We start from the raw sequence: 136,700 nt of genomic DNA on the forward strand, positions 1-136,700 counted from the left end.
TTGACATGTCCCAGCTTATGTGTCACATGAGGGGACATGTCTGAATTTTTTTTTTCTTTTTATTTAAATTTTTGATCAATGTAATTAAACTCCCTGAGGCAGCTCCGTGCCTCAGGGAGATTTCTGCACTCTTTCGTGCGCATGTGCGAAAGAGCACAGGCCCTGACTCAGTCTACTCTCCCCCGCCTGCACAAGGGGTGCTCAGCACTTCCGGGCTTTAACTGGCCAGCCCACATAAAATGGCGGCGCGCAGCCGATCGTGGGTGGTGATTGGCCACCCGCCCGCCCCCGCTCAGCCCCGCCCAACGGGGAGAAATTTCTCCCCTTAATCTCCTTTAGCCAGTTTTGCCCCAGGAGGCTTGGTCCCTCACCTGCTACCACCATCGAGGGTAGCTTTGCTGATTTGCTTCCATAATGGACAGTTACTCTACTTATGGCCTCTGACTTGAATGTCTTCACCTGTATATGTTTTTAATTGGGCAGTTGTTTCTTCTAAATTTAATTGATGTTCCCCATTATTCAGATATCTGAAGGTATGTTCCCCAATTACTGTAGCGTAAGCTCCTGTGTCCACTTCCATTCTAATAAGTCTGCCATTTACCTTCACTGTTAGATGTACTGGTTCTGTCTTTCCAACCTTCAAGTTGAACAAAGACTAAATATCTGCATTTGTTGCTTCAGGCTCTTCTACACTGGAGATCTCACTGGGTTTTTTCTTTTGTTCACAAGCCTGCTTGAATCTTTCCTTGCACTGTCTCATTATGTGTCCATTTCGGTGACAATAATAACATTTAGTTTTTTTTAAACTGCCAATCATTAAAAGGCTGCTTGTCTCCACCTTATTGAAATTATTCTTTGTTTTCACAGCTAAGTCATTTATTCTCATTTTCTGGCTAGCGGAGCCTGTTTCCCGCTTCTCGGCAGAGTCTTGCATTTTTGCGCCCTTTTTGGCTGGGGTTTCCCACCCAATGTGGAGGACGGCACCATTTTACATGCCCTGTATAGCTTTTGAATCTCTTACTGCCCTCTCCATGGCCTGTGCTATCTCTAGCACCTTCTTGAAATCCAAATTCTCTTTGGACAACATTCTGAATCGTGTTCTCAGTCACACCGCACACTGAATGATCTCTGAGCATGTTGTTTAGAGATGTACCAAACTCACAATGTTCTGTAAACTGCTTCAAACTTGCCACATAGCAGCAACTATCTCACCTGGGGCTCTATTTCTCGAGTTAAACTTGAACCTTTGCATCGTTACTGACGTCTTTGGTTGGTAATGACCCTTCCTGAGGTCCACCAATTCATCAGAATTTTTCGAATGGGTGCCATCAAACTTTGAATCAAGCCATAGGTTTTATTCCCACATGTACTTAAGAGGATCGCTTGTCTCTCTTCTTCTCCTGTAATCTCATTCACTTGGAGAAAAAACGTGAGGCATTCAATGTAATGAAACCAATTGTTCGGGGCTGGATCGAAAGGATCAATGCTTCCGAATTGCGGCATTCTGAGAGGAAATTACTTCTTCGAATTGAACGGAATTTCTACTTACAATTACTGTGCGAGGTACAGTACCAATTTAGTGTCACTTGATTTCTTCCATTAAGCTTTTATCCTCATCGCCAGTTTGTCGTGAGTGGTGGCTGAGTTGGTACTATTGGTAGAGTTGATCAGCAGACACTTCTTAGGTGGAAAACTTCTAGTTTATTTATGAAGGTTCTCATCAGCAACTACACGTGTACTCTCACTTCAAACTCTATCTCTACACTGCTAACTACTAACTAATAAGGTGGCCGTGCTACTCTCCTATTGGGCACTAAAGACCATGTGATATTCCTTAACGATCATTCTTCTTAAAGGTATATTACACGTCAAATAAAACCATAATTACCACAGGAAGGAAATCTTCTACCCTTACGTGATCTGGCCCACATGTGACTCCAGATCCACAACAATGTGGTTGACTCTTAACTGCCCTCTGAGATGGTCCAGCAAGCCATTCAATTCAAGGGCAATTAGAGATGGGCAACAAAAGCTGGCCTTGCCAGTGACACCCACATCCCATGAAAGAATAAAGAAAAAAATGTATTTCTGTGCATCAATTTGTAATGGACAGTGGTGTCTCTGCAGCAAAACTCTGTGAGGCAGGGAGAATGGAGTGGGCTGCAAACAAAGTCCATTAGGTATTGCCAGGTGTGATTATAGAGCTTGAGGTGTCATCGCATCTGAAGATGTCGTGACTTCATGAACTGGTGTTCCTTATGCAATTCGTGCAGCCCCATGAGAGCGGCCAAATGATTCCCATCCTCCTAATTTTGTTAGCTGCAGCTAGTTATGCAGGATTAATTACCTAGACCTCAGGAAAAGGTCTCAAAAAATGTAAGAGGGCAAATAAAGTGCAAGATATATATTTAAATCCAATTCCTTCACAAGGCATGGCATGCAGTGATTCTGGTACCTGGGCCAGAGTTTTACCTTTGGCGTGCGGGGGCGTGCCCGACACACTGGAATGTAAAATGACGCGCGATGACATCGGGCGTGCGTCCCGACATCACTGCGCACCGTCGCGATATTTCGTTCGGCGGGCGCGCACCGAAGTCAGCTGTGCACCCGCCGATAATTGAAAGGCTGATTAAGGCCATTAACAAGGTAATTAAGTTGAAGTTTATGCTGCCTGTCCAACCTAACGGTTGGCGGGCAGGTGAAAAGGTCAAGCGGCCTTTACATTTTTTAGGAAACCTCATCCACAAGCAGGATGAGGTTTCCTAAACCTATTACAAATTAAACAAAAATGTTCTTTTGAAATTAAAAACATGTCCCATCTCATGTGACTGTGCCACATGAGATGGGACATGCTTCACTGAATTTTTAATGTATTTATTAATTTTTTCAAAAAGCTCTTCAATCTCCCTGAAGCAGCTCTGTGCCGCAGGGAGATTGAAGCGCTCTTTCACGTGCATGTGTGAACTATGCGCCAGGCCCACCCTCCCTCCCCCCCCCGCCTGCACAGGTAGCGCAGCGCTACCGCTCGCGATCCATCAGGGCGTGCCTTAATTGGCCCGTCCGTGTGAAATCGCAGTGCAGACCGATTGCGGTCAGCTTCCCGGCTGCCCCTGCCCGCTCCCGCTGAGCCCGCCCGCCACGGGAAAAATCCAGGCCCTGAGGTGGAAGGGAATTTTCCAACTCTCATCCATATTCAGTGAATCTCTCCACAGAACCATCCACAGGACCTTCTCTAACAGTTGGCCTGTTATGCAAATAGAATTCACGTTTTCACAGGGGTCCCAGCTGTGCATCCACTGAATTCTGACCTCTCAATGTCTCAGCTCCTCAGTTTGTAAAGTCTGCATCCTTTGATGTATTTTTCCTAATCTCCTTGATCCACTTAAATGTTTCCATTTTCTGAGTTATCTAATCATGGTGCTTGAATCCATTACCTTACCAGCTGTAAGGAAATGGTTAGTCAGACTACTTGACGTCTACTAATGTTATGCTACTCTTGGCTTATATTGCACTAATTCCAATCCGTAACCTTTCCTGTGAAGCAGGGAAGTAGATGACAATTCAAAGTACCAATATTGGGTCAGGTCTGATCCTGCAGCAATGGTCAGTTTCAGGATGAAGGAAGGAAAGTTTAATTCAAAATAAGCCATTGTGTAACTAAATCACTTGATAACTGTATGGGAAAACAATTACATCTACAGAGGAAAACATCTGGGCATGGTACATAAACAAAGACAGACGTGTAATTAAAGGTGTCGTTTGTTAGAATAACAAATAAAGGGAATAAGAGTTGAAGTATTGATAAGGAAACAAAATAGATGAGTTATACTTGTTAGCTTAATAGGAAAAGAGCTCAGCAAGTAAGGAAAACTAAAATTATTAATAAGCAACTGACCAATTCAATTCTCTGTACATGGGTATTTTAACTTTTATGTATTTATGTAATACAAATGTATAAAATTTTCTGCTGGTAGTAAGTATTTGGATTCATTAAGGTCTAAGGTATTGAGCTCAGAATGGTAACATCTTTGAAATGCCAACCATCAGCATTGGGTGTGGCTGTAAGTACAACCTTTCAAGTGCTATTGTGTGAACTGTATACAACTGTATATAAGTCTGAGACAAAAATCAGTTACATCTGGTTTTTATTGTTTAAGATCATTTTTATTTGAGGAATAAGTTAGGAATAGGAGCCTCTCATCTAACAGGAGGGCACTGAGCTGGATCTTGGGTTTCTTAATGACAGAACTATCCATTGGCTTCCAGATCTCTATTGTGCTGCTCTAAGGTTGATCAGCAGGAGGCAGTATGAGTGTAGTAAACTTTCTGTCATCTGATCAAGGTAAAGATGCTGGATCTCACCCAAATGAAGTGGATGCATTTTGGCCATGAAAACCAAAGTCCAACCTGTTTAAGGGCAGAGGAAACTGACGCTTCTGCTTAGCTTACTGTCTTACATCACAGTTGGTGGGTGGGGTGGGGGAATAGTTTAGCCTCTGGTTATTTTCTGAATCGATTGCTGTCTTTGGTTAGATTTTTATCTGACCTGGAAGAGCCACAGAGGCGGAACCAGAAGTGGGTAGCAAAGGCCCTTCTGCTCCAACCTCAGTTTGTGGAGTGATCAGCACCCCATCCACCGCCTTAAACATTCACACCCTCCACCATCGATGGACAGTAGCAGCAGTGTGTACCATCTACAAGATGCACCGCAGGAATTCACCAAGGCTCCTCAGACAGCACCTTCCAAACCCACGACCGCTGCCACCTAGAAGGACAAGGGCAGCAGATGCATGGGAACACCACCACCTGGAAGTTCCCCTCCAAGTCACTCACCATCCTGACTTGGAAATATATCGCCGTTTCTTCACTGTCACTGGGTCAAAATCCTGAATCTCCCTCCCTAATGGCACTGTGGGTATACCTACACTGCATGGACTGCAGTGGTTCAAGAAGATAACTCACCACCACCTTCTGAAGGGTAATTAGGGATGGTCAACAAATGCTGACCTAACCAGCCACTACATCCTATGAACTAATGGAAAAAGTCTTGTGCCAGCTGACCCATTAACTGTGGTAGATGGGGTTGTTGACCAGTCAGCAGCCGGAGATGGAAGTTGAGGTGACAGCCTATGTCATTCTACGTAGGAGGGGGTACTGATGGTATGGGTAAAGGGCCACCAGCACCTGGGCCCTGAATCAAACTGTGGCCAGTAGGATACCTGCAGTCTGAAACCACCCATCCTCAGCCTGAGACCAGCAACTGCAAACAGTCTGGCCTTCCAGGAATGTGGGCATGGTGAAAGCAAGATCCTGGGTGGCCCCATGATCCAGTGACAACTCCCTGCATGTCCTCCTCCAGTCTCCTGGGGCAAGGTGAGAGGTCATCTTCCCCAGGGACAGAAGGAGAAAACCTCTATACCTAAACAAAGAAGCCTGGACAGAGATCACAGAGGAGCTATGGGGCCATCCAGAGAACCTGGCCTCAGTGTCACAAGCAGGTCAATGACTTTATGCGCTCCGCCAGTGACAAATGGGTGACAAATGTTATGGCATGGCTGATGGTAAATGCTGAGCTACCCAAATCCCAAAGGGAAACTTGAAACAGTTGCCAAAATGGTTTTTGCAATTTGAATGAGGAGGGGTTCTGAAATCAGGAAAGGATGTCTTCACCTACTTGTGATGATTTTATAGTAGAGTAAATGTTTATTAAAAAAAAGCATAAAAACACACAATTACACTTAAACACAAGAGTGGCTTCACACAGTAAACGGTACGTTAAAACAGTTCCACAAGATCTTAACTACCCTCACAGCTAACCTTCCCCTTTTCTGTTCAGCCACATGGTGCCTTTTTCCTCTGAGACTGACAGCACCTGGTTCTCCAGGTCTGCCCTTGTTCACACTGTCTTCTGGGACATCTAAGCAGCTACCCCCTCACCTAGGCTTCAGCATTTCCTTAAATGCTTTCCTTCCCTTTGATCTCACTATTGTCTCAGTCAGTCTCTTCAGAAATGCTTTCTTCCCAGAAGTAATGAAACTGGTTTCTTTACCCTAGTTCTCAGACTTAACAAAAACAAAACGACCCTCTCTTTACCTTACTTACACCTTTTACAACCTGCATATATCCCCCTTCGAACTAAAACAACTCAATTTAAAACTATTCCTGTTATTGTTTTATGTGAAATTCTGACTGAAGTTCCTCTCAGCTCATTAACATACCAAAACCACTTCTTACTGTTGGTTTTAGACCCTTGTGGTCACTCTAGCTTTTAGTCCAATTATCATATTTACAAACCCCCAACAGGACATAAGAAATATGACTGTAATGACCGGAAGGAAAATATTACAATTTCTTTTTTCTTGACACCTCCCCACTTTTTTTTAGAAAATGAACCATCATAACGCAAAAAGACGATTTCACTTACTCAACCTCTTTCCTAGTAATTACTACTTATCTCTATACACTATACTGTTACATTATAAGATGGATGCATTAACATCCCTAATTACCCTTGAACTGAGTTGATGCTTGGCCATTTCAGAGGGCAGTTAAGAGTCAACCACATTGCTGTGGGACTGGTGTCATGTGTTGGCCAGACCAGGCAAGGCAGATTTCCTTCCCTAAAGGGCATTAGTGAACCAGATGGGTTTTTACGACAATCGATGATAGCTCTCATGGTCATCATTACTGAGACTAGCTTTATATTCCAGATTTATTAATTGAATTTAAATTCCAACACCAGCATGCAACACCAGGGGGCATCATGGTGAAGCAGTCTGGGAAGATTGTCCCGCAGTCAGCTCTTGTTGAAAATACAAGAGTGACATCACAAGGCAACGCGAGAGAGCGGCGGAAGCTTCAAAAAGTGATGTCAGCACAATGGTGAGAGCTGATTGGTGAGTGATGGGTAAGTGTTTTTCTCCAGTTTTCCTCCAGTTTAAAATAGATTAAGCTAAGCAAAGGTAAGGGTTCTAGTTTTTATTTAAAGTACATAAATAATTTAACCTTTTTTTTACTGTATTTAACTTAAAGTAAAGTTTTTTTTCAACTACAGGCATGGCAGGGCAGCTCAGTCCTAAGTAATGTACAGCCTGCAACATGTGGGAAGTCTTAGATGCTCCTTGCGCTCTGACCGACCGCTTGTGCAGGAAGTACCACCAGCTGCAGCTACTTGAGCACCGAGTTTTGGAGTTTGAGCGGCAGCTGGAGGCACTGAGGTGAATCCGCGAGGCTGAGAGTTTTGTGGATAGCACATTTTTAGACGTGGTCACCCCACAGCTTACGGAAGTGCAGACAGAGAGGGAATGGATAAAGGTATCAGGCAGGTAGTCAGGAAATTTCTGTGTTGGAAAGTGGTGAGAGTGACGGTTCCTCTGGGGAGTGCAGCCACGTTCATGGCACTGTGAGTGGCTCAGCTGCACAGAGGGAGTAGGAAAAAGAGGGGAAGAGCAATAGTGGTAGGAGACTCGATAGTCAGGGGAACAGACAGGCATTTCTGCGGCCGTAGACATGACTCCAGGATGGTATGTTGCCTGACTGGTGCCAGGGTCAAGGATGTCACTGAACAGCTGCAGGGCATTCTAAAGGGGGAGGGCAAACTGACAGAGATCGTGGTACATATTAGTACCAACAACATAGGTAGAAAGAGGGATGAGGTCCTGCAAGCAGAATTTAGGAAGCTAGGAAACAGATTAAAAAACAGGAACTCAAAGGTAGTAATCTCTGGATTACTTCCAGTGCCATGGGCTAGTGAGTATTGAAATAGGAGGTTAATCCAGATGAATGCGTGGCTAGAGAGATGGTGCAGGAGGGAGGGCTTTAGATTTCTGGGACATTGGGACCGTTTCTGGGGTTGGTGGGACCTGTACAAGGTGGACAGGTTGCACCTGAACCGGAATGGGACCAACATCCTTGCGGGGAGGTTTGCTAGTGCTGTTGGGGAGGGTTTAAACTAACTTGGCACGGGGATGGGATCCTGAGAGGAGGTTCAGCAGGGGGAGATGCACAGCCAAAATTAGAAGAGAGAGCAAGTGAGTCTGGATGGCATAGAAATTATAGGCCAGCTGAGGCACAAGGGAGTTTTGCAAGGTTGGATTGTATTTATTTTATGCAAGGAGTCTGATGAATAAGGCAGATGAGTTGAGGGCACAAATTAACATGTGGAAGTATGATGTCATTGCTGTCACAGAGACATAGTTGAGAGAGGGACAGGACTGGCAGCTCAATATTCCAGGACATAGGGTCTTCAGACGAGACAGGGAAGGAGGTAAAAGAGGAGGGGGTATTGCAATATTGATCAAGGAATCAATTACAGCAGTAAGGAGGGATGACATCTTAGAAGGCTCCTCAAATGAAACCATATGGATTGAACTGAAAAACAAAAAAGGATCAATCACATTGCTGGGGGTGTATTATAGGCCCCCAAACAGTCAGAGAGAAATAGAAAAGCAGATATGTAGGCAAATTTCAGAGAAGTGTAAAAATAATAGGGTAGTAATAGTGGGGGATTTTAACTTCCCCAACATTAATTGAGTTAGTCATAATATGATAGGTTTAGAGGCGGCAGAATTCTTAAAACGCATCCATGAGAGTTTTTTAAGCCAGTACGTAGAAAATCCTGCAAGAGAGGGACTTAATTTTAGGGAATGAAGCCGGGCAAGTGGTAGAGGTATCGGTGGGGGAGCATTTTGCAGATAGTGATCATAACTCTGTTAGATTCAAGGTTATTATGGAAAAGGACAGTTATGGGTCAGAAATCAGAGTTCTAAATTGGGGGAAGGCCGATTTTAATAAGATAAAGTTTGATTTGGCCAGAGTGGACTGGGAGCAGCTACATTTAGGTAAATCTGCATCAGAGCAGTGGGACTCATTCAAGAAGGAAATGGGGAGAGTACAGGGCCAACATATTCCAGTAAAGATAAAGGGTGGGACCAACAAATCCAGGGAACCCTGGATGTCGAGGGATATACAGGATTGGATAAAGAGAAAAAGGGAGGCTTATGGCAGATACTGAGGGCTCAAAACAGCGGAAGCCCTAGAGGAGTATAGAATGTGTAGGGGGGAACTTAAAAAGGAAATTAGGAAAGCAAAAAGGGGGCATAAAAAACATTGGCAGGTAAAATAAAGGAAAATCTAAAGTTATTTTACAAGTACATTAAGAGTAAGAGGATAATTAGGGAAAGGACCATAGTGGTAATTTGTGTGTGGAGCTGGAAGACGTAGTGTCGGTGTTCATGAGTGAGGGATGACGTGGGTTTGGAAATCAGGCAGAAGGACTGTGATATAATTAAAGAAATTAGCATAGAAAGGGAGGAGGTTCTAAGTGGTCTGGCAGGTTAAAAATAGATAAATCTCCAGGCCCAGATGAAATGTATCCCAAGGTGTTGAGTGAGGCAAGGGAGGAGATAGCAGGAGTGCTGGCAATAATTTTCAATTCCTCTCTGGCCACAGGTGAGGTGCCAGAGGACTGGAAGGCAGCCAGTGTGGTACCGTTATTCAAGAAGGGAGGAAGCGATAAACCAGGGAACTACAGGCCAGTCAGTCTAACCTCAGTGGTGGGGAAACTATTGGAGGCAATTCTGAGGGACAGAATTAATCTACACTTGGACAGGCAGGGATTAATTAAGGACAGTCAGCATGGTTTTGTTAAGGGGAGGTCATGTCTGATCAATTTGCTTGGATTTTTCCAAGAGGTGACCAGGTATGTAGATGAGGGCAATGCATTTGACATAGTCGACTTGAACTTCAGCAAGGCTTTTGATAAGGTCCCACGTGGGAGATTGATAATGAAGGTAAGAGCCCATGGGATCCAAGGCAATTTGGTAAATTAGATCCAGAATTGGCTGAGTGGCAGGAAGCAGAGAGTGATGGTCGAGGGGTGTTTTTGTGACTAGATGCCTGTGCCCAGTGGGGTTCCACCGGTATTGTTGTTGGGTCCCTTGCTGTTTGTGTAAATATAAACAAATGTAGGAGGGTTGATCAGTAAGTTCGCGGATGACATGAAAATTGGTGGAGTGGTAAATAATGAGGAGGATAGCCTTAGATTACAGGAGGATATAGACGGGCTGGTCAGATGGGCTGATCAGTGGCAAATGGAATTTAATCTGGATAAGTGTGAGGTGATACATTTGGGCAGGACAAACAAGGCATGGGAATACACGATGAATGGTAGGACCTTGGGAAATACCGAGGATCAGAGGGACCTTGGTGTGCATGTCCACCAGTCCCTTAAGGTAGCGGGACAGGTCGATAAGGTGATTAAGAAGGCATATGGGATACTTGCCTTTATTAGCTGAGGCATAGAATATAAGAGCAGGGAGGTTATGCTGGGACTGTATAAAATGCTGGTGAGGCCACAGCTAGAGTATTGTGTGCAGTTATGGAATCCACATTATGGGAAGGATGCGATTACACTAGAGAGAGTGCAGAGGAGATTTACCAGGATGTTGCCCGGGCTGGAGAGTTTTAGTTATGAGGAGAGATTGGATAGACTGGGGTTATTTTCTCTGGAGCAGAGGGGATTGACGGGGGACATGATTGAGATGTATATAATTATGAGGGGCGTAGATAGGGTAGACAGGAAGGAACTTTTCCCCTTGGTGGAGGGATCAATAACCAGGGGGCATAGATTTAAGGTAAGGGGCAGGAGGTTTAGAGGGATGTGAGGAAGAATTTTTTCACCCAGAGGGTGGTGGGAATCTGGAACTCACTGCCTGAAAGGATGGTAGAGGCAGAAACCCTCATAATATTTAAGAAATATTTGGATGTGCACTTGCGATGCCATGGCATACAAGAGTATGGGCCTAGTGCTGGAAAATGGGATTAGAATAGTTAGGTACTTGTTTGACTGGTGCAGACTCGATGGGCCGAAGGGTGTTTTTCTGTGCTGTAGACCTCTATGACTCTATGACTCATGATGCCATCATCAAACACATCTTCTCACCAACCCCGTCTGCATTCTGTCGAGACCGTTCCCTCTGTCCACCCTGGTCCACTCCTCCATTGCACCAACACCTCATCCTCTTCCCATGGCACCATCCCATGCAATCACAGAAGGTGCAGCACCTGCCCTTTTACCTCTGCCTCCTCACCATCCAAGGGCCTAAACACTCCTTTCAAGTGAAGCAGCATTTCACTTTTACCTCCTTCAATTTAGTCTACTGCATTCGTTGCTCCCAATGCAGTCTCCTCTACATCGGGGACACCAAACGCAGACTGGGTGACCGCTTTGCGGAACACCTTTGGTCTGTCCGCAAGCATTACCCAGACCTCCCTGTCGCTTGCCATTTCAACACTCCACCCTGCTCTCATGCCCACAGGTCCTTCCTTGGCTTGCTGCATTGTTCCAGTGAAGCTCAACGCAAATTGGAGGAACAGCACCTCATCTTCCGACTAGGCACTTTACAGCCTTCCGGACTGAATATTGAGTTCAACAACTTCAGATCATGAACTCTCTCCTCCATCCCCACCCCCTTTTTTATTCGCTTTCTTCTACATTCATTTTTATTTTTTACCTATTTGTTTTATTTTTATTTTTATTCATTATCCATAGTTTTATCCCATTTTTAATCCCATTTTCTATCCTTTTTTCCCCCAGCACTGCCCCCTCCCCCTACCCCATCCCCTACAGGTCCATCTGTCACTTTATCCATGTTGCTCTTTCATACAATGCCAACCTTGTTCTGCTATAATCACATTTTACTTTCTTACTTTTACACCACTATTAGCACCTTTTTTTAGCACTATCCACTACCATTAACAACCCCTTTGACCTTTTGTTCATGACATCTTTGTCAATCTCTCCTTTGTCCCCACCTATTGCTGGCCTTCTGTCCAGCTCCACCTGCCCCACCCCCCTTTAAACAAGGTAAATTTCATCATATTCCCACTTCTCCAGCTCTGAAGAAGGGTCACACGGGCTCAAAACTTTAACTTTCTTTTTCTCTCTCCACAGATGCTCAGACCTGCTGAGTTTTTCCAGCATTTTCTGTTTCAGATTTCCAGCATCCGCAGTATTTTGCTTTTATCTCTAGAAATGCAAGTTTGTTTCTATTTAAAATTTTTGCAAAACACACTTGGGCACAAAAGTAAGCTAAGTGTCTAACAGGCAATATCAATACAGCTTCAACTTCAAATCCAGTCACACTAACAAGGAACTCAATTGAACAACTCTACTCCTTGGAAAAATAACCTGGAAACTAGATGGATCATGGATTGGAAAGAATGCCTCGGTATCTCGGAAATTTTGTTCATTATTGTTTGGGTTATCTATACTGCTTCTTTACAATTAGAGTCTCGTATCATTGCTAAGAATTGATTTCACCTCACTCTCATGAACCTCTCGACCCTGTGTTGGCTTCTGTCAAGAACCTTCGCAATGCGCTTTGGGTACTGTAGTCGTTTAGTGGCCAGAGCCTGCATGGGCGGGTGAGAGTGCAGCCAAGAGTGGACTACGTTACCCAGAATACGCCCTGTCAAAGCAAATGGCCACACGTACTTGGGTTCTTGCTCCAGGACAATTGGATCTCAAGCACTGGAGCTCTGTCCTGGAGTGAAGAGGAGCACACAGTAGGTGTTCCAGATTTGGGGGAGTCAATGTCCTTGCACACAAGGCACAAGGTGGCCACTTGAGATGGAGAGGGACGGTGCCACCAGTAAAGGCAAAAGCTGCGAGATGAACTTGGGCCCCCTTAGGTCATTGGGTCCGTATGTTTTGCACCTTGTGCACCCCTTCTCCCAAGCCCTGCTCCTCCCTCTACAGTACCAGGTTGCATAAAGTGCAGCAAACCATCACAATCTGGACGATCCTTACTGGGATATATTGAAGAGCACTACTCAGTCGATCCAAACACCTAACTCTCGAGATGGTCTGCTGGATGGTCGCTCTGCTTGCTGTGTGACTCATGTTGTAGCATCCTTCTGCCTTGGGTCTTGGGTTCCTTACTGGTGTCACTAGTTATCTTGTCAATGAGTAACCCCTGTCGCCAAGTATCCATCCTTGCAGGTGTGTCGGAGGGGGCATGGGGGGGTGATGAAAAGGTGTGGCACCTGGGAGTGCTGGAGAATGTTGGCATCGTAGTTGCTCCCAGGGTGACAGGTGCACATCTGCAGAATCCACTGGTGATGTCACAGACCAGTTTACACATTGAGGGAATGAAATCTTTTTGGGTTAATGGAGGCCACTGGCTGGCCTTTGGGAGCGCTGATGGTCACATGTGTGCACTCTTTGAGACTTTGCCGCTGGGGGAATCCAGCCATGGCAATGAAACCTCTGGCTCTCTCAGCTTGAATGTCCACATCAGTTGTAAACCCGATGTACTCATTGGCCCTTCTGAAGAACTCATCTGTCACTATCTTGATGCAGTGATGTGCGGCTGATTGGGAGATGCCGCACATTTCTCCAGTGGAACCCTGGAATGAACCTGAGGCAGAGAAATTCAGGGATCTTGAGAGCAACTGGCATTGGATGCCCACCAAAATAATCGGATCTCACCTCCTCTGCCATCATGGCGCACAGATTGACCATGGCCTCTCAGGAGTGGCGCTGTCTTCAATGACGCTGCCTCACTGGCATCAGGAGGCAGCTCATTTGTTGTCTGTATACAATGGGCATTGGGTACCCTTGTCTCTGTGCCAATTTCTGCACCTGGTTCTTTCTGCCTTCTGCCATCATGAGCCTGCCCCTGCAGGTGGCCAGGAGGTTGCTGATGTCTGGTTCTGTTTGCCTGCTCCTCCCTCCCTCTCAAGTTCTCCTGCTCACTGGAGGAAACTCCTCCCGGATGCAGTCTGGGGACTGCTGCTGGAATGAGGGCACCCTTCCAGTAGGTGCTGAAATGCCACCCAGTGCCAGATGCTGGGTGGATTAACTGCTCAAAGGGGTGGAGAGCCCAAGTAAATGGTTGTCATTCTCCTTCACTGCAATGAAAGGAACAGGCTTCACTGCACAGCTGCCAAGAACAGAAACAACAATAGCAGCTGCCCTTTAAAAGCTGCCAAGGCTCAGAGCCTGTGCGCTACTCGCAACATTTTCAGAGGTTTGTAAAATCGTTTTCAGTCAAGCCTTGAAGCCTTGAAAAGTCCCTCCAAAAATGGGAGTCAACTTATGAGTATAAAAGTGATCGGCCGGTGCAGGTGTGGGTGGTCGCTGTTGTATGTTGGTTACTCTAGCTTTGGAATGATTACTGAGGCATTGGTATGTTCAAACAACAACTGGTTTATTTTATACAACTGAACTATGTATGGTTATCTATGACTAGGTGTTACACTGCTGGAGCCATGAACATTCTTCCCCTCCTCTCTTCATCATATCTTCTCTTACAGCATCATTATGGGAGGTACTATTTACACAGTCCCACATATTAACATTTACAAACCCTAAGACTACATCTCCCCCAAGCCTTCGTCCATTTTTTTTACATTCATATTTACATACTACCCCATCACCCCAAGTCTGTAACATCACAGATTCAATCTGTCAGGAGGCTTCACAACTCTCCTTGATCATGTTCCTGTCACACTTGGAAGATCAGTAGTCTCGCTCTGAACTCCTTTTTCCTGACTTGGATGGTCTTCATTGAGAGTTAATTTCTGACTCAACATCTGGTTCTTCCAAATGTAGGACTGGTTGTCATCTTTGATAAATAGAAATAAGTTTCCTCCTGTTTCTATTCTGAAAGCAGGTACTAAATAAGATCTCTGTTGATTGTCATCTCTCTGGACTTCTCTCTCCTTCTTTCCCTTGGTCTGACTTCTGGATCTGGACTTGATCCATTTCTTCCTCTCTTTACTGTTGTACTTTTCTCCATCACATTTCCCTCTCTTATGATTTGATTTTATTGGGTTTATCCCTCTCTTTGTGTTTCACATGCTCCTTATCCTTGCTTCTTGAGTTTGTCCTCTTTCCTTTGTTTCTTTTTTTCCGCTTTTCCTTACTTCTGGAGCGATAACTCCCTGCAGTCTCTTGTTCTTGAGCTCTTGGATTGTCCTGGACTCCATGCTCTGGAAGTATTCTTTTGGGTAGGATGTGAAGCTGCGAGGAGCCCACCTAAATCAATGTCTTGACTTCCCTCAAAATCCAGCAGAGCTGGTTTACCAATAAGTCCACTTTCTTCCCACGTAGAAAAGGCAGGGGTAAAAAAGTTGGGGAGGCGGGTGGTGAGGATGGAGGAGAGAGTTCATGGTCTGAAGTTGTTGAACTCAATGTTAAGTCCGGAAGGCTGTAAAGTGCCTAGTTGGAAGATGAGGTGCTGTTGCTCCAGTTTGCGTTGGGCTTCACTGGAACATTGCAGCATTATATCTTATATTCTGATTGGGCACTTTACAGCCTTCCGGACTTAACATTGAGTTCAACAACTTCAGACCATGAACTCTCTCCTCTGTCCTCACGACCTTTTTTACCCCCTTTTTCAATATTCATTTTTATTTTTCAATTTTTATTTTTTATCCACCTATTTTTATTTATTTTCATTTTTATTCATTCCTTCATTGTTTCATCCCCACCTCCTATCCTATTTTTGAACTTTTTTCTCCACCACTGTCCCCTCCCCTCCCCCCACCCCCACAAGGGCCATTTGTCACTTGTTCATGTTGTTCTTTCCAGAGTGCTTACCCTCATCCTGCTATTATCACATTCTGCTTCCTGATCTTAATGCCACCATCAGCACCTCCTTTAGCCAGCACTACTACCGTTAACACCCCCTTTGTCCTTTTGTTCATGACATCTTTGTCAATCTCTCCTTTCCCCCCCCCACCCTGCCTTTCACTGGCCTTCTATCCAGCTTCACCTGCTCTACCCTCCCTTAAACAGGATAAATTTCATCACATTTTCACTTCTCTTTAGCTCTGAAGAAAAGTCATACAGACTCGAAACGTTAACTCTGTCTTTCTCTCCACAGATGCTGTTAGACCTGCTGAGTTTTTCCAGCATTTTCTGTTTTTGTTTCAGATTTCCAGCATCTGCAGTATTTTGCTTTTATCTTGGATTCTTGCTGATTGACATCTTCCACTTTCCTGATTTTCTATTTAAAAGGGAGGATTCCTGATTCTGTAGAACACACAATGTTTTGAATATCTGCTTTCCCTGGCACTGGACTGTTGCCTGTAACTTTCTTTTGACTTTTAGTTCGATCCCTCCTGGACGTGTAGCGGGGCTTCCATTGGCAACAGGCAATGTGTTGGTAACCACGGTTCATTGTCTGATAAAACTGATACACTCGCTCCAGCATCTTGTTTAAAGTTGGTGATATGTCCGTTGACATATATCTGCATTCCAGAATGGGGCCATTGATCTCACCCAGGAAATGTTTTAGCTGCTCTTCTGGTGGAAATTCTTCAACATCATTAATAGCCTTATGTGTGAAAACCTTTTCTTAGAAACCTGTGAAGTTAGAGGTTTCACTTCAGTACATCTTCCCGAAATGGCCGATTCTCCTGCGGGGGAAGTATTCTGCAGGACACTGTTGGTGCCTGTGGATCTTTTTTAGTGCCACAGCACTGGCAGGGTTTTGTGGCATGTTGTACTTTCCCTCCAAATTGTACCTTCTCTTTTTCGATGCTTCTTTTACATTCCTGGGCTTGAGGAACTGTATGGTCACTGGAGGTTTCCTGAGCCAAGGTTTTTCTTCACCTCTCAGTACCTGTTGACTGCCTTCTGTTTTTCTCACCAGCTGTATTGCTTTTTCTAAGGTGAGGCCTTCTTTAGATTGCTATAAGTCCGATAGGCCTTCATTAGTATCACCCCAACTACAATGTGGTTTCGTATTACTCCTGTTTTTAGGTCTTCAAATTCACATCCTCAGCCAGCCTGTGAAGGTCATTAATAAAAGCATCTCCTGGTTTCTGGCCCCTCTTGTTGAACTTGGTTCTTCCCAGAATCTTATTGCTCCTCAGATTGAAACAGTTATTGAAGGCTTTTAAGACTCCTTCAAATTTATCAACAGTCTCATTGGTGCCCTGTCTTGCAACTACATCATCTGCTTCTGTTCTTATGGAGTAAATTAATGTGTTGACCCGTTCAGCTTCAGAATTACTGTCCAATCATGAAGCTATTCAAAAGCGCAAGAATCTTTTTCTCCAAAATGCCCAGTTTGGAGTTTGATTTGGTCCTTCCATGTGCCCAAACCACCCAGGTAGCATAAATTTAGGATCCATGGCTTTTCCAAGCTTTTAGGTGGTTTATTCAAAGTTTAACATTTTCCCTCCAGTATGTGAAGCTTTCCTGTGCTGTTCAGCTGCTCACTGAGACCTGTTACGGTCACCGTCTCTCCCTGGGGGGATCTCTCAGCTGGACTTGGTATTTATTCCTTGAACACTGCAAAGCTGTCAAAACCTGTTTTGTTTTAAGTTATTTCAATAATCTCATCGTTCCCTTCCCCTGAGGCATTGAGTATTTTCAGCCGCTATTTTGTTTTGTGCTGCCTCACAGTCGCTGTGTGCGATGGCGCCATCCTTAGACCTGGACTACAGGGTTTTCCGTAACCCATCCTTGCTAGGGATCTGGTTTTCCCAGTGCTGCCTGTCCGGTGTGCCGTTAAAACCTAATTTTACTCTTTGTAAGGATCTTTCACCATTTCCCTGACCATTGTTTGGTTCTCTGACTCAAAGTCTACGATCGGTGGGCTGGGATTTTCTTCACAGGCCACCATGTGCTGTGATGCAGCCCTGAGTGAGTTTGAAAGTTGATTTTCTGACTCTTCCTGCCTCCACCTCATCTATGGAGCAGCTTTGGAGTTCTTCAACTGTCTCTTACAGAGCTCTGTAGTTTTGGCCCCACTTTTACAAGTCTGACATTTAATCTTCTTTAAAGTTGAATTTTCAGTGCTTCAGGGTCTATCACCACTGCCACCATGTTGTATGTTGGTTAATCTAGCTGAGGAATGATTACTGAGGTGTTGGTATGTTCAAACCACAACTAGTTTATTTTATATAACTGAACTATGTACAGCTATCCATGACTAGGTGTTACACTGCTGAAGCCATGAACCTTCTCCTCCTCCTCTCCTAGTCATGTGTTTTCTTACATCATCGTCATGGGAGGTGCTATTTGTACAGGTCCACACATTCATCCTTACAAACTCTAATATTACAATCGCTATCTTTATTGTTGGCCATGCTGGGTCTGCCCGGTGTGGGCATGTCTTAAATTCCCGCTCTTCACAACATTGACTTCATTGCCTGCTTGATCCCTTTTAAGTTATAAGGTACCAGTAAGTAAAACGTCTATTTGTGGGGTGAAAAATTGGGCGTGACTACTAATGCGAGTAGAGCATGCCGTGGCTGAAAAGAGGAGTCAACTTATATGCCAAGTTTATACAAAAACATGATTTTTGTGGCCAAAAAGATGGGATTGTCTTATATGCCGTGTCAACTTATACACCGCAATATATGGTACCTCTCAATTGCTCGTTTTGATATTGCTAGTCGAGTCCCCACTTGACTTGCCATCTGCCCTGGTGACATTGCGTCTCGGCATGATGACGTCATGGACCCGACCCCGCAGCATCTCCCACGATTCGATGCCCTCCTCCTCGCTTGCATCACCGTCCGATTTTTCAAGGTCCAATCCCGGCCTTTGTGTCAGATGTTCAATTTCAGAAGTCATGCCCAAAAATATAGCTCCCATTAAATCAGCAAATAAGCATTCATTTTTAATCAGCAAGGAAAGGCTCTCACAAAATTCTTGTATGGAACAAATGTTTCATCCAGGGCACCGCACTTATTCTCAGTTTTGCAGCCGAAAAGACAGCGGTAAAGGAAATAATTAATTCATTGTTGCTTAGAACAACTCAGAATGGGGAAGGCTGATAAATGTCTGAAATGTTTATTGTTTACATTGTTTGAATAATCAAATGAAAGTAAATATCAATATACTCCCATTTGAATTTTCTATTTAAAAAGCTCCCTTTCATTTTGCAGGAGGTTGTGTGTTACCAGCATCATAGTTAACAATTTCAGCTCATGGCTTTGGGGTTAGTCCAATCCAGGCTGCTGTCTGAGTGCTTGCCTCCTGTCTGTCTGATTCCAATGGGAAGTAAGTGAAGCAAGCAGCAGGGAATTGATTGCACAGATGTACCTTCAGATTGACATTAATTCAATACGAGTTTCTGTTTTGAGTGACACTGCCAGTGCAATGTAGCAGAGCAATGTCCCAACTGCATAATAAAGAGCCAAGATCAAAATGGGAGAAGTCAGTTTATAAACACACGCGCAGACATGCATGGATGGTTTATTGATTAAAGCCATGTTAAAATGTTATCTTTACATCAGTGTCATATTGAGATACCGCAATTATCCAAATCACAATACCCATGAGCAACAAATTGTCAAATTCATTGTCTGGTTTCATTGTTCTACATCATTCTTATAATGCTATGCAGCTGTATTCCATACAGGAGCTACAGAGTGCCCATTGGATACTGTATTAAGAGAAATAACACTTTGGAGGACTGATCTATAGATACAGAATGAATGCAAGGTGCTTGGCTTGTGCATGTGATTCACTACACCATGATTTCCTGATCTGGGGTAAGATGTCAGTAGGACACAATGAACCAAGGCTTGACACTTCCCTCCAGACAAAAGGGCAAACTGAAGGCTGCATAACTCCCAATAGCTGTCACAGAGAGCCATCGGCAGAAGCCGAGGGGGTAGATCACCTGCCTACTCTCTGGGTCAGAGATCAGAGGTCAGAGGTATGGTGTGATTTATGGGATGCAAGGACAGAAAGAGAGAGGCAAAAACAAAGTAATTTTTTTTGAACAGAATAATAAAAGAAATTTGGTCATATTTCCAGTTGAATTGTAAGCTGCTGTGATCCAGGCATAGAGACACATCTTCAACGGGCACACAGGCAGCTTCAAATGTTTGCCGACTTTTTGTCACTGCATTTACTTCACACTCTTTCAAGGATTTACACGGAGTATTCTCAGTGGTATGAAATTAATACCTGGGCTGAACAGTGGATAGAGTGTCTCTGTGAATGTATCTTTGTACGTATACATGAGGTTCATCTTGTCAGCGTTATAAAAGGACACTTGTCCAGCTTCATAGTCGAGGTAAACTCCAATTTTTCTGGGCTTAAACCCTGAAAAGATTACCACATGGGGCACCGAGTTGGCCACGTAATGCTTGCCTTTTTTCTCCAAGGTCCATAAACCGTCCTGAGGTGCTAGGGAGATTGGTATCTTGCGTTGCACAGACTGTTTGGTCACCCCTAAGATCCAGTCAGCCTTGCACCCCACAAAGATTTCCCAGTAGTGTACTCCTGACGAGAATCCTTGCTTGGCCAGAACGAAGGGATAGACACTGAATCTTGAAGTTGTAGGAGGCGGTTTCTTCAGATTGTGGCTGTATGTGACACTGGTCATGTTGTCGAAGATTAGGAGGTTCCAGTGTGCAGTGTCAGAATCTAGACTCAATGGCACTATAGAAGAATAAAACACAGAACAGGTTCAATCAAAAGAGAGAAATGAGGGAAACATGTCCATTTATTGAATTAACATTTTGGAATTTGTCCAATTCAAGAAATCTGAATCTTTAATCTAGATTATTATAAAGCAATGAAACACCCACACAGCACAAGAGACACTCTGGGCGGAATTGTCTAAGTGTGATAATGGGCGTGAAAAAAGTCATTTTACCTGCTGGCTGCAATGGTGGGTTTTTGCGCTGTATCATGCCATTCCTGGCATATCCCGCCTCATTAATAATGCATTACCGGGAAACACTCTGGATCGCTGGTGGGATGGCCTCTTATTCGCCCCCTACTGTCACCTCAAACCTTCAGCAATCTGGGCGCCATAGAGCTAGCTCTCTCTCTAAGGGATAGGAAGCTGCTGCAAAGTCATGGTTGCTAAAGGGAGGAAACATGCCACCCCCAAATTTAGCGACACCTCCCTCAGGCCCACCATGAAGTCCTCTACTCCCACTCTGGGCAAAGACTAGCAAGGAAGGTCACCATTCCAGCATGGCAGCGGTGGACAGCACCAAGAGAGGACAGCCATCCAGTGCCAAAAGAGGATGAATGATCTCCTTCGTTCCACCAGGGTAAGTCACTCTTCTCATCACTCTCAACTCACGCACTCACAAACCTATCACACATCCACAGGGATCTCACTCGCTGCCAGTTCAAGGGACATCACCATTCATTCTCCCTCACACACACCTTCGCCTGCCCTGCGGATCATGAGAACATAAGAAATAATAGGCCACTTGGCCCCTCAAACCTGTCCCGCCATTCAATAAGATCATGGCTGATATTCCCCAGGCCTCAACTCCTCTTTCGTGCCAGCTCCTCATAGCCCCCAACCTCCCGATATTTCAAAAATCTATCTACTTCCTCTTTAAATTCTTTCATTGATCTAGCTTCCACAACTCTCTGGGTTAGAGAATTCTGGACATTCATTACCCTCTGAGAGAAGAAATTCCTTTGCATCTCGGTCTTAAATGAGTGCCCCCTTATTCTGTAACTCTGTTCCCTAGTTTGAAATTCCCCCACTAGTGGAAACATCTTCTCAACATCCTGTCCTTGGATTGTGTCCTCATCCTGTCCATGGCACCACTCACCACCCACACATACCAGCATTCCTTTCCTGTACATTTGGACTGGCCTGCACCCTGCTTACACCTTCTCCATCTGTCTTCATGCACGACAAGCTGGCACACAACAAAAGGGAGAGGTCGCAGACTGGTGGAGAATTGCCTGGCATCAAGGTCCTCACAGACTTTGAAAATAGAGCCATCCAGCTGGCCGGTGATGATCTGAACTGTTACTGTGCTGACGGTGAGGTCGGCGGTGCTCAACCAATTGACGATCCAGCAGTGCCACCTCCATCAAACAACCAAGCTGTGATTGGGTGTGTTCTGCAGTCCCCTGCCATGCACTAATTATCTCTCTTTGCTTTTGCAGGCACATCTGGGAAACAGCCTAAGGGTTCCACAAGCCAGGTCTTCGACTCAAGCCCCAAAGACACCTCAGAAGAATAATCTGATGACACCCTAATTGAAAGCCAGTCACAGCGCTCACCCACACCCTCCACCAGCACAGAGACACACACCTTGAGGGGACCTAGTCCTAGAGTAGCCTCGGGGTCACAATCTGGTGAGCACATTGCACTGTCTGATCCATAGCAGGTGGTGGCAGGGACCTCCCAGGTTTCCGGCACTAGGGGGATGCTAGAGGCCAGAAATCTGCTAAGTCCAAGTCAGATGAGGAGCCTCTGGACTTGGTCATACCTCAGTTGTTGGAGCTGCAAAGGCAAGCTCGGGAACATCAGGAAGGGATGTCCGCTGCACTCCTCAGATTGCAAGGCACGATGGAGGAGTCCGTCACCTTCAGTCTGTAATAGCGCTGGCATGCCAACGCACCGAGGTCAACACTGGTAGGATGGAGACCTTGGTCCAGGACATTGGTCCTGCACTGCTGCGTGGGCTGAACTCCATCGCTGATGCCATAGTTGGCCTCCAAAAGTGTCAATGCAAGAGGGGAGTGGGGCAGCTCATCTCACTCCAGCTTCTCCTTCTCAAGGAGTCAGCCAGGGACCTTTGGGCACCCATAAGGAGGAGGATCAGCAGGTGCACACCCCGGGACCATCCACCCATCCGAACCCCATCTTCCTGTGACCCTAGCAGCTATAGCTCCACAAGCTGATGAAGGTGCCAGTGCCACACAGCAGGACCCCAAAAGCAGGCTGGTGCCTTCCAGGTCTCAGCCCTCCAGAGGACGCCCGGCAAAGTCTTCACAGACAGAGCGTAGCAGTCAGCAGGCTGCCTCCACCTCCACTGTGGATGTCCGGGGAGCACCAAGACGTAGCGGCAGGATTAGGAAGGTTAAGAAAATATAGTTGCATAGCCTGGGCATGGGTGTTAATCACTTGTACATAATGTTCGCCATTTTAAATAAACTCCCAAGAATGTCTCCTTGCCTATGGCTCCTTGTTATGACGAGCAGTGTTTGTGTCACTCAGATGTGAAACTTTGGCTCCTGCAAAAGATAAAGGCAGGCGTCTCAGTCCAGGGCCTCTTCCCTGTGCAGTGTGTAACGTTCAGAGCAAAGTGATTGTCCAGCTTCACATTCACTGGGCACATTAGTGATGTCTGAACCTCGATGGTGCTGGTCATTGCTGCCAGAATGTAGTGGGCAGGAGTCACAGAGTTCCGTCATTCTCTCTGTGTGCTCTCAGCAACTTTAAGGTGGGACTGGCCCCCATCTCTTCAGCATCTGGGTCCGGTGACGCTGTGCTCCTGAAGGGCTCAGGTACTGAAGGCTGACAAAGGATCAGGTATATTTAAAGTTTCATGGCTTCATGTCCATGATATGACTCTAATCACAGAGCGCAAGCGAGCTGCCCTCAGCCAGACAGGAGTCAGACATTCACAGAGGCTATGTGAAGATCTATGGAGTGTCCTCACTGCATGTTGTTGTCACCCACCTCTCTGGAATCTAGCAACTATTACGGCCTCCACTGCATCTCCTCAACATGAGCCTGAGCACTGAGGGTATGTGCGCTGCCATCAGCCACATAGGAGTCAAACTTTCACAGATGCAAGGTGAGGATGTCAGGACTGTCCTCACTGCATCTCGTCATAATCCTCCATGAAATTTTGTGGTTATGAATGCCTCCCAATCGGGCCTGCCTTGTCTGGCCAGTGCAATGGCCTCATCACTAGCATCCTCGCCTTCGAGGACCTCATCATCGTCATGCTCTTCTAATGTCCTCCTCATTGGAGGAGATGTGCAGCTCCTCTATCTCCTCCTCAGCCAGCTCCTCCCCCTGATGCTGTGCCAGGTTGTGGAGCATGACACCCTCTGGGGACTGTATCGCAGGGCTCCAACAGACCTGTAGAGGCACTGGAACCTCATTTTCAAAATGCCTATTGTTCACTCCACCAATGTCCAGGTTGCGGCATAAGCCTCGTTGTACCATCGCTCTGCCGCAGGCTGAGGACGCTGCATGGGCATCATCAGCCACGTCCTCTGTGTGTAGTCCTTGTCCCCAAGGAGCCAACCCTGCAGCCTCTGCGGACCCTGGAAGATGTCAGAGATCTGAGACCTACTAAGGATGAAGGAGTCATGGATGCTCCCTGGGAATTGTGGGCAGACCTGTAGAATACGTTTGTAGTGGCCGTAGACCAGCTGAACATTTAGTGAGTGGAAGCCCTTGTAGTTGACATAGTTGACTGCTTGTTGCCATGGAGATCTAAGCGTCATATTAGTGCAGTCGATGGCACCCTATACCTGTGGAAAACCTGAGATGTGTGAATCCCAGTGCTCTGGCTTTCTGGCTTTCCTGATCCCGATCAAAAAGCTCAAATTTCTGTGTCTTCGCTAAGATGATGTCTGTGACCACCCGGATACACTTGTGTGTGGAGGCTTGTGAGATCCCATAGAAGCCACCTGTGTAGCCATGGAAGGAGCCATCCTGGTCACTTTCATGGCCAATTGCAGTGGATGCCCTCCATGTTCCCGTGGTGCCAAATCCTGCAGCAGGTGGCAGATGAGACGACCAGTTCCCTGGACATGCGCAATCTTCGGAGACACTGGTTCTTAGTCATTCTGCAGGAATGAAAGCCGCCGCCTATAGACCCTGGGACTAGCGGGGTGCCTACAAGTGACAGCTCGCTGTGGATCTTCAGCTGAGTGCAGCAGACCCTGCTGCCCCTTGACCTTGAGGGAGGTGCTCCTCCCTTTGCTGAGCCAGGCGCCTCTGCCACTCCCTTCTACTTCATCTCTGGTCTCCATAAGCCATGAGGCATCCCGCTAAATCACCAGCTCCATGATCCTGATGTTCTCCTCCTGCAGGATCAGAGAGAGAGATGCGTGGGTTAGCATTGGTGTCCCAAGATCCTCTCTTGGTTAAGTCTGAAATTCCCTTAATGCATGGTGGAGAGTGCTGGCCACCACTTGGATGGACAGTGTGTATTGCACTCATTAACAGTCTGAAACCTCACCCACCTCCGCCCCACTTCACTTGACTGATTGGCAGCAGCTTTGCCCATTGGACTGCATGCTGTGCTCTCAGCTCAGGCACAGGCATTCTCCTAACCCGCACTGCAAGGCTGCACTGTTAGCTTGAACCATCAGGGATACTGGTCCACATGTTAATAAAGACATTGCAAGGGGCTGTGAGCGCCTCCACCAGTGACTGTGCCATGGGCACCTTTCACAAGGGGATTGTACAACTTGCCCAGTTGGGCAATTGCTCTGCTGCCCCCTAAAACGCACATTAATTTTCAGTCTGCACCTGAGGCGTGAAAAGTTCTGGAGCATTTGGTGGCACTTTGAGTGGGCAGAAAAGCTTCAGAGGCCCGACTCCAAGCCTGTCAATGGAGCTGCTGCTGAACGGTCTCAACTGCAGAAGAATGCTCACTTTTGATAAGCTTTTCCAAGCGCATGGCCGCTTCCTTCACTCCCCCAACTCCCCACCCCGCCACCCCCCGCCTCCCCGGCAAGTGCTTGAGTGCTTCCTTCAGCCTGTGATGCCTTCAGCCTGTGATGCCTTGCATCCCACCAGCACCCACCTCCCCACCCCCAGCCTGACCCGCACTGGAGCCCTTGCCCCTGGGCACCTGGAAAAAGCGACTCGCCTGTGGACCCTGCGAATGTGCGGTGCCTCTTTCTTGATGTCCTACGGGCGATGCTCGCGAGCGCTGTGCCAGGTTGCGTGCCCTCACGTCTGAGTTCCCCTTGAAGTTCAGGTCACCAGGTGCACACCTTTTAAAGGCAGTTGTGAAGCACGCCGTTCTGAAGTTCCGCTGACGCGGGTGGTAAATTTGACATCGGGAGGCGATTCCGGCCAGCGGAGCTCATAATGAGATGCTAAAGTGTTGAAATTAGGTTTCAGATGTGCAGCGACAGGAAACGTGGCCGGCCATTGAAGGGCGGAGCGGAGGATCGCAAACTGGTTTCACAATGGTGGAAACAGATTTTTGGCCTTCTCGCCATATCGTTCCACCCCCCGTCCCCCCGCTCACCATGATGCCCAATGCCAACAGGGCCGGAAAATTCCGGCCTTTGTCTTTGGTTTAACTAAAAGCCATCTTCACATTTAAGGTTATTTCAGATTCCACAAATTCACGCACTCATGTCACTATTTTATATAAGATATATGATCCTCCCTTTCCGAACTCTTTGACCTTGCATTCCCTCTGCTATTTCCTTTGCCAAAAATGATTTAAATTGTCCAGTAGGATGTGTGTTAGAAGTACTTAGGGGGACAGCTGTTCCTGGCTACCTTCCCGGTATAATTTACAATCTGTCTCACCGTTAGCCAATTCTCCTACTTTTGTGTCAACAGCAAATTTTGAGGCTGTATTGCATGTACCCAATTCCAAGCGATGATAACAACAGAATACATCATTGACCCCTGGGATACATCACTTTAAACTTTTATAGTGATCATAACACCATTGAATTCCATTTTAAGTTTGAGAGTGACATACTCTAATCGCAAACAAGGATCTTTAAACTTGAACAGAACCAATTCCATAGGCATGAACGGAGAACTGGCTAAGGTTAATTGGGTAAATAGACTAAAAGGTGTGGAGGTAAATGAACAGTTTACACTTACAGGGCAACAGTTAAAACAATTCAAAATCTTCAACAAAAATACATTCCACTGAAAAGCAAAACCTCAATGAGGAAGACCCATCTGTGGCTCACTCAGGAAGTTAAGGGTAGTGTTAAATTAAAGAAAAGGTTTACAATGTTGTAAAAAACAGTAGCAAGTCGGAGGATTGGGAGTGTTTTGGACACCAGCAAAGGGCCACCAAAAAGTTGAAAGGGGAAAAAATAGAATATGAGAATAAACTAGCCAGAAATACAAAAACAGATTGTAAGAGCTTTTACGAGTACATAAAGAGGAAGAGAGCAGCTAACATAAATGTTCACCTCTTAGAAACAGAGACAGGAGAAATTATCATGGAGAATGCTGAAATGGCAGAGGCATTGAACAAATATTTTGTGTCTGTCTTCACAGGAGAAGACACAAGTTCCATACCAGAAATAGACGATGAACTAGGGGCTAAAAAGAGTAAGGAAATTAAGAGGATTAACATCAGCAGAAAAGAAGTATTGGCGAAACTTAAGAGACTAAAATCTGACAAATTCCCAGGGCCTGATGGCCTACACCCTAGCGTTCTAAAAGAGATAGCTGCAGAGATAGTGTATACGCCGGTTATGAATTTCCAAAATTCCTTAGATTCGCTTATGAATCCATTAGTTTGGAAGTTGACAAATGGCACACCACTTTTCATGAAAGGAGAGAGAGAGAAAAGAGAGAATTACAGGCAATTAGCCTAACATCAGTGGTTGGGAGAATGCTGGAACCTACATTAAGGAATTCTTAACAATGCATTTAGAAAAGCATAGTATAATTAGAACAGGTCAGCATGGTTTTACTAAAGGGAAATTCGGCTTGACAAATTTATTAGAGTTTTTTGAGGGTATAACTAATAGGCTAGATAGAGTGGAACCAGTACATGTAGTATACCTGGATTTCCAAAGGGCATTCTATAAGGTGCCACACAAAAGGTTCATAGGCAAGATAAGGGCTCATGGAGTTGGGGGTAATATTTTAGCATGGACAGAGGATTGGTTAATGGATAGAAAGCAGAAAATGGGCATAAACGGTACCTTTTCAAGCTGGCAGGTAGTGAATAGTGGAGTGCCGCGAGGATCAATGCCAGGGCGTCAACTATTTAATCTATATTAATCTATATTAATGACTTAGGTGAAGAGACAGAGAGCAATGTAATGAAGTTTGCTGATGATGCCAAGCTAGGTGGGAAAGTAAGTTGTGGGGAGGACACAGAGAGGCTGCACAGAGATATAGACAGGTTAAGCGAGTGGGCAACAAGGTGGCAGATGGAGTACAATGTAGGGAAGTGTAAAGTTCTTCATTTTTGTTGTAAGAATAGAAAAGAAGAATACTTTTTTTAAGAGTTGTGAAACTTGTAAGCATTGATGTCCAAAGAGACTTTGGTGTGCTTGTACACGAAAACAGCAAGTTAGCATACGGCAAGCAATTAGGAAGGCAAATGACATGTTGGCCTTTATTGCAACGAGGTTGGCGAATGAGGATGAAGAAGTCTTGCTCCATCTGTACAGGGTTTTGGTGAGACCTCATTTTTTTTATTCTTTCACAGGATGTGGGCATCGCTGGCTAGGCCAGCATTTATTTCCCATCCTTAATTGCCCTTGAGAAGGTGGTGGTGAGCTGCCTTCTTGAACCGCTGCAGTCCACGTGATGTAGGTACACCCACAGTGCTGTTAGGGAGGGAGTTCAAGGACTTTGACCCAGAGCCAGTGAAGGAACAACAATACATTTCCAAGTCAGGACGGTGAGTGGCTTGGAGGGGAACTTGCAGGTGATGGTGTTCCCATGTATCTGCTGCCCTTGTCCTTCTAGGTGGTAGTGGTCGTGGGTTTGGAAGGTGCTGTCTAAGGAGCCTTGGTGAGTTCCTGCAGCGCATACTGTGTGCAGTTTCGGACTCCATATTTAAGAAAGGATATACTTGCATTGGAGGTGGTACAGTGAAGGTTCACTAAATTGGTCCCTGGGATGAGGGGGGTTGTCCTACGATGGGAAGCTGAGTAAATTGGGTCTATGCTTTCTGGAATTTAGAAGTATAAGAGGCAAACTCATTGAAACCTACAAACTTCTGAAGGGGCTTGACAGGGTGGATGCAGAGAGATTGTTTCTGCCGGTTAGGGAATCTAAAACACGGGTTGTGAATCTTTGGGATTGTCTATCCCAGAGGGTTGTGGATGCCCCATTGTTGAATATATTTAAAGCTGGGATGGACAGATTTTTGGTCTCTCAGGGGTTTAAGGGTTATGGGGAGTGGGTGGGAAAATGGAGTTGAAGCCTAAAATCAGCCATGATCACAATGAATAATGGAGCAGGCACGATGGGCCAAATGGTCTACTCCCGCTCCTATTTCTTATGTGCTTGAGTTTTTGAGCTATTTACATAGCTCAGTTGGTAGCACTCTAGTCTCTGAGCTATGGAGGTTGCAAGTTCAACTCCAGGACCTGAGCACAAAAATGAAGGCTGATGCTCTGGTGTAGTACTGAGGGAATGCTGCACAGTCAGAGATGCCATCTTTCAGATGAGATGTTAAACTGAGGCCCTCACTCCCCTCTCAGGTGGATGTAAACAATCTCATGGTATTATTTTCAAGAAGAGCAGGGGAATTATCCAGTGTCCTGGCCAATATTTATTCCTCAATCAACATCACAAAAACACATCATCTGGTCATTATCACGCTGTTGTTTGTGGGAGCTCGCTGTGCACAAATGGTTGTTGTATTTCCTCCATTACACCAGTGACTACACTTCAAAAATACTTCTTTGGATGTAAAGTGCTTTAAGATGCTTGCCGGTTGTGGAAGGCATTATATAAATACAAGTCTTTCTTTCGTGCTTTTGTTTTTTGGTCTAAGCAATCCCCATTTACCCTAACATTTTGTCCTTGTCTGTCAACCAACTATCTATCCATGGGGCTACATCACTCCTTTTGCCATGCACCTGGACTTTTCCAGCAGGACCTGTGTTCAAATCCCTCCATGGCCCCACCCTCACCAACAGCACTCCCACCGCTCCCCTCCCACTGCACCTCTACCCACCCCCCCCAATTTCTCTAATCTCCAGCAGCTCACAACTCTTTGAGATATCTGTGTTCCTCTAATCCTGGCCTCTTGGGCATCCTCTATGTCCTCTTCCCCACCATAGGCTACTGTTGTAGGGTGGCCGAGTTGTACAATTAATGATAGAGTTGATCAGCACTTCTTGGGTTGAAACTTTAACTTATTTACAATATATTCAGCACCAACTATACCTGTGCTTTCAACTCCAACCCCATCTCTGCATTGACTGTTGAGGTAGCCCATGCTACTCTCCTATTGGTTACTACAGATCATGTGATCTTCCTTAACAAGTATTATTCTTAAAGGTACATTGCACACTAAATAAAACCATAATTACTACAGCTACCAAGGCCCTAAGCTGTGGAATAGGAACATAAACATACAAATATATGAATTAAGAGTAGGAGGAGGCCATTTAGCCCCTTAAGCCTGCTCCATCATTTAGTAAGATCATGGCTGATCTAATCGTGGCCCCAACTCCACATTCCTGCCTACCTCTGATAACCTTTTTTTTATGCCTTGGGTAAATGAGTTTGTTGGCCAAGTGAACTCTAACTGCATGCCTTCCTAGACTCTCATCAATTGCTGCTTGCGATCGATAATGGGGAGAGACTGATATAAGAATAAACAGTGATGGTTTATTGAGACATAGGGCAGAGCACCAGATCATATGTGCTCACTCAGAAACCTCCAGAACTAGGCTTACAGTTCCCAGTTGTCCATGCTGCACAGTGATTCGTCAGTGCTGTCACATGATCAGTATACGTGCATTGTCTTAAAGGGACACTTTCACTCCCTTGTTAGTCAAGAATCTATCTACCTCTGCCTTAAAAATATTCAATGCCCTTTTTCCCTCGATCTCTGGGGAAGAGAGATCCAGAGATTCACAACACTCTGAGAGAAAAAAATTCTCCTCGTCCCTGTCTTAAATGGGAGACCAATTCCCTCCATAAACCCTTCGACCTCCTTCCTTCTCTCTCTTCCATTAGGTTACAGATTAAAAACTACCTCTTTGACCAAAGCTTTTGGTTAACTGCCTTTCTGAGACCCTGTGTCAAAAAGGAGAAGGGAGTTAAAAGCTGGGAAATTGATAGTGAGTCAACAGACTCACAGCTCTCTGAGAGAAAAAATGTTTCCTAATCTCCATCTTAAAACGGGAGAACCCTTATTTTTAAACAGTGGAAGTGAATCGCTTGGGGCAGCTTCTCAACTCGCTAACGATTCCCCAGCTTTTAACTCCCTTCGTTCTAGACGGCAGCAGAGTGAAACTAGCCAGGGGGGTTTCGCTCAATTGCAGACTTTCATATGGGGCAGGCTGCCATTGATCACATACATGCATTTGCTTCACATACACTACATGCTAACACTGCTCTGTACCAGAACCAAAAGGGATTCCACTCTATCACGCAAGAGGCAACATCCTCTCAGCATTCACTTTGTCAAGTCCCCTCAGGATCATTTATGGTTCAACAAGATCACCTCTCATTCTCCCAAACTCCAATGGATACAGGCCAGCCTGTCCAACCTTGCCTCATAAGATAACCCCCTCGTGCCAGGAATCAGGCGAGTGAACCTTCTCTGAACTGTTCCTAATGCAATTATGTCCTTTCTTAAATAAGGAAACTAAAACTGTACACAATACTCCAGATATGGTCTCACCAACACACTATACAACTGTCGCAAAACATTCCTATTTTTATATTCCATTCCCCTTGCAATAAACAACATTCCATTTGCTGTTCTAATCATTTCCTCTACCTGCACACTAACTTCTCCTGATTCATGTACCAGATCACTCTGTACCACAGAGTTCTGCAATATAGACGCATGGACATTTACTGCACAGAAAGAGGCCATTTGGCCCATCGTGTCCACGCCGGTCAACAAAGATCTGACTACACTAATCCCATTTTCCAGTGCTTGGCCCATAGCCCTGGAGGCTATGGCACGCAAGTGAATATCTAAATACTTCTTAAATGTTATGAGAGTTTCTGACTCAGCCACCCTTTAAGGCATTTAAATATTATACTGCTTTTCTGTTCTTCCTGTCAAAGTGGACAAGTTCACATTTTCCCACATTATACTCCATCTACCAAATTTTTTCCCACTCACTTAACCCATCTATATCCCTTTGCAGAATCCTTATATCCTCTCCACAACTTACTTGCCTACCTATATTTGTGTCATCAACAACTTTAGAAACTATTGTCAGCTGTGGCTCAGTTCGTAGCACCCTCGCCTTTGAATCAGAGGGTTGTGGGTTCGTGTCCCACTCCCGGAAACCAAGAACTGTGATTGTACTCGAAAGAGTTGCAATCTGTGACTGTTGATAACTCGAAAGAGTTTCCCTTCATCTACATCATTAATATAGATTGTAAACAGGTGAGGCCCCTGCACTGATCCCTGTGGCACTCCACTCATTACATCCTGCCAACCCAAAAATGATCCTCTTATGGCCTACTTCTGTTCCTAATTCATATGTTCATAGGCATTTGGTTTCCTCTAATTAACCAATCCTCTATCTATGTAATATGTAACCCTCTATACCGTGAGTTCTTATTTTGTGTGGTAACCTTTAATGTGGCACCTTGTCAAATGTCTTCTGGAAACCACATCCAAAGGTTCCCCTTTATCCATGTTGCTTGTTACTTCCTCAAAGAACTCTAATAAATCAGTCAAGCATGATTTGCCTCTCACAAAACTACGTTGACTATTGCATTGAGATTTTCTAAGTGCCCCGTTATAACCTCCTTAATAGTAGATTCCAGCAATTTCTCTACAACAGATGCTAAGCTAACTGACCTGTAGTTTCCTACTTTCTCTCTCCCTTCTTTCTTGAGTAGAGGAGTCACATTCACTATTTTCCAATCTGATGGGACCTTTCCAGAATCTAGGGAATTCTGGAAAATCAAAACCAATGCATCTCCTATCTCAGCAGCCACTTCTTTTAAGACCCGAGGATGAAGTCCATCAGGTCCTGGGGTTTTGTCAGCTTTTAGTTCTAATGATTTTCTCAGTACCCTTTCCCTGGTATTTGCAATTTTTTAAAGTTCCTCCTTCCCTTTCACCTCCTGATTCACAATTATTTCTGGGATGTTATTTGTATCCTCTACAGTGAAGACAGATGCAAAATATTTGTTCAATTCACCCGCCATTTCCTTATTTTCCATTGTTAATTCCCCATCTCAATGTCTAGAGAACCAATACTCACCTTAATTACTCTTATCCTTTTAGATACTTGTAGAAATTCTTACTATCTGTTTTTATGTTTCTAGCTAGCTTTCTCTTGTACTCTAATTTTTCCCTCATTATTCTTCTAGTCATTTTTTTGCTGTTTTTTATATTCTGTCCAATCTTCTGATTTGCCACTAATCTTTGTGGAATTATATGCTGCTTCTTTCAATTTGATACTATCTTTAACTTCCTTTGTTAGTCACAGGTTGTGCGTCTCTCCCCTAGCCTTTCTTTCTCACTGTAATATATCTTTGCTGAGTGTTATGAAATATCTCCTTAAATGTCTGCCACTGCATCTCTACTGATCTATCCCTTAACCTAATTTCTCAGTTCACTTCAGTTCCTGACCTGTTCTTGTGGCCACTGTACTTACATGGCTAGTCCAGTTCAGATTCTGGACAATGGTAGCCTTGGATGTTGATAGTGAGGGATTCAGTGATGGTAATACCATTGAATGTCAAGGGGAGATGGTTAGATTCTCTCTTGTTGGAGATGGTCATTACCTGGTATTTGTGTGGCACAAATGTTACTTGCCACTAGTCAGCCCAAACGTGAATGTTGCCCAGGTCTTGCTGCATATGGATACAAACTGCTTGAGTATCTGACAAGTCACAAATGGTGCTAAACATTGTGCAATCATCAGTGAACATCCCCACTTCTGACCTTATTATGGAAGGAAGGTCACTGATGAAGCAGCTGAAGATGGTTGGGCCTGGGACACTACCCTGAGGAACTCCTGCAGTGATGTCCTGGAGTGGCAATGACTGACCACCAACAACCACAACCATCTTCCTTTGTGCTCGGTATGACTCCAACCAGGGGAGAGTTTTGCCCCTGATTCCCATTAAGTCCAGCTTTGCTAAGGCTTCTTGATGCCACACAGTCAAATGCCAAGGGTAGTCAGCCTCACCTCACCCCACCTCCTGAGTTCAGCTCTTTTGTTCAATTTGGACCAAGGCTATAGTGAGGTCAGGAGCTGAGTGGTCCTGGTGTAACCCAAACTAAGCATTAACGAGCAGGTTGTTGCTGCGTAGGTAGCACTATCGATGACCCCTTCCATCATTTTGTTATGATTGAGAGTAGACTGATGGGATGGTCATTGGCCGGATTGGATTTGTCCTACCTTTTGTAGGTATGAGATATCTTGGGCAATTTTCCACTTTGTTGGATAGGTGCCAGTTTTGTAACTTTACTAGAACAACTTGGCTAGTTTTGGAGTATGAGTCTTCAGTACTACGGCTGGAATGTTGTTGGGTCCATTGCTTTCACTATATCCAGTGCCTTCAGCCATTTCTTGATATCACGCGGAGTGAGTCGATTTAGCTGAAGACTGGCATCTGTGATCTCAGGGTTCTCAGGAGGAGGCTGAGATGGATCATCCACTCGGCTTTTCTGGCTGAGGATGGTTGCAAATGCTTCAGCCTTGTGTTTGGCACTGATATGCTCGACTCCCCCATCATTGAGGATGGGGGCATTTATGGCACCTCCTTCTCTGGTTAGTTTCATTTATTGACCACCATTTATGACCAGATGTGGCAGGACTGCAGAGCACCTCGCTCTGTCTGTCACATGCACAGTACTTGTGCTGAGATGCAACTTTTGGAGGTTTGCATGCCTGGTCTCTCAGATCAGCAAGGGTGCCACTTATGTGGTTTTACTTTTGACATCAGATGAGGACCAAGATGCCCAGCAGCAGTATTAGCAGCGCCAACAGAAACAGCAGCAACAGCCTGTTGCTCACAGGAGAGATGGGATGAACAGAGAGGTGCAGCTTGTAGGAGGCCATGCTGGCACCACGGGGCAGAGGGTGTCTCCTCAACATGTCAGGCAGAACACAGGTGTCTCAAGAAAGTCAGGCATGTCATGTTGGGTCTGGCAGATAACTGTAGCCTTCTGGTAGAGGATCTGCTGTGAAATGGACCTGGCGGCCACGCTTTAGCAGTGACTGTCAAAATCACCAGCGCCCTCAACTTCTCTAACTCTGGATCCTTCCAGGGCTCCACTGGAAACATTTGCCGGATCTCGCAGTCAGCCCCACACCTACCCCCACCAAAACTGCATAGGTCAGGTGACTGATCGCTGATTTTCCAGGGCCATTAGCTATGGGCGGAATTTCCTGGGCCCACTGGCGTTGGGCTTGTTTGATGACGTGAGTGGACAATATGGCGAGAAGGCCAAAAATCTGTTTCACGATGTCGTGAAGCCAGTTTGCAATTGTCTGCTCTGCCTGTCAATGGCAGGCCGTGCTTCCCACTATTGGACGTCAGGAACCTCACTGTAATACATCTGCATATCACTGTAAGGCCAGCTCGCTGGAATCATCCCCCCTGTGCTGGATCGTCCAGGCACGCTGGCGTGAATGCACACTAACGTGTTTCACAACTGTATATAGTGACATGCACCTGGTGAGCTACACTTCGCTCAGGACTTTGAGGTTTGTCTACCTACCTTGCTTCGGGCAGCACTCGCAGTCATCAGCGCCAGGCTTCACAGACAGCACCGCAACACTTTTAGGGAGGCTCACGGGCAGGTCTCTATTTATGAGACCAGCCATAAAGTGGGGGTGGCTTTTCAATGGCCACAGGTCTAGGGTTTGCTTGGGGAAGAGGGAGAAGTGGCCTCAGGCAAGGGAAGAGGCTGCAGGGTGAGAGCTGTATGGGGAAGGGGGGTATCCCAGGGTGTGTGTGGGGGCACATGTTGATCTGTGTAGTTGGCCTCAAGGTGGTGAAGGCTGAAGAGGCAGTCTCCGGAGGAGATGAGGCCAGATGGAGATGTGAGGGTGTGAGTGAGAGAGTAAGTGATGGTGCCCCTTGAGCTGGCAGTGAGTGAGATGCCAGTGGGTGTGTGCTGGGCTTGTGAGTGTGTGAGTTTAGAGTGATAAGATGGTTGCCTTACCCGGGCGACATGGATGAGATCATACATCCTCTCTCTGCATTGGATGGCACTGTACAGCTTCTGTGCAGCTTCTGTGCAGCGTTGGCACTGACCATCTCTGCCACCGCCTCCCAAGCCGGAGTAGTGACACTGATGGCCTCCTGTGGCTAGAGCGGGGCCAGAGGACATTGCGGCAGACTCCAACGGTGTCCGGAAGGCATCCCAGGAATGTGTTACTGAATCGGGTGGCTGCACTCTTCTTGGCTTTTTGGGCCGTGTCTTCATCGGAGCTCTTCCAGGCTGGAAGCACTGAGAGGTGTGCAGCAGTTACACTTTAACTATGGTACCCGGCGTGATGAAGCAGTGAGGTGATGGCATGGTGGGCGAATGAGAGCCTGCCCGCCATCGGAACGGCGTGTTTCCTGGGAATGCATGATTAATGAGGCGGGATTGGGATGACACGGTGTGAAAACCCTCCATTGCAACCGGCGGGTAAAACTCCTTTCTCCCACCCACTACCGCATTTAGTGCAAATCTGGGATGATTCCGCCCGATGTCAGCTTAATCACTGATGATGCCAGTCAGAGTGAGCGGGGACTCAGGTTTGCAGCTTTGGCTGTCTTCCCACAGGTTCGGTGTGTCATCAACCCCGTGCATATTGTCAATTAAAGCAGCTTGTGTAACGCGAATCTTACTTGCCACTTAACAGCCCAAGCTGATATATTGTCCTGGTCTTGCTGCATCTGGACACAGGCTGCTTCAGTATGAGGTGTTGCAAATGGAACTGAATGTTGTGAGGGGCTGACTGCAAATATATCGTGTAAAACTGGGAGTGTGGAGGTGAAGAGAAATAGGTTCTGAACACCCTGCTCTGAGTACCATCAGTAACAATCCAAATGTTTTCTTACAAATCATTTTCTCACCTGTATTAAAACCAATCTCATTGACCATTCTTTTCCAGGAGTTGTACAGCATCAGAAATTTATACTTGGCACCATCTATCTTTACTGACACATCCTTGGGATCAGAAATTGCCATTCTAACTCTAGAGAAAGGAATTAGAAGTTAAACATTAGACAACTAAGACAAGTCCAAACAAATTGAAAGTCAGTGTTAAAAACAGAATTAATAAAAACAGAAAATGCTGGAAAAACCTCAGCAGGTCTGGCAGTCCCCATGGAGGGAGAAACGGAGTTAATGTTCCGGAGTTCTGAAGAAGAACCGTACAGACTTGAAACATTAGGCGGGATTTTCCGATTGGCGAGTGGGGGAGGGGCCCGCTCACCGACGCGTAAAATGACGCGGGATGACGTTGGGCGGAACTCCCGACCTCACCCCGCGTCATTTCCATTTTCAGGTCGGTGGGGGCTCAGTCGAATCAGCTGCGCACCCGCCGACCGGTCAACGGCCTATTGAGGCCATTGAGAAACTAATTAAGGTCATTAATGGACCCGTCAAGCCTTAAGGTTGGCGGGCAGGCCGGGAGCCCCTGGCGGGCTTCGGAAAAAGCATAAACCTCATCCACGGGCGGGATGAGGTTTCATGAGGGTTTTTAAATCTTTAAGAAAGGTTTCAATAAAACTTTTGGACATGTCCAAACTCATGTGGCGCTGTCATGTGAGGGTACATGGCAGGGGACATTTTTAAACATTGCATATTAAAAGTTTTAAATCGGAGCCGATCTCCCTGAGGCAGCACTTAGCCTCAGGGAGATCTGTGCGCTCTTTCGTGCACATGCGTGAAAATGTGTACTCCCGGCTGAGGGAATCCCCCCCCCACCACCCACACAGGGAACGCAAAGCGCTTCCTGGAGGACGTCACGCTGGGCGGGCCTTAATTGGCCCACCCACGTAAAATGGTGGCACTTGCCTGCCCGCGCCCGCTCCTGCACTTCCCACCCCAATGGGGGAAAATTTTTTCCATTAACTTTGTTTCTCTCTCCACAGATGCTGCCAGACCTGCTGAGTCCTTCCAGCATTTTGTGTTTTTATTTCAGATTTCCAGCATCTGCAGTCTTTTGCTTTTAAAATAAAGTTACCTTTCTTGTGTAGTTTTCAGTTTCTGGAAAGAAAAGAAACACAAATATCAGTAGGTTCATCATCACGAGTGAAGGTTTACATAGACAGCTGGCATTTACCAGCCTCACTCAAAGAAACAGTATATCTAGTTTCATTTTGTTTATGTCTCTTTTAATTAAATTTTATCCACCCCTCATGGAACCATTCATTAATTCCACAGATTTTTTTTTACCTAGTCATAAGAGTTCTAATTATTAATTTCTTTGTTTTTTTTGGTGAGTGAAGATTTTGTGTTATGCAATGGATCAATGACCATAGCCCACACAACCCAGCAGCAAACACTCCCAGGACATGTACAACACAGGTTTAGATACAGAGTAAAGCTCCCTCTACACTGCCCCCATCAACACTTCCAGGGCAGGTACAGCACGGGGTTAGATACAGGGTAAAGCTCCCTCTACACTGTCCCCATCAAACACTCCCAGGGCAGGTACAGCACAGGGTTAGATACAGAGTAAAGCTCCCTCTACACTGTCCCCATCAACACTCCCAGGACAGGTACAGCACGGGGTTAGATACAGGATTAAGTTCCCTCTACACTGCCCCCATCAACACTCCCAGGGCAGGTACAGCACGGGGTTTGATGCAGGGTAAAGCTCCCTCTACACTGTCCTCATCAAACACTCCCAGGGCAGGTACAGCACAGGGTTAGATACAGGGTAAAGCTCCCTCTACACTGTCCCCATCAAACACTCCCAGGGCAGGTACAGCACAGGGTTAGATACAGGGTAAAGCTCCCTCTACATTGTCCCCATCAAATACTCCCCAGGGCAGGTACAGCACGGGGTTAGATAGAGGGTAAAGCTCCCTCTACACTGCCCCCATCAAACACTCCCAGGACAGGTACGGCACGGGGTTAGATACAGGGTAAAGCTCCCTCTACACTGTCCCCATCAAACACTCACTAGGTAGGTACAGCATGAAGTTAGATACAGAGTAAAGCTCCCTCTACAATGTCCCCATCAAATACTCCAAGCACAAGTACCACACAGGGTTAGATACAGAGTAAAGCTCCCTCTACACTGTCCCCATCAAACACTCACAGGGCAGGTACCACACAGGGTTAGATACAGAGTAAAGCTCTCTCTGCAATGTACTATCAATGCTCTTCAGCTGCGAGGACAGGGTCTCCTATAGTATGATTGTGCATTTTAATCCAGCCATCTTTATGATCGCTCAGAGTGAAATTGTCCATTCAGTGCCTATTAGTCTTCTGTGGTAGACTGAAGCCCACAAGAAACTTGATCAAGCCTGATACTGAACTTATGGATGTCAAATGTGCATTTGATTTGAGAGTTGGTTAGTGAGAATGAAGTGATCATTTGACTGTGAAACATTATTAGGTCTGTCCTTTATGATATTTGATTTCATTTAGTGGAAAGTAGAATTCTTACTGAACCAGAAGAGTTAAAATGGAAATCTCCAAAACTCAGTGTTGACTAACGATTCATGATGGACTCGTGTAGTGTGCACAAAGGTCAGCTGTCCTTGCTCAGACTCCGTCATTCACCTTTACTTAGCTGCGGCTGCGTAGTCAAGAGTTTTATGAACAGCAACTAATCAGCATTAAGTCCCAAAATGTTGTTTTGAAATATAATTGGATTCTCTAAGTGACAGATGTTGGTCCTGGTGAATAGAACACTTACAAACCATCACACGTCCCCTGGCTAAGGGTGGTTTCCAGTCAGTACTCCTGGAAATTGGAGCAATCTTTTCCAAATCTCTTCCCAATCTACCCCAGTGCTTTTTTGGAGCTGGAATGCTTGAGGTGTGCGAGACATGATTCGTTAATAAATTTATCCCCCCACCCCATACTCCCTATGTACAGATACCTCCGACTTTCTTTTGTCATTTCCCTGACATCTTGATTGAAGTTAGGACCAAGGGAGACAAAAATCACCAGTACACACCTGTGTTCTTACAACAGACACAAGAACCAACCAACTTAAGAGCAATTGATGGTGATGTGGCAGGTGTAGGAGTGATATTGGATGCATAGATGGCTGCCAATGTGTGTGACTAGGTATAAAATACTTAACCATTAGGAATAGTATGGCATCTTCCTGAGTAAGGTCCTCATTGAGTGATTGAATGGTGTCTGATAATGAAGTGGATTCGAAAGTCAGTTGCATGATGATTTCTTCCAGTACTGTAAAGCGCTTCCATGCATCATTGTGAAGTTCCTGCAAAATATTCTCCTCTTCCATTCTCAGGTATTCGTGAAGATGCACAAAGACCCTCCCAATGCGCTGCTCTGTCAGTGATACTTCATCCTAGAGAAAGTGACCACAGCACACAGTGTTAAACTGAGGACATGGAGGAGGCAGCAGGTGAGTGAGCAAAGGAAGGAAGGAGGGTAGGAGTGCGAAAGGACAGAAGAGAAAAGAGACACAGGGGCTTCTGTGGTTAAAATCCCCAAGTGGGTTAAGATTTGCCACTCACCCAATTTGGGTTTGAGTTTTGATTGGACCACCTTAACGTGATGAAGACGTAAGCTGGATGCAAAGCAGGACTGCCAATTCTGATTGGATATATTCCTGATGGTGTCATTACATGAGCTCATGTCTCCACTCACTTCACCTACACGCTCCTGCCATTGTGATCCATACTTGTAACGCATCACCTTCTAACAGTAAACAAATAGACTGTTCATGGACCAAACTGAATGATTCTTGACTGCCAGCCAAACAACTTTTTTTGCCCCATGTTTAATAGCTTTTGTAACTAATAAACAAATGTGTTTAAAGAATTTTTTTTTTTTAGAAACACCATTTATAATGCCTTCTGATTTTCTCCCAGGTTGCTCACTGCAGTGTCCTGGAATTTAATCAACCACAATGCAAATGCCTGGTTCTGCTTACCTCTCTCATGCCCTGGCCAATATTCATCTCTCAACCAACATCACTTGGATAGATAATCTTATGATAAGCACATTGCAGTTTGTGGGTCCTTGCTGTGTGCAACTTGGCTGTTGCATTTTGCCACATTACAGCAGTTACTACACTTCAAAATTACTTAAACGGGCCATGAAAGGTGCTATATAAATGCATGATTATTTTGTTCTTTCAATGTTAATTAAGGAATAGCCATCAAATCCTAACTCTTGCACCCATTCTGGGATATAGTTACCTGGGCACCAGGAAAACTACAGTGGCTGGTCTACGAGGTGATTTATTCACTGATTACAGACAACTCAATCATGATCTTGTACCCAGTCCCTATGTCCCCTCACCCAACACATTCTCAACTTCCAGTTGCTTGCCATTTTAATTCTCTATCCCAGCCCCACCATAATCTTTCTGTTCTCAGCCTCCTTCACTATTCCAATAAAGCTCAACAGAACTTGAGGAACAGCAAATCATCTTTCGATTAGGCATTTTGCAGCCTACTAGGCTCAGTGTGTTCAACAATTTCAGACTACAACCACTGCTCCCACTTTTTTTGATATTTGATAATGTAAAGTAAAAAATTATGAACTGCTAACTTCTAACACTATAACTTAAACTCTACCATCTTCTTAAACCCCTATACACATACACAAGATACATAAGACACACAAAACATGGATTTTAAGCTTGGGATAAAACAGTTCATTAACACCAACTGGAGTACAGGATTAGCTGGGTTGATTTTGATTGATGTCTTCCAAATTCCTTTCAGATTGTTGTTGATGACACGAGGTGGTCTCCCAGCACTTTCAGTCTGTGGTTAACTGGTTGAAAAACTTGCTTTTCAATGTCTCTACTGGTAATTTTTCCCCTTTTCCTCTTGACAGCCCACCCCTGGTTGAAGTGTTTCTGAAAGTGGAGCCTGTACCACAGCACAGTGGTGTTCCTCAGGACAATGTAGGCAAAGAGCAGGAGCAGACCAACCCTACAGCCCCAGCAATGTGGCATTCATCACAACAAGACCAGTGCAATGCTATGGCAGGTAGGCTATTTATGTTCCACTCACCTTGATGTGTATTCTAGTGTCTGAGGGACAAGGCAGCACCAGCCATCATGCAAGTAGGGCAGGAAAAACTATGGACCCTTACACTCTCCAAACATATCATCTTCTGAGCTTCACTTTCTTGCCCCTTGAATCACTAATGTCTTCAATGTTTCCTTTCAGAGAGAAGACAAAAGCACATATGTATCCAGGGCTCAATGCTGCCTTTGTCAGGCTCCTAATGCAACAGAGGAGGCGAAGGAGGGAGAGGTCAAGCAGAGCCAGAGCATGAACAGGAGGGTCAGGAGGAGAGACCCAGACAAGAAGGTGACGCGCCAGATCTGGGGTTTATCAGAGAAGAGTCTCCTATTTACAAATGAGTGAAAGGCAATGCTGTGCATGTCTGCACTTGTCCCGAGCTCTGGTACATCACATATGCCACATTCTTCGTGAAGACCTGACTCCACATGGAGTTGGAGGGTATCTCCTGCCAGTGGCTTTGAAGGTGACCACTGCACTCAATTTCTTGGCCTCCGGTTTGTTCCAAGGATCAACAGACAACCTGTGCAGCATCTCTCAGTCCACAACATACCGATGCATAAAGGAGGTCACAGATGACCCTTACAGGAAGTCCATCATTATGTCAAGTTGCTCTGGACGAAGATAGCCAGGCTGCAAGATTCACCGGCTTTGCCGCCAACTAATGATGCAAATACGGCTGCGACTGAGATGTGGACATGCCGAGGGATCTCCTCCTCCCGGGCATCTCTTTTTCTTCTGCCACAACCACTGAAGAGACACAAATACCGCTAGAATATCGATGCTGATGAGCTGCCCTCACTCAGTGGTGTTTCCCGAGGAAGAAGGGTAGAAATGCTTACATCACACATTTCCAATAAAGATTTAAACACATCTCCCTGACATCACACAAGGGGTGCAGATACTAGTTCAACTGAGGTTGACATCACAGGGATGTGAATCTCTCAGTGGGACACTATCACTGAGTGGGAGGATGGCTAAACCTTGACATAAGAGGATTCTAAAGTACAAAATCACAATATCTTCAGTTGCCAAAAACATTCACATAACCATCAAATGTATTTACAGAAGTTCAATTTCTTTACATATATAGCACATAGACCTAAAAGTGACATCAATTTTTCTTACATTTCCTAACCCTACTGCTACGCCTGGTTGCAGCCCCAACAGAGGTGGAGGCAGCTGTTGACTGCTACGTCCTGATGTCTGTGATGACCTTGGCGGACGTCCTATTGTGGCCCCTGGCCTGGAGGGCCCCGGCCTGATAAGGGTCATCTGCTCAGGGGCTAAAGCGCCCTTGGCGGCCTGAGAAGCTGGAGTGGATGAGGTCATAAGCAGAGGGGGTTGTGAGCAGATGCACAGCCTTGGAGTGTCCTGAGAGGAGGCCCCCGGGGTGTCCGGCTGACACTTATCCTCCCTGTGGACGCCTGAGGGCCCCTCCCTGACTCCTGCATGAGATAGTGCACCCGAAGGGGGGTCAAGGTGCCTCGTCCCCATGTTGCCTACATCCTGATGGTGCCCACCAGGGTGTGTGGCCATGGTGTGCAGGGCCCAGTGTAAATCTGACATCTGCTGGACTAAGGTCTCCATGGTGATTGCCAGTTTTCCCATGGTGACCTCGAGGCACTTGCATGTTGGAGCCACGACATCGGAAAGAATGTTGACAGACTCCTCCATCGTTCACTCTAGTCTGCTGAGTGACTGTCGAAACTCTGCCTGATGCTCCGCTGCCTATCATTGTATCTTCAGCATCGAGTTGGTGGCCACTTCCAGAGGCTCATTATCTGTCTTGGACTGAGTGGATGGCTTGTCCCCAGCAGCCCTCCGAGTGTCAGAGACCTGGGCTGTTCCTGCCTCCGACTGCTGCAGGGACGTGTCAGTGAGGTGTTCCCCAGAAAGTAAGCCCGAGCCTAATCTACAGCTGTGTCCCACCGATGTGTGTGTCTCTGAGCTGATGGAGGTGCATGTGAGCGCTGTGATGGTTCTTCCAGAGCTTCATCTTCGGACGGTGTCTGGGGGCAGGGGCTGGTGCTCAGCTGGGCTTGGGGACCTTGATCTGCTGGGCCTGGAAAATAGAAAAGAGAGTTTCAGTTAATGAGCATGAAGCTAGATAAGACTGCACGTGGCTCACTGTGAATATCAGGATTTGATGAAGTCATGGACCTGTGATGCGTACTAGGTTGCTGGGAGAGGTTGATCTCCCCTTCCCCGCGGGATCCCTGTTGCCCCCAGCCAGCTCAGCTGCAGCCCCCTCAAACTCAGTGAGGGCGATGATGTCAGCCGTCCCTCCCCTGGTCTGTGCTCTCACGCCTGTTGTGCGCCAGCTTGGCCTGTATGAAGAAGAAAGTAAGGCATGTGATGAGAAGGGAGGGAGCAGAGGTTGGGTGAGATGCATGTCCCCTGTGTGTGGTGAGCCCTCCCCAGAAGGGCCAGAGGATGGAGTTTGAGCAACATGATCGATGGGATGGTGGTGATGTGAAAGTCTCAGTGAGAGAATAAGTGTTGATATGTGCCCCCCACTAATGGTTTTGTTAGATCCCTGAAGAGAGTGGCCATTTGAGTGCAGGATGCCATAATGAGAGTTTGATGCTGGAGGGAGTTGAAGGATGACTTACCCTGGTGGAGCGGATGAGATTAGTCATACCTGCTCGGTGACAGCCTCCCAGGCCGGAGGGCTGAGGCTGCTGTGGCTCCTGCAGCCATCCCTGGAATAGAGCACTAGCCTGTGCACCTACGCTCCTCTGATCAAGGTCTGGAGGGCCTTGTGGGTGAAACGGGGCGCCGCCTCCTTCTTGAGGCTCTTGGCCTTTCTCTTATGGGCTGCGGACATCTCTGGTGGGCTGGAGAGAGTGAGATTGCGTGTTGGACTGGCGTTTAAATACGGCACCCTGACCTTCGAACCCGCTAACTGGCTGCAGGCAGAGAAATCAGCTCCCGACCTGCCAGGTGATTTGGATCGATATGAGCTTGTGAATAATTAATGACCCTCCGAGGGTGGAATCGGGCGCGAGTTCCCGACATTCCAACTAGCGGGGTGGGTGCTGCTGAAACGGCCCGCTCCCTCACTTGGTCTCATAAAAAATTCCGCCCACTATCTCGGTTTCTCTGTCCACAGATGCTGCCGCACCTCCTGAGTACTTCCAGAATTTGCTGTTTTTAACCCTCAGTCTCTAGCCTGAGTCGCCAGTTAGCAATCAGGAGCTGGAATCTTCAATGGTTTCTTCAGCCAATTGCTCATTAAAGGGATATCACTTGATAGTTACACTGACAACATATAATGGTTGCTCATCAATCTACTCCCAAGCTGTGCTCACTTGGTGTATTCTGCTTGTAAGATCCGATTAGATATGTTGGATAAAGAGAACCAGCTCAGAGATACAGGATGGAGCATTGATAGGCAGAGTAATTCAGCAAAGCATGAGAGACACCTAACATATTAGTTTCTGAGCCAAGGGATCTGATCCATCATCGGCACTGTCTAAGGAGTTCAAGAGATGGTCCAAACTCCTTGGAGTGAAGTTGAACATCCTACCTTTTGATTAAGATTGGTATTACAGGCTTGTAATTTCACAGGCTGGGTCAATACTCACGCACCATCAACTGGGTCAGGTTCTCCTCGTAGTTGGCCTTTATTATTTGGTGATGGATATGCTTCTTTTTTAATGATTCCAGCATTATAGCTAGTTCATGCTGAAAGGAAAAAAAAAACACACATCTTAGTAACGATCTCACCGGCCTGAGAAATAGCCTGCCAAAGATAAATTGCTGCCCCAGGACTCCACATCCAAGCCATATAATGGGAACTGAAAGACCTGATCTTTTGTCATATAGAATTACATGACAGATTTTCACAAGTATATTTGGAAAAAGAGGCTGGTCAGGAGCAGTGTGGGTCCACTGGAAACTGATAACAGTAATATTGCCAATGAAAATAAGGAAATAGCGGAAATAGTGTTGTGCCAGTATTTACAGTGGAGTACCTTCCAAAGAAACTAGTATTAAATTGGGGAGGGGTGGGTGTCAGGGACCCACCAAAATTAGCATAAAGAAAACAACTATACTGAAGGAAATAATAAAATAACAAATAGTCACTTGATAGGACGGAACTTGAGTATTGCTGAAATAAGATACATTCTGTCGAAACTTTTCATCTTGTACTGTTCAGGACAGATGCAAGAATGCCAAATTTCAAATCGAGCAACAATTTATACTACATGAGAAAATGGTGCCATTTCGTTGGCAAGTTGGCTCTGATTGTTTGAGGTGTTGCCATGCAGAATGCACCAGAGAACTATTGTCCCACACACTTTTGTTTAATTCAAAAAAGGCTCAATGCCTGGACATGTTACTTTTGCCTGCAGGGGACAGGTCCCTGCGTATGAATATATGTAGCTTCTAGCAGGTATAAGTGAGCCACATTGCGAAACCGACTGAAAATCTTAAACTTGTTGTTCGTGTAATTCTTAGCACATTCAGGATTGTTCAGCAAGTGCTCTCCAATTGCGGAATCACATATAATGTTAGACATTATGCTCTTTGTTTTGCAAGCACAGGCTGGTTGAGTATGGTCAGCACCCTACCTATTGCGAAAGGTAATCTCGTAAATAGGGCCTGAGCCCTATGTGTTTGTCCTGATGAGTGCAAGATGAAAAGCTTTGACAGCTTGTCCCATTTTTCAGAAAACTAATAACACTAACGTCCCAGCATTTTAAAGGATCTAGGTGAGAATATTGTGGATGCTCTAGCTGAGATTTTCTACAGTTCTCATGATTCGGGAACCATTCCTTTGGATTAGAAAATTGAGCACATCACTCTGTTAGTTAAGAAATGTGACAGAGGAAATGCTGGGAATTATGAGCAGTTAGCCTAATATCTGTTGTCAGGAAATTACCGAGTCTCTATTTAAATTTGGGTGACTGAACACCTCGTAAATTTTCAGCTGACCAGACAAAGCCTGACAAACCTGCTTGAATTCTTTGCTGAGGTGACTAAAGTAATGGACAGGAGAATGTCTATGGATGTTATTTATATGGACTTCCAGAAGTATTTGAAAAAATCCCTCGTTAGAGACTGGTGTCTCCCCACGATGGAAAGAGCTGCCATCACTTGAATCCTGATCGACACTAACACCCCCCCTCCACCCGCACTGGGATCTACTTGATTGGCCCCAGCAACGTCCTTCCACCTACTTTGAATTATGACCTCCTCCATTGATTCTCACTGGAGACTGACTCCTAGTGGTGCTGATTGGGACTGGAGAACTATGAGCCATTTGATTGTCCAGCAGCTCTTGGAGCAGGACATCCTCCCTCATGGGGTTGGGAGCCACGACCTCAGGCAACTAATTGCCTAGGCCACGCAAAATAGCATCGTGGCAGCACACCTTAATGGGAGTGCAGTGTAGATTTATCAGACCTATTCCATAATGCCTGACTCCAAGAATTAAATTAAGATGAGATATTATACAAATTAGGGTTGTATTTCACGAAATTTCATGAATGTCAAGGTGATTCGATCAAAGCTTAACATTTTAAGGGGAATAGATAGAGAAACTATTTTCACTGATTGTGGAGTCTAAGATGAGGAGATTATGGTCTAAAATTAGAGACAGACCTTTCAGGAATGAAGTTAGGAGTCACTTCTACATGCAAAGGGTGGTAAAAGCTTGGAACTCTCTTCTGCAAAGAGTAATTTATTCTAGCTCAAACTGGTAATTTTAAGACTGAGATTGAGAGATTTTGGGCTCAATTTTACATGGAGGTGGTGGCCTCACTCACTGGCTGGGAATTGGGGACTGATCCCGCCTCTTCTGGTCTGTGAAGCCATGTTGCTATTTTGCGTGACTTAGGCAATTAGTTGCCTGAGGTCATGGCTCCCAACCTCATGAGGGGGGAATATCCTGCCTCCAAGAGCTGCTGGACAATCAGATGGTTCGTAGCTCTCCAATCTCAGTCAGCACCATCAGGAGCGATGGCCACTGCTGGGACTGGAGTCAGTCTCCGATGAGAATCAATGGAGGAGGTCATAGTTCAAGGTAAGTGGAGGGATGTCGCTGGGGCCAATCAGGTAGATCACAGTGCAGGCGGGGGCTGGGTGTCAATTGGGGTTCAAGTGGTGGCAGCTGTTTCCATTGGTGGGGGGGCCCTCCATGGGGCACAGTATGCTTGAACAGGAAGGACCCCATCTCAAGCCTGCAGACTAGTGGCATCAGCATGTTGGTAAAATACCAGCAGTGGTGGGAGGAGGCCCTCAAGTGGCCATTAGTTGGCCATTCAAGTGCCCCAATTGGTCCAAGGCTGGGTGGGGTGCCAAAAGCCTACCCTAATGCTAGTAGACTACCAGGAGTGGAGGGTAAGCGATGAACATGGGTGCCCCCTGCAACATCCCACCAATTTTACGCACCTCCCTGCCTGCAAGCTAAATCCTGAGATGGGGCTGTGGGGGGTGTAAAATCCTGGCCTTTGTTAACTGAAGGTACCAGGGGATACAATGCATTGGAGTTAGGTTGTAGAATCAACATGATATCATAGAATGGTAAAACAGGCACGATGGGTTATGGTTTACTCCGGTTCCTATATCCCTATTGTTCTCATAGGACATAAGAAATAGGAATAGAAGTGACCAATATGATCCTTTGAGCTTGCTCTGCCACTTGATAAGATCCCTGTTGAACTTTTACATCAACTTCACTTTCCCACCCCATTCCCATATCCCTCAATTCCTTTACTGTCCAAAAATCCATCAATTTCATTCTTTAGTATATGAGTCACATGCTCATCCACAGCCCTCTGACAGATTTTCAGCCCTCTGAACTAAGAAATTTCTCCCCATGTCAGTCCTAAATGGCTTACTCCTTATCCTGAGACAATGCTCCCTAGTTCTACGCTCTCCAGCCAAAGAAAACAGCTTCTAAGTATTTAACCTGTCAAGCCCACTAACAATTTTATACATTTCAATGACATGAGATCATCTCTCTCTCAGTTTTCTAAACCCCAGGATAGGCCAATTCTACCCAATCTCACTTCGTAAATCCAGCTACAAATCTAGTGAACAATCGTTGCACGACCTTTAAGGGGTCATAGCCTTCCTTAGCTAAGGGGAGCAGAAGTGTACACACTATTCCAGGTGTAGTCTCAGCAAAGCCTTCTATAATTGCAGAATCCGAAAAACGCCACTCAGCCCAGCTCTTCTATGCCTACTTTACGCTCCACCTGAGCCTCTTTCCACACTATTTCACCTAACTCTTTCACCAAATCCTTCAACTCCCTCCTTCCTCATTTGTTTATCTAGCTTTCCCTTAAATCCCTTTGGGGGAGATGGTGACATAGCGGTAATGTCACTGGACTAGTAATCCAGATTCCCAAGATAATAGTCTGGCAGAATTTGAATCCAATTAAAACATTTAGAATTATAAAGCTAGTCTCAGTAATGGTGACCATGAAACTATCATTGATTGTTGTAACCCTTATGCCTTTTAGGGAAGGAAATCTACTGTCCTTACTTGGTCTGGCCTACATGTGACTCCAGACCCAGAGCAATGTGGCTGACCCTTTAAATGCCCTCTGAAATGTTCAATTCAATGGCTAACAAATGCTGGCTTTGCCAGCAATGCCCACATCCCATGAAAGAAAATAAGAATGTATCTGTGCCATTCACCTCAATTACTCCTTGTGATATCATGTACCAGAGTCTAACCACTCTTTGGGTAAAGATGTTTCTCTTGAACACTTTATTAGCTTTGGGGAGGATGGCCCTGCACTACTGACCTTTGAGCCAGACTGCAAATAGAGAAATTCTATGATCTTCTCATTATATCAGTGGAGATAAGAGCAGTACTAGCATTCTGTAAACATATATATGAATAATTTGGAATGTGTATAAATTGAAAGCTACACATGGCAAAACTTAAGATGGCTGGCTGGCTCCAGGTTGTCCACGTCTAAGGAGATAATTTTTGTCCTTGATGCCAGGTTGCTTGTGGCTCAAGGCCAGGAAGACATTGTTTGAGGTGTGGGCATTCGCTCTTCAGCTTTGACTCTTGGAGGAGCCATTAAGTCATTTGGGCTGTAAATTCAATCCGTATTACCTGGAATTACTGTGAACGCCAGTGGGATGTTCTTGCCCTGGGAGGTGGCCCACAGTGGCTGGAGCTGGAGAGTTACAAATTGCTGTAAAAAATGTTTATTGTTGTTTGAACAGTGCAGTCCACTTCTGTCATTAGATCAAAACTTGTGCTCTTATCTTTGTGCCTGTTACTTCATTTCTATAAATAGAATTATATAGAATATACAGCACGGAAACAGTCCATTTGGCCTGACCAGTCCTCGCCAGTTATGTTCCCCTCTAATCTCCTCCCGCTTGAACTTTAGGCATAACCCTCTATTCCCTTCTCCTTCTTATGCTTATCTAAGTTCCCCTTAAACGCATCAACACTATTCACCTCAGCTGCTGCCTGTGTTAGTGAGTTCCACATTCTCACCACTCTTCTGAATTCCCTATTTGATTTCTTGGTGACTATCATATATCCATGGCCTCTAAGTTTTGCTTCTGCCTCACAAGCATAAACACGCACTCTGTGTCTACTCTATCAAAACCTTTCATAAACCTTTCATCTCTAATAGCCTTCCCTTTCCAAGAGAAAAGAGACCAGCCAATTCCCTGATGGGTAAAACCTCACAGTTCCAGCATCATCCTTGTACAGCTTTTTGCATCTTCACTTTGATATCCTTGTAAAATGTCAAGCAGAACAGTACACAATATTCCAAATGAAGCCCAATCAAACTTCAAAACAAGTTTAGTATAAATTCGCTATCTTTCTATTACACCCTCTTGAAATAAACCCTTGTGTTTGGTCTGCTATTTTAAAAAAATGGTCTTATTAATCTGTGCCTTTACTTTTTACTGATTTGAGTGTTTGTATTCCCAGATCCATTTGTTCCTCTGCCCAATTAGATTCTTATTTTCTAAATAATAAGTAACCTCCTTATTTTTCTTACAAAAATGTAATAATTCACAGAGTCACAGAATCTTTACAGTGCAGAAGGAGACTATTTGGCCCATCGAGTCTGCACTGGCTCATTGAAAGAGCAAACTATCTAGTCCCACTCTCCTGCCTTATCCCTGTAACCTTGCACATTCTCTCTTTTCAAATAGCAATCCAATTTCCTTCTGAATGCCTCCATCGAACCTGCCTCCACCACCCTTTTAGGAAGTTCGTTCTAGACTCCAACCACCCGCTGGGTGAAAATCTTTTTCCTCACATCACTTCTACTTTTGCCCATTATTTTGAATCCGTGCCCTCTAGTTCCTAATGTATTCTCGAGAGGGAACCGTTTCTCACCATTTACCCTGTCCATACCCCTCAGGATCTTGAATACCTCCATCAAGTCTCCTCTCAGCCTTCCCTTCTCCAATGAAAACAGACCCAACTCTCCAATCTATCCTCATAGCTACAGTTGTTTATCCCTGGAATCATTTTTGTGAATCTCTTCTGTATTCTTTCCAATGGTAATAGACAACAGGGAAATGGCAGAGAAACTAAACAATGGACGGAATCGTTCCAGATTTGCACTAAGTGCAGTAGTGGGTGGATAAAGTAACATTTTACCTGCTGACCGCAATGGCGGCTTCTCATGCCGTATCATCCCAAACCCATCACATTAACTATGCATTCCCAGGAAACATGCCGTTTCGATGGCGGACGGGCTCCGATTTACCCACCTCATCTCTTTATCATGCCAGGTGCCACACTCAAAGTGCAGCTGCGCACATACCTCTCTGTGCTTCCAGCCCAGGACTGCTATATTTAAGACATGGTCCTGAAAGGCAAGAAGACTGCAGCCCCAGGTTTAGTGATGTGTCCCTCAAGCGCCTTTTGGATGCTGCAGAGGCCCACTGTGATGTCCTCTACCCCAACTCTGGCCGCAGGAGGGGCACATAGTGCATTCACAACTTCCCACATACCACACAATGCACATTCTATTCACCCGTACTGCTTTGCCATACCTTAACTTTACAAACTATTTATTATAAGTAGAATAACTTACCAGTTACTCATCAATCAGCTTCTTCCACTGCACTGATGTAAGAAACAAATACTGGAGGGTGAAAAAGGTAAAAAAGGTACACCACCTTCCCCCCTTCACCAAATTAACTAATTACAGCTGCTCTCCAGTAGAGATTATTTATCACTGCCTAGGGCTGGTAGAAACTTACTTTACTTACACAGTAAATATCAGTTCAATGCTAAATGCAGATAAGACTAGATTTTTAGAAAGAGATTGACCCTTAAGACTCCCTCACTCACCAAGCTCCTAGCTTCACACTCAATTCAAGCTGCACTTGCTAATTATATGCCCCTTCTGCAAGTTTATTAATGTATTTTTATCATTTGTTGCAGTCCTCTTCAGTATTGACTCTCCCCAAAAGGTGTTTAATCAGCAAGTTTAGAAATAATGGCCCAGATCTTCTAGTTTCTGGATGGTCAGAGACTAGATGTACTCTGGAAAATGCACTACAGTGCCCCTCAATGGAAGGACCCCATAGGAATTTCCCAGCAAGTTTGAACTTCCAATGGGCAATTCCCCTGCTCCTTCTGAAAAATGCTCCAACTCTGATTTAAAGTCGGAGACTTTGAGAGGTTCTAACTCAGTTACCTGGATAGTCATCCAGGAAATGTCAGTCAGAAAAAAACTAGTCTAACTCCTAGATAACTATACAACTGACTCCCCAATCACTCGCACTGACAACCACACCCCCCACCGCCGAAGGGCCCCTTGACCTCCGTGACTACCTCCTTGACTCATCCAGACTATTGCCCTGAACCCCCCAACTCACCCCCAACCTAATGTGACTACCCCTTGATGCTCACTGACTTCTCCCTGGCCCGACCTGACTAACCCCCTATCAGCCGACTGCCCCCCCGACCTGACTTGATCCGACCCCACCACCCAATTCCTTCTGACCCCCCGATCCGACCTGAATAGCCTGAGCTGACAACCCTTCTCGACCCAACCTGACTGCCACAAGAACCCACCTACGCACTCAGCCACCTGCTACCCTACACACCTCATCCACTTGCCACCCTACCCACCTGTCACTCTACTCCTTTGCCCACTTATCTTACCCAGCCTACACCTTCACCCACCCTCGTCCCTTACCCACCCTCCCCCTTACCCTACCCCCTTACCCAATTACCTTACCCATCCTACACACTTACCCAATTACCTTACCCACCCTACACACTTACCCAATTACCTTACCCACCCTACACATTTACCTTCTCTCCGTAGTTTTCAAAGAAGTTTTGGGACGTTTAAACACTGCACCCCTGCGTGGCCTCTGCACAGATTCTCTCCGCTGTTCCCTCCGAGCTTTGCTGCAATCAGTCGGTTTTGCAGAATCTTCCATCAAAGGTTGGCCAGAAAAATCGGAAGAAGGCAAGTAGGTACCTTTTTGTCTGGTCAGGGTCGGAAATAGGGGGTCCCGATCCTGATCAGGCGATCTGGACCATTGTCTTTGATTCCAAAGTCTTACTAATGGCTGTGAACAACATTGGACTCAGCTACAATCCCTGTGGGACCCCACTTCCCACCTTCGGCCGTTCTGAATCCCTACTCTACTCTTAGTTTTCTGTCTTGCAGCCAGCTAGCTATTCTGCTACTTGTCCCCTGACTCCACACACTCTGGCCTCTTCATTAGAATATTATGTGGTACCTTATAGAAGGCCTTTTTGCAAATCTGTAAGTATTACATCTACTACATTACCATTGTCTATTCCTCTGCCATCTTTTCAAAGGAATACAATGAAGTTGGCCACTTTCCTTTTGAAACCCATGCTGATTATTCAACATCATAATTTTGGTTTCTAGATGTTTTTCTATTTTCTCTTTTAGTAGTGCTTCCATTATCTTTCCCAACACTGACATTAAGCTGACTCATTTGTAGCCCCCTGAACAGTTGATACGAACAGTGTAATGGGCACAGAGGGCACAAAATTCTTCAGCTGTATTCAAGAGAACCTTTTCAGCCAGTATGTAACAAGCCCATTGAGAGGGGGCACAATTCTAGATTTAGTCTTAGGAAATGAAGCTGGGCAAGTGGATGAAGTAGCAGTGGGGGACCATTTTGGAGACAGTGACCACAATACAGTTAGATTTAGCTTATTATGGTAAAGGACAAAGATAGAACAGGAGTAAAAATGCTAAATTGAGGAAGACAAATTTTACAAAGCTGAGTGGTGAACTGGCAAAAGTGGACTGGATACAGCTATTAGAAGGGAAAAAAGTGTCAAATCAGTGGGATATATTCAAAAGTGAAATTCTACAGGCACAGTGCAGACATGTCCCCACAAAGAAAGAGGGTGGTACTGTCAAATCTAGAGCCCCCTGGTTATCCAGAAGCATACAGGGTAAGAGAAAGCAGAAAAAGAAAATTTATGACAATACTGTAGAAAGCCTAGAGGAGTACAGAAAGTACAGGGGTGAAGTATAAATGGAAATTAGGAAAGCAAAGAAAGGATAGGAAAAAATGTTGGCAGGTAAAATCAAAGAAAACCCAAAGATGTTTTACCAGTACGTTAAGAGCAAGAGAATAACTAAGGAAAGGGTAGGGCCTATCAGAGATGCACATGGTAACTTGTGTGTTGATGCTGTGGATGTGGGCAGGGGTTCTCAGTGAGTACTTTGTCTCTGTCCTCACTAAGGAGAGGGATGATGCAGACATTCAGGTTGAGGGAGAGGAGTGTGAAGTATTAGATAAAATAAGCACAGTGAGAGAGGAAGTTCATGGAGGGACTGACATCCTTGAACATGGATAAATCACCAGGGCTGGATGGGTTTTATCCCAAGTTGTTAAAGGAAGCCAGGGAGGAAATAGCAGATGCTCTGAGGGTCATTTTCCAATCCTCACTAGATATAGGTGAGGTACCAGAGGACTAGAGGTCTGTGATAAACCAAATAATTATAGGCTGGTAGGTCTGACTTTGGTGGTGGGTAAATTATTGGAATCAATCCTGAGAGACAGGATAAACCTAGAAAGGCTCGGATTGATCAGGGATAGTCAGTGTGGTTTTGTTAGGGGAAGATAGTGTCTCACTAACTGAACAGAATTTTTTGAGGAAGTAACAAGGAGGATTGATGAGGGTAGTGTAGTGGATGTTGTCTACATAGATTTCAGTGAGGCATTTGATAAGGTCCCACATGGCAGACTGGTCAGAAAAGTGAGATCCCATGGGATACAGGGGAATGTGGTGAGTTGGATCCAGAATTGGCTCAGCGACAGGAAACAAAGGGTAATGGTCGATGGATATTTTTGCGAATGGAAAACGGTTTCCAGTGGTGTTCCACAAAGCTCAGTGTCGGAGCCCTTGCTGTTTGTTGTATATATTAATGATCTGAACTTAAATGTGGGAAGCATGATTGGGAAATTTGCAGATGACACAAAAATTGTCCATTTCATTGATAGTGAAGAGGATAGCTGTTGTCACCAGAAAGATATCAATAGTTTGGTTAAGTGGGCGGAGAAGTGGCAAATGGAATTCAATCCGGAAAAGTCTAAGGTAATGCATTTGGGGCGGGCAAACAAAGCAAGGGAATAGTCAATAAACGGGAGGATATTGATGGGGGCTGAGGAAGTGAGAGACCTTGGAGTGCATATTCACAGGGTCCTGAAGATGGTAGGACAGGTGGATAAGGTGACAAAGAAAGCATATGGAATGCTTTCCTTTATTGGGCGAGGTATTGAATACAAAAGCAGGGGTGTAAAGATGGAATTGTATAAAACGCTGGTTAGGCCACAGCTGGAATTTAGTGTACAGTTCTGATCACCACATTGCAGGAAGGACATAATTGCTCTGGAGAGAGTACAGAGGAGATTTACAAGAATGTTACCAGGGCTGGAAAACTGCAGCTATGAGGAAAGATTGGATAGGCTGGGGTTGTTTCGCTTAGAACAGAGGAGGCTGAGGGGGTGACCTAACTGAGACGTACAAAATTATGAAGGGCCTAGATAGGGCCCTGTTTCTCCTAGCTGAGGCATCAATTACTGGGGGACATAGATTTAAGGTGAATGGTAGGAGGATTAGAGGGGACATGAGTAAAAACCTTTTCAGCCAGAGGGTTGTGGGCATCTGGAATTCACTGCCTAAATCAGTGGTTGAGGCTGAAAAGCTCAATCCATTTAAAAGGTACCTGGATCTGCTCCTGAAGTGCTGTAACCTGCAAGGCTATGGACCAGGTGCTGGAAAGTGGGATTAAAAATGAGTGGCTAGATTCTTTTTCTGTCCTTTTTTGACTGGAGCAGACACAATAGGCTGAATGGGCCTATGTCCCTTCTTAAATATAGGTACAACATTAGCTATCCACCAGTCCTCTGGCACTAAATGTTTTCTGATGAATTATTGTTATGTGTCACAGTTTCTCTATTTATTTTTGTCTAAATTCTTCTTAAATGCGCTGATACAATCTATCCAATCGGCTTCACAAAATCACAGAATTGTTAGGGTGTAGAAAGAGGCCATTCGGCCCATCGTGTCTGCACCGGCTCTGAGTATTTTAACTTAGTACCAATCTCTTGCCTTTTCCCTGTTACCCTGCACATTGGTTCTATTTAAATAATTATCCAATGCCCTCTTGAATGCCTCAACTGAACTTGCCTCCACCAGACTCCCAGGCAGTGCATTTCAAACCCTAACTACTTGCTGTGTGAAAAAGTTTTTTCTTACCTCGCATTTGCTTCTCTTGCAAAACACTTTAAAACTCTGCCCTCTGGTTCTTGATCTGTTTATGAACAGGAACAGTTTCTCCCTATCTACTCTGTTCAGACCCCTCATGATTCTGAAAACTTCTATCAAGTCTCCTCTTAGCCTTCTCCTCTCCAAGGACAACAGTCCCAACTTCTCCAATCTTTCCTCATAACTGAAGTGTCTCATCCCTGGAACCATTCTCATAAACCTCTGCTGCACTCTCTCCTATGCATTCACATCCTTCCTATAGTGTGGCACCCAGAACTGTACGCAATACTCCAGCTGAGGTCAAAACCTCCCTGCTCTTGTACTCTGTGCCCCTATTAATGAAGCCTAGAGTACTGTACGCTTTAGAAACAGCTCTCTCTACCTGTCCTGCCACCTTTAATGACTTGTGCACATATACACCCAGGTCTCTCTGCTCCTGCACACCCTTTAGAATAGTATCCTTTATTTTATACTGTCTCTCCATGTTCTTTGTACCAAAGTGTATCACCTTACACTTCTCTGCATTGAACTTCATCTGGAACTATCTGCCCACTGCACCAATGTGTCAATGTCCTTTTGAAGTTCTACATTGTCCTCCTCACAGTTTGCAATTCTCCCAAGTTTTGTGTCGTCCGCAAAATTTGAAATTGTCCCCTGCACACCAAGATCTAGATCATTTATATATATATATCAGGAAAAGCAAGGGTCCCAATACCGACCCCTGGGGAACTCCACTACAAACCCTCTTCCAGCCCGAAAAATACCCATTGACCATTGCTCTCTGTTTCCTATCCCTCAGCCAATTTTGTATCCAAGTTACTACTGTCCCTTTTATTCCATGGCCTATAACTTTCCTCACAAGTCTGTTGTTTGGCACTCAAATGCCTTTTGGAAGCCAAAATACACCCCATCAACCATCTCTGTTTCCTCTTCAAAAAACTCCAGCAAGTTAGTTAGACATGATTTTCCTTTAACAAATCCATGCTGACTCTTCCGAATCAATCCACGTTTTTCCATGTGTCTATTAATTCTATCCTGAATAATTGTTTCTAGAAGATTCCCCGCCACCAAATTTAAACTGACTGGTCTGTAATTGCGGGCAGATCTTTACAACCTTGTTTGAACAAGGGCGTGATGTTTGCAATTCTCCAGTCCTCTGGCACCTCCCCCGAATCCAGGGAACATTGAAAGATTATAGCCTCTGTAATTTCCACTCTCACCTCCTTCAATATTCTTGGATACATCTCATTCGGTCCCGGTGCCTTATCAACTTTATGTACCGACGGCTTATCCAGTATCTCCTTCTTATCAATTTTAAACCCTTCTAGTGACTGAGTGCCTCCTCTGTCACCATGGCCTGGGCAGCATCTACCTCGTAGGTAAAGACAGATACAAAGTGTTCATTGAGCACCTCAGCCATGCCTCTTGCCTCTATGTCTAAATCCCCTTTTTGGTCCCTAATCGGTCCTACTCCTCTTTTTACCATCCTTTTACTATTGATGATCTTATAGAATACTTTGGGATTTCCTTTTCTGTTAGCTGCCAGTCTTTTTTCATTATCCCTCTTTACTTCTCGTATTTGCTTTTTCACATCCTCTCTGAACCTTCTGTATTCAGTTTGGTTCTCAATTGTATTTGCTACCTGACATCTGTCGTAAGCACACTTTTTCCTCTTTAACTTAATTTCTACCTCTTTGCCATCCAGGGAGTTCTGGATTTGTTTGTCCTACCCTTCCCTTTTGAGGGAACATATCTTGACTGTGCCGAAACCATTTTCTCTTTGAAGGTAGCCCATTATTCAGCTACTGTTTTTCCCGCCAACCTTTATCTCCTGTCTATGCGGCCCAGCTCCGTTCCTGCCCCACTGAAGTCCACTTTCAGCCAGTTGATTATTCGTACCCTGGATTGACTAATGTCATTTTCCACCGTCACCCTAAACCTTATGATAAAATGATCACTGTCCCCAAATGTTCCTCCACTGTCAATTGATCTACTTGGCTCACTTCATCCCCAAGAACCAGGTCTCGCAGTGCCTCCTTTCTTGTTGGACTGGACACAGACTGCTGTAGGAAATTCTCTTGAATACAATCTCGGAACGCTTGACCCTCACTGTCCCTTACACTACTACTATGCCAGTCTATATACAGGTAATTAAAGTCCCCCGTTATAACTACCATGCCAGTCCCAGTGTCCCAGGAATCTAAAGCTCTCCCTCCTGCACCATTTATTCAGCCAGGCATTCATCTGTCTTATCTTCCTATTTCTGTACTCACTTGCATGTGGCACTGGCAGTAATCCGGAGATTACTACTTTAGAGGTCCTGCTTGCTAATTTTCTACCTAGCTCCCTAAATTCTGATTGCAGGACCACATCCCCCTTCCTATCTATGTTGTTAGTATCAATGTGGACCACGGCCTCTGGCTGTTCACCCTCCCCCACAAGAATGTCCTGCAGCCGTTCTGTGACATCCTTGACCCTAGCACCAAGGAGGCAGCAAACCATCCTGGAGTCATGCTGATGGCTGCAGAAATGCCTGTCTGCTCCCCTAACTAAAGGATCCCCTATCAGTACTGCCCTTCTGCTCATCTTCCTCCCCTCCTATACAACTGGGCCACCTGTGGTGCTGTGGGCTTGGCTTCTGCTGCACTCCTCAAAGAGTTTATCAGCCTCACCGATATCCAGAATGTGCAGGATCTCTGGGGATTCCTGCACTACCTGCCTGTTTCCCTTGGACTACCTGGTGGCCACCCATTCCCGATCTGTCTGCTTGCCCCTAGCTTGCGGCTTCAATCCTCTTGGTTCATTTAATGTTTCCCCTCTTTTTATTATTTTAAATGTGGTTATAACAAATAAATACAGTTAGCTCATTCAGAAGCTGAGCCATGTGAGGGTGTTTTGCTGATAGTATTGTTATCCGGAGTGACCCAAAGAGAAGCCTGGGGGGCACAGATCAGTTAGGATTATGTGAGCCCTAAAGGGTATGAGATCTCTAGGGCCATCGCCGTGTGAGATAATTGATTGCTTTAAGACAGTGGGTTGCAATTGGTCTTGTTCATTAGAAGCCATCAGTTCCACTGCCTCTACCTCTCCCTTGCCCTTTTCTTTTTGTCTTTCTCTCTACCGCTCTCCCTCTCCATTCACCCCATCTCCTGTTCACTCTTTACTCCCTCCCTCTCTCCCTCTCTCCCTTCGCCATTCTCCCTCTGCCATTCTCTCAATGCCTCTCTTCCTCTCTCCCTTTCTCCACCCCCCTCTCTCTCCCTTTCTCTTTCTTTCTCTGTCTTTGTTTGGGCCTGCTGTCCTATTACCTTCATCATCCAACTCCGTGCTGATCCCTCTTTGAATGACATAACTGTGCAGTAGGCAGTCACTGATTTTTCCAAACCCCTGACAGGTTACAGAGTGCAGCAGAGTGCAGGGTGAGCATTCCAGGCAATGGAATACCTTAGCGTTATCCCGAAGGTGGGCTCCACTAAAACCCAGGTGGAGGTTTCCAACCAGAGTGAGGAGCCGCCAATGCGAAGGATGGTCCTAACCTCCCAAGAACAATCTGTGCTCGTGGCTCTTCTTACAATGGAGGCCTAGTAAAATGTTGCAGCCAGGAGGGTGATGATTACTTCCAGGAGAAATGAAACCATCTCCACATTAATGGAAAGATATCTCACCCTGTTCATGTCTGCATTAGGGTTGAAGCGATGGCCACAGTTTCCAACTATACCAACTAAGACTCCTGGAAAACCTGTCAGCTGGTAAAAGCTCTGTGTCTTTTCCATTAGCTCTATCCTTCCTACTGGGAAATGTAGCTAACAAGGCAGCAGTGACTTGATTTGCTCAGGAATGATTTTAAAGATGGCCCTGCAACACTCTCTGGATTTTGAAAGTTCTTCATTTTACCAGAGGTGTTCCATCTCCTAGACGGAGATCCTGACACAGGCCCCCACTCTCAAAATAGCAACAAATTATTTGCCCAGCAACTATCTAAAATCTTTTGCTTTGTAGCTGATGAATTAAAGCTTACGATCTGATGTCCTAACTTGAGTTAAGATGTTAGATCCACAAGTTCACCAGTAATCAGCATTGCCGAGTGCGTTCGAGTCATTTCCTGAGCTGGAGATAACACCCACTAGCAAAGTGGCTCCAAACTCTCCGAATCACCTGATTACACTCGCTAACTCCAAAACCAGTGAATACGTATAGTAATTATTAGAATAGGCTAGAATGATGAAAGAGGGAACTCTGCAATTATTGAATTGATATTTGGATACTGTGAGGGAATTAAGTGGAGCCCAATGGTTTCTAAATGTTAGATGGGTCTTTGCTCTGTGACCTCATATGTTTAATATTTTTTTAAAAATCAATTTTTAGGGGAATAGAGGTGGCATTGGAAAGACTGTATTTATCACTTGACTCTAGTTGGCCTGGGCAATAAGAGTCAACCATTTACTATGAGGCGTGAGTCACATATAGTCCAGGCTAGGTAAATGTGGCATGCTTCCACCGATGATAGACAACAGTAAATCATTTGGGTTTTTACAGCAATCTGATAGATTTTATGGTAATTCTCTGGTGCCAACCCACAAATGGTCATTTTAGATGAATTTCACCAATCTGCCAGGGGTGGGATTTGAATTCATGATATCTATGTTGCTAGTACACTGCCATAGCCATTAGGCTACTGTATTTGTGAATGGCTGTAATAACTATTCTATTAGGTTTTGTCCCAGAATATTTTTATTCTCCCAGATCTCACTGTTATAGATCATTATTATAGTGTCAGGAATAACACTGTCACCTTTGGGTCAGGAGATTGTGGGTTCAAGTCTCACTCCAGAGACTTGTAACAATTAATCCAGGCTGGTACCAGAATGCAGTACTGAGGGAGGGCTGCACTGTAAAGCACTTTAGGACACCCTGAGGTCCCCTATGGCACCTTATAAACATAAGCCTATCTTTCCTGTTGGTCTTCCATTCTCCTTCCAAGTTACCTTATAGTATCGAGCTGCTTCATTGATGGGATAAACTCGATGGTTCTTGTGTTTGTTTGAGTCCCTGCAGATTAGGCAAATTAACTCTTGGTCATCTTCACAAAAGAGCTTCAGCTTCTCCTTGTGCTGAGGACACATGTCATAATCCTTGGGGTAAAAGCCAAGCGAAGAGGCATCTGGGCTCAACGACCAAAGAAGCACGATTACAAAAATGAGGATGACTAGAAGCAGGAATCCAAAATTATTGTCACCACTTGACTCCGTTTCTTCTGAACTGTTCCCTTTCTTTGACTGGAGTATCTCGACCACACAGGCCAGTGTACGATTAGTTCTCAAGGTGCCCGAGGAGTACTGTCGACACAGTGGGCAGATGGATGTTTCCTCCCTGTCCCAATACTCTGTTATACAGGGTCTGCAGAAATCATGTTCACACTCTGTGGTGACTGGATCTTTAAATGTATCCAAACATATCGAGCATGAGAACTGGCTTCTGATGTCATCTTCTACAGACATGGTGGGAGTTTAGCACCTTTGTGCTGTCTTGATCTTCTGGCTTTAAATCTTCTAGTTCCAACATACAGAGAAGCCTGCTATCCCTGTGTTCAGAAGAAAAACATGAGACAGTCTCATTACATGGGCAAGGATTTTTCAAATATACATGTACACACTCCATCATCTGCCTCTTGCTGAGTCTAAACACCACTAACTAATTCTAAATTCCATTGTCACTCCTGCCTGGATGGACAGATCTAAAAGCCAGGCTTCAGCCCGTGAACTGTCAAACCTGGGCCTGTGTCTACTCCTTCCTTGTTCTGACTGGCATTATGTTGGCTTAAAAAAATCTTTGGAAATTAAAAAAGACATTTTCCCTGTCTGGTTAGGTGGTCTCTCTAACCTGGCCCTTCCTTTTGGGGACAATGCATGAGAATCCTTTGGGGGCATTTGCTTTCTCTTATGTGGTGTATGTGACGTAGTGATAATTTCGCTAGCCTAGTAATCCAGAGGCCCAGGCTAATATCCTGGGGTCATAGGTTCAAATCCCACCACGGCAGCTGGTGGAATTGGAATTCAATTCATAAATCTAGAATATAAAGCTCGTCGTAATGATGGTGACTGTGAAACTATCAATTGTTTTAAAAACCCATCTGGTTCATTAATGTCCTTTAGAGAAGGAAATCTGCCATCCTTGCCCGGTCTGGCCTACATGCGATTCCAGATCCGCAGAAGTGACTCTTAACTGTCCTCTGAAATAGCCTGGCAAGTCACTCAGTTAGGGATGGCAACAAATGCTGGCCTTGCCAGTGATGCCCACAGCCCACAAAAGAATAAAGGAACCTGAAGAAGATAGATAGGGCCACCTGCTGACAATATAAGTAAAAATAGCAAATTCCAGGCGTGTTTTATAAAATTGTCTCCTGACTGCCATCATCTCTTGATATCTCCCAGCACGCTGAGTCTCCAGCTGATCCCCAATTTAGTTTACTTTTTGAAACACTAGTGAGTCCAATTTCACACTTAAACATTTTTGGGAGGTGAGGTCCGGTTGTTGTTTTGAACAAGTGGGGGTCATCCAAACAACCAATAATGCAGCAGAGAAACGGCAATCAGAAGAATTGGATTTTAAACAGAGTGAGGGGATTGTGTCTCTACAGGCGGGATTTTCCGGCCCTGTCCGCTGCCGGGATCTTCCAGTCTCGCCGAAAGTCAATGAACTTTTGGCCGGGCTGCCGAATCTCCTGCGGCAGGTCTCACCATGACTGGGATGGAAAATCCCGGCCTGCATCTCTCTCTTGGTCTTTCTCTTTACCCCACACTCGCAAGACCTCTCGCACCTCCTCTTCTCATGTCTCTATCTCTATATTTTGATTCTTGATTATTTTTTCTTTCTCAGTTCTTTCTCCTTCCACCTTTTGCATATTTCCCACATTCCCCTGTGTGACACTCTCTCCTTTGGTGCACTCAATTTATACCTTATACCTGTTTTATGGAGCTCACAGTCAGATGACAGTCAATGTGTACCAGTTCGGAGGTCGGTGCCATCGCTGAATGGGTATGACCATCTGGAGCTGCTGTAATATCGCATGGGCTGAGGGAGCATGGCAACTCTCAAACCTGGAGACAGCCTGTACCCAGTCCTCCAATTGCTGCCTTGGGGGATTAGGAGCTGCAGTGTCGGCAAGGCAAGATAGGAGAAACTGGATATTTAAGCTAAAGACAGACATGATGTGCAGCAAAAAGGAAAGCTCCACAGTATGAGAGGGAGCAAGTCGGGAGAAGTCAGGAGCTGAAAGTTAGGATGGGAATTACACAGAGCAGGATCCAAGGACTGAACCTGGTGTGGTCAGCAAATTGTTGCAAGGCTTGAGACCGGACTCGGGTTGCCAGACCTCCAGGATTGGCCTGGAGTCTCCAGGAATTGAAGGTCAATCTCCAGAACATTGCTGTGTACAACCCTGGAGAAAAGTCATGGGGGCATCAACAAAGGGTTTTTTTAAATTTCTTTGAAATTTTCTTTAAAATGTCCTGGAACAAAATCATTGGGACATTAAATTTTCTTTGAACATTTTTCTTTACAAGATATAAAAATATTGAAAATGAGGAAAATAAGGCTCTTTGGCTGACAGTCAAGCATCATCCAATTGGGTAATGAATCTTTTTACTTTCCAATTGGGGCAGGGAAGGCAGTGAGTCACAAGGCTGGACGTGTTGGCCGACAAATGGCTGGAGTGTAGGGGCAAGTTATGTGATGAAACCTCCAGGAATGTGTTTAGTCACAGTTAGCAACCCTACTGATGATTGCATATGGCCCGAGGCCTATTTTGCTGGCTAAGGAGGTTGGTGGGGATAGTGGGAAGCCAAGACAGGGAGTGATGTTTATCTTACCATCAGGAGCAGCGGGTGAGCTGATATCCTGAGTGCTGATCTTGCTGCCTATGAATTGTGTTAGGGTGAGGCAGCTTCACCTGTGCTGATTCCATGGGCCTTTCGCTTCACACACCTCACTGCCCATACTACCCTGCCCTGAGTCCCGGCACCTCTACCCTATCTTACACTGGGGCAGAAGGTTTTTGTACTGTAGAGATGATGATTCTGTGCCTAACAATCATTGTGGCCCTGTGCCGTTTCTGTCAGTTCCTGCACCCCCAATTACGTGCTCTTTTTTTATTCGTTCACGGGATGTGGGCGTCGCTGGCTAGGCCAGCATTTATTGCCCATCCCATATTTGCCCTTGAGAAGGTGGTGGTGAGCTGCCTTCTTGAACTGCTGCATTCCATGTGCCTCTCTCTTTCTCTCCCCTAACGAAGGGAAGAAATTAAAATAATAAAATACCCCACATGCTTTTCCTTTGCTTCTGTTTGCAATCATCAAATATTTAAGTATTCAGAATTATTTAGTGCCCTCAGCTTAAGAGCTTTCTAAAAGATCAATAAAAGTTTACATTCTGAATCTGAGGATAATGAGTTTGAAACTTGCACTCTGTGATCTTGCTGAATAATCCTGGAAATTAAATTCCTTGGAGCATTACAAGCATGAAAAGGAATTTGCCCCTGCGTTTGTTTTAAACAGATGTTGAAGCACCTTGAACTTCTCTTTACTTGACTTCATCCAACTCAAGGGTTGGGGATGCACTTTAAACAGGAGGTAGGGATGGGGCCTTAACTCAGGCTGAGTTCACAGCAGGACAGAGGCTGAGAGGCTTGGGGCTCCACATCGAGCTTCTCTCAGAGAAAGGGAAGGTGGAGGTCAGGTCAAGTTGATTGGGAGGCTGATGTTGAATGGGGCTGAGAGCTCGCTGTGATTTCTTCCAAGACCTTTCCAGTGGGACTGGGATTGTGAAGCTGGGGCTTGTGGTGGGCCAACTAAAGAAGTTTGGACAGGGGAAGAGTTGCTTTGTTTGAACTAATAGGATTCGAGTAATGTGTACCATCAGATCCAGTGTTCATTGTCGGATTTTGGATATCTTTTGTAACCAAAGACTAGTAGTGGGACCCCCGATCAGCTGTTTTGGAAATGGCAATGGCTGATACACTCAAACATTAGCAGGCGACAAACATAATTAGCAGAACTGCAGCCTGGAGCATAATCATCTCATTAATTTTTTGTTGTAGATAGATGCTTGCAGCATCTGGAGATATATTTAGTAACTGTTCTGTTAAACACAACTGATTAGCCAATTTAACAATGTTCTTGTCACTTACTGATGTAAACAACCAGGATTTCAAAGGATCACTTCTGTTCCTGGGCATAAAATATATAAATATTAAAATGTCCAACTATTTGGAGCACTATTTCCATCATTTTTCATGTCAAGTTGATACTTTCCAACTCATCTTATTGAAGTCTTCATTGTTCTATGCCTTTGTGAATGTTATGGGAGAGAAAGGCTGTGAGATCACATTGCAGAGATACAATGGACCAATATGTGTTTGTCTGAAAACCCTTTTTTCACTATTTTAATTATATTCCATTCCATTCTTTCAGGGCTAAAGCCTTTATCAGGCATAAACAGATATTGTGAGACCATTAGGCTGTCGTGTGTGTTCGAGACACTCATTCCGTTTCACTGGCACAGGCTCCTGTGAGTGGGTCTCATGCTGCTTGCACTCTGCAGAAAGCTCACACTGGCTAAGGTCTACTTATATAATAGCCTGACTAAAGGTTATAACAATCAGAACCTGTTGTGGTCTGAACAGGATACTTCTGACTTTTGTATGTTCCCCCACACTTGCCCCTCCAATCTTTTTGAAAGCAGTGATTGAAAATAACTGGTGGGATGAAGGCAGATATGAATCGCTAAGCTGCTTAATTTCACAGTGAGTGAACATGCAGGGCAACAACACCGAAATCTTGCATTTAGAACGTGCCTTTACTGAAGTAAAATGCACCAAAGTGCTTCACAAGCGGGTTTTCCAACAAAATTTGATACCGATCCACATAGGGAGATATTCGGAAAGATGGCCAACAGCTTGGTCAAAGGCTAGGTTGTAAGGAGGAGAAAAACATAGAGAGAGGTAGAGCAATGGAGAGATTTAAGGACTGAATTCCAGAACTTAAAGTCTCTGTCACTGAAGGAACAGCGGACAATTGTGGGGTGATGGAACTCAGGAATGTGCAAGAATTGCACAAATGAAGAAACCTTGGAGGGCTCTAGGACTGAAAGAGCTTAAAGAGCTAATGAGGGCAAGTGATTCATCTTGCTTAACCAAACCAAACTTTCTGCCTGCATTCTTATAAGTTTGGGCCAAAGTTTCTCCTGAAGGTTCTATTTATAACCTGATCTGACTTGGATTGTATACGAAGGGTGAGGAATTGAAACATTGAGTTGTATCAGGCAGTGCCTGACTCCTCCTAATAGTCACTACAGGAGGACTATAGTGCTCCTATACTAGAGTGGCAACCCGTGAGGAACTTAAATAGCACTTAGAATATCTTTTCACTGGAAGTTGAACTCAGGAACTGGAAAATGGAATCTCATGGAAATAGAGCTTTCCTTCGACATCACCTTCCAAACACATGACCCCTACCATCTAGAAAGACAAGGGCAGCGGACACATGGGAACAGCACCTGGAGGTCCCCCTCCAAGCCACGCACCATTCTGACTTGGAACTATATCGCTGTTCCTTCACTGTCGCTGGGTCAAAATCCTGGAACTCCCTCCTTAACAGCACTACACCTGGAACTCCCTCTTCACACCACATGGACTGCAGTTGTTCAAGAAGGCAGTTCACCAAAACCTTCTCGGGGGCAATTAGGGATGGGCAATAAATGCTGGCTTAGCCAGCGACGCTCACATCCCATGAAAGAATAAAAAATATATGCATTTATAAACATTTAGCTCCTACAGAAAATGGTTCTTCAAATAGAATGCAAATTGGTAGACAATATAATCCACAAACTAAATTAAGAGGTACATTTGTATTGTTTCTTAAAAGATTCACAGAGCATCGCGCTGTCCCATGAGAATGTCTTACTTCAATTTTCTCCAGAGAGGAGACAAAGTCTCACATAAGCCAGCTATATATGATCACTGCTATTAATTTACACAAAGATTTCAGTGTGTGATAACTGACTTCAAGGTGGTCAACAACTCAACCACTGGGATCCTCTGTTATCACACATTCTGGGCACCACATTTGGGAAGGATGTCAAGGCTGAGAGAGAAGTGCTGTAGCGATTTACCAAAATAGTGCCAAGGGTGAGGGACCTCAGTTATGTGGAGAGTTTGGAGCAGCTCGGATTAATCTCCTTAGAGTGAAGTAGGTTATAGGGAGATTCAATAGAGGTGTTCAAAATTATGAGGTATCTTGATAGAGTAAATAAGGTAAAACTGTTTCCACTGGTAGCAAGGTTGATGATGAAAGGACACAGATTTAAGATGATTGGCAAAAGAACCAGCTGGGAGGTGAAGAGAAATTATTTTATAGAGTAGGCTGTTAAAATCTGGAATAAAATGCCTGAAAGGGCGGTGGAAGCAGATTCAATAGTAATTTTCAAAAGGGAATATACTTGAAAATTGAGAAATTTGCAGGGCTCTGAGGAAAGATGAGCAGATTAGGACTAACTGGATAACTTTTTCAAAGAGCCGATTCAGGCATGATGGGCCGAATGGCTTCCTTCTGTGCTGTATAATTCAATGATGACTGCCTAGTGTGGTGCCGACTCATACAGAACAGGTTGATCCCTGAGCTGTGCTGTTAGCTGATCTCAGCTGCTGAGGAGGTAGAGTCAGCGCAATAGAATGCAGCACTAAATCCACATGTTTGAAGATTGGCTGAGATTAGGAATCAGGCCTTTCAACTTCAGACTGGACACACTGGTGGACGAAGTATAGGCACAAGTGCAGTGCATGTGGTCAACAGGCTGTAACTTGAGGCATACCTGGCCTAAGCAGTCAGCATTTGAGAGGCTATTCAACCTGGTGGACACTGGGAGGGCCTGGGACCTATATACCAGCTAAGGTAGGAGCACATATCTCATATTGCCAGAAGGTTGATGGTGTGGGACCTCAGAGCTGACAGAAGCTGGTCTCTCAAAGCTGTAAGCCAGAGGGGTCCAAGTTTATTAATTTCATGGGCTGTGTACATGTGTCCCATGAAGGCTGGGGGACACAGAAAACGTTTACACCCACATTCCCATTAATTTGCAGATATCTCACCTTTGCTGATGGTGGTCTGATTTGGATTTATCCGTCAATCAGGCAACGGGCCTGTCCAAACTTTAGCCTTGCCAACGGTCCAGAGTGCCTCGGAGTTTTCCGGAAACTGCCCCGAGTAATAGCCAAGAGGCACATTAAAAACAGAGCTTTTCATTTTCTTTGAACACTTTTGTCTATTTGCTTATACAAATATTGAGGTGGATCGAAAACGCGATTTTGACTGTGTGGAGCAATTGGAAGGTGAGAGGTCAGGTGATGAAACCTCCAGGAAAATATCCAACCAGAGTTGTTACAGTTGTGGGATCACACTGTGCACAAATTAGCTGCCAAGTTTCCTGTGTTCCAACAATGATTACGCTTTAACAGTGTTTCACTGGCTGTAAAGTGCTTTGGGAGGTTACGAAAGGTGCTGTATAAATGCAAGTCTTCCTTTTTTAAACATGTTCACCATTGTGTGAAACCAGGTGCTAAATTTTACCATTCTGACCTCGGGCTGTGGGGCAGGAAAGCAGATCGTGTGGGCAGCTGGTGGGTGCGGGAACCTGCGAATAGCTGGTGGCGGGTGGGAGGAGGTCCCAGAAGCTGAAACAGGGGCACCACATTTAAAGGGACGGCGACACTTGGGATCAAAGTTTTTAAACATTTAGGAGACCGAAAGGGAAATCAAGCAAGGGAATCTTTGAAGAAATGCCTGCGGTTAAAGGAAGGATGTGTTCCTAGGTTCAGTGGTGCCTCCTTGGAGGTGCTTCTCCCGGCAGTAGTGGGCACGGAAAGAGGTCCTCTTCCCAGTCAATGGGAGGAGGAGGCCAGCAAACTAAACCAAGAAAGCAAGGCTGGTTGTCACAGAAGCAGTCAGTAGCCATGTGGTGGGTGCATGGAAATGGTTGCGGTGCCAGGAGTGATTCAATGACCTGTTGAGGTCTGGTAGGGTGAGTGCAATTTGGAATACCATGTTTACAAAAGGTGCTTGTGAAATGTTTGAGAATCCATTACTGAACCAGGCACCGGGACATGATCAGACACCAGTGTTCACTGTGAAACAAATATTTGCCTCCAAGCAGAGGCCCCTGGTCAGGCAGGGTTGCCCACAGCATTGCTAATACTGAATGCACATTGCAGAATACATCCCAGTGGCATATTGCTGGAGATTAAAACTGGCACAGAGCAGTGCAGCTGGGTCATCATTAGACCTCAGCTGGAATATTGTGTACAGTTCCGGGCGCCACGCTATAGGAAGGGTGTGAACACATTGGAGAGAGTGCAGAGGAGGTTTACAAGAATGGTTCCAGGGATGAGAAACTTCAGCTATGGGAATACATTGGAGAGGTTGGGACTGTTTTCCTTGGAGAGAAGAAGGCTAAGAGGAGATTTGATAGAAATGTTCCAAATCATGAGGGGGCTGAACAGGGTAGATGGGGAGAAGCTGTTCCCACTCGTAAAAGGATCAAGAACGAGAGGGCACAGATTTAAAGTGATTTGCAAAAGATGCAAATGTGATGTGAGAAAAAACTTTTTCACACAGCGAGTGGTTTGGGTCTGGAATGCACTGCCTGGAAGTGTGGTGGAGGCAGGTTCAATCGAGGCATTCAAGAGGGCATTAGATGGTTATTTGAATATAAACAATGTGCAGGGGTACAGGGAAAAGGCAGGGCAATGGCACTAGGTCATAATGCTCATTTGGAGAGCCGGTGTAGACACGATGGGCCAAATGGCCTCTTTCTTTGCCATTAAAATTCTGTGATTCTGTGATAATGACAATGTGTATGTCAGTGTTTGCATGGGAAGAGAGTTCACAATGCCAGAGAACAGCAACATACTGGTGCAGGTTGCCCTGGCAATACTGACACTGATGGAGGAGAAAGCAATGGAGCTGGGAGGACTGGCCACAGGTCAGCCAGTTGCTGAGGGTTAGGGCAGCGTGGATCCCTCTAGAAAATGAATAACTACATAGAAGAGGCCATGATAAATTTCTAGTGAGCACTGCCATTAGACGAATGGTCAAAAGGAGCTGTTGGAAAGCGCAGAACCCTCAAATCACTCATCACGCACTCACAGGTCAAGTTGAAAATAAGAAACTGTCGAAGACATGCAGTGCTTGAGACCTCAGAGGAGGAGCTGCCGTGAGGGCAGCCATATTTCTGGCATATGAATGCATGGTTTCGTCCACTGATGGAGTGGTGACCCTCGTGGAAAGCTACCTCCAGCAGACCACCCAGTGCATATAGAAGGTGCCCATTGACCTGCACATCATTCATGATCTCCATGGAACCTGACTCCCAAATACACTCCCTTGTAAGGAAACAGTCCAAAAATAGATTTTAAAGTTAGAAAGGTAGGCCAGCACAGTTATCACCTTTAAGGGCTGGATGTAGCTGAATCATGCAGACATGACTGGAGGCTGTTTCACAAGCACCTGTTAGATATCACAGAGCCTCTCCCATCATAGCTTTTCATTCTCCTTTATATACCTTTTTCTCTCTTTAAACTGTAGCTTCCTTTGTTCCATGTCTCTTTGAAAATGTACTTTCCCATAATATAAAACTTTTCATGGTGCGAATATTGTCAGTAACCTTTGGGAAAAATAAACACGCTGCTTAGCCTATCTTCCCTGGCTAGGTGTAAACATCCTACTGTCTCTCTGAAATTCAAACTGCCCTGATTTATCTAAAAATGCAAATTCTCCTCTCACCTTACATTCTAAGACTTCAGCCATGTTTATGTATTTAGCATTTCAAACCCCTCTCTACCTGACTTCTTTTGATACTTCCAAACCTCCAGACCAGCTATCTCCAATTTAATTAAATCACACACACACACACACACACACAAACACACACACACACACACTCACACACACACACACACACACACACACACTCACACACACAAACACACACACACACACTATCCAAGCCCCACAATTAACCTATTTTTACAATAAATCACAAGGGGAAGGTAGTGCTCAGCTTCAAGCAAATGGTTGGCCTCGGGAGTTAGCAACAAGGCAGCAGACGCTGGATGTGCAGTGCGAGACACTACAACATCTGTCAGAGTGATGGAGGAGTTCATTCCTGCAGTGAGGGCAGCCATATTTCTGGCATATGAATGCGTGGTTTTGTCCATTGATGGAGTGGTGTCCCTTGTGGAAAGCTTCCTCCAGCAGACCACCCAATGCATGCAGGAGGTGCCCATTGACCTGCACATCATCCACAATCTCTGTGGAAGGATGGTTGGCGAGAAGAACCAGCGATACCTGGAGTCCTCTCTGGGTGCTCATGTTCTTCAGGTCAGTAAGGAAGAACAACTGGGCTTTGAAAGGGTCAAGGAGTGGCTGCCTGATGTCCCAGGACCCCCTCCCCATGTGCTCCTGGCATGGAGGTAGACCCTCTGCCCATCTGACCATGTCCAGAGGGACATGATATACGAACCTCTAGATAAATGCGGAGAAAACATACCCAACATTGCCCTTAGCCTGATGACCACCTTTGGGTGTGTCTGTAACATGCTCTGTGTGGATCCGCAGTACGCAAACACCAAGTGTCACTATGTGCTGAGGTTCTATCTGTCCCTGGTGTTGTGAAGAATGGATCTGGCCACATTGCTGCAGAACCTCCGGTCTGTTGGAAAAGTCTCTTCAGAAAAGCACCTTTGACCCCAAAGTCCTCGAGGCCTCTGTGGGAAAAGGAAATGCTGGATCACATTCGAATGGTTTCTGAGCAGACTGTCAAAGTCAGTTTGCAGAATGCCTCCTCATCAGAGCTTTCTAACAAGCACCAGGACGCTGACTGGTGGTGGTGTGAAGGGCCACCCCTATCGGATCCTTCCTGTATGCCTGGAGTCCTGGCTCCTCTGCATGCTGCCCTCGAGGTGGCTGGGGTGGAGAAGATGGGGAGAGAGACCGTCGCGCACCTCCTTCTGGAATGTGTCTTTGTAAAAAAATCTGGAAATGCATTTTTTTTGTTGAAGTTCAAGCTGAGTAGCTAGATACAGCTGGGCTCTGTTCTCTACGGACTGTTCACAGGGACACACACTGAGATAAACAATAACTGTTGCTGGAGGACCAGCAACTCAGTGAAAGACGCTCTTTGGTCTGCCTGAAACTTGTTGTTCTTCCAGTGCAGCGAACTGTCCATGACCTAGAGTTGCAGACTGTCACATTCCAAGGTTCAGGACTATGTGCTGAGAGATGTATTTAAGCTTTGGGCAGCCACCACAAAGGATCAGTGAGGAAAGGCTGCTTTCTAAGGCCTTTCAGCTGTAGTACACCAACTGAGGGGCTAGAACCCTGTAAAACGCTTTGGGTGATATGTTTAGCATGAAATAATTATTGTAAATATAACCTGTAACTGTAAGTATGGTGAGGCACCACATACCCTATTGAAAGAAACTGATCTGTTTAGTACTTTACATAGTCATTCAAAGTTAACATTAAATAATGTACCTTTTCAACTTTTATGAATGAAGTATATTTTTGGCAGAAAAAGACAGTGACACTAATGCCTCATGAGGCCGTGAAGACAGGTGGCTCCTGCACTGATGTAGGAGGCCTCTCAAGTACTGGGGCCCTCTAGGCCTCAAACTACCAGAGGGTGCCTGTCCCCTGCCATTGAAAGCAATGGAGCAGGAAGTGAGCAGCCTGTCATCACTGCTTGTGCTCGGAAAGTAATATGTAGGAGCATCTGTAAGCACGCACATAAATCCACCTAGTTGCATTTGGATCTTACTGGGTCATGTTATGTCAAAGAGTTGATTGCTTCTCAAACATTCAATGTCATGTGCTGCATTAAAAAAAATCTCCTGTACTCATTTCTGCACTATTGGATCATCAGCAGCCTGGACTGTATTGGATCAATGTGGAATATATGCCTTGGCTTGATGTACTGATGGTATGGGTTTTCAAAAAAAGGTCAATAGAGCCAAATGAGAGTGAAAACCGAATTGTTTATACGGGGGTCTAAAGGAAGCCCAGAGGCATGTGTTTGTATGAGTGACTCACGGGTCTCCCTGGCACACATTTCAGTGCGCCCAGACAGCGGTGTCTCAGGTAGATTGGCATCCTGGTCTTCAGGCCCCTCCAAATCTTCCTCCTCCTTAGAGATGGAAGCACTCTCAAGGAGTTCCTCACTCTCCAAATGTCTCTCCTCTAGAGCGTCAGGTTGTATAGAGTACAGCATACCACCATGATAGATGAGAGCCTTGCTGGGGCCTATTGCAGAGATCCCCCAGATCTATCAAGGAATGTGAACTGAATTTTCGAAGGCCTATGGCCTATTCAACAATTGCCCTTGTTGATGAGAAGCTCTGGTTAAAGGTTCCACAGAGATGTAAGGAGACATATATTCAGTGCAAAGCCCTTGTCATCGAGTATTCATCCATGAATTGTCCAGGCAAACTGTAAAGCTGGGGCACCTGGGACTGCCTCACAGGAGTCATGACAGTTTCCCGGGGACTTTGCTGAAGGAGCTGTTTGCAATGGTTGCCCCTCTTAAACATGTCATTCGTGGCCAGATTGATGCAGTGATAGGCCTCAGAGTGGCACATCCCACAGATGTCTCCTGAGGGCCCCTGCAATGAAACTGAGGTATAAAAGTTAAGCATCAGGGTGAGGTTCATCACTGTCACAGGCATTTGGGTGGCCATCATATCCTATTGAGCTCGGGTCCTGTGCCTGCGTGGTGCACTGCTTGATGAACTTCTCCTTGGCCAGGCACAGTAGTTGGCAACGCTGAGGTTCTGCCATCTCCAGGATGCAGCTCCTATGTCGGTTAACCCTCCTGGCAGGTTTACGGCTTCTGCAGCCATGAGCATGTAATTGTGGCCCTCTTTGTCCTCCTTTTCCATGGCCCCTTTCACCCTCATGAACCTGCTGCTCCTCTGGGTGTTGCAGCCCCAGTCCCTCTGGCTACAGCTGTCTCCCTCTCTCATTCTGCCACTCAGCGGAATACCTGATATCTGAGTGCATGAGATGATGATGATTGAAGCACTCACGTCTCATGAGTCTAAGCAGAGTTAGACAGGTTTTTAGACAAGGGAGTCAGGGATTATGGGAGGCAGACAGGAAAGTGGAGTTGAGACCACAACCAGATCAGGCATGATCTTATCGAATGGCAGAGCAGGGTCAAAGGGCTGAATGGCCTACTCCTAATCCCAAGTGCTTTGTTCTGATGATTCCTAACCCTGAGTGCATGGATTTCACCTCAGAGAAACCTTTCTGCTTCTACTTTAGTTGTATCAGCATCACAGACTTATATCCATATTCCACCAACATTCATATGGGTAGCGCTAGCTAAATCAGGCCTGACCTGCTGGGATGGTAGTCCTGGTAATGAAAACTTAGAAATGGAAATAATCTAAAGATAGATCTTGAAGATTTCCAGTGATGGGGCTGTGACTATTTTCTTTGGCAGCTTGTTCAATTGTGGGATTTTCCTTGGGAAGAAAGGTTGTTGATACACCGTCTTGGAAACAAACGGTCTTTGTCGTTTATGTGGATGGCTTACCTTGTGTCCTACCATTGCTGGAGGACACCAGATTTCCAATGGTCAGAATTCTTGGAGAAAAATGCGCATGTTCTTGGCTGGATTTTCCTCTGGGTCAATTTTCCCAGCTCTACCTTGACCCCCCTCAACTTGTTTGGCTGAAGCTTGTCTTATTTGACAGCAGTGCAGGTTCCCACTGCCAGAAGCCAACCACACAGTGAGAGCCTGGTTCTGTTGGGGTGGGAGGTCTGGGACACTTGCTGAGGGGGAGCTTTAAAGGTCACAGAGGCAGCCGGCAGTGGCACTGAAGGCTGTCCATGAGTTCCAGAAGCCTCCATAGAGGGACAAGGATAGAAGACAGAGAGGGGAGGCCACTACCAGGCCCCCTGCTCCAGCGCAACCAACACCAGGTTTCCCACTAGAACAGGCTAGCTCTGTTGGTGCCCAGGGTCAGTGGTGCAATGTGGGAGGATAACGAATTGTCTGCCTGGATTCCCTGCCCTCCTGCCAGTTTTTAAAGGATATATTTAGACTCAGTTCTCTGCCTGGAGGAGGGGAAGGGACATTTCTGGCATTGTTAATAGGATGGCTTTATCGACTGATGTTTTCTGTGCAGATCAAATGCTTCAACACAACGATGCCATCTGCACTCAAATCATGGGGTCATAACCATCATGTACAGAGTCAATGTAATGGCAGTGATACACAGCTGTGGCCATTCCAGCTGTTCTCCCCTCCATACTGTCCAGATTAGGACAGCATTGGCAGACACCTTCAAATGAGGCGACCAGCCCAAACGTACAAACTCACACACATGCACAGACCCACACCTGTACACACATGTACCCATGCCCTTGCACACTCACACGCATATGTACACACTTCCATAACACATTTCCAAACCCGTATACACACACACATGTGTATACATGTACATGGCACAGCACCCACACATATATACACTCACATATGTACACATACATCCCCAACGCATGTATGTATGTGCACACACACCCAAACAGGAATAGCAACCAGGAGCAGGGGTTCTTCATTTTTGTTCTCTTGAACAGTTTTGTCAGTTCTACTGCTACCTTAGTGAACACCAGCAAATTCAGCAGTGACCAGGAATGAAATATGAGATCCTTCTATTCTTTTTATTTCAGTACCACATTGGTTAATGAGGCATTAGTGTCTAAACAATTTGTGGACACCAATCTACCATGGTTATTACCCAGTGGTAACCCTTTTCAATGAGCATAAATACTAGGCATAGAATAAACTATACAGAGCACGTCAGCAAATATTGAATCTAAGTAATGAAATGGCACATACCCAGTTATGAGCTCACCTTACCTGAACGTCAGTTAACAGAATGGATTCTGGCAGACAATCAACTTAAATAGCCCACGGAATCCAATACGATTGGTTCTAGTGTCGAGTCTTTGAATTATGTTTTGATCAAAGGACCAATGATAGACTGATGGAACACTTCTGATCATTTGCATATCACATAATATGCTTTAATTCAGGTTGTTTGGCTTTACATGAAGACAGTTAAACCAGGGCAAAGGCAGGCAGGGGTAAATTGGGTTCAGGGTAGGCAGTTAGACAGTTTAAACAGATCATGGACTGACAGAGGTATCAGAGTGAAGGCAGACAGTGATAGAGGGGTGAAGGCAGACAGTGATAGAGGGGTGAAGGCAGACAGTGATAGAGGGGTGAAGGCAGACAGTGATAGAGGGGTGAAGGCAGACAGTGATACAGGAGTGAAGACAGACAGTGATACAGGAATAAAGACATACAGCGATACTGGAGTGAAGGCAGAGCAGAAAACTGGATTGAGGGCACTCACATGATGCGCTAAAGGGATTGTGATGTCATACTGGGTTTAACCACAGACTTTGTATGGGTGGGTGTGTGTATTGGGGAGATGTGTGTGGAGGAGGGGAGGGTGTTGGGAGGGGCTGTGTTTGTATTACAAGAGGTGGGAGAGGTGTATGTGTCGAAAAGATCTGTGTCGGGAGGGTTAGGTTCGGAAGTGTGTTGTTGGGGGAATGTGTGTTTTGGGAGGGTTGGTATGGGAGGGGTGCATGTTGGGGGGTGTGTGTTGGGGGTGTGTATTGATGGTGTGTGTTGGGAGGTATAGGTTGGTGGGTCTGTGTTGGTGGCATGTGCAGAGGGACTTGGCTTTCCTAGTGTATGAATCAAAAAAGGTTAGTATGCAAGTACAGCAAGAAATTAGGAAAGCTAATAGAGTGTTATCATTTATTGCAAGGGGAATTGAATACAAAAGTTGGGAGGTTATGCTTCAGTTGTATAGGGCACTAGTGAGAACACATTTGAGTACAGCGTACAGTATTGGTCACTTTATTTAAGGAAGGATGTAAATGCATCAGAGAAGGTTTACCAGACTAATACTTGGAATACATGGGTTGTCTTATGAGAAAAGGCTGGGCTTGTATCTGCTGGAGTTCAGAAGAGTAAGAGGTGACTTGATTAAAACATATAACATCCTGAGCGGTCTTGACAGGGGATGGATGTGGAAAGGATGGTTCCTGTTGTGGAAGAATCTAGAAATTGGGGTCACTGTTTAAAAATAAGAGGTTGTCCATTTAAGACAGAGATGAGGTGAATTTTTTTCACTCAGAGTGTCCAGTGTCTATGGAACTCTCTTCCTGAAAAGGTGGTGGAAGCAGAGTCTTTGAATATTTTTAAGGCAGAGTTGGATAGATTCTTGGTAAGAAAGGAGGTGCTAGGTTATAGGCGGTAGGTGGGATGCAGATTTCAGGTTATTATCGGATCAACCATGATCTTATTAAATGGCAGAGCAGACTCGAGGCGCTGAATGGCCTCCTCTTGCTCCTTGTTTGTACATGTTGGGAGGTGTGGGTTAGCGGGGGGCGTGTGTTCGGAGGGGTTGTGTTGGTGGCGCGTGTTGGGAGGTGTAGGTTGGTGTGTGTGCGTTGGGAGAATGTGTGTTTTGGGAGGGGTTGTGTTGGTGGGTGTGTGTTGGAAGGTGTGGCTTGGTGGGTGAATGTTGGTGGGTTGTCTTTTGGGATGGGTGTGTATAGGGAAGGGTGCATATTTCGGGAGGTGTAGGATTTTGTGCGGGGAGTGGTATCTGTTAGCTGATATGGGGGATGGATTGTCACGAGAGCGATAAGAGTCTATAAAGGATTTTAAATACCACTTGTTGCTGTTTGCCATCAGCATGGCAAGTTGACTTGGAGTAGGAATGACTATTGCTGTAGTAATTGCTTATTTTACATAAAATGGGTTTAATCAACACAATAATTCTCCAACAATCTTTGCTCCTCTCCTTTAGGTATCCCTTTCTGGGATAGAGTTCTTTCCTTTCCTCAGGCAGCCCAGATTCTGGTCCTGTTCCACAGGTGCTCTCTGGACCATCCTTTGGGCAATTTTAACTGGCAAGTGGGGTGAGGTACGGGCAGCTTTGGGTGCAAATGGGGGGGTTAAATCCCTAGGAAATGCTGACAGTTGGAAATCCGACGTGATTTCACTCACTTCTGCATTAATTAGTGCACGTTCATAAGGGAAACCCCCATGGAGATGTCGGGCATGCCATTTAAATATGTAAAGAGAGAATTAATTCTGAATTTAACCCAGAATTCTGGCTTTAACAGCCAGCATGTGGGCTTCCTGAGCTGTGTGAAACTCACCAGGGTCAACCAGATGGGAGCACAGTGGGGATTGATGGCTCCATGGATGTGACAGGCTTTTGAAGGTTTTGAACCTTTACAGACTGAAACAGCAGAGCTGTTTCCTTGTTGAGGTGAAAGACCTTCACCCATACGTGTACCTCCCAGGTGACGGATGCCATGTTTACCAGGGCTGCCACTTACATCCATTTTGCTGCCGATGAGGCCAGTCAGAATGAGAGAGCTCTCACTTTTGCTGCTGTGGTTGCAATACCACAGGTACAGGGCATCAAGTGGCAATCGAGGCACCCTCAGACCAACCGGCAGTCTTAGAGTCATAGCATCATAGAATCGTAAAGCGTAGAGGAGGCCATACGGCCCATTGTGCTTGTGTTGCTTTTGAAGAGTCTTATTTAGTCCCATGCCCCTGCTCTTTCCCCTTACCCCTGCAACTTTTGCTCCTCCAATTATTTATCCAATGCCCTTTGAAGGCTGTTATTGAATCTGTATCTAACACCCTTTCAGATTTTGGAAAGCTTTGTACCCATTTCACCATCATACTCTTGTTAATGAGATCAAATCACATTCACCTAACATTCCTTTTCTCAGCAACTGAAAGTTTTAATATCCAAAATGAGATTTTAAACAAAATAAAAATACATATTTCACAATCACATAATGAAACAGGTACAGAAACAGTGATGATGTTACTTGACTAGTAATCCAGAGATCCAGACTAATACTCCAGAGGTATGAAGTCATGTCCTACCATGGCAGCTGGTGGAATTTAAAATTCAATTAATTAATAAAATCCGGAATTAAATGCTAGTCTCAGTAACGAAAATCATTAAACTGATTGTCCATAAAAAACTCATCTGGTTCAATAATTCCTTCAAGGAAGAAAAGATACCATCCTTACCTGGTCGGGCCCAAAGCAATGTGGTTGACTGTTATGGCACAGCGGATGGTAAATGCTGAGCTGCTCAAATCCCAAAGGGAAACTTGAAACAGCTGCCACAACTATTGGCAATTTGTATATATTTCGCGATGTGTGCCTTGAATTCAATAGTATTAAAATCACTGAGTCTTGTAGGTTTCTTACAAAACTAAATTAAACCTTTATTAAATAAAAAAGGTTTTAAGCACATACATAGGTTTACAAATTACTACTATGATAACTCCTAGCTCCCCTAGTTGATCTAACTCCCAGTTACACCTCTGTTATGGCAACAGTAAAAAACACAGATTTAAAAGACCCAGGTAAAGTAACACGATATCCTGAACAGTCAAATTCAAAGTGAGTTTTCTTAACTTCAGTTTCTTTAGACAATCACTTGAGGCTTAGATGCTGGGGGCTTTTCGCACTTGTGTTAGATCTTAAAATGCCTTCCCTTACACACAGTATTCTCTCCTCCATACATGTTTTCTCTTGTGAATGCAAATTCCCATTGTTTCACCATGTCTTTGGAGTCATAGAGTCATAGAGGTCTATGGCATAGAAAAAGGCCCTTTGGCCCATTTGAGTCTGCACTGCTCAAACAAATACCGAACTATTCTAATCTGATTTTCCAGCACTAGGCCCATAGCCTTGTATACCATGGCATCGCAAGTGTACATCCAAATACTTCTTAAATGTTATGAGGGTTTCTGCCTCTACCACCCTTTCAGGTAGAGTTCCAAATTCCCACCACTCTTTGGGTGAAAAAATTCTTACTCACATTCCCTCTAAACCTCCTGACTCTTACCTTAAATCTATGCCCCCTGGTTATTGATCCCTCCATCAAAGGAAAAAGTTCCTTCCTGTCTACCCTATCTATGCCACTCATAATTTTATACACCTCAATCATGCCCCCCTTCCCAATCTCCTCTGCTCCAAGAAAAATAACCCCAATCTATCCAATCTCTCCTCATAAAACTCTCCAGCCCAGGCAACATCCTGGTAAATCTCCTCTGCATTCTCTCTAGTGCAATCACATCCTTCCTATAATGCGGATTCCAGAACTGCACACAATACTCTAGCTGTGGCTTAACCAGCGTTTTATACAGTTCCAGCATAACCTCCCTGCTCTTATATTCTATGCCTCGGCTAATAAAGGCAAGTATCCCATATGCCTTCTGGACGTTACCTCTCTAATAATAAAAATCTATGATAATACCAATTTTACCAGTAATCTTTCAGAAAAATAAACACACTGTTTCTTAACTTCTCCTGGCTAGGTGAAACATTTCACCCCCTCTTTTGAATTCAAGCTAGTCTGGTTTATTTAAAAATGCAAATGTTCCCTTTACACCTCACATTCTAAACGTCACCCATGTTTACCTATTTAACATTTCAAAACTGGCTTATCTTCTGATACACCAAAGTCTTCAGATCAGCTGCCTTTAACTCAATTAAGTCCCATGTACACACACCCATAGACACAGACCCCACAATTACTCTACACAATAAATAAATAATAAAACACAATAAATTCCAATAACATTATGAAAATTATTATATTTCCTGACATTGACTCTTAACTGCCCTCTGAAATGTCTTCATTCTTCATCAGCCACATCTCCCACAGGTCTTCACACATTCAAGCAGAGTGAGTAGATGGTTCCTTAGAGACAAGGACTGCCATCTAAGGATGTGACTGATGACACAGGTGAGGAGCCCTCAGATGATACAGAGGAAAGATACAACTGGAGTCGCATTAGCACAAGGCCATTGAGCAATAGGGTTCTGAAGAAATGATCCAGGCGCCCAGACAAATCTGGGGAACCTGTGAGTATGTAGCAGGAGGGTGTTCCGAATGCTTCTGGCCAGCTGTGGCTTACACATCATCACTTTGCAGGGAGGAGTGGAGCTGCAGGAGGAGGAAGGTGAGGACTGCGCTGCACCCCTGTGTCCTCAGAGGAGGAGGAGCAGGATGAGGGGGATGGAGGGTTGATGTGTCCAGGTTGCCTATAACTGCTTACCTAGTTGCAAGAGAAGGCACCGTTCAGATAACCTGAGTTTATGAAGCCTTATGACACAAAAATGCTGAACCCATTGCGACCTACCACCCCCACTCACATTGATAACTGATGAACATGCAAATAACACCATGCAGGTCCTATTAGCGAAAGGCAAAACTTACAAACTGATCTTTTTCAATTCAGTTGTGTCCTCATTTTACAAATACTCTACAGAAGCTGAATCCTCCCAGTCCACAGGACAACTGGTCTAGCTCACTTTCAACTATGAGATCAAAGGTTTACACATCCAGTTGTCTGGATGATATCCACAAAGCTGAATCTCCTACATGGTTCCCAGCCTCACCCCTCAATCTCTACTTTAACCCACAGGAAAAACTGATCTCTTTCACCCATTCTGTCTTTAACCCAACCACAGAAAACTGGCACTTCCTCTCCAGCTCTCCACTTTAACTCAGTCGGAAGACTAATGGGTTACACGTTTCCTCAACAATAATGATAACACCCAGTTCAGCTGGTTCCTTCTAGTCTTTGTTCACACCTGAAGTGCTGATTGGATGCCCAGGGGAAAATACGTAACTTCTGACATGTCCGGCTGTACAGTGAGGAACAAATTCTCACACCCCTCTGTACATGTGGAAATCAGGGATTGATTACTCCCTGCGTGATCAGCTCTGTGAGTCAAAAGTTGATGCCATCCCTCATGGTCAGAGCCCTATGCACTGTTTCAAATTGCCATTGACAAGTTAAATTAAACTCTTCACAATAGTACTACCAAATTTCCCCGCAGGGAACTCAGTCCCGGCTCTATTTCGGTGTAACCTGTCCGGCCTGTCCAGGTCCAATCTCCCCCAAAACCAATCCCAATGTCTCAAGAATCTAAAGTCTTCCCTCCTGCACCAACTGCACTCACCACAAATTCATCTGCTTTGTTCTTCTATTTCTGTACTCACTTGTACATGGTACTGGAAGTAATCCGAGATGACTACTTTTGAGATCCTGCTTGCTAATTTCCTACCTAGCTCCCTACATTCTGACTGCAGGACCACATCCTTCTTTCTGCCTAAGTCATTCACAATGATGTAGACCATGACTGCTGGCTGTTCATCCTCCCCACTCAGGGTGTTCTACAGCCATTGAGTGACATCCTTGATCCTGGCACCAGGGAGGCAACACACCGTCCTGGATTCACGTCCATGGCCACAGAAACACATGCCTATTGAATCTCCTATCACTATTGCTCTTCTAGTCTTCCTTCTGCCCCCTTGTACAGCTGAGCCATCTGTGGTGCCAAGGACTTGGCTCTGGCTGCACTTCCCAGATGAACCATCACTCTCATCATTATTCAGAACTGAATACTGGTTGGAGAGTGCAGTATGCTCAGGGTGCTCCTGTATTACCTGCCTGTTTCTTCTTGACTGCCCGGTGGTCAGCTATTCCCTTTCTCCTTGCACACTCTTAAGCTGCAGGGTGACCAGATCTATAAAGGTGCTATTCATGAAGTTCTCAATTTCACGGATGCACCACAGTGCCACCAGCTGCTGCTCAAGTTCAAAAACTCGGAGCTCAAGCTGCTGCAACTGACGACACTTGGGGAGGTGCTGGCATAGTGGCATTGTCACTGGACTGGCATTCTAGAGACCTAGAGTAATGTTCTGGGGACCTGGGTTCGAATTCCATGGCAGGTGGTGAAATTTGAATTCAATAAAATTCTGGAATTAAAAGCCTGATGATGACCATGAAACCATTGTCGATTGTTGAAAAACCTATCAGGTTCACTAATGCCCTTTAGGGAAGGAAATTTGCTGTCCTTACCTGGTCTGGCCTACATGTGACTCCAGACTCACAGCAATGTGGTTGACTCTTAAAATGCCCTCTGAATAAGGGTAATTGGGATGGGAAATAAATGCTGGCCTAGCCAGCAACACCCACATCCCATAAGTAAAAAAAAAAACAAACTTCCTGTGCAAGTGATTATCCAGGAGATGGGAAAAGGTTGTGGAGTTACCACGTAGCACTAGATGTGCACTTTAGAGGTCAGAGCAGCCCTGCCATTCCTCTGTGTATTAGTTAATAACCTTACTACTGCTAATAAACATATATTAATAAACCTTACTAATACTGCTAAACCCCATTAATCTACCTTAATCCTTACTAGTAGTAATAACCTTACTTAAAAAAGATAAGACTCACTTGCTACTCACTTGTTATTAATACTTAATGTTATTAACTTTTTTTAATCTGCCAGTTGTTTAGACTCAGTCCCTAAGCAGCAATACTCACCAGCCAATCAACTCCCATCTTTCCTGTGATGTGACACTTTGATTTTGGTTTTTTTTCAAACTCTGGTGCATTCCAGACAGCTCTGCTTCTACCTCTCACTCCCCACTCTGGATGTTATCTGGAGGTGGACAGGGTGAAACGGCCATACACCCAAACAGAGCTGGCATGTCTGGCAGTAATGGAGCCTGTAAGCAGTGGGAGTGTGGTGCCAAGAACCTGGATTCGGTGCAGGAAAAGGTTTACTGGCCTAATTAGGTCGGAAAAGGTGATTGTCCTGAGCTGGCAGCCATCACGCTCTGATCTCCCCAGCATTCTCCTCCACCTCATTCCTCTGATGGACACTCCATGCAGATCCACACATTCCTTTCTCTCAAGACACTTCCTCAAATTTCCATCTGAACTGCCAACACTCACCCTTGCCCTCATCCCAAACCCGCCTCACACACTCACTCTCCTTAAATGTTCTCATTCCATCCTCAGGGCACATTCCACTTCTCACACTCAGAACTCTGTTTCCTTTCATTGCAGGAGAATAGAGCGCTCATCTACAGGGAGAGATGGAGAACCATGGCTGGCACTGCAGTTGTAGTCACTCTGACAGGATTGGAGAGAAGACGAACCGGAAATTGGCAGAGTGACACGCCACTAGGTGTCAGTGATCGAGAGATGGAGGTGGACAAGAGTACAGCATTAGACGATGCATTGTGTAAGTAGGCCTGGGGCATAAATTTTTTGTGTAACTTGACCATTTATAGATCATTTTCATACTGTATTTACTGTACTAAGCTACCAAGGTAAAGTCACCATTTTGCACTAACACTGTGCCGAAGAAGCCATTTTGTACTCTTGTACATTATGATCATTCACATGTATTAATTAAAAATTGCTGCGAAATTAGCAACCAGCTAGAAACAGTTAATTGACTAAACGGTATGTCTCGTTTAAGTTATAATTGAAGAATTAGTACTTAATCAAGTAATTACATTATTAAGGCTAGATTTTATTCAAAAGTCTGTAAGCTCATTGTAAAAGTGCTAACGTCCTGCTATATGGCTCTGCCTTTGGGAACAGCATTGTGTGCAGCTTCAGTATTGTTCTGACCTTGACCATGTTAAGATGAGAATCAAACAATAGACAATTGTGTCAGATGGGAAGATACATTGTTCCTTCTGATGGACAATGTATGTAGATAGCTAAAATCCAATGAAAATAATTCAACAATGAAACTGACCAATCGCAAAATTGCAATGGACCCCCTGATTTGAGATGAGGTAATGGTAATTTAAGGGTTAAAAGTGGAGGTTCTGAGTGACAGCTTTTCTAGCTAGTGTCATATCCTCTGTCTGGCATTTCCTAGGGGGTGAATGTGAAGAACTGATTACTTTTGCCTATGCCTGCAGATAATGTCATTTGTGAATTGGAAAGAATTGAGTTAGTTAGGTATTTAACCTTCATCTTCTATACTACATTTCTTAATTAAAATCTATTCAGTCTAGAACTTCTGTATCAGTAGTCTTATGTATTACTTTATTATCTCATCTTCAAATAAACCTTCTAATTTCACCACTGAAGTCTCATGGTCTGTACCTATTTATGTTAAAGCCTCGAAAAAGGACTTTGCTAAGATAAGTATTGCTAAATTGATTTATGATTGGACTCAGATGTACAAGTGATACATCTTAAAACTTTATTTTAAACAAAACTCTCACAACTGCCACTTGGCAGTCATTCATGTTGAGTTGACATGTCATCACTAACTCTTTAAATGTCTTCCATGTTTCTCTGCTGTTTTACCTTTTAACCTATTTACCCAGTCCACTTTAGCCAAGTCTACTTTCAGATCTTTGTAATTGCTTTTATTTCAGTTTAAGAAGCTAATTTCAGACCAAAGTTTCTAGCCCTCAAACTAGATGTGAAATTTTATCATATTATGATCATTCTTGCCTTTAGGATCATTTACTATGAGATTATTGTCTCCTGTCTCATTACACATTACCAGGTCTAAAATACCCTGCTTGGTAGTTGGTTCCGAAAAGATATTTCTCTACGAAACTATTCTGAATTCACCCTATGGTTGGAATCTTGTGCCCTATCCTGTGGTGAGTTTGCTGACTGAGAGGCATTGAATCAGGCAGGAGGGTGGCTGGTGGGGATTTTGCTGCCTTCCCTCCACCACACTGATTAATCCCATGACTGGAAGGCCCATGGGTGGTCTTCCCGCCCCATTGCCAATTGGGGCCTTTCAGTGGACAGTCTCATCCCACCACCACTGGTATTAACCCAGTGGCAGGTGGTTTGGGGGGGGTGCGGGGTGCTCTCTATGTGGGGAGCATGATGAGCAATGTGGTTGCTTGCGGGCTCCTGGGTGAGGTCCCTTGTGCAAAAGCACTCAATGCCTGATCGAGGGACATAGCATTGGGAAAGGGGAGCCTGCTGAAAGTCACCCCCTGCCCTTGCTACCAACTCCGTGACTCCCCCATGATCCTCCCTGTGACCCCCCCACTCCCATCGTCGCTTATATGTGGCCTGGGATCCAGTGACAATCCTAGGCCTTGGTTGGGTGTCGTACTGGCAGCAGCCACCATCTCGCCAGTGGCACTGCTGTTCAATAAAACTGCCAGCCTCTGATTATCCAGCAGCTCTTAGCAGGTGGAACTTCTACCCCCGGGTTGCTAGGTCCGAATGAGGGCCTGGTTATGGCTTGTCAAGTGGCTGAGTGGAACCTGATGCAGTTGGCCTTTCTGAAAAGAGGAAAAGTGGGGCTCTGCAGCCAGTGGCGTGATGCCTGTCACCTCCACAAGATTCTGTCCTATGAACTTATCCTGTGGGCCACCTTCGCTAATTTAATTTGCCTAAATTATGTGAAAATTGAAATCTCCCACAATTATTACAACTCCTTTTTAACATGTCCCCATTATTTCTTGATTTATATACAGTCCTACAATGTGGCTACTGTTAGGGGACCCATAAACCACTCCCACTGGTGACTTCTTTCCTTTGCTATTTCCTATCTACATCCAAACTGATTCTACATCTTGATCTTCTAAGCTAAAATCATTTCTCACTACTGCACTGATCTCATCCTTTATTAACAGAGTTACCCCACCTCCTTTTCCTTTCTTCCTGTCCTTCCAAAATGTCAAATACCCTTCAATATTCAGTTCCCAGCCTTGGTCACTTTGCAACTACGTCTCTGTAATGGCTACCATATCATATCCATTTATTTATTGTTTTGGCACAGCCGATGGTAAATGCTGATCTGCTAAAATCCCAAAGGGGAATGTGAAACAACTGCCACAACTGTTTTGCAATTTGTATAAATTTTGAGATGTGTACCTTGAATTCAGTAGTAATAAGACCACTGAGTCTTATAGGCTTCTTACAAAACTAAACTAAACCTTTATTAATAGAAGAAATGATTTAAGTACACACATTGATCTACAAATTACTACTATAATAACTTCTAAATCCTCTAGTTAATCTAACTCCCAGTAATACTTTCATTAAGGCAACAGTAGGACACATAGATTTTAAAAGACCGAGGCAAAAAAACATGATACCCTGAAAAATCCAATTCAAAGTGAATTTTCTTAACTTCAGTTCTTTGTAGGCAGCATCTTGAGGCGTAGATGCTGGAGGCTTTTTCACACTTGTTTTAGATCTTAGAATGCCTACCCTTACACATAGTCTTCACTACTTTATACATATTTTCCCCTTTGAATGCAAATTCCCATTGTTTCACTATGGCTTTGAACTTTACCTTTCTAATAATAAAAACCTCTCATAGTACCAATCTTACCAGTAATCTTTGGGAAAAATAAACACAGTTTCTTAACTTCTCCTGTCTAGGTGTAATATTTCACTCCCTCTCTTTGAATTTAATCCAGTCTGGTTTATTTAAAAATGCAAATGTTCTCTTTACACCTGTGTTTACCTACTTAACATTTCAAACCTAGCTTATATTCTATTACCTCAAAGCATTCAGGACAGCTGTCTTTAATTCAATTAAGTCACACACACAGACACACACAGACATACACAGACATACACCCATGGAATTGTGATATAGTAGCCATCACTGAGATGTGGTTGAGGGAGGGGCAGGATTGGCAGCTCAACATGCCTGGATATAGAATCTTCAGGTGAGACAGGAGAGGCAGTAAAAGAGGAGGAGGCATTGCATTATTAGTTAAGGAGCCAGTTGCTGCAGTAAGGAGAGATGATATCTTGGAGGGGACATCGAATGAAGCTTTGTGGGTAGAGTTTAGGAATAAAAAAGGGGCAGCCACATTGTTAGGTGTTTATTATAGACCCCCAGATAGTCAGCGGGAAATTGAGGATCAAATATGTGCACAATTTGCGGAGGTGTATAAAAACAATAACAATAGGGTAATTATATTAGGTAATTTCAACTTTCCCAACATTAATTGGGATAGACATAGTGTTAAGGGCTTGGATGGAGTGGATTTTTTGAAATGTGCACAGGAGAACTTTTTAGGTCAATATGTAGAGGGTCCAACAAGGGACGGCGCAGTGCTGGACCTAATTGTGGGGAATGAAGCCGGACAGGTGGCTGAGGTGGTGGTGGGGGAGCATTTTAGTGATAGCGAACACAACATGAACAGTTTAATATAAATAAAAGCAAAATACTGTGGATGCTTGAAATCTGACACAAAAATAAAAATAGCTGGAAAAGCTCAGTTTAAGTTTGTTATGGACAAAGAAATCGACAAGTTGCAAAAAATTGTTTTGGATTGGGGGACAGGGGATTTTGGTAAAATAAGGCAGGATCTGGCCAAGGTAGACTGGGAACAGCTACTTGTGGGGAAATCTACAGAGGAGCAGTGGGGGGCGTTTAAAAAAGAAATGGGGAGGGTACAGGCTCAACATGTTCCCTCTAAGGTGATAGGAAGGAGTAATAAGCTCGGAGAACCACGGATGACTAGAGGTATTCAGGTTACGATGAGAAGGAAAAGAGAGGCTTTTAGCAGGTAAAAGGGAAGCAAATCAGCAGAGGCATTAGTGGAGTACAGAATATGCAGGGTGGAGCTTAAGAAAGCAATTAGGAGAGCAAAGAGGGGATATGAGAAAGCTCTGGCTGGTAAAAGTAGAAAAAATCCCAAGATATTCTATAAGTATATCAATGGGGAGAGGATAACCAGGGAAAGAGTAGGGCTCATAAGGGCCCAAGGGAGTAATCTATGGGTGGAGCCAGAGGACATTGCTAGAGTGTTGAATGAATACTTCACATCTGTCTTCACCCAAGAGAATGAGATTGAAGGTATCGAACTCGGGGAGAGAGACTGCGAGGTTCTTAAGCAAATTGATATAGGGAGTGACAAGGTATTGGAGGTGTTGGCAGGTTAAAAGTGGACAAATCTCCAGGTCCGGATGATTTGTGTCCCAGACTGCTGAGGGAGGCAAGGGAGGAGATCGGAGTGGCTCAGACCCAAATTTTTAATTCCTCTCTGGCCACGGGGGAGGTGCCAGAGGACTGGAAAACAGCTAATGTGGTTCTGCTATTGAAGAAGGGTTGTAGAGATAAGCCGCGTGAGTCTCACGTCAGTGGTAGGGGAACTATTGGAGAAAATTCTGAAGGAGAGAATCTATCTCCACTTGGAGAGGCAAGGTTTGATCAGAGATAGTCAGCATGGTTTTGTCAGAGGGAGGTCATGCCTAACAAATTTGATTGAATTTTTTGAGGTGACCAGGTGTGTAGATGAGGGTAGTGTAGTTGATGTAGTTTATATGGATTTCAGCAAAGCCTTTGACAAGGTCCCACCTGGGAGACTTATAAAGAAGGTAAATGCACATGGGATACAGGGTAATTTGATGAGGTGATTTCAAAATTGGCTTAGTTGTAGGAGACAGAGGGTGATGACAGAAGGATGCTTTAGTGACTGGAAACCGGTGTCCAGGTGGCGTACCACAGGGATCTGTGCTGGGTCCGCCTATTATTCGTCATTTATATAAACGACATAAATGACTATGTAGGGGGCAGGATTAGTAAGTTTGCGGATGACACAAAGATATGCACAGTGCCTCATGATTTGCTGTATTGAGTTAAGATTATTTACAGGAGACTTGTTAGAAAGGTTCAGGCCCAAGGCCTAAGAGGAAATGTAGCGGCAGCATGGATAGAATACTGATTGAGGGGCAAGAAACCGAGGATTAGGATTGATGGGTGTTGAAGAGCGTTGGAAGTATTTTCACTTCCAGGATTCAGTACTGGATCCAGCTCTGCTCTCAGTGTGTAGAAAACATTGGGATTTGAGCAGAGGGAGAATGATATCAAAATGTCATGAATAAAGTTCAAGGTTTGACAAACAATAAGAGGGTATGGGTGGATTGGGGAGATCGATTGGAAGATTGCAGATACAATTTAAAGTAGAGAAGTGTGAAGTGATACAGTTTGGGTACAAAAACTAATAATGGGAACACACACTTGTTGGAAAACTGCTGAAGAGTGTGGATAATTAGAAATCCAAGGGTTCAAATACATCGTACCCTCAAAGTGTGAATGGGGATAAACAAAATAACTAAAAATATCAATCCTATTTTGTATTTTAATAAATAAGGGCATTGGGTAGAAATCTGATCAATTTATACAAAACAATGATTAGGGCATAGTTGCAGTACTGTGTACAGTTTTGGGAGCCCTATTATAGAAAGGACATCAAAACCATTGGGAGTTTTCAGCATAGATTCACTGGGAAAATGCCATGACAGGGAGTTATATTTATGAGATTTGAGATACTAGGATGATCTTCACTGAAGCAGTGAAGGCTCAGAAGAGATTGCATAAAGGTTTTTAAAATTATAGACTGAGTGGTGTGTTACAGTTTGCTCAGGGAATCTGGGTTGCCGTGGCAATCAGCACATTTCAATCTGGAGCTACATCACATGGCTGACCAGGAATCTCTCCCACTCTTAGCAACTGCGTTGGAAGGATTTGCAGGTTGATACTCAACCTGTTTGACCACATCTTGAACACACCTTCTTTGGCCACTAAGTCCTACCATAGGACCTGAACTCAGAGATCCTGGCTCAGGGGCAGGGGGGTGCTACCCAGGGCATCACAAGACCTGCTTATAGGCTGATTCGGGAAAGAATATTTACTCTGGTGTGGGAATCAACAACCAGAAAGTGAGGAGAGAGATTAGGATAAATTTCCTTATGGAGAGAGTTGTCGGATCATGGAATGCTTTGCCACAAGGGGAAAGTTGAGGCAAAACCATTTAGGAGAAAAGTGAAGTAAAGTAAAATGTGAAGTAATGAAAATTAACAGGCATCTAAGGGACAGAAAGGATAAATTGAATTAGCTTTGGATTCCCTAGTGGAGTGCTGACCCAGACATGATAGGCTGAATGACCTTTTACTGTGCTGTAAACACCTGTGGGTTTGTAAGGAATTGGAACTATGTAATACTAGAGTTGGCTTGACAACAGGAGACATGACAGCCTGTGGGTGGCAACGTGTGAGAACAAACATTCAGCTGAAAATATCAACACAGTAGTCTTTCTTACATCCAAAAAAAAACCCACACCATCTGCTTCAGGTGATTTCTTCACTTGAGAACTGAAGACCTTTGCTATTGTTTAAAAAGCTGACAGTAGGTCCAACTGAATACGAGTGTTGTTATTTTCCAACTGTTTTTCTCATGAAGAAAGCATCAATTGTTTCAATCCAACCGTGTTCAGTAGGAACATTCAAGATCAGCAAGCGGTTAAAAAGTCTTTAACAAGCCATTTTCTACTCGTTTGCTCAGCTGGTGGCATTCTTGACACCTCATAATATTACACATCTTTGCTCTTGTCTCAGCCCATCTGCTGCTGAAACTAAAAGGATCGAATTGAAATACAGGGAATTCATGTTAAACTTTTACAGAACTTTAGTTAGACCACACTTGGAGTACTGTGTACAGTTCTGGTCTCCATATTAGGCAAAGGATACACAGGCATTGTGGAAGGTGCAACCAACATTTACAGGTATGAACAGAACTGAGAGGATTTCCTGAGCTTGTCAGGAAAGACTGAATTGTCTCGGACTCTACTCTAGAAAAGAGAAGGCTGAGGGATGACCTGAAAGAGTTTTTAAGATTAAAAAAAAAATGTTTTACTGGGTAGATATAGAGAAAATATTTCTACACGTGGAAGTCCAAAACTAGGTGTTATAAAGGTAAGATTATGACTAATAAACCCAAAAGTAAATTTAGGAGAAACATTTTTACCCAAAGAGTGGTAAGGATGTGGAACCCGTCACTGTAAAGAGTAGGGACAGGAGTTATATTTGAGGGGAACTAGACAAGTACATGAGGGAGAAAGGATTCAAAAAAATGTTGATGATAGATGAAGAGGAATGGGAGGAGGCTTATGTGGAGCATAAACGTCACATAGAGCAGTTGGCCAGATGGCATGTTTCTGTGCTGTACACTCGATGAAATTCTCAGCCACGTCTTCATCACCTCCAGATTTGACTAGTCCAATGCCCTCCAGGCTTGCCTCCTATTCTCCTGCCTCTGTAAACGTGAGTTCATTCAAACCCCTGCTCCTTGTTGCAGAGTAAGGAGCCATGGCATAACGACGTCACTCAGACAGAATTGAATGAGAAGAACCTAAGAGTAGTTCAGTAGCTCCGTCCTGATGTTCTATAATCTTGTATATAGCTAGTTATGTAAATAAAAGTACTTTTAAGGAAAGATCTTTACCTCTAGCCAGATCTCTTAAGACACCCAATGTTTTCTGAGACAATCCAACAATAACAGACTTATAACCCAATCCGCACCAAGTTCCATTCACCCATTACACCTTTGCTCACTGACCTATATAGGCTCTGAGAGCAGCATTGACTCGAATTTCAAATTCTCACCTAATTTTCAAATCCTCCATGCCCTCATCCCTCTCTATCTCTGTGACCTCCCCCAACTCTACAACCCTCCTACAACCCTATGTTCCTCAACTGTGACACTTCGTTCATTGCCCATCAATTTACGCCACCATTTTCGACCAAGCCCTTGTGGCGTCTAGGCCCTAAGCTCTGGAATTCTCTGCTGGAACCTTTCTGCCTTTCTACTTCTCTTTCCTACTTTGAAAACCGTGTCTTTGATTAAGGCTTTGTCAGTTGTTCTAATGTCTCCTGTGCCTCTGTTAATTTTTGTTTGATAATGCTCCTTTGAATCATCGTGGGATCTCCTACGATGTTAAAGCCCCAAATGCAAGTCGTTGTTGTGATGCCACTTCTTTTGGAATGACAATTTAAAATTGTTGACCCGCCATTCAAACCCCACTTCACAGACTTGACCGGCACTGATTTTAAGGTCACGTCCCCTTGTCCTAGACTCTGTCCTCTACACCACCCCGCAAGCCTGAATTCCCTATTGACTTTGACTTTGAGGGATTGATGAATCTACCCCATAATATCAGTGACTATTTGGCTATTGCAGTGTACAAACTGATGACTCTCGTGCTCAACCTGTATCTGACACTTATTGACCCACCAACCTAAAAGTTCTGAATCTGGTGACAAAGTTCACCATTGTTGTCTTTCTTACTTCTTCAGCATTCTGTTGGTCTTGTTGTGGTCACATGTACACATAACACATAGCAGAGATGTATAGAAGATTATAGATACATATGTATACGATACACACTAGTGACTTTGCTAGAGCACTGTTCACGTTTAGTGGAGGAAATGGCTTTAGGTTTTTGGGCCTAATGGGTTCCATGCACTGAGTGGTGCTCCAACCAGGAGGCCCAAAGCCAGGCTGGAATTGAGCTTCTGGCCTCATTGGAATTAACAGATTGAGCTGTGCCTGTCGTCTCTCCATGTAAGCAGTGTGCTAATTTGTAAAGTTTAATTTCAGGTTGTCTGTCTCACAGGCAGCCTGTGAATAGCTCCAGGGAAGAGGAAGTTGGGGTGGGGTATTGAGCACCATGTTGGTTGTGGGGAGGGTGATTGGGTTCCTGTGAATTTGGGGGAAGACTCTTGCTCCTCCTGACTCCACATTTGTTTTAGCTTCAGCTAACCTTAAATTTAAATTTAAACCCAATGTTTAGGCTACAGCAGCCAATGAGGTGCCCTGAACGGAGCAGGCCTGATTGGTAGAGGGGGTCTAACAAAGCGTTATGCTCCTTATTCCCAGGCCGCCAGAAGGGCCTTAAAAATGGACTGGACCCACCCCCCAACCACTATCCCCTGTCCCCCTGTCAAGTTGAACATCTTTCAGGCTTCCTATGGGTTGGAGACTTAAATTGGACTGAATTATTGATCTGAAGCACGTGGATTAATTGTATAAGATTGAGAGGGTTACAGCACCACCTCTGGAGGAGGTAAGAATAGCAGGTGTTACAGCATTATCCACCAATTTCCATTGGAGACTTTACAATGTTATAAACTGAAGGATTTTACTGGCAGATCTCCACACCATTCATCACAGATAAGTGATCTGTCTTTTGGTTGTGTTTGTTGTATCAAACTGAGAGAGGTTGACATGCCATATCTAAAGGAAATAAGAATAACAGCCATTCTCAAAATACTGCATTTGGGAGTTACAGGGGGCTGGAGAAGCTAAGAATAAATTTATATAATGCTTTTGAGACCTCAGGATGTACCAGAACACACCACAGCCAACTAGTCACTGCTGTAATGGAGGAAAACACAGCAATCAATTTGTACACAGCAAGATCCCACAAGCAGTCTGTGATAATGAGCAGATAATCCGTTTTAGTGATATTGTTTAAGGATTAAATATTGGCCCAGAATTCCCGAATCTTCTTTGAATAGGGCTATGGGATTTGTAACTATACTTTTGAATATTTTATTAAAATAATTTCTGCTTTTTGACCCAGTGACTCAACCAGATGGATTGGTCCTATTAGATACAGGCTACAAAAAAACTCAAACACACATCCTGAGAAAGGTTGTTACTGAATGAATTGTTTTCCTCTCTCTGCTTCACCGTGGTTTAGACATCCATCAAGTGTGGGCACTAGCTGATGATGTCTTCATTAGCTGTGGTGGAATAACTAAGGGTTGACGTGGGGCAGACATATTTAACGGCAACTTGCTTGTTTTTACAGACATCAGAAGATTATCTCTAAATGTCACAGCTTGCAGGAGTGAAGCTTAGCTTCGCAAAGCCTCTGTTCTAACCCATTCGGCGTTCTTTCTCAACTCCCATCACCGATTGCACGAGGGGACCTTACCACGACGGTTAGCTCCAAAGGCAACTGCAAGAGCTCCTGACCCTGCTGCTGATCAAAACTAGGACATCACTTGCTTGAAAAAAAATCAGACAAATCACTGGCTGCAAGAACAGATGTTTCAAGACTAACAATACAAACTGTACAAAACATTGTGCGGGGGCTGACCCCATGCACTGAGAGGGGAAAACTGACTGTAACGTACATGATATTTTAAAGAAATTCAAATAGGGTTTAATTAACAAAGTAAATGTATCGATAGTTTGGTCAGGAATACTAAGCTCTGTTCTAAGAGGCAATGAATTTTACATTATTGGTCAGTGAGGCCCTCCAGGGCTCCCATCAAAGATGAAATGAAAATATTATGGAAATATGTAACCTAATTGAACACAAGGGAAGCTACTGAGTGCATGAGGTAGAAAAACAGGAAGAGTTGTATCACCATTGGGATCTAAAATCAGGACCTCAGATGACCATGGATGATAATGGTGAATTTTTTGATTACCAGAATCTAGTAGGCATTCAAGAGGGCATTAGGTGATTATTTAAATAGAAACAATTTGCAGGGTTACGGGGAAAAGGCAGGGGAATGGCACTGAGTTATAATGCTTATTTGGAGAGCTGGTGCAAACACGATGGGCTGAATGGTCTCCTTCTGCACTGTAATAATTCCGTGATTCTGTACTTAGTGCACACTCATTAGAAACATACATTGTGAGCAACACATAAAAGGGCATTAATCATGAATCAATGCCCAATCTAGTGAGAGTCTGGAGAGAGAAGATAGCTGATAATTTCCTTGGAGATAATCTGGTCACCTTCTGAAACGCTGAGGCCACATAAACGAGGTTTCTAGCACCCTTACCTCTGAATCAGAAGGTTCCAGGTTCAGGTCCCACTCCAGTACTTGAGCACAAATAATCTAGGCTGACACTCCAGCGCAGTACTGAGTGCTGCACTGTTGGAGATGCAAGCTTTCAACTGAAGCACCAAACCACGGCCCCTTCTGTTCTAATGTTAAGATAGCCTGGAAGCACCAGAATGGCTTGTAATTTAATGTCACGTGTACAAATGTGGTGCATTGTGGGAGAGGTAACTAACATGTGGAATGTTTGATGAGGACAAAGCGAAGACTGGATCTCAGGCATGCTCAGTCCCATTAACAACACAACCTTATGAAATAGTTAATGTGGCTGAGGAGAGAGAATGACGGGGAGAGTGGCCCACGGACACGAGATTACACCTGAGTGAGACGTAGGTTGAATGAGTGGTTGAGAATTTGGTTCAGGTGGTAAGTTCTGGTAAACTTTCATTAAGTTTAAATTTAGATTAAGAGTTAGGTTCTTATTTTCAAACATTGTTAGTTTAATAGCCTGGTTAAACAGGGAGCTGCCTGAAGTGGTAGTTATATGTCAATCAACTGAAAGTAGTTGCCCCCAATAGGTGATAATTACTGAGCTGGTTAATGAGTCGTCAGAGGCTCTATATATAAGCAGAGAGGTTTTGAACGCACAGGGATAGAGGGTTGCGTGGGCAGGAGGCTACGGCCAGGATTTTCTGTGCCCGTTCGCAGCGGGCATCATGGCAGGCAGAACATAAAATATCGTGAGGAGGCCAAAAATTGGTTTCATGTCGTTGTGAAACCAGTTTGCAATCATTTGTTCCACCCATCAATGACAGGCTGCAGTCCCCCCTGAGACACATCAGGAATGTCATTTTAATGCATATGCACCTCATTATAAGCTCTGCTCGCTGGGGGGAGCGGCTGATTAAAGTGGCACTCAACTGAACTGAGCATTTCCAAATGAGGGGAGAGGCACAGCTCAGGCATGTTAGGAACATTTCAATGACAGAGCAGGGAATCAGGAAAGTGGAGCAATGATGCCCATTCATGTGAGAATAATCCTGGAAAGTGGCGCTTATTAATCTCCTTGGTTTAACCCCTTGTTCACAGAGCGGAAATTCCCCAGAGTCATAACACACTCCAGAGCAATTGAGCGAATGGACAAGCTCCAGAAGCCCGTTAGAGAGTTGCCGCTGGCTGGTTCACTGAAGGGAAACCTTAGGCCCTCCTCAGATAACCTCATTTCCTGAATGAACACTTGACCTCATGTTTATTCCCAAGAGTGTGGTATTAGAGTGCAGTGAATGAAGCTCCAAGCGCCTGGCCAAATCAATGTCATAGCAGATGGGCAAAGGATGGGTATTGAAGGGGGGCCTTGTTACACACTGGCCATCATTCCAGGGGTGAATACTCCCAACATGGGAACAAAGCCCTTGAACCCACATTCACTGATGAGTCAGTGAGAGAAAGAGGACCTTTGGAGACTAACGCTGACACTTATATGTTTCCCATTGATACTGCAGAGTGGAGACCATCAGGAAGACGGAGGCTGTATTTATCGTTGTCTGCATTGTCGCTTACAGGCAGGAGAGAAGAAGGAGAAGATTGCGAAGGAGGTGCTTGGATCGCCAAAGGGAGGAGCAAGACCATGAAGGCCGAGGGTCAGTAGGGCCTCCTGTGGACACAGGGATGAGGCTCACAGGACATGGGCTCACAAGACCCAGGGTCTAAAGAACTCGAATCTGCAGATGAGCGAGAACCAGTGTCACTGATGGCTCCGCATGTCCAGGGATCTGGTGACTCACATTTGACATTCTCCAGGAATTGGTGCCATGGGGACTGGGAGAGCATCCACTGCCAGTGGCCATGAAAGTAACAGCTGCTCTGAACTTCTACACTAGTGGCTCCTTCCAGGGCTCCACTTGGAACCTCTGTGGAATCTCTCAAGCGTCCATGCACAAATGCATTCATGAGGTCACAGACACCTTTTTTGCCCAGGCCCACAATTATGTCAACTTCAACAGAGGTCAAACAAGCCAGAACACTGGGCTTTGCTGAGATTTCTGGATTCCCACAGGTGCAGGGGTGCCATCGACTGCACTCACGTGGCTATAAAAGCTCCCTGGCAACAGGCACTGCACTCCATAAACCAGAAAAGCTACCACTTGCTCAATGTACAGCTGGTCTACGACCACAAGAAACTGATCATGCAGGTTTGCGCCAGATACCCAGAAAGCGCCCACGACTCATGCATCTTGAGTAGATCACTGATCCCCGACATCTTTGAGGGACCAAACAGGATCCAGGGCTGACAAAGGGTACCCGCGAAGGACATGGCTGATGACGCCCGTGCAGCAACCTCAGAATCCTGTAGAGAGAATGTATAAGGAGGCTCATGGCACTAGCCAAACGTCAGTAGAGTACACCATAGGGATCCTAAAGATGCGATCCTGATGCCAGGACAGATCCGGCAAAGCTCTCCTGTACACTTCCCAGAGGGTCTCTTGGATCATTATGGCTTGCTGCACGCTGCACAACCTGGCGCTGCAAAGGGGGAAGAGCTTTTTAAAAATTCATTCATGGGATGTGGACATCACTTGTTAGGCCAGCATTTATTGCCCATCCCTAATTGCTCTTGAGAAACTGGTGGAAAGTGGTACCTTCTTGAACCGCTGCAGTCCATGTGGTGTAGGTACACCCACAGTGCTCCTACGGAGGGGGTTCCAAGGTCTTGACCCAGTGACAGTGAAGGAACGGCGATATATTTCCAAGTCAGGATGGTGAGGGACTTGGTTGGGAACTTCCAGGTGGTGCGGTTCCCATGTATCTACTGCCCTTGTCCTTCTAGATGGTAGTGGCCATAGGTTTGGAAGGTGCTGTCTAAGGAGGCTTTGTGAGTTCCTGCAGTGCATCTTGTAGATGGTACATTCTGCTGCCACTGGGCATCAGTGGTGGAGGGAGTGAATGCTTGTGGATGTGGTGCCAATCAAGCGGGCTGCTTTGTCCTGGCTGGTGTCTAGCTTCTTGAGTGTTGTTGGAGCTGCACTCATCCAGGCAAGTGGAGAATATTCTATCACATTCCTGACTTGCGCCTTGTAGATGGTGGACAGGCTTTGGGGAGCCAGGAGGTGAGTTACCCGTTGCAGGATTCCTAGCTTCTGACCTGCTGTTGTATCCACAGTATTTATATGGCTAGTCCAGTTCAGTTTCTGGTCAATGGTAACTCCAAGGATGTTGCTATTGTGGGATTCAGTGATGGTAATGCCATTGAACATCAAGGGGTGATGGTTAGATTCTCTCTTGTTGGAGATGGTCACTGCCTGGCAATTTTGTGGCATGAACGTTACTTGCCACTTGTCAGTCCCGAGCCTGGATATTGTCCAGGTCTTGCTGCATTTGGACATGGACTGCTTCAGTATCTGAGGAGTCGCGAATGGTGCTGAACATTGTGCAATCATCAGTGAACATCCCCACTTCTGACCTTACGATGGAGGGAAGGTCATTGATGAAGAAGCTGAAGATGGTTGGGCTGAGGACACTACCCTGAGGGACTCCTGCAGTGATGCCCTGTGTTATGGTCCCGGCTGATGTTACAACTGGACAATCCAGATATCAGGGTGGAACCCGGCTCAGTAGATCGATATGTGGAGAATGGCTACCGAACAGAGTCACAGGAGCCAGCTGATGAACTTTTAACAAAAGAATAAAACATTTATTAAAGAGGAAAAAGGAACTATATTATACTCTTTCACCCACAAATATACCTTCACAGATATATAAAAATTTGTAAGGAAAGCACAAGTTACAAAAGCTACCTTACACTCTAATGTTCACGGTAAGTACACAGTCCATGTAAACCAATTGGTGACCTGTGATCAGACACACCACACCCTGAAACCAGATGACAGATGCCACCCCAGACAGATGCTATGGATCTCTCCTCCACTCCCTCCAGACGTTTGTCACACAGTGAGCCAGCCGCTCTCACTGCACTCCGTCTTTCACATGAGGGTTTCCAACCTCCACTCCCCAAGAACTCACTTTTGAATCTTCTCCCAAACCGATGCTTTCTCTCAGGTGCCTTCCACAAGTAAACACCTCCACAGTTTCAAATTCACCTTCTGATGTTCCTCTCCCCTGGGTCACCACGTGCACTCTAGCTTTCTCCATGCACTCTCTCTCAAATGCTCAGCTGTGCCAATGGAACATCACTGCTTCCCATGCCGATAGGAGAGAGTTACAGACCTTCAGCTCTCTCCTTGGACCTTCTGACTTTTTGCTTTAAATCTGCTTCCTGCAGATTTTCTTCTCTTTAAGCTTGGAGCTTGGAGCCTCCCTCCCTGCTCCTCACTTTCACTTCCACAGAACAGAACCTCTTCCACATTTCTGTTCTTGGCCTTTGACTAGACTGTTGTCTTGGATCTTCCCTTTTCCACTCCCCTGGATTTGGGGACTTTATTCTTTAGTTTCTGGAAGCTGCTTCTGTTGGCAACTGATCTCATACTGGTCTTCTTCACTTTTCTCTGTCCATGTGCGCGTGTGCGTGCGTGTGTGTGTGTGTGTGTGTGCGTTTGTGTGTGTGCATGTGTGTGTGTGCGTGTGTGTGTGTGTGTGTGTGTGTGTGCGTTTGTGTGTGTGCATGTGTGTGTGTGTGCATTTGTGTGTATGTGTGTGTGTGTGCGTTTGTGTGTGTGCATGCGTGTGTGCGTATGTGTGTGTGTGTGCTTGTGTGTGCGCGTGTGTGCATGTGTGTGCTTGTGTATGTGTGTGTGTGTGTGCATTTGTGTGTATGTGTGTGTGTGTGCGTTTGTGTGTGTGCGTGTGTGTGCGCGTGTGCGTATGTGTGTGTGCATTTGTGTGTATGTGTGTGTGTGCATGTGTGTTTGTGTGTGCATGCGTTTGTGTGTGTGCGTGCGTGTGTGTGTGTGTGTGCGTGCGTGTGTGTGTGTGTGTGCATGCGTTTGTGTGTGTGCGTGCGTGCGTGTGTGTGTGTGTGTGTGTGTGTGTGTGTGTGTGTGTGTGTGTGCGTGCGACTGGACCCCACAGCACAGTTTTTTCTCTAAAGACACAATCTCCAGAGGAGATGAGGCTGGATGGGGATGTGAAGATATGTGTGTGAGGGGTGATATCCATTGAGCTGGCAGTGAGTGAGAGCCCTGTGATTGTGTGATGGCCTTGTGAGTGTATAAGTTGAGAGTGATGAGATGGTTGACTTACTCTGGCAGCATGGATGAGATCATTCATTCTCTTTCTGCACTGGGCGATTGGCCTCTTGTGGACAGCGTTAGCACTGACCACCACTGCTACCGCTACAGGATGAGAAACTTCAGCTATGAGGATAGATTGGAGAGGTTGGCACTGTTTTCCTTGGAAAGAAGAAGGCTAAGAGGAGATTTGATAGAGATGTTCAAAATCATGACGGGACTGGACAGAGTAGATAGGGAGAAGCTGTTTCCGCTCATAAAAGGATCAAGAACGAGAGGGCACAGATTTAAAGTGATTTTCAAAAGAAGCAAATGTGATGTGAGAAAACACTTTTTCACACAACGAGTGGTTCGGGTCTGGAATGCGCTGCCTGGAAGTGTGGTGGAGGCAGGTTCAATGGAGGCATTCAAGAGGACATTAGATAATTATTTGAATAGAAATAATGTGCAGGGCTACGGGGAAAAGGCAGGGCAATGGCCCTAGGTCATAATGCTCATTTGGAGAGTCAGTGCAGACATGATGGGCCGAATGGCCTCCTTCTCATTCTGTGCTGTTAAAATTCTGTGCTTTTGGGATTCTGTGATTCTGCACCTCATCATCTTGCCTGCCCACTGGAATCATTCCCCCATGTCAAATTTACTGCCCACTTCAGCTAGACAACGTCGGCCCAGACCAGGTCTTGATAAGAGTGATGTGCAGAAACCAGAACTTACCGCTAGGGCCTTGTTCATATCGCAGACATCCGAGGAGCAGAAAATGCTGGAGACCAACAGCTACTGGGCCCTGGAGGAACACTTGCATCGCATGCTGGGTGGATTCTCATGGACATGGCTCCACCACGAAGCTCATGGAAGGTGACAGGTCTCCGTTGATGTCTGGGGTCTGCTTCGGGACATCAGGGCCCTGGCCATGGGTTACTACAGGTGATCATTGAGGAGGAAGAGGAAGATCCAGCTGTGATTGGGAGAGCAAGGTGTAATGGGATTTGGGGGAGCAGGGGTGGGAGAGTAAGGTCTAGGTTTGACTGGGAGAGGAAGGTTTACTGGAGAGGGGGGTGAGCTTGGGAGGGGGGGAAAGAAGGTGTTTGGGGAGGGTGAGATTGAGAGGGGGACTGAAGGTGGTGGGGGTGCTGATGATAGGAGGAGGGGGAACAAAGGTGTCAAGGGGGTGAAGTTGGGAGGGGGGAAGCGAAATTGTTGGGGTTGAAGTTGGGTGGGGGGGAGTGAGTGTGGGGGCAGGAGGATGTAATGGGGGACAATGTGGCAACTAGGGAGGTAGGTATAAGGGGGAGGGAGGTATAAGGGAAGGAGTTCAGAGGGGCAGGGCTTCAGGGGAGGAAGGAGTTCAGATGGGGTCAGTACTTTTGGGGAAAGAAGGAGTTTGGAGGGGCAAAGGAGTCCAGGGGGAGGAAGGAGTCTGGGGGGGTGAGGATGGTGTTCAGAGTGTGGAAGGTGTCCGGGGGGGAGGAGGGAGTTTGGAGGGGAGAAGGAGTCCAGGAGGAGGAAGGAGTCCAGTGGAAGGAGGGAGTCTGGAGGGAGGAGGGAGTAAGGGTGTAAGAGGGATTAAGGGGGGATGCTCAGGTGAACATGCAAGGGAGGGGTCTATGAAGTCAATGACTGCCTCCTGGGGAGTGAATGAGGGTGGGCACGGTGGGAGGAAATAGTGAGTATGAGAGGGGGCAGAGTGAACCGGAAGAGTGGAAGGGTGAGGGTGCAACGGTAGCAGTAGAAGGGATGCCGAGGGTGGTTTGTGGGGACTCGGAGGCAGACACAGACCCTTGGGGTGGGAAGGTGGGTGTCGGGGAGGTCAATGTGGATGGGGCGGGATTCTCAAGAAGGTAGGGAACTTGCATGTTCACCTGGATACCCTGGAAAGGCGAGGGTTTGGGTTGGTAGGTGGCGGTGGGGAGGTGGAAGGTGATCCTGAAGTAGGGGGGTCAATAGTGATGGGGGAAAGGACATGGGTGACTGGGGGAGGGGAAAGGACGGGGGAGCTGAGAAGAAACTTAAAGACTACCATGGTTGTCGAAATCGAGAGTGAGCGGAGCCTCGTGTTGGATGGGCACATGCTGGGAGTGTGGTCAGTGGGTGGGCAGAGACACAGGTCGGCTCAGATGGACAACTGACAGAGACCCCAGCCGGCAGCATTGAAAACACTCAGGACACTGAGGTGAGTGTGATGGATGAAGGCTCTGTGTGCGTGGGAGAGGCTTGCACGAGGCTCCAAAAGGCCCCGTCACACACACACTTCATCCTTCAGAATCACTCGTGGTCTGGCTGCATGCAGCTGAACTGCTAATGGGGGGGATGCAGTGGGAGCACTCGTGAAGCCTGTCAATGAAGCTGAAAGACAACATTACACATTATTCAGTGAAAGTGAATATATTTTCAGGTTATAAAGTGACAAAATGTGTTCAGCTGTGCAACCACTTGTAATCATAAATTCTTTACTTTTCTAGGACTACCACTTCTTCTAGGTGCTGCCCTGACATCTTCAACAGGAGTGGAGACAGCCTGTGTAATGGTTGGCCATGTTGCCTTTGATGACTTTGGTGTGGGTCCTCTGGAGAGCCGAGGCCTTGGGGGCCCCAGCTTGCTTTGCCTGTCCTCCTGTGGGCCAGCTGCTCCCTCTGCATTGACAGAGGATGAGGTTGAGGGGGTTACAGGCAAAGGGGACTCGGAGGGTGAGGACAGCCTCTGATTTCCTGAGTGGATGACCCAGGGTGTCCAGCTGCTGCTCCTCCTCTTTTCAGGTGCCTGCAGGCCCTGGCCTGACTCCTTGAGGGGAAGGAGCACCTGGGGGTCGCCGAGGTGCCCCGTTTCCCTCTCGCATTGCACTGCAGGAACTCACACATGGCTACCACGATGGAGTGCAGGTCTGCGCGCATCTCTGCGTTCTGCTGGACCAGGGTCTCCATGGCGTCCGCTATCCTTCCCATGGAGATCTCCATACGCACACCTGTGGGCACCACTTCACCAGAGAGCAGGCGGACACACTCCTCCCACTCACATGCCACTCTGTTAAGGGCTCCCCACAGCTCTGCCAGATGTACCCCTGCCTTCTGCTGACTCTCCAGGATGAGTTGGAAAGCCGAATCCAGAGGCTCGTCATCTGACTTGGACCCCACAGATGCCTCTTCCCAAGCAGTCCTCAGAGTGCCGGGGAGCTCAGCTGAACCTGCCTCCTCCTGCAGCGAACACATATCCGTGTGGTGACCATCAGATTTTGAACCCGAGCCTGCTCTAGATCTAAGTCCCAATGGGATGTGTATCTCTGCGCAGGTGGAGGGTGTGGGTAAGCACTGTGACGGGTCTTCCAGGCTGCTTATTTCCAGCTCTTCGATGGAGGAGGTGTCCTCTTGGCTGGAGGTGAGGACCTGGATGGAGCTGAGGGACTGGCTGGCTGAGGGTGTCAGTCGCTTGGCAGAGCTCCCTGTGAACCAAAGTAGAGATAATTAGTGCATGGCAGCAGAGTCAAAAGCAGGAGAGAGAGAACTCACATTTCGTTGAGAGAGGGATGATGTGGTGCAGGATCCTCAAGTGGGTGTCACCACTGACCTCACCGTCACCGCAGGCACGGTCCACATCCTCACCAGTCAGCACAATGGCCGCTCCTCAAAGAAAGAGAGGGGCTTCATGGGGCCACTCCACCACACCCCCCACCCCCGATCTGCGACCTCTCCCTGCTGTTGTGAGCCAGCTTCTCCTACATGAAAACAGTTGGAGAGAGTGTGAGCAGGACATGTGGCACTGACTGGAATGTTTGTGTAGTGAGCGGAGCCATGGATGGGATGAGGATGTGAGCTCCAGAGGGTATGAGGCTGATGGAGATGTGAGGGTGTGTGTGGAAGTTAGTGGTGTTGTCCCTTGAGGTGTGAGATCCCTGTGGATGTGTGATGGGTTTGTGAGTGTGGGAGTTGAGAGTGATGAGAAGTGACTAACCCTGGCAGAGCGGATGAGACCATTCATCCTCTTCCTGCACTGGATAGCTGACCTCCTCTGTGCTCCGGTGGCGCTGACCATCGCTGCCACCACCCCCCAGGCCGAATTGGTGACTCTGGTGGACTTCCTGTAGCCAGAGCGAGGTGGTGGCCTTCCTCTGCGTCCAGCAGGCATCCCAGTGAGGGGTCACTAAATTTGGGGGCTGCCATCTTCTTTACTTTCAGGACCATCAGTTGCCTGCAGCAGTTCTGGTCTGAAGATATGAAGTAGGCTGCGCTCTGGCGCGCTTTAAATATGGCGTCCGGAGCGAGGAAACTCCGAGGCCACGGTGTGGCGGGCAAATCCAAGCCCACCCGCCAGCGATCCGGTGTGTTCCGCACGAATGCATGATTAATGAGGCGGGGCGCGCCGGGAATGGGATGATATGGCGTGAAAAGCTGTCATTGCTGCCGGTGGGTAAAACGTCCTTTTTCCCGCCCGCTCCTGCACTTTGCGCACATCTGGGATGATTCCGCCCTTTGAGTCTGTCTTCATGGAGGAAGATACAAAAAACCTCACTGAAGTATCGGAGAGCCAAGGGACTAGTAAGATTGAGGATCTGAGAGAAACTTGTATTAGTAAAATATATAGTTCTGGAGAAATTAATGGGGCTGAAAGTTGATTATTCCCCCAGACCTGATGATCTATACCCCAGAGCGTTGAAAGGGGTGGCTGTACAGGTAGAGGATGAAAGTTGATCATCTTTCAAGATTCTATAGGTTCTGGAATGGTGCCTGTAGAACGGACGGAAGGAACTGTGACTCCAGTCTTTAAAAGGAGGGAGAGAGAAATAGGGAACTACGGGCCTGTCAGACTGACATCATTACTTGGGAAGATCTATTCTAAAGCTGGGCACTTTAAAAATAACGGTGAGATTGGGCAGAGTGCAACATGGATTTATAAAAGAGAAATCGTGTTTGATAAACCTGTTGGAGTTTTTTGAGGATGTTACTAGTAGAATAAATAGGGGAGAACCAGTGGACGTGGCGTATTTGGATTTTTAGAAGGCTTTTGATAAGGTCCCAGGCAGGAGGTTAGTAAGTAATATTAGAGCCCCTGGGATTGGGAGTAATATACTGGCATGGATTGAGGGTCGGTTAATGAACAGAAAACAGAAAGTAGGGATAAATGGATCATCCTCAGGTTGGCAGGCTGTGACTAGTCAGTACCTCAAGGACCAGTGCCTGTTGTGACTCCGTCACCAGTTTATGGTGACTCATGAGCCACACTTGCACGCTTGTTGTGGGGTGACCGAGTTGGTACTTTAGATAGAGTAGTTCTGCAGACACTTCTTAGGTGGAACACATTCTGTTTATTTACAAGATACTCAGCAGCTACACACGTGTGTTTCTACCACCAAACTCTATCTAGATCCTTCTGCTGCTCACTTGCAGACTACTGACTTCCAACTAACGACAGGGTTAGCCCGTGTACTCCTCTATTGGTTACACAAGATCATGTGATTTTCCTTTATGACATCCTTCTTAAAGGTATACTACTCATCACATGAAACCATAGTTACCACAGGGCTTCAGCTATTCGCAATCGATATCCATGATTTGGATGTGGCGACCAAAATGAAATATTTCCAAATTTGCTGATGACACAAAACGTGGTGGGAACGTGTGTTGTAAGGAGGATGCAAAGAGGCTTCAAGGGGCTTTAGACAGACTAAGTGAGTGGTCAAGAACATGGCAGATGGAATGTAATGTGAAGTTATCCACTTTGGTAGGAAAAACAGAAATGCAGAGTATTTCTTAACTGGTGAGAGATTGGCAAGTGTTGATATCCAAAGGGACCTGGGTGTCCTTGTTCATGAGTCACTGAAAGCTAACATGGAGGTGCAGCAAGCAATTAAGACGTCGAATGGTAAGCTAGCCTTTATTGCAAGAGGATTTGATGTAAGGAAGTCTTGCTGCACTTGTATAGAGCCTTGGTGAGACCATTCCAGGAGTATGGTCTCCTTACCTAAGGAAGGGTATACTGGTGATAGAGGGAGTCCAACGAAAGTTCACCAGACTAATCCCTGGGGTAGTGGGATTGTCCTATGAGGAACAATTCAGGAGACTGGGCCTGTATTCTCTGGAGTTTTGAAGAATGAGACGTGATCTCATTGAAATGTACAGAATTCTTACAGGGCCTGAAAGGGTAGATGCAGGAAGGATGTTTCCCCTGGTTTTGGGGTCTAGAATCATGGGACATGGTCTCAGAATAAGGAATAGGCCATATAGGACTGCGATGAGGAGGAATTTCTTCAGTCAGAGGGTGGTGAAGCTTTGGAATTCTCGACTCCATTGGACTGTGGAGGCTCAGCCCTTGAGTATGTTCAAAGCAGAAGTCAAGATTTCCAGATACTAATGACATCAAGGGATGCGGGGATAGTACAGGAAGATGGCGTTGAGGTAGAAGATCAACCATGTTCAGTTAAATGGCAGAGCAGGCTCGATGGGCCGAATGGCCTACTCCTGCTCTTATGTTCCTATTTATTACTTTGAATTTAAACTTTTTACTCAATGTACTGACATGCGCCGTATGGAAACCAACTGTTTTGATAAAAAATAATGAAACAAGATAGAGTTAAATTATCTGAGGGTTTGTATTTAGGTAAAGTCATGAAATTTGAAACTCTCCTGTTAATGCTGAACTTGGGGCATTTAAGGGTTAGAGAGAAAGAATACTTAGTCAGAACTATCCAGAAGTTGGATAATGGTAAAAAAAATGCGGGAGGCTGATTTATTGATATCTGGTATATTTGGGCAGCTTAGTTTTCACTGTAGTTTCCTGCACAATGATTATATTTTTCTTGTATGTATCATTAACCAGATGGAATTCAGTCTCAAAAGAAACAAGTGTCTTGAGTTAGGTTTGTGATGATGACAAGGTGAGGTGTGGATCTTAGAAAACTCTCTCCGGCACCCTGTTAGAGATTAAGATTGATAAATAGTGACAATATAAAAGAATCACACATCTCTTTTAGTTTCAGTCCTGTAGTTAAAATTTAAGCACTTAAAAAAATCTGTAAATGTTACTGGCAGGCAGTATCTGACAGGTTGAAACTGTCGACATAATCTTCTCACAGATACATCTATATGTTTGTTCTTTTTTGTACATGTAAACAGATAGGTAGTTCATATTATGTCCTGCGTGTTGTTCTGATCTGGAATGCACTGCCTGAGAGGTTGGTAGAAGCAGATACAATAATGATTTTCAAGAGGAAATTGGATTAATACTTGAAGGGCTTTGCTGGGCTAGTGGAAAACTGCAGGGGGTGTGGGATTAATTGGATACCTGTCAAAGAGTCGGCAAAGGAACAATGTGCTGAATGGTTATGCTGCATCATTATATATCCATACTGTGGAGCCTTTTTGAGTCTTTAGCATGTTGACTTGATTGCATCTAATGTAAAGCCAAGAGTGAGGGACATAATGGGACATAGTGGGAGTGAGTGGGACATAGTGAGCTGAAGTTAAAAACAAAATGATTTTATTGAGAGGTTGGGAAACGATGATTGGAGGCGTTGCAAGGGTGGATCTCAATTTATTGTAATGTATGTATTTTCCATAACCACGTTTTATGTAATCCTGATATTGATCATGAGTAAGTTCAGGTACCCTTAACAATTGTGGAGGGATTGAAGCAAGTAGGAGATCAGAGATACCCTTTATTGAGGAAAAAGATCTCAGAGTTGGCAAGGTCAAGGTGATGGCCATGGGTGTGCATGTCTGATTAAATGTGGAGTGTTAGGTGAGGTAAGGATAGGAGAGAAAGGAAATGGGAGCTTGGGCATGGGGGAGTGGGGGGTGGAGGGGGTGGGCTGCAAGAGGAATTTAGCTGAAAGTTTCAAATAATTGAGGATGAAAAGTCACTCAGAGTTAGATTGAGCAGGAGCAGGCAGAACTTAAGTTGTCTTGGAAGGATAGTAAATAAGAAAGATTTGAAAAGAGACATGAAATAGATGGTAGATAGTGAGAGTACTGGAAGGAAGAGAAAGTGCCAGAGGATTAAGGGGACAAGGAAAGCTAGGAGAGCAGTGAGAGCCATATCATGACCATGATGATTTGTGGTGTTTGCCACGTTGGAATGAATAGCTGGGTAGGCCTTACCAGGGAAGGAAATGTCACCACTTGTCAGACAAGCTTAGGTTACAGCTCAGACTATCAATTGGTTCATCAAGGATGAAGCTGTGGAGGAAGTAAGAGGAGAAATAGGAAGTGATTGTAAAATGGGAAACAAGAAAGTAGACAATGAGAACAAGAGGAAGAGAAGGGGAGTAGATGGCTGATGAAAAGAATGAGAAAGTAAATTTCAGTTCTGTGATGGCAGCGAAAATACACAGACAAATATGGCTACATTCCCTGACAAACCTGATTGAAGTTTTTTGAAGAGGTGAATAAATTAGTGGACAGGGGAATGTCAATGGATTTTATTTATATGGGCTTCCAGAAGACATTCGATTAAGTTCCGAAGAAACTGTTAGTTAAAGTTGAAGCTCATGGAATTAAAAGCAAACGACTGACTTGGTTAAGAAACCGGCTGAGTCGCAGGAGGCAGAGAGTAGGGCATGTATTCTAATTAATAAGACATCCCACAAGGATCTGTGGGAGCCTCAACTATTCAACGTATTTAATAGTGACTTAAATGACGGGATATAAAGTCGCAAATCCAAATTTGCTGATGACACAAAAATAGATGACATTGTAAGCAGTGTAGATGGAAGCATAAATTTACAGGGCTATTAATAGATTAAGTGAATAGACAAAACTATGGAAAGTTATTTCAATATAGGCAAATGTGAGGTCACTGACTTTAAACTTTAAAAGGATTGGTCAAGGTACCTTCGAGATGGGGAAAAGCTAGAAGCAGTGAGGTCCAAAGAATTGCAGGAGTCTCTCTATGTATATCATTAAAATGTCATGTAGCGGTACAGAAAATAACCAGAAAGGCTAACAGAATGCTAACCTTTATATCTACAGGTCTAGAATATTAGAATGCTCTTTTCAAGGGCAATTAAGGATAAGTAATAAATGCTGACCTAGTCAGTGATGCCAACACTCTTATGAATGAATAAAAAAATAAATCAGGGTGTAGCGTTTATGCTTCAGTTATGCAAAAGACTAGTTGGAGTACACCTGGAGCAGTGTGAGCAGTTCTGGACACCATACTTTAGGAAGGATATATTGGCTTTGGAAGGAGTGCAGTGTAAATTTACTAGAATGATGCCTGGAATCCAAGGGTTAAATTACAAAAAGCAATTACACAATTGGAGATTGAGATTAGGGGGAGATGTTGGCATGGTGATATTGTCACTTATGATCCTGAGGGAGGCTAGTAACTTGTAAAAAGAAAATAAAACTCCTAGTTATTAACTGAAAGAATTACACCACATAGCTACACATTAAAAAAAATGTTTATTGTACAAGAGTTATACAAAGCAAGTACTACTAACTTAACACTATATATTTTGTAAATATATGAAAACACTTACATTTAAACCTTAAAATCTCAACAGACCACATCCTGTTCTACTCTTATTTTCACCCAATACTTTATAGGACATTAAGGTTTCCTTTACTTCTCCTGGGGCCAAACCAAGGCATGCCACAGGTCTCAGAAATTCACTTTCATTCTCCTCAGTGTTCCCGCTATTCTCCAAAGTATGAGATTTCTTCCACGAACATTCAGATAGATGACCCTTCAACTCTCCTTAAGTGCCTCATGATTTTGGCATCCCTTACTACACTTTTTCTTAGTGACTCCATGTCAGAAAACACCCTTGGTTTCTGATAGCCTTTTGCTTCTGGTGTATAGTTTCTGGCAGATTTCTCTCTCCAATTGTCTCAAAGCTGCTCCCAGGCTCCAACCTCCTATTTCTATGAGAAATCACACAAATAAACCCCTACTAAAAACAAAAATAACCTCTCTGCAATGTATCCCACGGCAACTTGACACCCCTGGGATGTCCCAGATAGAGATTCAAACTCATTATCCATATTCCTAAACCTTCCCTTTGCTCTGGGAAACCATATGAATAGTTTAAACCCTGTGTGAAGACAACTGTAGACAGCTTGTCTCCACCTAGAAACTCTAAAAGAGGCACCCATGGTTTAATGTTTTCCCACTTCCAACTCTGACCTTATTAAATAAACACAGGCCATCCTTTGAATTGCAATTACTTTAGATCTGTTTCCCAGTTTCTCACCAGGGGTTTCCATTATCTTAAAAATTTTAATCCCCAAACTAAAAGTTATGTTCCTAAAACATATGAATCATGAAACTAGACATTTTCACAAGACACTGGACTAGTAATCCAGAGGCCTAGGCTAATGCCTGAGGACACAAGTTCAAATTCCACCATCACAATAAATTCAATTCATTAATAAATCTGGAAGTGAAAGTTAGTCTCAGTATTGTTACCATGAAGCTATCATGATTTCACAAAAACCTATCTGGTTAACCAATGACCTTTAGGGATGGAAATCTGCCATCCTTACCCAGTCTGGCCTACATGTGACTCTGGACCCACAGCAGCATGGCTGACTCCTAACTGCCCTCTGAAATGACTCAGTTGTACAAAACCCGCTACAGAAAAGTCTCCTGACATCACCGTGGGTGTGCCTGCGCCAGATGGACTGCAGCAGTTCAAGAAGGGAGCTCACTGCTATCTGCTCAAAGGCAATCAGGGATGGGCAACAAATACTGGCCTTTCCAATGAAGCCTACGCCTCATGACAGAAAAATAAAACTAGTGTATCCCTGGATTGAGAAAATTAAGGTGTGATTTGATTGAAAATTTCAGGGTATTAAGGGGAACTGATAGGACAGATTGAGAGAAACTATTTCTCCTGGTTGGCGAGTCTAGGACTAGGGACAGTAAGAATTTGACCTTTCAGGAGTGAAATTAGGAAACACCTCTACACACAAAGGGTGGTAGAAGATTGGAATTCTCTCCTGCACCTGGCAGTTGATATTGGATCAATTGTTAGTTTAAAATCTGAGATTGATAGATTTTTGTTAACTATAGGTTTAAAGGATATGGGACAAGGACAGGAATATGGAATTAAGTTGCAGATCAGCCACTATCTGATTAAATGCAAAAAGGCTGAAGGGGCTAAATGACCTCTTCCTGTTGCTATGTTCCTATAAATGGAGGCTAAGTGATTTATCCATGGACTATTGAAGAAAACTGAGATATTTACTTGAACAAACCTGGTAAATATTAATCGAGAGGTCCAGATAAGTATTTAACTTAAGTATTTCTTTGACTCCTCATTGACAACTCTCTGGAAATTTAGTGTGTCCCCATCTAGTGAAATATTAGATGCTTTAATTTGTCTTGCTTGAATTGTCTTACATTAAACCAAACCAAATTATATTTATATTTACACTACCAACCCCAATTAGGGTAAATGTAAACTAATGAGTGATCAAATTAATCTTTTTTTTAACCAAAGTAAAGCCAGAGTATAAATCATGAACTAACAATTCTTTATTAATGCACCTAGGATAATACATTGGTAGAATTCATAAACAGTGCGAGGATACAAGATAGACTCATACTATTAGCTGATGGAATTAATATCTGATGTTACAAAGGCAGTTTAAATATATTACATCGACTCAGCTTTGCTGGGCTCAACATTACAAATTGATATTCTGCTCAAATCGGTGACTGACATGAAGACAGCAAAGCGTGTTTAAACTAGACTGTAAACTTCACCATCCAGATGTTTTCCTTCTACTTGATTGTGACTCAGCCTTGAGTCAATAGATTATTCCGATCTTTTGTGTCTAAAGTATGTTTTTAACTTTTGATTGTCAAAGCGAATTCCTTCAAGTTAATTTCTCACACTCCCTGTGATATACCTCTCATTTTTACTTTTATTACATATACTGGACAATCAGTGAAATATGTTATGACAGGTGTTCCCTGATTTGGTGACAACTATTTTTGTTGGGCACATGTTAAGCACTTCAAATGAACAAATTCTTAATTGCTCAGGGGAAAAGCAAGGTTTGCCCATTAGCTGCACGCCTATTCCTTTGCTGAACTGTAAATACCCCAGCATAAGACTTCTGACATAAGGATCAAGACTCCAGGGCTGTATTTGATGATTGCTTTCATATTGTTTGGTTATAATTATGTCAAGGGAGACTGGAAAAGGTGAAAGATAATTTTGTTGATCAGACCATAATCCTTTAATCCCTTTGACAAGCTTCAGTACATTTAGTTCCAACCAATACAAGTATCTCCAGTTAAAGTGCACTCTAATAACGCATTTTCGTTTTAGTGCTATTTGTACATTAAGGAAGTCCTTGAATAGCGCTGCCTCAATTTTTGTTTTACTGCAATTCACTGCTCATGCGTCAAGAACTGTGTTTTAACCACGCAAACTCAGTCTGTTTTTTTAAACACACTGCTGCTTTGCTTGCCCCTTCCATCTTGTGCATCTTGTAGATGGTACGCACTGCTGCCACTGTGCGTCGGTGGTTGAGGGAGTGCAAATCGAGTGGGCTGCTTTGTCCTGGATGGTGTTGAGCTTCATGAGTGTTGTTGGAGCTGCAAGTGGAAAATATCCCACTACACTCCTGATTTGTGCCTTGTGGACAGGCTTTGGGAGTCAAGAGGTGAGTTACTTGCTGCAGGATTCCTAGCCTTTGACCTACTCTTTAGCCACAGTGTTTATATGGCTGGTCCAGTTCAATTTCTGGTCAACGGTAACCTCCAGGGTGTTGATAGTGGGGAATTCAGCAATGGTAATGCCATTAAATGTCAAAGGGGAAATGGTTAGATTTTCTCGTGTTGGACATGGTCATTGCCTGCCAATTGTGAGGCACGAATGTTACTTGTCACTGATTAGCCCAGGCCTGAATGTTGTTGAGATATTGATGCTTATAGACATGGACTGCTTCAGTATCTGAGGAGTCGTGAATGGTGCTGAACATTGTGCAATCATCAGTGAATATCCCCACTTCTGACCTTATGATGGAGGGAAGGTCATTGATGATGCAACTGAAGATGGTTGGGCCTGGAATACTACACTGAGGAACTCCTGCAGCAATGTCCTGGGACTGACATAATTTACCTCCAACAACCATAACCATCTTCTTTTGGACTCCAACCAGTGGAGAGTTTTCACCCTGATTCCCATTTTGCTAGGGCTCCTTGATGCCACACTCGGTCAAATGCGGCCTTGATGTTGAGGGCAGTCACTCTCACCTCACCTCAAGAGTACAACTCTTTTGTTGATGTTTGGACCAAGGCTGTGATGAGGTCAGGAGCTGAGTGGTTTCTTATGGGAAAGTGATTTTTGTTTAGCACAACATTTTTGAGGAATAAATTAGGAGTTCTAAATGAGGCATAGCTGTACTTGGAGTCATACCCTAACTGTTAAAGTTCCCCTCTCCCAGTGCCTCAGACAATCTTGAAATAATTTTAGCATTAAGTCTTTTACAATTCAGTAGGATTGGTGAGAAATCCACTTCAATGACACTTTAGTGCATTTTATGTGCATCTTTCTTAATGCTTTACAAGAGTATGGCACAATTCAATGCACAGAGTTTAAGGGCTGAGGATTTTTGGTAGAATTTGGGACCAATGGCAGCCAAGGAAATTCTGACTCAGTGATGGAGTGACAAAAAAGTAACCAAACATTGAGCTGGATATCTGCGGTAATTATGGTTTTGTCTAATGTGTAATATACCTTTAAGAAGAATGCTGTTAAGGAAGACCACATGATCTTGAGTAACCAATAGAAGAGTGGCATGGGCTACCTCTGTCGTTAGTAGTCAGTAGAGATAGGGCTTGGAGTGAAGGCACACATGTAACTCTTTTAAAGCCAACCTAATAAACTAAATCAACAAAATGAGGGATAAAGGAAACACAGCCCCTAAGTTAGGGGCGGGGCCTGCTCGCCGACACGTAAAACGACGCGGGATGATGTTGGGCAGAACTCCCGACGTCACCCCGCTTCATTTGAATTTTCAGGTCGGCGGGGGCACAACCAAATCAGCTGTGCGCCCACCAACCTGTCAACGGCCAATTGAGGCCATTTAAAAAGTAATTCAAGTAGTTAATGGACCTGCCCATCCAACCTTAAGGTTGGCGGACAGGCCAGGAGCCCTGGCGGACTTCAGAAAAAGCATGAAACCTCATCCACGGATGAGGTTTCATGAAGGTTTTAAAATTTAATAAAAGTTTGAATAAAAGTGATGCACATGTCCCAACTCATGTGACAGTGTCACATGAGGGGACACATCAGGGAAATTTTATGCTTGTGCATTGACCATTTTTGAATTTGACGTCGATCTCCCTGAGGCAGCACTTAGCCTCAGGGAGATGAGTGTGTTCTTTCGCGCATGTGCGCACAAGAGTGCACTCCCAGTTTAGGGAATCCCCCCCCCCCCGCCTGCACAGGGAGCGCATAGTGCTTCCTGACGGACATCACGCTGGGCGGGACTTAATTGGCCCACCCACATAAAATGGCGGCATGCCCCTGCTCCTGCACTTCCTGCATTTTGCCCCCAATGGGGGCAAAATTCTTCCCAATGTTTTCCACCTAAGAAGTGTCTGCTGATCAACTTTATCTACTGTACCAACTTGGCCACGTATCACAACAAGTGTGCGGTGAGGATTGACAAGATCCAACAGTATGACATGAGTTCAGGGCCAGCTTGAGGAAGGGCTTCCATAATCAACCTAGATGCTGGTACTGAAGTGAGTAAAGTCCAGAGCTTGGCTGGAGTATTCCGGTCTGGGACTAGCAGTCAGGTGACTGAGTGCCGCAAACTCTACTGTTCCTGTATGGGATACCGTTTGTCCATCACCACAGTGTTCATTTACCTCAGGTTAAACAGCACATTGATTTTAAAATTCTCATTCTCACTTTCAAATCCTGAAATGCCTTGTCCCTCTGGATCTCTGAACTCTCCTCCAGCCCCACCACCCTCTTAGATCTCTGCACTCTTTAATTCTGGCATCTTGAATATCTCTGATTTTAATTACACAGTGGCCATGCCTTCAGCTGCCAAGGTCCTAAGGTCTGGAATTTCCTCCTCAAACCTCTCCATGGAGACTCGCCTCAAGACCTTCCTCTTTGACCAAGTTTTTGGTTATTGGACTTTTATGTTTCCTTCTGTGGTTCGGTGTTAAATTTTGCTTCATAATACTCCTGCAAAGAGCCTTGGGATGTTTTATTACATTGAAGGTGCAATATAAATACAAGTTGTTGTTGGTAGATTGGTGTGAGTGACCAATTGGCTTTTGGAGAATGTCTGCAACCCAACTGCCTGGAAATGTTGAGCGAGAGCCTGGCTGGTTAATGTTGGGGTCGGGCTGGAAGTCCAGGTCTGGAGTCGGGAGGGTCGTAGTGACTGGGATCAGGTCAACTGACGATTGGGGCACAACTTTCTTGATTAAGGGCCTGGATCCTGGTTGCAAGTCTGCATCCCAAGATGTAGTTGGCTGGATATTTGGGCTTGGCTAGTGAAACCCTGGGTGAGGCCGAGGTCTGGATGCAGTGCTGGACTGTCTTGAGGCTGGGGTCCATCGTGAGGCCTGCCACTTCTCTCTTGAAAAGGTCATAATTTTAAAAAACTTTCCCTGATGTTTATCCTCCGTGCAGTCCTTCACCCCTCTTTCTGCCTGTTGACCTGAGATAAACAGGCAGTAACCAGGTGCTGAATGGAATGACTGTCGAACATTGAAGTTCCACCTTGTTTATGGAGGAAGAGGGAGATTCAAGCACAGGAAACTTTTAACTCCCAGATACCATCGGATATGATAAAGCTTTGCCACTTTTTTAAAGTTGTAGATAATAGTGTGTGGGAGTGAGTGGGCTGGAGTCAGAGGTAGAAATGGTTATGCAGTGTTGGTGATGAGTGAACTAGGGTAATGTAAAGGGCAACTTCCCCCAGTAATAGTGGAACAGCGCATTGAAGTTAAAAGCTCCTGGAAATAGCAGTAATTACCGGCAAATAGCCAAAGCAAATATGGACAGCATTATGAAAAAGAACATCCCTGCTGAAATCTTCTAAGTGATTACTGAGATGCCCTTTGTGCACCGATATCCAAAAATCAGCTTGTAGACACATGAAAAACAGCTGAGGCTGGCATCAATTGAAATTTCAAGAGTGAGATTGTTAGATTTTTGTTGGGCAAGGGTATTAAGGGTTGCTAGACCAAGGCAGATAAATTAAGATAGAGACCAGCCCTGATCTAACTGAATAGTAGGACAGGTTCAAGGAAATCAATGGCCCATTTCTGCCCCTTTGATAAATATGTGCTCATCTCTGGTTCAAAGACTTCAGTAGTCTTCCTTTCTAGTAAAGACAACAGTTCAATGCAGTTAAAGGAGTCCCACACTGTTACTGTCCTGGCACAGTTATGTACCACCTCAGGCTGATAAATTGCAATGGAATACAATTGACGGCTTTTAATTCATCTGGGGCTTCTCTGCATTCTAGAAGGTGAATAGGGGTGGGCATGGAAATGCCCAGCAGGCCTGATGTACTTGCTCCACTCTCGCAAAATGGCCTGTCCCTGGGATTTGGAATGGGGAGGTGGGGGTGGGGGGCAGGGAGGAGGTGGGGTCTTGCAGTGTTAGGTTTTTCTGCACTGTCGCATGCAATGAAGCAGGCCTCCATGTTAGAATGTCTTGCATTATGGAAGGGGCTGTAATTGGACATTGATGAGAAATTCCCCCTGCGTTCATTTACAAATCCTCGTTTACAAATCTTTCAATAGCCTCAGCCCACCTCTTGCCTCTAACACCAATTCCAACCTATCTTCTCGCTGCTGGTCACAGTCCAGGCGATGTTGTGGCCTCCATCCCTACTTCACTGACAGTGGCAATTGGTAATCTTCACAGCAAAAACCACTAATGGCGGATGGGGATTGAGGAGAATTCCTGACTCACACCTGAAACATTTTCCCTCACTTTTTTTTTTGTAACTATATCGCCGTTCCTTCACGGTCACTGGGTCAAAATTCTGGAACTCCCTCCCAAACAGCACTGTGGGTGTCCCTACACCACATGGACTGCAGCAGTTTGAGAAAGTGGTTTACCACCACCTTCTCAAGGACATTTAGGGATGGGCAATTAAAATGATGGCCTAGCCAGAGACACCCACATCTGTGTGAAAGAGTAATAAAGAAAATTCGCTCTTAAAGCCTCTCTGGGGAATATTTTTGTTGCATAAAAGGGCCTATATTTGTGACACCTACATATCAGCCATGGCTCAGCCTTTTTTCATTCTTTCAGAAATGCCCATTCTTAATTGCGCTGGTGAGCCACCTTATTGAACTGCTGCAGTTCATATGGTGTAGGGAGTCCACAGTGCTGTTAGGGAGGGAGTTCCAGGATTTTGACCCAGCGACAGTGAAGGAACCGTGATATATTTCCATGTCAGGAGGGTGTGTGGCTTGGAGGGGAACTTACAGATGGTGGTTTTACCATGTATCTGCTGTCTTTGTGCTTCTAGGCGATATAGGTCGCGGGTTTGGAAGGTGCTATCTAAGGAGACTTGGCGAGTTTCTGCGGTGCATCTTGCATATGGTACACACTGCTCCTACTGTGGTTGATGGTGGAGGAAGAGAATATTTAAGGTGGTGGCTGGGGTGCTTTGTCCTGAAAGATGTTGAACTTCTTGAGTGTTGTTGGAGCTGCACTCATCCAGGTAAGTGCACAATATTCCATCATGCTCCTGATCTGTGCAGTGTAGATGGTGGACAGGCTTTGGAGAGTCAGGAGGTGAATTACCCAGTTCAGAATTCCCAGCCTCTAACCTGCTCTTGTAGCAACAGTATTTATATGGCTAGTCCAGTTCAGTTTCTGATCAATGATAACCCCCCAGGATGTTGATAGTGGGAGATTCAGCAATGGTAATGCCATTGAATGTCAAGGAGAGATGATTAGATTCTCTCTTGTTGGAGATGGTCACAGCATGGGACTTGTGTGGCACAAATGTTACTTGCCACTTGTCAGCCCAAGCCTGGATATTGTCTAGGTCTTGCTGCACATGACTGAAACTGCTTCAGTATTTGAGGAGATCCAAATGGTGCTGAACATTGTGCAATCATCAGTGAACATCCCCACTTCTAATCTTATGATGGTGGGAAGGTCATTGATAAAGAAGCTGAAGATGTTGAGTTTGGGACACTACCGTGAGGAGCTCCTGCAGCAATGTCCTGTGACTGAGATCATTGGTGTCCAACAACCACAACAATTTTTCTTTATACAATTAGAATACATGATCATGTAATAACTACTGGTCAGTTGGAGAGGACGGTCACATGACAAGCCAACCCTTTTAATGTTTTAAACACATATTCCAACTGCTGGAGAGTTTTTCCCTCTGATTCCCATTGACTTCAGTTTGGTCAAATGCTGCCTTGATGTCAAGGGCAGTCACTCTCAACTCACCTCTGGAGTTCAGGTCTTTTGTTCATGTTAGAACCAAGGCTGTAATAAGGTCAGGAGCTAATTGGCCCTGGCAGAACCTAAACTGAGCAGGCTATTGCTGTGTAAGTACTGCTTGACAGCACTGTCGGCGACACATTCCATCACTTTGCTGATGATCGAGAGTAGACTGATGGGATAGTAATTGGTGGGGTTGGAGTTTTCCTGCTTCTTGTGGACAAGACATACCTGGGCAATTTTTCACATTGTTGGATAGATGCCAGTGTTGTATCTGTGCTGGGACGGCTTGGCTAGGGAAGTGGATATTTCTGGAACACAACTCTGCTGGGGTGTTGTCAGGACTCATAGCCTTTACTGTGCCTGTTTTCCTTCAAACATTTCTTGATATCACATGGAGTGAATTGAAGACTACCATCTGAGATGCTGGGGATCTCAGGAGGAGGCCAAGATGGATCATTCACTAGGCTTTTCTGACTGAAGATGGTTGAAAATGCTTCAGCCTTATCTTTGATAGCACTCTCATTTTGCAGTTAAAATGTTCTTGTTCAAGTACCTCTTCAGGGCTTGAGTACAAAAATCACTCCAGTGTAGTACTGAGGGAGTACTGCACTGTGGGAGGTGCTGCCTTTTGGATGAGACATTAAACTGAGGCCCCAGGCGCCTGTTCTGATGCATGTAAAAGATCCCATGGCACAATTTCAAAGAACAGGGGAGTCAATATTTATTGGCCAGTGTTTATCCCTTAATCAAAAACAGATTAGCTAGTCATTATCACATTTTCTGTTTGTGGGAGTTTGCTGTGTGCAAATTGGCTCCGCATTTCATTCTTTACAACGATGAGTACACTTCAAAATTACTTAATTGGCTGTAAACTGACTTTGAGATGGTAATGGTTGTGAAAAGCACTACATAAATGCAAGTCTTTGTTTTATTTCTTTTAGTCTGAAAACAGGTTTAATAACAACTCTATCTGACTCTCTTGTACTAATTTATACTCTCGTTATTTACTATGTAGGAGCAAAGTGAAGTTTGCATTATTGACTTTAACCTTATCATTACTTTTCTCCTATTATTGATTTAAATGTTCTCATATTATACAAAATAAAATGGTTTGACTTTAATTGGAGCTGCTTGATTGATGCTCACTTTCTGATAGCAGGTGAGGAGAGAAATTAATTTATCTTTAGTTTGGTGCTGTTAAGTATCGAAGAGCAAAAACACAATGCAGTTTATAGATTAAGATAGTCTATCAGTTCACATGCAGAAGACTTATTAACTTCTGGACTGTTAACACCACAAAATTAATTGTGTCATGTTCCTTCTCCCATTTTCATTTTGAACTCAATTTTCTCAGTATCTCTATATTTAAAAAAAAAGCAATTTGCCAGATAAAATACATCTTGATCGATCAAGATAATACTTGAGTGACTCATTGCAACCGACCAAGCTAATTTTCTTGTGGGTTACGCCAGGGCTGAATTAGATTCCTGCGACAAGGCACTGAGTATAGCCCTTGAGGAAGGCTCAGAGAAAGGTCATGCACTTTGACGCAATCATACTGATTCACTGCTCCAGCCACTAGCAAACCTCCATGCTATGTTTGAAGTGCAAACTCACTAATCATTAGTGTTTGTTGTTTGCAGATTGGTCGGCAGCTAAAACCAGCAGATATCTTGGTGGAGTGAAGTATTATGCCCACCCTTTGCAGCCACATTTGGATATCCCCCTGAAGCACAGACTCACCCAGGTCTAAGACAGAGCCCTGTTTACTGCAGCTTTCCCCAATGGGGATGCTAACTCATTGGCCCATTGTTTGTTCTGCTCAAGTTGGGCCCTACCATATTATTACGGTGATGTGCGCTATGCCAAATAATGATTTTTAATCCACGTTGGAAACCAAATAGAACTTTTAAAAACAGTCTTTTTCAAACACAAACTAAAGTGACTTGAACTCACAGCCAAGGTGGCTATCTAATTTGCATCACTGTACATTCTTTATTCCAATCCATTTAGACAGCATGTCTGCAAAAACCCAAGAAAGACAATGACCTCAGAGGAATGTGAATGAACCGTATTTCCTATTCCATTAGCACAACATTCAGATACTCAATGGGTGGAGACAAATGATCAAATCTAATCTCTTGAACAATGGGACCCTGGCTAAGAGGGGGAATTCCCTGACCTGACCTAATGGAGTTACAATTAGAATACACAATCTTGTTTAAACTGGTCAGTTGCAGAGGGTGGTCACATGATAATCCAACCCTTTGTATGGTTTAAGTACATGTTTTCTCAGCAGAACGGAGGACAAGCAGCTGAGAAGTTGACAGTGACCCTTCCTCTCTCTCTCTCTCTCTCCCTCCCTCTTTCTCTCCACCCAACTTTCAGGCTTTTGGGCCCTGTATGCTATTGTTTGAATCTCTCTCCAAGTACAGTTGACAGAGATTTTAAAGAAAGAACTTAACTCCACAGCCGTATCCACAGAAGAACAGATAGATCATCCATCTGTAGCTTTAAATCACCTCAACGCTGAAAACAGAAGGCCACCCAGTGAAAGCTGCAAGACCACCAGCTTCAGCCCGAAACCAGCCAAGTCACCAAACTATAGACTGTGAATTCCTTTTAACTTCTATGGATTCTAATTTTACCAACCTGTCCTTCCCCATTCTGTAATCAGTATTTGTGTACATGTGAACTTTGTGTGTGTGTGAGAGTGTGCCCTAAAGTATTTTATTAATTTACTTACATCGATTTAAGTATAATAAAGCTAACCTTTTTTTGTTCAAGAAATCCTATCCTATTGATTCTTTTATGATCACTGTGTGTAAATAGTTAAGTGCTCGTTGAATCAGTAAGTGTTTCCTTTTCAAACAAAAAAACTTTTGCAGCCAAATGAGGAGAGGGCAAAGAGGGGAGCCATTTGACCCCTCCTTACCTTGACATAGCAACACAATCTCATTAGCGTCTCCAACTGTTATATAGGAAATCTACAAAAAAAGCTAAACTAACAGAGAACATGAGAGAAAATTAAACATATAGGTCAATAAAAAGGCTTTCTATAGGCACTGAAATAATAGGAGGTTAGTCAAATACTGCCTGTAAGAGATGAAAGAAACAAGCTTGTAATAGAGGGTAAGGCAGCCTCAGAGATCTTGAATAAGTATTTTGTCTCAACGCTCACATTGGCATTGGCTTTGACATTGTAAAGGCATCAGAGGTTGTGTGGAACATTTAGTGGAGATCCTTGTTGAAGAAAATCACATATCGACAACTTGCTTTTATATAGCATCTGTAACAGAGTAACAATATCCCAAGAGATAGGAGTCCTTATCAAATAAAATCATACACTCAGTCTCATAAGGTCAAAGAGGTAAGTTTTAATAAGTGTCTCTTCCCCTGACGCCCCCCACCCCCCCACCCCCCCACACCCCCCCCACTCCACTCCCCCCAACCCCAACCCCCCCCTGACACACCCCCCCTCCCCCCCACAAACCCCTGTGTGTTAGTAATAACAGACCTGAGAGAAACACAAACAAGCTTTTGGCTTTGATTTATTTATTTGAATTGTACCGCTTCATCTAGGTACCTGAAGCACATTTGCTACTAGAATATACAGGCTCATTTTAAAACAGATGTAAACATAGACACCTCAAGCCTGGAGTGTCCCACATTTGCCACCTCTTTTTACCCGTTAGGCCTAAAAGAGCACGACCTGTCAGAGATACCTTCTGACCTTTACCCAGGGAAAACTTTGAGGAAGAAATCATGGGACAGCCAAATTGTTCCAAGATTCATCTTAAGATATTATTGGTTTCTTTTACAACCTCATCTGTGCGTCACTGTGAGACCATCAACCATCGTGCTTCAGTGTTGGATATATTAAAGGGGCCGCAGTTCTGACATGGACCTTGCCTGCGGAATTTGCTTGTCCACATGAAAAGACATTGTGAGCACATGCCCCTGTTCCCCGTGAGTGAGGCCCTGTTTTGGCAGCACTATTCTATACATTTCACCCTTGAGAGTACAGCACAAATCGTCCAGAACAACATCGTTTATATAGTGCTTTTTGTTGCAATATGCCTTTAAGGGATATCAGCATGACATCACGAGAAGGGAAATGTGTCATGTGGTCCAGTCTTGATTTCACTTTTGCTTTGAGCAGAGCACACACACACAGCTCTGATGCCCTCAAGCTTTATACCCACGTATAACTGTTTCCATGTGCCTAGCCTGAATAAATGAACCCACAATGTGTTTACCAATCCCTTAGGAGTGATTGTTGCCTTGTATCAATAATCCCAAGGTAAAAATACGACACTTTTAAGATAGAAAAATGCCCCAGATTGCTTCAAAGAAAGGAGTGAAAAGAGAGGACAGTGGAGACTGAGCTATGAAGGGAGAGAATAAGAGAAGTGACCAAGGGCTTGGTTGGGGATTTCAGAATGTTTCTTAGACTGGAAAGAGAAGTGGAGAGGTGGAGAGATTTCATCCCGGGGATTGGGGTCAAGGCAGCTTTGGGCCTTTATCTCCAATAGGACGAAGGGAGGGAAGCTGTACAGAAGCTCAAGGCTGGTGGAATGATAGATTTAGGGCAGAATATAGCGGGAGAGGTGGGGGAGGGGGGCGATGATGGGGGACCAAGGTCTTGGAAGAATTTGTAAATAGGGCCAAGGATTTTAAATGCATTGTGTTGTGGGGAATTGGAGCCAGTGCGGACGAATGAGGGTGGGGAGGAGGACTTTCTGCTGGACAGGATATCGATGGCTGTGTTTTGGATGAATTGGATTTCACGGATGGTGGGAGCCAGCAAGCAGAATGTTTCAGAAATCAAATATGTGAAGAGTTAAGGTAAGGGTTTCAGTGGTGGCGAGGCAGAAATAGCCAATGGAGACAGAAATAATCAGTCTTGGCAACGAATAGGTTAGGAGGTTTGAAGCTCGGAATAAAGGCAGCAATGTTCAGATTACTCTGCTGGCCTTTAATGCTATATTTACAATAATGTGACAATATATCCTGGAAATGACTGTTTGACGAATATATTTGTGTGACATTCCTTGGTTCAGTCCTTTACTCTGAAGTTGATACCAGAAATTCTCTACTCAAGTGGTAAAGATAGAACACATTGTTTAGCTGCTAATATCAGCATCGGTTCTACCCTTTTCTTGTAGTTTATGTTCAGATGAACCTGGCCAGTCATTAATGCAGTTTCCAGATTTTTGAGGCCCGTGTCAGCTGATTCAGTGATGTGGCTTCCTCCCTGCCTCAAGGCTGCTGTGCAAACCTTAGGAGCCTTTTCCTCATAATTCACATAATTAGGGGTGAAAGGGGGGAAAAAGGCAACAGTTGCTGGTTTTCACTAAGAATTGTTCATATGCAATAATGGATTGAGGGAAATTATTGAGAAAGTAAAGTAAACTAATTTGCATTTTAAGGCCTTATGATCAATTAGATTTGGTATCAATCCTGTCCTTCTGGTAGAGGTCTCGTTAGGCAGCACAGATTGGGAATACGGCTACATTACCATTGGGGCAAATCCCTGCCAAGTGGCCCTTTCTAGAGAGGCTCAGTGATGGGAGGGCAGATTTGCTAGATCTCCCAAATGGGTCTTTAGTGAGAGGATGCATGCAGTTCTACGTCAACATATAAACTGTTGTATATCCTTTTCGTAAAGGGAGTACTGCTGAAATCAGGAAACATAATCCAACAGGACATGAAGTAGCTCGTAACCCTAGGGAAAGGAGCCTGAGTAACCCTATATAGGACAGATATAGGTAATAACAGAACTTTTCATGCTGGGAATTGAAAGCCAATGGAAAATCTTCCTCGTCTCCAGCTCTGAACCCCTGATGTATGTCCCTGATGTGCAGAGTTCTACACTGAGTGCATATAAGTACAATCCACCCTATAATGAAACTGGCCCACCCCCATTACGTCACTGTACCAAACTCTACAGTAACAATTACTTTACCCTGATATTCTTTCAACTTCTGCTTCTTCTCAAATTAGTGAGAAAAAATAAATTTGTGGCAATTGTTGAACACTTCAGCTGAGGAATGTTTACCTCCAAATTGGACAAACGGTTTCTTTAAAACACATATGACTACAATTACAACGATACTGAAGCAAATGAATGATATAAAAAAGCAAGCATTCTTCAGATGCAGCACGGTCCCGAGTTTGGGATGATCAATTCAAACAACCAATCAGCAATAACAAACACTGGAGAGATTTCTTCAGAAATTTGTCTGTGCTCATACAAGGAACACAGAAAATTAGCATGCAAGTACAGCAAGCAACTAGGAAGGCAAATGGCATGTTTGCTCTTACTGCAAGGGGATTGGAGTGCAAGAATAAAGAAGCCTTGTTACGATTGTACAGGGCTTTAGTGAGACCACACCTGGAATGCTGTGTGCAATTTTGGCCTTCGTATTTAAGGAAGGACGTACTTGCACTGGAGGCGGTACAGTGAAGGTTCACTAAACTGCTATGACAAGACTGACCAAATCTGGCCTATATTCTCTGGAGTTTAGAAAAATGAGGGGCGATCTCATTGAAACATATAAGTTTCTGAAGGGGCTCGATAGGGTAGATGCTGAAAGATTGTTTCCACTGGTTGGGGAATCTAAAACACCAGGGGCACAGTCTCAGGATAGGGGGCCAACCATTTAGAACTGAGATGAAGAGAAATTACTTCACTCAAGGAGTTGTGAATGTTTGGAATTTTCTACCTCAGAGAGTGCTCTTGTGAGAAATTCCTTTGGTTTCTGATAACACGTTCTTGTCTGTCCCTGGCCAGTGCCCAAGTGCTCCACTGGGTCACATAAGGGAGAATGCTCTGGCTGCATGGTCAGAAAAGTCAATCAGAAATCCACACATGTGCGGTGCACAATATTCCCACCGTTAATGTAAATGATTAAAACATCAGATATAACAAGGCCCTGAGTTTCTGATTGGCACTTCCAGCAATACAGAAACAGACCTCTAGTCACCCCTAAACAATTCTTATTCCAACCCTAAATGATCCCGAGTTAGACCCCTTGCCTACCCTGAACTGACCTTGAGTTTATCCCTAAATGAATCCTAGTTTACTGCTAAATGACCCCTAGCCAAAGCCTAAATGACCCCTACTGTGTTCCTAAATGACCCCTAGCTGACCAGCAGACAAGACCTCGCTCCAGTTACAGAAAAGTGACCTCTATTCTAAACCTTCCTAAATTAAAAAATTGGCACCACTCAGTGCGTTGGCTGCTTCTTATGGAGATCTGGAGTTCCAAGCAGGAAACTTTTACCAAACTCCATGAAACAGAACTGATTGGATCTTAAAATACAAAACTTACCTGAATCATTGTACATTTATGCTAATCAACAGAAACTGAGGCTGGAATTTTACACCCCTCCCCTGGGAGTAGGCTGGCAGGTGGGGGAGGGAATGCTGAAGCATAAATTTGGGTGACATAATAAGGGGGGGGGGGGGGTGGTGGTAATGCTGTGCCCATTGCTTGCCCGCCTCTGCTGGCACTTTATCAACAGTGGGGTAGGTGTTGGTTGACCCGCCCGACTTTGGGCCAGTTAAGATCTTTAAGAGCTTCATTCCGTTGCTGTTGGTATTTTACAGGCGGAAGGGGGTGTTTATGCCTCATGGCAAGGCCAACAGTATTTGGGTTCTGCAGTAGGGGGTGGTGGTATTCCTCCTATTAGGATACCCTCTTCCTAACGGAGGCTCTCCACAATGGAAATGGCTGCTCTTAATTCTCCCCTCCCCCACCGGCCTCCTGATTGGTTACTGCCCTGTTGCCAGGGCCTGCCCGACTAAGCCCGGCATGGTCGCTACACTTATTTCCCAGTGGTACTGCTGGGTCTGGAGGACTGCCACCCATCTAATTGACTGGCAGTTCTTGAAGGCAGGTCATGCTCCCACGTTGGTGTGGAAGCCACAACCTCAGGCAATTATTTGCCTGATGATCATGAAATTTGGCCGTGGCTTTCTGAGCCAGTGGAGGTGGGCCCGCCCCAACTTTTCAGCTGGTGAACAGCCCACTGCCTCCATGAAAAATTCGGCCAGAATGAGCTCAAGTGTCCTCTTCAGTGAGCTGGTTGGTTGATGTTGTGTTATCCCTTTCTAATAACCTGATTGCTTGCTAGTGATCATATGACCATTCCATGCTCAAAACTTCATGAAGCCCATCAGCAACAGGGAACCTTGGCCAGAATTTTCCATGCCCTTTCAGGTGGAGCTTTGAGATGGAAAGGCGCTTTTTTGCCAGTGGTGGAAAAGTTGGTGGTTCCAACGTCCACTGGGAGGCCAACTGAGCCTCTTAAATGGCCAATTAAGAGCCACTCCCCACTTCTGTGGCCATTTTGTCCATGTCAGAAGACCCCGCTGCTACCTGGGGAGACTACGAGTGGGCACAGCAGGCTTCTCCACCAGTTCCATAACAGAGAGGGTTTTCCTGGCATTACCTATTCTATCCAACCATTTGCTACATTTCAGTGAATTTTACAGGTTTCATCCACCTTTAATTTGTAGTTTGCATTATTTCTTGGGCCAGAATTTTCAGGAATGGCGGGGGCTCGGCCCCTGCCACCTGAAAAGTCAGTGGGGAAAACATCCCTGCCAACTGGGAGAGCCCTGATGCCCGTTTCACGCTCTAATGAGAGTTGATTGGCAAATGGCGGCACTTCCGCCCGTCACTGGGAGGAAGTCCTGCCTTGGAGAGCTGCAGGCCAATCTGATCATTGCAGGAACAGCGCTGCAGTGGCCGGAAGAGGCATTGCAGCTAGTTGTCTGAAACTAAGTGACGGGAACTGGAGGAGAGGTAAGAGGCAGGGGTCAAGTGGGGGACAGGGAAGGCCTGGGGTGTCACGAGGAGGGCGATTGGGATCTCGGGGGGATAGGTCGGGGCGGGAGGGAGGCCTGGAGGTCGCCGGACCCGAAGGGGAGGGTGCCCCAGTCAGAAGGGGGCTTCTGATGGAGGCGCACCCACGCCTTCCTGCCCGAGATTGAACTTTGTTCAATTTCAGGTATCCTCCCGATCTGTCATCTGCCTGCCAGCCGAAAAATTGAGGCTGGGTGGGAAAAGGCCCTTAAGTGGCCACTTAAGGGTCTTAATTGGGGCAAGGGCGGCTTTCCATCTGAGGCCCTGCCCACTGGCACGCTCTCCCTCCCCAACCCCACAGGCCCACAGCACCCCCTCCCCCTGTGAAACGCCACCGATCTGCAGTGCTCCTTCTCCATCACTGTTGGCCCTCACTCCCCCTCTCTCTGGTTTTGCACAAGGCATCTCCACTAATTTCAGGTGCCTGAGCCTCACCCAGCCACAGGAACCCATCAGTCTCTGAGGGAACATTCACCTATGAGAATGATTAATGCAGTTTCATATTTGGATTTGTCTTTTTTTATTTTCTTTGGGTGTTTTTGGTGGAACTCAATGACAGAGTCGTGTCTACGGAATATCTTGCACTGATATGGCATCCTACCACCTCCCCAAAACATCACAGAACGCCCAGTGAATCATTATGAAATTTAGAATCAGAAATAAAGAATGACTCTTGTTTGAGAAATTGGAGGGCAGCAGGGCCATCAAGGGTTGATGGCTCCTTAAGAAAAAGGGACAATATTAGGATTCATTTTAGAAATGGAAAATTGCACAACATTCCCTTGCCTGCCATTTTAATCCAAGGCTGACGATTTTCAGAGAAACCTCACAGAATCCCATTAGATAATGATCTGCTGATATTGCTGACAGCTATTTCTTAGTGAGCGTGAAACTATAATATTTCCTCCAGTATTTCAAAAAGTTCAATCAATATTGATGAATAAAAATCCTGAATCATTTGAATTACCCTTAGTTTAATATCAAAGAGGTGACTTTCTGACTGCAGACAGCTTGGTGGCGTGACTGTCCAGTGGCCACATATATCAGGATGACCACAGTTGCTTGGCTCCAATTTTGTGATACGTGTGGCTGATGAACAAGACTACCTCCAGCACCCAGCACTCAGATAATCGTCCCTTGAATCGGAACATCCTGGTTACCTTCAGTAACAAACCTGACTGAACTTTGACCTCACTACACTTAGGCAATGGTGAAATCAGCTTGGCCATTGTTGGCAGCATGGGTTTGGGAATTGTAGCAGGACACAATGGACAGCTGAGTGGCCTCTTTCATGCTGTGACTCTCCATGGAAGGGGGGCAGGATCTTGAACTGGTTGCGAGGTACCACTGAGTGCACCACCTCCGCCACTTTCGGCCTAGCTCCAGTTGTACCTAAACAACCAAACACAAAATATTCAGAGGAGGCACCAAGTCATTGAAAGCAATTGCACCTCTTGACCATACAATCATTGTAACCTTCTATAATGTCAATCTTTCCAGCCGTCTAATGGAGAGCGATGGTCTGATTTTTAATGTCCTAGCATGGGGAGCATGGGTTTGATCTGTGGTGACCTAACAGGGGTGGGACTGTGCCTGATCCTTAGTGGAGAGTGGGAGGAGGCGGATGAATTGGAATGTCTCATCCTTTGCGTCTGGCCCTGGTTCTCTCCGGTTTGTGGACTGACATTAAAGCAAAATTTCAATTTTGATTCAAAGTATATTTTGTGAATCTGAATCTAATGTTAATGTATTGGAATTGCCCATCTCCAGGCATCCTACCTGGGGTGTTAAAGGAGAAGGATACAGGGAAGTCCTTTCAATAAAATGTACTTATCTCCTCAGGCACAGTTGAGCAGTAAAAGTTCTCACTTTAAGCAGTGAATTAGCTTCTTAAAACTATGTCCTGCAAGAATCTAAACTGAGCCTAATCCTCATTACTGTAATATTGAAACATATTGAGAGAGGCACAGAACCAATTCTCTGTGAGTAAGAATTCCTCTGGAAACTTTCGGTCCATGCTTCACTAGAATAACGACCGGGGCGATTGTTACCTGTGCTTTGTGATGTTACTCCATATAGCAACCTGGATGTCGGCAGAAAGAATACAGGCGACAAGAGAAATGAGCAGGTCATTAAGGATAAGGCCTGTCAGATAAGCTCTGAGAGAGAGCCGAAGGTATGAGAATTCCTGGTGACGTTGCAGAGATGATGAATGGGAGAGGAAGATAAAATCACACGGCAGAGTTTTTAGGTTGGCGTGTGGGTGCGCGCCTGACCTGATCGGATGCGAAACCGCTCATGATGACGTCGGGCGAGCGTCCCGATGTCATCCCGCGCTCGCGCGATATTTCGGTTGGCAGGCGCATGCAACAGTCGGAAGCCCGCCCGCCAACAATGACCTATTAAGGTTGTAATTGTCTCTGATTTTTTGTGGTCCGTCCAACTTTACAGTTGGTGGATGGGCGAATCAGCCAGGCGGAATTTGCATTTTTCATGAAACCTCACCCAAGGGCGTGCTGAGGTTTCCCTTATTAAATAATAAAAAAATAAAAATCTATGGGCGGCATTTCTTCACATACATGTTCAGGTGACTGATTGTGACGCTTGGACGTTTTTTTCCTTATTTTACAAACTTTAACTGTTTTCAAGTCTTCAGCTCCCTGAGGCAGGGAGTTTTCATTCAGCGCTCGCCCGCACTTGTGCTAATGTCAGTGCCCGCCCTCCTCCTGCCCCCATCCCGGCAGCGCTGAGCAGTTCAGTGTGTGCTCCGCGGTCAGTGGTCTGTTCCCTGGCCGATCCTGGGCCAGCCAATAGTGACTGCTCACCGACCTGAAAATCCTGTCCATAAGCTTTGATTCTGCTGTTGTTTCTGATCAATAAAATGCTATTCTCTTAACACACACACACACACAGGGATCAAAGTTCTTTATAATGAGTTGGCAAACCCCAAGGTATAACGTGCTTGGATGATAATCATTTCCTGGGCATGAAGTACACAAATAAATTGTTTACCTTGTCAGTCATTCCACCCCACCCCCACTAGAGCTGTACCTTGAGTGTCCTGCCATCCATTCTTAATTAGCACATTCTCTTAGATAATATCACCACCTTCAACACCTCTTTGATCCTTTTGTCTGTGACATCTTTTGATTATCTGCTCCTATCACTGCTTGCTTGTCCCTACAACCACCCCCCCACCCTCAACTTCTCTCCCCGCCCCCCCCACCTTAAACCAGCTTATATTTCACCCCTCTCCTAACTATACTCAGTTCTGTTGAAAGGTCATGTGGACTCGAAACGTCGACTCTTTTCTTCTCCACCGATGCTGCCAGACCTGCTGAGTTTTTCCAGGTAATTCTGTTTTTGTTTTGGATTTCCAGCATCCGCAGTAGTTTTTTGTTTTTATCTAAATTGTTTATCCTTGTTCTGCAGGAGTCCTGTGATGCGATACAATTTATTATGGCCAGAGATTTGCGCCTTCGGAGAGGGCGCGCAGCAGTCCTGAATTCGCGTGAGAAGATGATGGGCGGGCAATCCTGACGTCTTTCGCCATTGTGCGATTTTACAGTCGATGGGCGTGCGTGGGAGTTGGAAGCCCGCCCGCCGATAATTAAGGGGAAATAAAGCCCATTAAGGAAAGGCAATTGGCTGGAAGTTTATGTGGCCGGTGCGATTTAACGCTTGGCACATGGGCCACTCAGCCAGGCGGCCATCACATTTTTAATTGAAACTCAATCCAGGTGGAATAAAAGGCAACCAGAACCATGGCAACTTGAGTAGGTAGGGGTTTAGGTGTTAGTTTTTTGGAGGTGGTTTTCACACAGTTCATTGCATTTTCTGTCGTTACTCTTTGGGTCACAAGCTTTCTCAGAGGCTTTGTGCCGAGGGCCCTCCTTCAGGGCCCTATCCTGTCCCACCTGTATTCCAGCAAATGGGGATTGTTTAGTCTCCTGGAGGGACCTCCTCCAAAGATGAGGAGAGGGTCAAAAGGGAGAGGGTGCCATGTGCCTGCAGGCAGTATCCCACTGTGTGACCTGTGGGAAGAGAGGCACAGCTAGAGGGGGTGCAGAGCTAGCAGGAAGTACAAGGCTGAAGGGTCTGCTGAAGATGCCATTATCCTGCAGCCAGAGTTTACAGGCAGCGCCCCAGCTACCTGCACATCTGAGGTCCAGTGCCAAAGGAGGCTCCGCCTCTCTAGGGACACTGTGACCTCCAGATGCCAGATGATTGGCCCAGAGAGTGCCTCAAAATGTGAAGGTGGTTAATCCATGCCAGTGGCTCCTAAGGTTACAGTGGCCCTGAACCTTTTTGCTTCTGGTTCTTTCCAGGGCTCAGTGGGAGATCCATGTGGTGTCTCCCAATCTGCTGCCCACAGCTGCATCAAACTGGTCACTGATGCTCTGTTCAGACAGGTCACTTCATTCATTTCCAGACTGACAGTGCCAGCCAGGCTGAGCGAGCCAGAGGCTTCGCTACAATTGCTGGGCTCCCCTGCATCCAGGGTGCCATATATTGCTCGCATGTGGCCATAAAGGTGCCAGCGGGTGAGCCTTCATCAACAGAAAGTGGTCCCAATCTCTGAATGTCCAGGTTCTTTGCGACCACAGACTCAGATATTGCAGGTCTGTGCCAGGTACCCTGGCAGCTGCCATGAAGCATACATCCTGTGGCACTGGCAGGTGCCAAAGCTCTTCATCGCTCCAGCTCAGTTGGATGGTTGGCTCCTGGATGATAAAGGCTATTCCCCTGAAAAGGTGGCTCATGACGCCACTCAGGCATCTAAAGACAGAAGCAGAGGAGAGGTACAATAGAAGTCATGGGTCTACCAGGGCAGTAATTGAGAGGACCATTGGGTTGCTCAGGATGAGGTTCCACTGCCTGGACCGATCAGGGGGAGAACTGCAATATCCTTCAGAACGCATCTCGCTTATGTTGCTGTCCTCTGCACAACCTGGCTCTGGCAACAGGGAATCCACTGGAGGATGAAGACAATGAGGCTGCTCCACAGGCCACAGAGGACGACTCAAGTGATGGGTCTGAGGAGGAGCCTAGGGTGGATCCCAGACTGAGGACATGGATGCAGAAGTGGGAAGCCTTATGGGAGGCAGGGAAACTAGGGAGGCCTTGATTTTCCGTTCTTTCAACTAGGCCTCCAGGGCATGGATTTAAATTGAGGGCAAGGGTGACGCCACCTTCCTGATGAGGCCATCGTTCACTCTTATGTCAAGTAACGACCTCTGAAATAAAGTTTGCAGCCCTTCCTGTCTGTCACATGTAACCCCCATGCTCATCACCTGTAAAAAACATGCAGCAAATCAGACCATGACACATAATGAGGTCTGTACATGGTGGTCCGTTAACACAGTTTGTACACGTTAGATGTATGAACTAAAGTTATATCACCCGTGACAACCCCTCATGTGTTTACAGTGCCTTAAGCTGCATCTTGGTCCCACTACCCTCCCCCTGCTGACCCCCTCCCCACCCCACCATTGGCAGTGCCATTAGAGGCAGCATGCTGACTCTGCTGTTCTGTCACCCTTGATGACCTTGGTGGCTGTCCTCTGGCTGGCAGAACGTGTGCAGGTGCTGCCTGGGAGGGAGTGTCCAGCACCTTGGCTGGGCACTCCTCAGTCATCGCGGCCTCATCAGATGCGATGGACACTGGCGGAGGAGCTGCTGCCATCCTCTGGAGTGCCCCGAGAGGAGCCCACAGATGCGAGATGCAGCTCATCCGCCAGCGGGAGGTTGGTTTGAACCTCCCTGTTGACCACTGATAGACGGGCACCTAGCAGAGAGACTAGGCATCTCATCCATCTCTCACACTGGCAGTGACCTCCTGAGTTTGCTGCCAGTGTGAGGGCTTGCAGGTCTGAGCACAAACGCAGGAATCTGTTCCTGGAGCTACCTCCCCATGACAGTTGCCACTCTCTCTATGGAGGAGGCTGTGCACTCGGAGCTCCGGTTCGATGCAGTGCTCAAGCTCCATAGAGACTCCTCCAAGACAGAGACCATGGCATGCAGACCCTAAGGGATCCCTGGCAGATTTTCCCATGCATCCCACTGGATATCAGCATCTGCTACCTGATGGACGACTCCAGAGGCTTGTCATCTGCCTCGGACTCAGCATGGTCCTGGTCTCCAACAGTGTTCGGACTGCCAGTGCCTTGGGCACTCTCTGCCTCGGCCAGCTCCCCATGCGAGTGTGATGTGCCCTCACCACTGTGCGCTCTGATCCGATGTGTCATTGCCAACTGTAGTGCAAGTGTCTGGGCTGGTGCTTGGTTTGCGGAGAGGATGTGATGCGGTTGCTTCTGTCTGCAGCTTCTCCTCAGGTGTCAAGGGAAGGTCCTCAGGGCCTCCCCTTGCGTCATGAGGGAGGGAGAGAATATGTCAGTTGGTAACATTATACCAAAGTGACCGCACATGCACGATGGTTGCTTGTCACAATGAACATCATTGTGATTGGACGAGCAATGGAGACTCTTGGTTTGAACTTCTCATTGGAGATGCCATGACCCTTCGTCTCTTACACACTCCCCCAGTCTCTCACCTGTCCACAGGACGCTTACCTTCCTCCGAGACTCCCGCTTCTCCACGACCTGTGGACCTTGCTCCACACTCACATTCCATGTTAAAGGCGCCCATCTCAAACGTTGAAAGGATCAGGAGGTTGGCCACCCCGCCACCTATCCGTGCACGCTCCTGCACATTATGGCTTCTCTGCTCCTGTATGAACAAAAGTGCTTTCAATCGTCCACCCTCTACCTGCCACACCATACTAGCCTTGTGCCCCCCACCCCTGCCTCAGGAGGCCCAGATTGAGGTGCCTGTCAGATTTGCACACCTCACCCTTATCCACACCCAAGCCAAGTGGCCACATTGCCTGCTTTGGATGGCACAGGGATATGTGCCATTTGGCGCTCTGCATCCCAGCCTGAACGCCACGAAGAGTGGCCACCCTCCAAGACACTTATACATAGTTCCATGCCAAGTTGGTCCTCATCCTTGTGGAGTGCAGAAGGTCAATGAACCTTTCCCGGCGCTGGATCATGCCCACTCACCTGGTGGTAGCCACCTCCGTTCAGGCCATCTTTGTCTGGTAGAGTGGCCTGCTCTTGGCATCCTGTGGCATGAAGATCTCCTGCCGGGCACTCACTGCCTGCAGGAGAGTGTGCAGATAATCATCACAGAAGCGGGGAGGCAAAGCGCCCACTGGCAATGCCTTCCCGCCTGGCGTGCCCAGCGGCTGCTGAGGACATAACTCCTTCCAATTCAAAATGTTTCAAGTCTCTTTTGACCAGCTCCCTGAGACTCCTCACCAATGCCTGGTAGCCTTTAGGGGGTTTTTAACCCCACTCCTGGTCCCCATTGAACCCGGCGCCTGCCACACTCCCAACCCCGCCCCCGGCGGTAGCTCTAGGTCAAGAAATGGGAAGTAGAGGCCTGGGTTTCTAGCCACTGTATTTTGGCCCAGGGTTTCTATGGAGATGAGGTTGGCACCTCATTTTCCTCTGGATGCCATGGCAGGGTTCCCAGAGGCAGGGCCACACATGGTGGATCATGCACAAGAATCCCCAACAGACGGGGATTGAGAGGGGCCAGCAGCAAGGTCAGGGAAGCCTGAAAAGATGAATGGTTTCAATTCTTTTGGCGTAAAGGCCTTCACTGTGGCCCCGCAGGCAGCCCCAAACCGGCGGGCCTGCACTGCAGCTGTAGGTGCTATACTATCTCTATCCTAATTACCGTGCAAAGTCCTGCTGAGGTAGCTAGGGTGGGTTGGCAGGAACATTGGCTCTCACAAGACGTTGCACTATGTTCCTAAGGCATCCATGAAGACCAAAAGCTTGGAAACTCTTGCGGTAGAAGAACAGCTGGACTTCACACTTACATGAGTCCAGCTCTGGAGACCACCAAACAAAACAACCACAATATCTTATATTTATATAATGTCTTTGGTGTAATAAAATGTTTCAAGGCGCTTCAACGGAGTGTGATCAAGCAATTATGACAATGAGCCAACGAAGCTGCATAAGTATCTTAAAGGAGGAAAGCGAGGTATAGAGGTGGAGAGGTGTTGAGAGGGAATCCCAGAGCTCGGGGTTGAGGCAACTGAAGGTACGGCCAC

The 136,700-nt window shown here is 45.3% G+C and overlaps 1 protein-coding gene across 1 annotated transcript; it reads right to left on the reverse strand.

Moving 5' to 3' along the window:
• Window positions 1-13,137: 13,137 nt before the first annotated feature.
• LOC144667700 (E3 ubiquitin-protein ligase TRIM39-like) lies at window positions 13,138-62,027 on the reverse strand. The gene is made up of 9 exons (XM_078529152.1): window positions 61,515-62,027; window positions 45,393-45,488; window positions 39,980-40,102; window positions 37,790-37,812; window positions 36,675-36,796; window positions 24,233-24,391; window positions 19,990-20,419; window positions 18,439-18,566; window positions 13,138-13,421 (listed from the first exon to the last, which is right to left on the reverse strand). The coding sequence occupies exons 1-9, from the start codon at window positions 62,025-62,027 to the stop codon at window positions 13,138-13,140; spliced, it is 1,878 nt and encodes a 625-aa protein (XP_078385278.1).
• Between the last annotated feature and the right edge of the window lie 74,673 nt (window positions 62,028-136,700).

The sequence above is a fragment of the Cetorhinus maximus genome, chromosome 25, assembly GCF_964194155.1.
Source record: "Cetorhinus maximus chromosome 25, sCetMax3.hap1.1, whole genome shotgun sequence".
Taxonomy (NCBI): Eukaryota; Metazoa; Chordata; class Chondrichthyes; order Lamniformes; family Cetorhinidae; genus Cetorhinus; species Cetorhinus maximus.

Excerpts from the sequence above, each read along its gene's own strand:
- LOC144667700 (XM_078529152.1), bottom strand. The coding sequence starts at position 62,027 with ATGTCTGTAGAAGATGACATCAGAAGCCAGTTCTCATGCTCGATATGT. Across the intron at positions 37,813-39,979 it reads ATGCATGGAAGCGCTTTACA|AAACTGAAAACTACACAAGA; the intron begins GTACTGGAAGAA and ends TTTTCTTTCCAG. Across the intron at positions 13,422-18,438 it reads CAATGTCACCAGGGCAGATG|GTTCATTCCAGGGTTCCACT; the intron begins GCAAGTCAAGTG and ends TCTCTGCCTCAG.